General features: G+C 43.1%; 1 protein-coding gene and 2 pseudogenes across 1 annotated transcript; 1 reads left to right on the forward strand and 2 right to left on the reverse strand.

The window, feature by feature from the left end:
- Positions 1–17,157, reverse strand: part of LOC112069247 (solute carrier family 26 member 6-like) — a 39,417-nt pseudogene extending 22,260 nt beyond the window's left edge.
- Positions 17,158–31,284: 14,127 nt separating this feature from the next.
- On the forward strand, positions 31,285–75,389 carry LOC112069250 (nuclear receptor coactivator 6-like). Its single transcript, XM_070438469.1, has 20 exons — positions 31,285–31,378; positions 54,490–54,817; positions 55,034–55,189; positions 55,325–55,447; positions 55,548–55,670; positions 55,780–55,883; positions 56,011–56,746; positions 56,991–57,134; positions 59,090–59,093; positions 60,692–61,331; positions 61,446–62,023; positions 62,117–62,235; positions 62,326–62,702; positions 62,794–63,018; positions 63,146–66,203; positions 66,290–66,346; positions 67,656–67,686; positions 73,612–73,653; positions 74,163–74,296; positions 74,446–75,389. Exons 2-20 carry the CDS (start codon positions 54,538–54,540, stop codon positions 74,490–74,492), a joined length of 6,978 nt encoding a protein of 2,325 aa, XP_070294570.1. The 5' UTR covers positions 31,285–31,378; positions 54,490–54,537; the 3' UTR covers positions 74,493–75,389.
- An 8,701-nt stretch (positions 75,390–84,090) lies between these two features.
- Positions 84,091–102,202, reverse strand: LOC112069248 (zinc fingers and homeoboxes protein 3-like; annotated as a pseudogene).
- Between the last annotated feature and the right edge of the window lie 20,876 nt (positions 102,203–123,078).

The following is a 123,078-nucleotide window of genomic DNA, read 5'->3' on the forward strand; positions in this document are numbered from 1 at the left end:
TAAATGTTAGTATATTGTCCCCCATTACAAAAATTGTATATATTGTCCCATACAAAATGTTTATATTGTCCCATACAAAAAATGTTATATATTGTCCCATACATAAATGTATATATTGTCCATACATAAATGTTATAATTGTTCCATACATAAATGTTATATAATTGTCCCCATACATAAATGTTATATATTGTCCCATACAAAAACTGTACTAGTATTATTATAATTTTTGGGCGACCCTACTGGTCGCGACTCTTTCTTCCTCTTTCTTCAATAAAGTAATAACATCCGTTCTCTCTCTCTCGCGCTTCTCTCTCCCAGCCGCGGTACTCTATCCTGGGGCATGTTCCTGGACTGAGCTCTACCTGGATACAGACACATATGAGGAGGTGAGACGGAGGAGTTTACAGGTTTTTGTGGTCGCTTTAGTGCAATTTTCACAAGTATTCGGTACAATTTACAACTTTTAGTAACAAACCCAAAACAGATCATCAAAAAAGGTAGTTGTTTCAAAAAACTCTAAGTTACATTTTCAACTGACCAACTACAACACAATATCATACTGTCTCTTTTACAACAAACTGAATCAGTGTTTCATCTAGAAATACATGTCTTCACATTGCAACACATCATATTCATATTAAGTAATAGCCTTTCACAATACAATGCAGAGTTCACACTGCTTTACTAAAATTACGTTGGCAAATACAGTACTGTAATATATGCCAATTACGTAGCAGACACTTTTGTCCAAAGTAAACAAATTTTTGGTTGTATGGGACAATATATAACATTTTTGTATGGGACAATAATATAAAAATGTTGTATGGGACAATATATAACATTTTTGTATGGGACAATATATAACATTTTTGTATGGGACAATATATAAACATTTTGTATGGGACAATATATAAACATTTTTGTATGGGACAATATATATTACATTTTTGTATGGGACAATATATAACATTTTTGAGAAAGATATTTCCTGGTTTCTTTTCTTTTCGGTAAGAGATTAAAATGTAATGAAGGTTATTTGTTGATGTAAAAATATAAATGTACCGATTTTAAGGTTGTATCATCATATTTGGGGTGGGGTCGCGAGATATTACTGCGAAAAAAATGAGGTGCCCGCTGAAAAAGTTTGAATACCCCTGTTTAAAAAGGTAAATCTCTCTTTTATATTATCTCTCTATTACTCTCTCTTATAACAAAACAAAGCAAACAAACACGTGAGCTCATGTACACACACACATACACACTTTTAAAATTGTATAAACTGCCTTAATTTGCTGGACCCCTGGAATAGTAGCTGCTGCCGAGGTATTTAATGGGGATCCATAATAAATACAAATAAAATACACTCAGACTCACAGTTGTGTTCTGAAGATGACAGTGAGCATAGCGAAGCCGATGGATGCAGCCAGGCCGAGGTCCAGGTTCAGCAAGATAGTACACACCAGAGTTACCAACCACACCAGCTAGGGGACAGCAGAGACACAGGTAATCAATATGGGGAATACCCAGGAACCAGGGTTTCCCAAACCCCATTTGAGTCATATACGTTAATCTCAAGTTAGGATGCATGTTTTAGTGTATAGATGTGTTGCCCACCACTCGGGCTCCCGAGTGGCGTGGCGGTCTAAGGCACTACATTTCAGTGTACAAGGCGTCACTATAGACCCTGGTTCAAATCCAGGCTAAATCACATCCGGCTGGGGTTGGGAGTCCACATAGCGGCACACAATTGGCCCAGCGTCGCCAGGGTTTGGCCAGGGTAAGCAGTCATTGTAAATAAGATTTCAATAATGTTACAACCGGAGAAATCCTTTGTCTGTAGAAAAGCCATGGAATGAGAGCTACCCCTCACGTGAACAAGCGTCAGAGTTTGTGGCACTGCCAGACCACTCACTCAAAGAGCACTTATGAGCTGCTCCTTTACAGTCGAAGCCTCAAACAAGTTTCTAAAGATGGTTGACATCTAGTGGAAGCCTTAGGATGTGCAAAATGACCCCATAGACAGTTTGTATTCGATAGGCCAAGCTTAAAAAACTACAAACCTCAGATTTCCCACTTCCTGGTTGGATTTTTCTCAGGTTTTCACCTGCCATATGAGTTATGTTATACTCACAGACATCATTCAAACAGTTTTAGAAACTGTTTCAGAGTGTTTTCTATCCAATACTACTAAGAATATGCACATATTCGCATCTGGGACAGAGTAGGAGGCAGTTTACTCTGGGCACGCTTTTCATCCAAAAGTGAAAATGCTGCCCCCTATCCCAAACAGGTTAACTGACTTGTCTAGTTAAATAAAGGTAGAATAAATACAAAATAAAAGTTCTCACCAGTTCGACCTTATTGCTCTTCCAGAGTGCAGGAATGTCTTTAAACTGCATAAAAAGGCCTTTCAGGTTCACAAGCACTATACAGGCCAGGACAGCCTAGGAGACACACAAACACTCATCAGATCAGTGTTGTGTGTGTTTGGCTGGCGTGGAGGTGATGGAGAGATAGATACCTTGGGTAGCTCCTCAAACAGTGTCCCCAGTTGCAGAATGAAGATCAGCACAAGTACTGAAGAAATCAGCCCCACAACCTGACAACATGTACAAACACACTCATCAGTTAGTGTGTACGTTTGTGTAAATATTAGCAAGTGTAGATGCGTGTATGTGCATGCATGAGTGTATGTCTGTGTGTGTTACCTGTGTCTTGCCCCCAGTGCTATCCTGGAGGAGGGTACGGGACGGAGAAGCAGCAGCAGCGTGGCATTGAAAGAATCCTCCCACTATGTTACAGAGACCAATAGCCACCATCTCCTGGAAAGAGAGAAAGAAGACCAAGAGAGTGAAAAAGAGGGGGGAGATTAGAGGAATGCAGAGGCTCAATTACATTGGGGTTTATTTACTTGTGGCCACCCCCAGTAAATAAGTCATAGTGCTTATTCAGTGGTATATTCAGTATTTGGTGTACTTCTCCTTTACACTTGACTGAGCAGAGAGTGTCATCCATTAAACATTCAGGACAAGAGCTGTAAGCTGGTACAGACACTGTGTGTTCCCTTCCTGTCTCACTCTTTCAGAGCAAAGCAACCCCACACACATGCCTCTGTTGGTCTGCCTGCATGCCAGTGTGTGTGTGTGTGTGTGTGTGTGTGTGTGTGTGTGTGTGTGTGTGTGTGTGTGTTTGTGTTTGTGCGTGCATGTCCCACCTGGTTGCTGTCCACGTTGTAGCCGTGTTTTTGGCCGAAGATTTTTCCCAAGGAGATGTTAAGGGCATATCCCACTATGCCTACTACGAATGCATCACCAACTACCGAACCCCACATACTAACGTCAGGTGACCTGGGAGGCTGTAGTCTAAGGATAGAGAGGAAAGGGAGATGGGGAGAAGACAGGAGTGGAGAGAAAGGGAGAGGAAGAGAAGGAGAGGGAGAGATTAAAGTGGACAGGGGGAGGAAGGGATAGAAGAGAAGTATGTGGTTCAAAGACACTGTAAAAATGTATCTCATTGATTACTGCCTCGTCCAGACCCCTCCTTGCTCAACACATCCCCTTGATTATTGCTACTGGTAACAAGTATTGAAACATGTACACAAACAAATAATTACGTTGGGGTTTAATTGTGTATCAATGCACAGGCTATGTTATGATGGCTCAAAGTAACCTAAATGATAAACAAAKTGATAAAGGACCTATAGGCTACCTGAGGTAAAGCATTGTTATGAAGAAAATGATTTGATACTTGAAAGAATGAAATGATCAATTTACACCAGTGACAATGATCAAGCTTATGAATACTGTCTCCTCCATTCAGAAAAGCTGCCTACAACAGCTGATATTGAGCAGTAGCAGTAGCCACTTTCTACAACAAAACACTATACTGCATGGACGCTCCTAAGGATATTTAATAATCATAATAATGAATTACATATAAAATAGGATTTTTTATTATTGAGTTGTAGAGTAAATAAATGCGTATATTATGAGACTGTGCTTAGATACAAATGTAAGAGGGAGACACAAAATGAGAGCAGGAAAACTGCTCAAGCGTTTGGCTTAACTGTCATGGATGACTGCCTGACCAACACCCGATGCTTCTTCATGAGTGGAGCATCGTAGCCAAGCCATTTTTTGTGGTAAGGATGTTCCACTGTAGGCTTCTTGTCAAAGAAGTGGTAGGAGCCCACAAAGGGACGTTTTGGTGATTTCTTTAGGTTCAAACGCTTTGAGCCAAAACCGCAGTCTCCGCGTCTTTAGGAGGTGGATGCAGGTCGTATGGGGCTCCACAGGTACATTCAGATCGACGTAGAGGTTGGTGTTCAAAACATTGCTGTAAAAACTGCCTCCTCTTCATCCAATTGTTGAGACAGCCTCGTACTGAACATATGTTTGTCATGTTTACCAATTTTAGGATTTTGTGCGTTTCTGTCAGTGTAAAACTATCAAGCTCTCAACTAAAAGTACCACTTTTGCATGTGCCAGCGTCGCACAAATGTTACCGGAAATAGAAACACCATTGCAACTAACTCGCCGCGATCACTGTGACGTTCCAGAACAAGGCGAATAGGATGACTCTTTCCCAATGAACTACACCATATCACCTTCTCCTATCTTTCCTCTTCCTCGCCTCTTCTCCTGTGGACTCAACTGATCTTAGAACACCCCACACACCCACCCACCCACAAACACTAACGCACAAACCCACACTCATAAACACTCACCCGTTGGGGATCTGTCCGACGACGGCCAATTTGTATTGGCTGCGCAGTTTGCAGTAGTAAGAGATAAGTGTTGCTMCTATGATCTGTAGCACACACACATAGACACATATAAGTTACCATGCTCACAAAAACACAACATCGCCTGTCCTGTTGTGTACATGTGCATTTTTGAGTAAATCATTATTTCAGACCTTTGTGGCTTTGCTGTGTTTGGATTCCATGCACAAATACAGGCCGATTATTTAACATAACTAATCACTTCACCATATTTTAATGGATCAATGTGACTGACTAGGCACACACACACATGCACACAGAGAGACACATACACCCCTCTTGATGAAATTASAAAATGATGTGAAAATATGGAACGTTAAACTGAAAATAAGGTTAACCACTTTCTGGCCTTACTCTCCTATCAGCCATGGGGACAGGTTGCCCTCTAGTGGTTTTCACTAGACGTGTCGTTCAAGAGACCAAGAGAGAGAGAGAGGAATGAGGAGCAAAAGACTAGAGGATGATTGTATGACAAATAAACAGAAACACACAGAGAGGTGTTAGGTGTAGAGCAGGGTTTCCCAAACTTGGTCCACGTGTTTGTTTTTGCCCTAGCACTACACAGCTGATTCAAATAACCGAGGTTGGTTAACCCTGGTGTAGAGGACCTACCGTTATGAGTTCTATAGGAACAGGCACAGGCATTTTCTTGTCATAGTAAATGTTGAGTTCTTTGACCGCTATGAGGACCGCCAAGGCCACTAGAGTTACCACYACGGCCGCAATGTTAGTCTCTGGCAGATGTCTACAGATATCTATTAGGAGCTAGAGAGAGAGAGAGGGGAGAGAGAGAGAGTAGAGAATAGAGAGGGAGAGAGAGAGTGTTTCTGCATACATGCAGTAGTTGGAAAACATTTACAACTTTTGCACGTGTGAATCATCTGTTTCTGTGTGTGGRTGTGTTGTGTGCACTCACATAGACCTGAGACAGCGGTCCGGAGAAGCGTCTAGTGCGGATCCCAAAGAGGTTTGGGAGTTGGGAAAGTACCACATGTATACCTGCTCCTGTCATGTAACCACGTACCAGGGGATCCGCGAGGAACGTCACCACAAAACCAAACCGAATCATTCCCAGCAGAAACAKAAAGATCCCACTCAGTATAGTGGTGCTGGCTGCTATCTGTACTCTGAGGGCATCGCGGGCTGCTACATCTAGAACTTCAGTCCCATTGGTTCCATTTAGAGTCATGAAGTTACTGTTTGGGGCCAGCCTCTCTGTCGTGGTGCCTATCATGATGCTGGTCACAGAAAATGTGCCTGAGGGAACACACACACACATTACACACACAAGATAATATTAGTGAATTAATTAGCATATTCCTTTGACCAAATGATATTAAAAATTCAAATTATCTCTCTCTCCTTCCCCCCTTCCACACTCTGTCTTGCCTACGGAGATGTGTTTGGAGGTGCCAAAGATGCAGTACATGAGTACAGGGTAGAAGGAAGTGTAGAGGCCATACACTGGGGGCACAGAGGCCAGGAGAGCATAGGCCAAACCTGGGGAAACATTACAGAAATGTCAGTCTTCATAGTCTTCACAAAATAGATAGTTATCATATAGTATTCTCAGCCCAAAGAGATGCAACACTAACTTGAGATCAACTTGTGTAAATCAGGCTTTCACCTCAAGCGTTGGTATCAATGAAAGATTTACATGTGGTTACATGCAGTGACTAAATTAACTAAGTACTCAGTGGTGTAAAGTACTACTTAAGTAATTCATTTGGGAAGGCCTATCTGTACTTTAATATTTCTATTTGTCACAACTTTTACATTTACTCAACTACATTCCTAAAGAAAATAATGTACTTTTTAAACATTTTCCTTCACCCCCAAAAGAACTGGTTAAATTTTGAATGCTTAGCAGGACATGAAAACGGTCCAATTTATTCACTTATCAAGAGAACATCCTTGGTCATCCCTACTGCCTCAAGTCTGGCAAACTCACTAAACACAAATGCTTCATTTGTAAATAATGTCAGATTGTTGGAGTTGTTTTTATGCTGCTGTCTGGTTGGCTTAATATAAGCATTTAACTTTACTTCTACTCAAGTATAACAATTGGTACTTTTGAACTTACAGTAAGTACATTTTAAAATAAATAGTTTAGACTTTTACTCAAGTAGTATTTTACTGGTTACCTTTCACTTTCACTTTTACATTTTCTATACATTTTGGTCAGGTACGACGATTTAGTACTTTTCCCACCATGTGTTGTTGATGTCAAGTTAGGATTGGGCCCTGTTTGTGTGTTCAAACAGTAGAGGTGGTACAGACCCATAGGCAGGTGCATGATACCAATGCTTATGCCAGATATGAGGTCTCCCAGTGCATCATGTCTCACTGAGTAACGAGGCAGCCATGACAGGATAGGTATAAAGCTCAGCACAGAACGCTTCAGCTTGGGCACTGAACACCTGAGACCAGGGGGAAGAGTTGGAGTGGTGGAGAGGTGGAGAAGTGGAGAAAAGAATAATACATTTTTGTTATCCATTTGTGACAACGGATATGTGTCTGCTGTGTGTTGAAGTTGAAGTTGGTGGATAGGGCATGCAGGCAACTCAGCTCCTTGAGTGCCACAGTGAGTGCAGGGTTTGGTTCCATTCCATCTCTTACACATCTAATTAAACTAACCAGGAGTCTTACAGCTAGGCTGGCACATAAGACAGCACACACTGTGGCCATTCAGGACCAGGTTTCATCTCCTTTAGTGGCACATAGAGCCAGGTAACCCTGTGCCATAGGGCTGTAGGTAAAATCGAGGGAGTAATCCTACATAGGATTTAGAAAAGTGGTGAAATAAGGCAATTAAAATAAATGTTCTATCACATTGACAATATTATTTTGGGGAAGCACAATTGATTCTAAGTTTGAGCATATCAAACTATTAATAAGATGTTTACGCTCAGATTTTGTATAAATCACTTGCGCTAATCGCGGATTGAAGTCTACAATGTAGGGGGGAGGTTCAAAGGCAGGGTTCCCCAACTGGCGGCCTACTGGCCGAATTTGGCCCACAAATGGTTTTATTTGGTCCCCAAAATTGTCTTATGTCATTGGACACAAAAGACTGTAAAAACACCAGGAAATCAGCTCCAAGTGATTTACATTTTTGAAATCTGCTCCCAAGTATTCCCACACATAGTATATTGACATGATTGCATAAAAATGCAAGAAAGTTTTGAAATTAAAATGTTTTAGTCAAATAGAATATCTGTTTGGGATTCTTGCGGTCAAATTGACTTGTAATTATGTTCCGGCCCCCCGACCATCCGCCTAGTTGATGATCGGTGTTCTAAGGGTTGCGCTACATGGTGATGAACTTAGAGATCAGCCAATTAAAACCAGCAACTGTTTTTGCTGCTCCGACCATAGACTCCTGGTCAAGTCCCATTCTGAGGCATTGTGAATCCAGACATCTTGACAGAGGAAGAGCCGGCTGGTAGATGAGACTATTACTTTTTTAATACAGTAAATAGCCTAAAGTTACTGCTATCTTACAAACGAATGTAACTGTGTTTATTAGTGTGCTTGCTGAAGGCAAGAACACTCTAGATTTCTTACATAGTCTTATTAGGTGTGCTTGCTGAAGGAAAAGCACAACTTTAGATTTCTATCTTAGTCTTATAATTCTAAATAAAGTTTGCTTTGCTACCACACCCACAACGGAAGCACAATATTGCAGCATCGCATTAGTGGAAACCAAGACTGTTCTCGGGGCAGGCCCTGGTTGTAGCTAGATTTGTTCAAGTAACCGGGGTTAACTTTTACTAACCTTAACATAATTCTCCTAACCTGCCACATTATTATCCTAACCAACCACATTGACTATTCTAACCTGCAGCGTAAGTTCTCCAATCAAAAAGTCACTTCTGCTAGTCAAAACTGGCAGACCTGGCCTGAGAACAGACTTGGTTTCCACTAATGCGATACAGCCACAATCATGTCCTCGGATTCGCAGGTGGACACGTTAGAACAGACTCAGGGTCTGTTTCTGTGGCAACAGAAATGCTAAAAGACTCATGGTTAGTGTAATTTTGGGTGAAACCAGCAACTGACAGTAAAAACAAGACTTCTCAACACAGAGGTTGAAACATTCATACGATACAACATACGATTTGTTTAACAATTTTAGGAGAAAATATAATGTCTACGTTGCACAGTAATATTGCCATCGCTAACATACTTATCATTTATTTTAGGTATGAGAAACTCTTCATGATTCCTTAGAAAATGTTATGAAATCCGAAGACACATTACGTTAACACATTAAACCGATCATATTCAGTCTTTCAAACATTAAAGGTGCAATATGCAGAAATCGCTACGCCATTTCCTGGTTACTAAAATTCGAATAGAGTTTATGTGGCACAATGAACCATGTATAGTGTAGAGAATCATTGAACCATCTAAACTGCTGTGAAATACCTTTTCAATAACCAAAAATATTGTATTTTCAGCTGTTTGAAGCTGCTGTACAAAACCAAACGTAAAAGACGCAAAAACTAAACTTAAGAACGGGAATCATAGAAATAGCGCACATAGAATAGATCGACCGCGTCTTAGACTTGCGTTCAACATGAATGACAGATCTATAACTCACGTTTCCATGTGATTTGGTCAAGTCGCCCAAAATGTTACATATTACAGCTTTAACTTCCGCACAGGTGTGTGAATCGTCTTTCTTTGCCTTTTTAGTGCAATAAATGTTATGGTTTCTTTAACACAGAAGAAGTCGCTGTTAAGCCTGAATTGACATACCCAAAACCAATGAGGAAGTCTGCAGTGTTGAGAGTGGTTGGATGAATCCAATCAGTACACCAAGAAAAATTCTCAAACGTGCAATCGCGCTCTTAATTTTAATTCAGTTTGACTCACCATAAATTCTGTGTTAGATTACTTGCATACATAATTTTATACTGTGTGTAGTTTTTTAACCAAAACCAATAAAGATTTGCAAAACGTAGCCCTTTCCACTCACATTTCCTGTCATCCTGTATACGGATTGAAAATGGCTCATTTTGTCATTGATAAGCGCATAAATTGGAACGCAGTAGCTGTACAGTAACATCTTATGCATGACGTAGAAATTCAAGTTTTCCACTTTACAGCGCTGTATGAGTTTTGACTGACAGCTGTTATAAACTTGAGCACCGTGCAACAAGAAGATGCCCCCATTCCTCCCACTAATTGGACTACGTTTGCACATTTGTTGTTGTCTGAGTGAGGGAAATGCTGTACATTGAGAAGAGTCGATGTGTTCTAAAAGATGAGATATTGAGGATTCTAATAAAGACCGTGTTGATGTCATACAATCAAACCACACACCCAAGAGTCCAAATGTCTACGTCACATTTCCATATTTGAAAACTCATGTAATTTACACTATCAACGTTTATGATTGTTATGTTTAATCCACAGTTGCAAGGATGTTATACACTGGGCTGTCCTGAACCGAATGAGCATTTGTTTGTCGTATTGTGAATACAATTTGCTGCGGAACGCGTACTTGAATGCACTCATGACTCCTTTCTATGTGCACAAAAGTTACAATCTGTTTCTCTGAAATGCCTTTTGAAAGTCTACCACTGGAAGATTGTATTTTATAACTTAGCTAGCCATGTCCGCAATAGAATAAGCTTTAAAATGATTCCCACGTGACCCAGCTCATGCAGAGTGACACAACTCCTTTGCATAGAGTTGTCAGGCTGTTGATTGTTACCTGTGGAATGTTGTCCCACTCCTCTTCAATGGCTGTGCGAAGTTGCGGGAAGTGGAACACGGTATTGCACACATCAATCCAGAGCATCCTAAACATGCTCAATGGATGACATGTCTGGTGAGTATGCAAGCCATAGAATAACTGGGACATGTTCAGCTTCCACGAATTGTGTACAGATCCTTGCGACATGGGGTGTCCATTATACTGCTGAAACATGAGATGATGGCAGCGGATGAATGGCAAGACAATGGGCCTCAGGATCTCGTCATGGTATCTCTGTGCATTCAAATTGACATGAAGAAAATGCAATTGTGAACGTTGTTCGTAGCTTAGACCTTGGTGAGGACGATGAGCAAGCAGATAAGACACCTTCCCTGAGACAGTTTCTGACAGTTTGTGCAGAAATTCTTTGGTTGTGTAAACCCACAGTTTCATCAGCTGTCTGGGTGGTTGGTCTCAGATGTCATGACGTGGCCCTTTCTGGGTAGAGCTAGTGCCCCCCCCCCCCCCCCCCCCCGTCTCTCTCTCTCTCCCCTACACCCAGGTTTTGTTACCTCAGGTCGTAAATGCCTGGAGGAGACTCTCTCCCCCTGGCCATGCAGAAAGAGAGACACATAGAGAGAACAAAGGATTTCACATGGCAAACTCCTAAATCCCCAACATGGGGATTTGATACAAAATGTCCACTTGTGAGAAGGTGGGAATGGCCAACCTTCAGATCACCTAATAATAATTACAGAGAATTAATTTGATAAAATAACAGTCTTCACTTTAATGATGCCAAAGACATGACACAGACGATCCCTCAGGTGAAGAAGCCGGGTGAGGAGGTCCTGGGCTGGCGTGGTTACACGTGGTCTGTGGTGTTGAGGCCTGTTGAATGTACAAATTCTCTAAAACTACATTGGAGGTGGCTTATTCAGTAGTAGAGAAATGAACATTCAATTCTGGCAACAGCTTTGGTGGAAATTCCTGCAGTCTACCTGCCAATTGCACGCACCATCAAAACTTTGTGTTGTGGGACAAAGCTGGACATTTTAGAGTGGCCTTTTATTGTCCCCAGCATGAGTTGCACCTGTGTAATAATCATGCTGTTTAATCAGCTTCTTGATATGCCACACCTGTCAGGTGGATGGATTATCTTGGCCAAGGAGAAACACCCACTAACAGCTATGTAAACAATTTTGTGCAAAATATTTTAGAGAAATATTATTTTTGTGCTTATGGAACATTTCTGCAATCTTTTATTTCAGCTCATGAAACACTTTACATGTTGCATTAATATTTTTGTTCAGTACCCACTCAAAAAGACAGCCAAAAGTTTGTTAAATTCCCAATGTGTCACTGTGCTTTTAACCATTTTAATGCACAACAAAGTTCTGTGCAGATTATTAAAGCAAATGTGATCTCCACAGACCTGCAACATGTGCATGCTATCTTGAACATGCACGCTTTCTAAGATTACATAGGAGGACATTTATAGTTACAGTAAACTTCAAGACCAATATGTCCATGGATGTCTTTCTAATTTTAAGGTTGAATAAATACTGTTACAATAGTAAGATAGTGTTAACTTTTGGCTATTTAACTGTATTGCAAATTTTTTATTGAATTGTATTTGTGCCCAAAGTAAACTGCCTGTGACTCAGGCCCAGAAGCTAGGATATGCATATACATGGTGGATTTGGATAGAAAACACTCTAAAGTTTCTAAAACTGTTAAAATAATGTCTGTGAGTATAACAGAACTGATATTCTCGACCCTGATCTCTCTTTTGACGAACATATCAAGACTGTTTCAAGGACAGGTTTTTCCATCTACGTAACATTGCAAAAATCAGAAACTTTCTTTCCAAAAATGATATAGAAAAATTAATCCATGCATTTGTTACTTCTAGGTTAGACTACCGCAATGCTATACTTTCCGGCTACCCAGATAAAGCACTAAATAAACTTCAGTTAGTGCTAAATACAGCTGCTAGAATCTAGACTAGAACCAAAAAATGTGATCATATTACTCAATCGCTAGCCTCCCTACACTGGCTTCCTGTTAAGGCAAGGGCTGATTTCAAGGTTTTACTGCTAACCTACAAAGCATTACATGTGCTTGATCCTACCTATCTTTCCGATTTGGTCCTGCCGTACATACCTACACGTACGCTACGGTCACAAGACGCAGGCCTCCTAATTGTCCCTAGAATTTCTAAGCAAACAGCTGGAGGCAGGGCTTTCTCCTATAGAGCTCCATTTTGATGGAATGGTCTGCCTACCCAATTTGAGAGATGCAGACTCGGTCTCAACCTTTAAGTCTTTATTGAACTCCTCTCTTCAGTAGGTCATATGATTGAGTGTAGTCTGGCCCAGGAGTGTGAAGGTGAACGGAAAGGCTCTGGAGCAACGAACCGCCCTTGCTGTTTCTGCCTGGCCGGTTCCCCTCTCTCCACCGGGATTCTCTGCCTCAAACCCTATTACAGGGGCTGAGTCACTGGTTTACTGGTGCTCTTCCATGCCGTCCCTAGGAGAGGTGTGTCACTTGAGTGGGTTGAGTCACTGACGTGATCTTCCTGTCTGGGTTGGCGTCCCCCCTTGGGTTGTGCCGTGGCGGAGATCTTTGTGGGCTATACTCGGCCTTGTCTCAGGATGGTAAGTTGGTGGTTGAAGATATCCCTCTAATGGTGTGGGGGCTGTGCTTTGGCAAAGTGGGTGGGGTTATATCCTTCCTGTTTGGCCCTGTCCGGGGGTATCATCGGATGGGGCCACAGTGTCTCCTGACCCCTCCTGTCTCAGCCTCCAGTATTTATGCTGCAGTAGTTTATGTGTCGGGGGGCTAGGGTCAGTTTGTTATATCTGGAGTACTTCTGTCTTATCCGGTGTCCTGTGTGAATTTAAGTATGCTCTCTCTAATGCTCTCTCTTTTTCTTTCTTGCTGTCTCTCGGAGGACCTGAGCCCTAGGACCATGCCTCAGGACTACCTGGCATGATGACTCCTTGCTGCTCTCTCTTTTTCTTTCTTGCTGTCTCTCGGAGGACCTGAGCCCTAGGACCATGCCTCAGGACTACCTGGCATGATGACTCCTTGCTGTCCCCAGTCCACCTGGCCGCGCTGCTGCTCCAGTTTCAATTGTTCTTCCTGCGGCTATGGAAATCTGACCTGTTCACCGGACGTGCTACCTGTCCCAGACCTGCTGTTTTCAACTCTCTAGAGACAGCAGGAGGACTGGCCATCCCTCATAGCCTGGTTCCTCTCTATGTTTCTTCCTAGGTTTTGGCCTTTCTATTGAGTTTTTCCGAGCCACTGTGCTTCTACACCTGCATTGCTTGCTGTTTGGGGTTTTAGGCTGGGTTTCTGTACAGCACTTTGAGATACATTTGATTTGATTTGATATGGCAGGCGAAACCCCGAACACAAACCATCCCCACCAAAAATTCAGCCTACCACTGTTTCCAATGGCTGTCATGTTTATTATGAGGCGAAATCCTCCCAGATTGCAGTTCCTAAGACTTCCAATCAATGTCAACAGTCTTTAGAAAGAGTTTCAGGCTTGTTTTTGGAAAGATGAGCTAGAATTTGTATTTTTTCCAAGTGGCTCCCATTTTGGCTGTAGTGTTTTCATACTCGTGGATGAGAGCGCGTTCTTTGTTCTTTATCTCCGGTAAAGACAATAAATGTGTCTTTACATATGAGTTATTTTATACTCACAGACATCATTCAAACAGTTTTAGAAACTACAGAGTGTTTTCTATCCAATAGTAATAATAATATGCATATATTAGCAACTGCGACTGTGGAGCAGGCAGTTTACTATGGGCACCTCTGGGCACCTTTCATCCAAGCTACTCAATACTGCCCATGCAGCCATATTAAGTGTTAAGGGCTTGTACTGTAAATAAGCATTTCATGTATCTGGTTGAGAGAATGCCAAGAGTGTGCAAAGATGTCATCAAGGCAAAGGGTGGTTACTTTGAAGAATCTCATATTAAATATGTTTTCATTTGTTTATCACTTTTTAGGTTACTACATGATTCCATATGTGTTATTTCATAGTTTTGAGGTCTTCACTATTATTCTACAATGTAAAAAATGGAAAGATAAAGAAAAACCCTTGAATGAGTAGGTTTGTCCAAACTTTTGACTGGTACTGCAAACAAAAATATTAACTCAACATGTAAAGGGTTGTTCCCATGTTTCTTGATTTGAAATAAAAGATTCCAGAAATGTTAGATATGCAATAAAAGCTTATTTCTCTCAAATGTTGTGCACAAATTCGTTTACATCTCTGTTAGTGAGAAATGTATCCTTTGCCAAGATAATCCATCCACCTGACAGGTGTGGCATTTCAAGAAGCTGAACAAACAGCATGATCATTACACAGGTGCACCTTGTGATGGGGACAATACATTTCATGTATCTGCATGTATACATGTATTCATGTATCTACTATAAATTGTGCAGTTTTGTCACACAACACAATTGCACAGGTGTCTCAAGTTTTGAGGGAGTGTGTAAATGGCATGTTCACTGCAGGAATGTCCAACAGAGCTGTTGCCAGAGAATTTAATGTTAATTTCTCTACAATAATTTTATGTTCATTTCTCGACAATAAGCTGCTTCCAAGGTCGTTTTAAAGAATGTGGCAATACATCCAACCAGACTAAAAACTGCAGACCACATGTAACCATGCCAGCCCAGGACCTCCACATCCAGCTTTGTTACCTGAAGAATCGTCTGAGAGCAGCCACCAGGACAGCTGATGAAACTGAGGAGTTTTTCAGTCTGTAATAAAGCCTTTTTGTGGGGGAAAAACTCATTCTAATTGGCTGGGTCTGGCTCCCAATTGGGTGRGGAGCCAGACTCTCCATCGCCCCTGCGCGATCATGTGAAATCCATAGATTAAGGCCTAATTAAATTATTTCAACTGTAACTCAGAAAAATCTTGATATTGGTGCAGTGGCTTCTTCATTGCTGAGTGGCCTTTCAGGTTATGTTGATATAGGACTCGTTTTAGTGTGGATATAGATACTTTTGTACCTGTTTCCTTCAGAATCTTCACAAGGTCCTTTTCTGTTGTTCTGGGATTGATTTGCACTTCTCGCACCAAAGTACGTTCATCTGTAGGAGACAGAACGCGTCTCCTTCCTGAGCGGTATGACGGCTGCTTGGTCCCATGGTGTTTAAAACCTCTCTAGGTAGCGTCCCACCTGGTCAACATCTGGTGAAATTGTCAGACAATATCTTCTTTAAGTAAATCAATTAAACCTTTTAATGCATTTGCAGACAGAAGTTGACAATGGAAACACAGTGCGTAGGTTTCAGAGTAAGTTCTGCTCCCCACCAAAGGGCACAGCTGATTTTATACATGTGGTCACTCCCTAGTGGTATGATCACCTACGTCAATGTATGTGTGTATCAATAAGCCGAGGTTACCTAATATTACAGTAGCTTCTCTGAATTTATTAGCATTATCCACTGTAACACACTTCTCTTAATCTAGTTTTGGTGTGACTCAGACCTAGCCTGCAAGCACACTCTCGCAACAGCCAGGGCTTAACCATAAAAACTAATATAGATAGCTTGTGCAACATATAGTGGCAGAGTTTTTAGACACATAGCAACAGTATCTTATTATAAGGCCTGCAGCAAAACATATGAATCTTAAGGTCCCCTTATTCAATAATGGGTCTTTGGGACCAACCCCCTACAACGTGAATTCAACCTATTTCTAATGTGAAATCAACCAAAGCTTGAAACCCTAAGCCCATTTTCAAATTTCTTGTTGAACCCTGGTTTGAATTGAAATGATAGCTGTTGAAGACATGGGCCTAAAAAGCATAATTGATGATATATGATTGATAAAGTATATTTACTTTTCATTTGCTCTGTTAAATCTATTCTTTGAAATGACTTTGATTGCAATATTGAATGTATTGAGTTTTTAAGTGGAGACACATTTATGCAAGGTTTGTCTATGTTGAAAATTGGTTACCATGATATACTAATCCCGTTGTTGAAATTTCACCCTCTAAATAGCAGTCTACATTGATGACTTTGCAAATCCAATGTATTTTACTAAATTCCACATCACATACGTTGACAAACTACATTGAAACAACGTTGATTCAACCAGTTTGTGCCCAGTGGGATGTTACTATCTTACCTGAGGGAATCTTTCACCCTTTCCTTCAGGAGAGGTCTGGTGGAGTGAGTCCGTCTTCTGGCCAACTCGTCCAAGCAAAGCTCGTTCATAACATCCCTCTCCACGTAAAAYTCCCCAGCCCTCTGCTCCTCAACTCCCATGGYTGTCTTCCAACACTGAATGTCTGTCTGTTTATTGCTTTGTGTGTCTCTCTCTTTTCTTTCTGTCTATGTCTCTTTGTCTGTCCTTCTAGTCTGAAACAATGTGCAGAAGARAAACCTCTTGTTCCAAAACAACAGAGGTCTCACAATTATCAACAAACTGTCAAACACCCTGATAAAAGGTACAAAAACAAGAAGCTACTCTATGTTCCAAGCTAGTCTGAGTGTACTCCTGGCTGTGTCTTTGTTTGTATCTCAGTCGGACCTTCTTCATATCTGGGTGCAGGACAATCCCTGGTATTCTGGTTCTAACAGAGACTTAGCTGACTGATTCGGTCTCGGATAAGGACATTGAGATTTGTGGTTAAAATATCTTCAGGTGTGATATATTGCAAAAAGGGAAAGGAGTGGCTGTTTATGTCAAAACAACACACTTGGCATCATGTTGTCTAAATATTACTGTTCCCAAGAAAATTWGCGGGTTATAGAAAAGCCAAATAAACCCAAATACACYGTTATTTGTTGTTGGGATTTACCACTGTGATTAGTGAAAACAGAGGATGGATCAACAACATTGCAGTTAGTTACAGTATGGGATCTTACTTTGAWACAGGAAAATAATCCTGCAGCAACAGGAAATGTGAATTATTCTGTGGATTGTACTAAATTGACATTTTCGTAGATGTTGATTCATTTTTCGTAAGGGAAAATCAAGTCTGAAATTGGAAAGTGAAAATTACATACTTCAGAAGATTTTTTCGACCTTAAATACACCACACGTTTTATGTCAGGGTGATCAAACTAATAACGGCTAATGTAATAACTTTTCTAAATGTAATAACTTTTCTAAATGTAATAACTTTTCAATTTTGTTAATAATAAAACTGGTTTATGTAATAACTTGCCAGTAAACATAACAAAACGTTGAAAGGTTGATATAACAACTTTTTTTTCTGTAACTGTAATAAGTTATACCAGTAGTTATTACCTTAACCGGTGAGTAACAACTGTTTTGATGAATAAGGTAATAACTTCAACCGATGTAATAAAATACAAAAATCAATGTTTTAACGTACTATTTCCCTCAATTTGATATAAACAATACCAAAAAGGCTTTATGGCGAAAGCATACCATGYAATTATCTGAGGACAGCGCCCCGCCGACAAAAGCATACAAACATTTTACAACCAAGTAAAGGAATTACAAAAGTCAGAAAGAGTGATAAAATTAATCACTTACCTTTGATGATCTTCATATGTTTGCACGCTCAAGAGTCCCTGTTACACAATACATGTTTGTATTGTTTGATAAAGTCCCTCTTTATGTCCCAAAAACTCAGTTTTCTTTTGGCGCGTTTTTTTCAGTAATCCACTGGCTCAAAGGCGGTCACGACATGCAGACGAATACATCCTAATAGTACCGGTAAAGTTCGTCGAAACATGTCAAACGATGTTTATAATTAATCCTCAGGTTGTCTATTGTCTAAATAATTGATAATATTTCAACCGGACAATAGCGTCTTCAATTGAAAGTAAAAAGAACGAAGGGCGTGCTCTCGGTCACGCACGCAAAGGAGCTCTGCTTCATTCTGCATGCCACTTACAAGCTGGTCTCATTCTTCCTAATTTTTCAGAATACAAGCCTGAAACAATGTCTAAAGACTGTTGACATCTAGTGGAAGCCATAGGAACTGCAATTTGGRTCCTATCCAAATACATACTGTATAGGCATTCAATAGAAAAGTACCCACATCAAAAATATCCCACTTCCTGGATGGGTTTTCCTCAGGTTTTCGCCTACCATATCAGTTCTGTTATACTCACAGACATTATTTTAACAATTTTGGAAACTTCAGAGTGTTTTCTATCCAATACTAGCATGCATTTGCATATCCTTGCTTCTGGGCCTGAGTAACAGACAGTTTACATTGGGCACCGCATTCATCTAAAATTCAAAATACAGCCCCTTACCCAAGAGAGGTTAAGGGACAGTTATGTTGAGTGTGTTTCATTTGGTTACCTGATGAAGGACAGGAAATACATAACTATATCTCTATGTGTGTACATTTCTCAATTATGGAGTTTGCAACTAATTCTTGTATAAAATGAATGAGTAAAGATACAACTATTTGTGAAATGATGTAATGTGATTTTAACCTTTAATTTTGAGAGAATTGTATTCCCTGTAAAGGTTAACTAGTCAGCAGCCACGCCCCCGTGAGCACAGACATGATCTGGCGTCATTGAACCGCCCTCTTCTACTGTYATGAATAAAAGCCCCTCCTAAGAAAATCCTCTTCAGACTAAGCAAACCCACAGTGTGAGCTATGATTGTGAATAGTTAAGACCACGCATACCTCGGTGTAAGCTGAGGTGGCACAGTTTTGAGTACYAAGACTAGAAAACCATACCACGTGGAGCATTGGCTACACGACTGGAAATGGTTAAACTCTGAGACTATCRATCCCTACAGAATAAGAGCAAATCTTAAATACTAATTACTAGTCTGCAGCTACCGACAACTGCTGAAACATCTATTCTATGAGAACATTTCTGAATGGTACTTTGAAGTGTCCATTCTAACCACGAAAGACTTTGATCTTCAGGGAAACAGAAAGAGAGAGAGACTCGGGAGAACTCTCCAGCAGAAGGACCGGATTCCAACAGAGAAGACAATAATGACATACAACGTAAATATGTACTTGCAATTATTATTGAATGAGCGGCTGTTCATGTGCGAAGGATTAGCATTTCAATGTATATAATTCTGGACTGTGTAATRAATCAATTTTGTCTTTCCCGCTTATTCTCAGTCCACACCCCCTTCCCTTTGTCCACCAAGCCGTCGTATCGGTTTAGCCCACTAGAGAATCTTCCCTATCATTGTTAGTAACCAATATCTACTGTTATTTTGTTTATGCATTTCTGTGATTATTTAGTTAGTTAGTAAATAAATTATTATGCAAATTGGTGTATGGATGATTTATAGTAAAGGCTTGGTTCGTGCAGATAACCAACAATTTACGACGTTCAGATGAGACTGACGTGAGGTAAAGAATAATTTATTAATAGAAGACTAATTGATCAGACATTAAACTATCTGAAGAGTTATATTCGGAAAAGTATAACTTTGTAATCTGAAGATTTTCCGTGGTGCCCGACTTSTGGTTAGTTAAAGTTACATGATTAGTTTAATCACGTAATAATAATTACAGAGAATTGATTTGATAAAATAACAGTCTTCACMTTTAATGACACAACTAAGMAAACTCATGCACATCATACGTTTTTCACAATCCCTGACATTTATTATTCCTAGTAAAAATTCCCTGTCTTAGGTCAGTTAGGATCACCACTTTATTTTAAGAATGTGAAATGTCAGAATAATAGTAGAGAGAATGTTAAAGAATATGATATCAGATCAGTTGTCATCTGAGACATTATTATTGATGATAGGATGACAAACTGTATCTTGGAAAGTCTACACATTCTAGTTATCAGGTTCACATGGAATWTTTGTGCAATTTAAATGTTTAAATATGAAACTGTGTGAAAAGATGACATTTTAGCTTCTAAATGAGAGAATTGGTTTTTATATGTGAACTAGGCTCAACACAGTGGCCCCATGTGAACAGACRTTTGTTGTAAACTATTAAACACGCCCTTCTCTCCACCACTATATAAGCCCTATACGAAAATGTAACATTTGTGTTCCCGAGGACGTGAGGACAACGGTCCATACGTTAAAAGGGCTAATATCAAATTACAGAGAAATATAAGTCTCCAGGTTCAGTGATTTTTGTAATTCGTTCCAGTCACTGGCAGCAGACAACTGGAAGGAAAGGCGGCCAAARGAGGTGTTGGCTTTGGGGATGACCAGTGAGATATACCTGCTGGAGCGCATGCTACGGGTGGGTGTTGTTATCGTGACCAGTGAGCTGAGGTAAGGMTGAGCTTTACCTAGCAAGACCTATAGATGACCTGGAGCCAGTAGGTCTGGCGACSAATATRTAGCGAGGGCCAGCCGACTAGAGCATACAGGTTGCAGTGGTGGGTGGTATAAGGGACTTTGGTAACAAAACAGATGGCACTGTGGTAGACTGCATCCAGTTTGCTGAGTACAGTATTGGAAACTATTTTGTAGATGACATCGCCGAAGTCGAGGATCGGTAGGATAGTCAGTTTTACTAGGGTAAGTTTGGCGACGTGAGTGAAGGAGGCTTTTTTGCGAAATAGAAAGCCGATTCTWGATTTGATTTTGGATTGGAGATGTTTAATATGGGTCTGGAAGGAGAGTTTACAGTCTAGCCAGACACCTAGGTATTTGTAGTTGTCCACATATTCTAGGTCAGAACCATCCAGGGTAGTGATGCTTGTCGGGCAGGCGGTTGCGGGCAGCAAACGGTTGATAAGCATGCATTTGGTTTTACTAGCATTTAAGAGCAGTTGGAGGCCACGGAAGGAGGGTTGTATGGCATTGAAGCTCGTTTGGAGGATAGTTAAGACAGTTTCCAAAGAAGGGCCAGGTGTATACAGAATGGTGTCGTCTGCATAGAGATGGATCAGGGAATCACCAGCAGCAAGAGCGACATCATTGATATATACAGAGACAAGAGTTGGCCCAATAATTGAACCCTGTGGTACCCCCATAGAGACTGCCAGAGGTCCGGACAATAGGCCCTCCGATTTGACACACTGAACTCTGTCTGCGAAGTAGTTGATGAACCAGGCGAGGCAGTCATTTGAGAAATCAAGGCTATTGAGTCTGCCGATAAGAATAYGGTGACTGACAGAGTCGAAAGCCTTGGCCAGGTCGATGAAGACGGCTGCACAGTACTGTCTTTTATCAATGGCGGTTATGATATCGTTTAGTACCYTGAGCGTGGCTGAGGTGCACCCGTGACCAGCTCGGAAACCAGACTGCACAGCGGAGAAGGTACGGTGGGATTCGAWATAGTCAGTTATCTGTTAATTAACTTGGCTTTCGAAGACTTTAGAGAGGCAGGGCAGGATGGATATAGGTCTATAACAGTTTGGGTCTAGAGTGTCACCCCCTTTGAAGAGGGGGATGACCGCGGAGCTTTAATCATTAGGGATCTCAGACGATACGAAAGAGAGGTTGGACAGACTGGTAATAGGGGTTACAACAATGGCGGCGGATCATTTTAGAAATATTGGGTCCAGATTGTCTAGCCCAGCTTATTTGTACGAGTACAGGTTTTGCAGCTCTTTCAGAACATCTGCATCTGGATTTGGGTGAAGCAGAAGCTGGGGAGGCTCGGGCAAGTAGCTGCGGGGGGTGCAGAGCTGGTGGCCGGGTTGGGGTACCAGGAGGAAAGCATGGCCAGCCGTAGAGAAATGCTAATTGAAATTCTCGATTATCGTGGATTTATCGGTGGTGACAGTGTTTCCTAGCCTCAGTGCAGTGGGCAGCTGGAGGAGGTGCTCTTATTCTCCATACATTGTCCCAGAACTTTTTGTGTTAGATCTACAGGATGCACATTTCTGTTTGAAAAGCTAGCCTTTGTTCCTGACTGACTGCGTGTATTGGTTCCTGATTTCCTGAACAGTTGCATATCGCGGGGACTATTCGATGCTAATGCAGTTCGCCACAGGATGTTCTTGTGCTGGTCAAGGGCAGTCAGGTCTGGAGTGAACCAAGGCTATATCTGTTCTTAGTTCTTAATTTTTTGAAAGGGGCATGCTTATTTAAGATGGTGAGGAAATTACTTTTAAAGAACGACCAGACATCCTCAACTGACGGATGAGGTCAATATCCTTCCAGGATACCCGGGCCAGGTCAATTAGAAAGGCCTGCTCGCAGAAGGGTTTTAGGGAGCATTTGACAGTGATGAGGGGTGGCTGTTTGACCGTGGACCATAGCGGATGCAGGCAATGAGGCAGTGATCACTGAGATCCTGATTGAAAACAGCAGAGGTGTATTGGAGGAAAGTTGGTCAGGATAATATCTATTTTTACGGATTTAGGGTGTACCTGGTGGTCCTTGATGATTTTGTGGAGATTGAGGGCATCTAGCTTAGCTTGTAGGACTGCCGGGGTGTTAAGCATATCCAGTTTAGGTCACCTAACAGAACAAACTCTGAAGATAGATAGGGGGCAATCAATTCACATATGGTGTCCAGGGCACAGCTGGGAGCTGAGGGGTCATAACAGGCGTCAACAGTGAGAGACTTATTTCTGGAAAGATCATTTTTAAAATTGTTTGGGCAGACCTGGAAAGTATGACAGAACTTTGCAAGCTATCTCTGCAGTATATTGCAACTCCTCCCTTTGGCAGTTCTATCTTGACAGAAATGTTGTAGTTGGGTATGGAAATCTCAGAATTTTTGCTGGCCTTCCTAAGCCAGGATTCAGACACATCAGGGTTGGCGGAGTGTGCTAAAGCAGGATTTGATAACACCCAGTGAAATTGCAGCGCGCCATATTCTAAAACAGAAATACTCATAATAAGAATTCATAAATCATACAAGTTTATAAATCAGTTTAAAAAGTTAAAACCGTAAAGTTGTTGTTGTGGAAAATATTAAATCAAATACTACTCAGATACTGAGCTTGTGAATTCAATTAGACTTTAACTTTTCTGCGCTACGGATACTGAATACGGGTTCACTTTCCTAAACAACCGCTGAATTGCAGGGCGCCAAATTCAAAACTATTCCTAAAAATATTTATAATCATGCAATCAACAAGTGAAATATACCAAAACACAGCTTAGCTTGTTGTTATCTCACCTATGGTGTCAGATTTTTTAAATATATTTTACAGCGAAAGAAATCAAGCTTTTGTGAGTGTAGCTTTCAATGCTAATCAGCTAGCCCAAATTAGCATGGTCACGAAGTGTGAAAGCAATCAAATTAACTGCTTACCTTAGATAATCTCTGGACGTTTCAACTCACGAGACTCCCAGTTACACAACAAATGTTCTTTTTGTTCGATAAATATTACTTTATTAACAAAAAAACGCCATTTGGGTTGCGCGTTATGATGAAAAAACAAAAGCCGTGTTCCGTTGACAAATCCCAAAAAGTATCCGAAATGGTCATAGAAACATTTAAAATGTTTTTTTATAATCAAACCTCAGGTTGTCTTAACAAACATATCGATAATATTTCAACCGGAGCATAACCTATTCACTAACATATAATATAATTTTCATGAAATCCCAAGTCCAATACAGCAAATGAAAGATAACATCTTTGTGAATCAGCCATCATTTCGATTTTTAAAATGTTTTACAGCGAAAACACATATGTATTTCTATTAGCTAACCACAATAGCCAAACACACAACCGCATATTTTCACCATGTTTCCACCGCATAGGTAGCTTTCACAAAACCGCCAAAATAGAGATAAAATATCACTAACCTTGAAAAATACATGGTGTACAGCAAATGAAAGATAAAATCTTGTGAATCCAGCCAATATTTCCGATTTTTTAAGTGTTTCACCGCGAAACACAATATAGAATTATATTAGCTTACCACAATAGCCAACAACACAAAGGCTTTTATTCACCGCAAAGGTAGCTTTCGCAAAAACCAGCAATAGATATAAAATGTATCACTAACCTTTGGACAACTTCATCAGATGACAGTCTTATAACATCATGTTATACAATACATTTATGTTTTGAAATGTGCATATTAGAGCTGCAAATCGTGGTTATACATTGTGAATACGTAGCAACAATTCCCAGAATGTCCGGAGATATTTTGGACACTCACTAATTGACCAAAGAACTCATCATAAACTTTACATAAAAATACTTGTTGTATGGCAAATGAAAGATACACGGTTCTTAATGCAACCGCTGTGTTAGATTTTTAAAAATAACTTTACCACAACAATCCAGCTTGGGTTATTGTGAGACAGCGCTCACCAACACGGGGAGAATAGGCATCAACATATTACACAGAAATACGAAATAACATCATAAATGTTGTCTTACTTTTGCAGAGCTTCCTTCAGAATGTTGTACAAGGAGTCCTATTTCCAGAATAAATCGTTGTTTGGTTTTAGAATGTCCATTTCTTCTGTCGATTAGCAACCTTGGCTAGCATTGTGGCGCGAACATTCCCATCATCTCTTTGGCGCAAAGAACGGAAAATTCCAAAAGTCCCATTAAACGTTGAATAAACTGATAAAACTCGGTTGAAAAAACCTACTTTATGATGTTTTTCTCATATGTATCATATAAAATCAGAGCCGGAGATATTCGCAGTGTATACCGAACGCTTTTCAGAAGCCAATGTCGAGGTCCCCGCGCGCCGTCGAAGACAAAGAAAATACCGGACCTGTCACTCCAAAAGCTCTTATTTCGGCCTCAGATCAAGCTAGACACCCCATTAACCTCGCTGTTGACATCTAGTGGAGGCGTATGAAGTGCATCATATCGATAAATAAAAGCCAGTTGAATAGGCAGGCCCTGAACAGAGCCTCGTTTTCCAGATTTTTCACTTCCTGTTGGAAGTTTGCTGCCAAATGAGTTCTGTTTACTCACAGATATAATTCAACAGTTTTAGAAACTTCAGAGTGTTTTCTAATCCAATAGTATAATAATATGCATATTGTATGATCTAGAACAGAGTACGAGGCCGTTTAATTGGGCACGATTTTTCCAAAGTGAAAACAGCGCCCCCCTATTGACAAGAATTAGAGAGAAAATGAAAATGGTGAGCTCCTCCGCGCGCGCGCAGGAAATATTCAGAGGACACCTGACCTCTTTTGAAACAATCTGCCTCATTTTTCAAAATAAAAGCCTGAACTATGTCTAAAGCCTGGTCACAGCCTGAGGAAGCCTTCCCCATCCTGGAAAAATATGATTTGTCCCCACATATATCACTGTGAACATAACTATGTAATTTCAATAATTTAATAATCCGCAATGAAAGCACTGTGCTGATTATAGACATTTAATAGCATGTTTTTTAGTTTAAAAGATTGCGATACCCCGCCTCACAATGGTTTGATCCACTGCCTCCCACCCCCCAGCCCTCAGCAGTGGCACATGATGCAGGAACTGTGCATGTGTGGGAATCTGACAGAGCCTGTTGTTGGTGACTGACCTCCAATAAGTACTTCAAGCAAAGAATATGTTAGACATTTCTTTACTTCTACCACTCAATACAAGAAAACACATTTATAACTGTCACCAGTCTTCATTTTCGCTGCATTAAATCACAGGTCACTCTCTATTTCAGCTAGTTAGCTGATGTTTGCTAGCTAGCTACAGTAACATCAACCAGTGTTTGCAGSTATTTGAATTTGAGTCAATGAGAGAAGCTAGAAATGCAATGTAGTGTTCCTTATCTGGCAAGGTAACAGAGGGTTTGTGTCTACCGTCTGAAAGGAACTTATAATGCACGTAACTAACGTGAGGTTAATCCAGTCAATCGCACCATAGCGATGTTGTTTTATGTTGSCAGGGTTCACACACACAATAGCTGAATTTGCACAGMTAGCGAGCAAACTAAASCAAACATTAGCTAGCAAGCTAGCTAGTACCTATTCCATTTATGTGGCATCGTCAAAGATGGAATCTTTGCTATCATCAGTTTATTCCAAGATCAGCATGCAGCTGTAGTGCTTCGAAGTCCCTGTGATAAGATTAGAGATAAACTGAACTCCAAACTGAACAGAACTACACTCTCTTATACCATTGTCTTAAATATCTTTAATGGTCTTGTTGCAAAAGCTAAATTGTCGCTAGGGGACTTTGAAGAACCTGTGTGCCAATCTTGGAGTAAACTGACGATAGCAAAGATTAAAGCAAACACCACAGAAACGGAATTGGTGCTCGCTAGCTCTGCAAATTCAGCTATTGTTGGAAGCCAGCCAATATGAAACATAAATTATATTAAAATTACAAAAGGTTGCAGCATAAATGGTGAACATACAGCTGCTGTCAAGCCTTGTCACTGAAATCCGTTTCACATTTGCTAGCTGACGAGCTAGCTACCTTTAAGATCGATGCCCATCTAGAATGATAGAAGATGATAGAAGCCCATCTCCTACTGTAAATAACCTGCACACTGTGTGTGTGTACCCACCCAGCCAAGTAGAAAAAAGAAGGACAACAGAGTATTTTTCAATACACCAAAGCGCAAAGTAAGAACCCCAGTACCCTAATATCTCAAGGACTAGTTGATAAAATGTTCATCAGAAAGAAGTGAAATGCTAATGGAAATGTTTCACAATGATGTCATTAGGCAGAGCAGGCAACAGATGGCACACAGACAGCAGAGCTGGGGACCGATGGGCAGGGACAGACTGGCAGAGACAGGGAGTCTCAGGTAAGTTTGTTGAGTCTTTGTTTGGGCAACGTTATGAAAGGTTCTTCTTTTTAGACTGGAAAATAGGGACATAAATGGAAAAATGCCATGGATACCCCACAGCTCAACTTAAACTGGTGACTGAACTAAGATTTGTTTACCGGTACCGGTGTAGTTAGGAGTATGGCAAACACCTTATATATTTTCTAGGACAGACTGTGAGTCAGTGAGGGTGGTGAAAGGGAAAGAGCCAGGAGAGAGACTTCAGAGGACAGTGTCAACAGCCACGGCAGAGACCAGGTGTCAACCTGTTGCCAGCGCACCAGTATAGAGGACAGTGGATACAGCATTGTCCAGTTACCTCAGTGATGGCACAAAACCATATCAGCAACACCCGCAATGTATTGAACCACAAACTCTGCCAACAAGAGTGTGACGTTTCCAAGAAGAGATGGTTTCACGATTTCCCTGGCTACATTATAATCATCAAATAAAAGAAGTGTTGTTTTTCACGGTAGCCAAGGGTTTTCAAGCCAGCCATTTTTGCTAAAGAGCAGATGCTGCCTTCATTAGTGCAGGATTTAGGATACTGGAGAAAAGCCATTGAAAAATTCCCGAGGCACATCAAAACTGCCAAACCCAACACCCCTTTGTAACTGTAACAGCACACCAGCTAAATCCAATCAGTGCCCAGTTATCCAGCGCGTGAGGTGAACAACAGAAATTACGAAAGCTACCTTGCACTGTATGAGAAAGCAACAACATTGATTGACACCATTGAATCCATTGAGACACTCAAGACGATTTGCTGGCAAAGCAGTGGATCACTACAGGGCAGAATTTTTTWAAGTGTTGGATGGTGTGGAGKTTCTGTTTGGCGACCGTTTTGACTAGGACAGTCCTGCAAAAGTTGGAAAGAGCGCTTCTCACGGGGGAGTTAGATGAGTCTCTAGATCAGTACCCTGAGCTGAACATAGATTCTCTTTCAGTGCAGTTGCCTCTCTTCTGCAACAAATACCCCTGTAGCAGCAGTGGAGAGGCAGCAGAGGTCCTCAGGAGGCTTCCAGTGGAGGTACTTGTTTGACCAAGTTGAGGTGCCAGTGTCTTCATGTGAGACTGAGAGGAGTTTCAGTGCACTCCGCAGGGCTACGGGCTAGCCAGGGCCAAGAGACACTGAACGGCATAGTTGTCTGTAATGTACATAAAGACAGTCTGGACAGTCTCAAGAGGGAACATATCTGCCAGCAATTTGTTGGATCCATTGAAACCCGAAAACATATGTTTGGTTATTTTGTTCAGTAGTGTGTATAGCAGTGGTTCTCAACCTTTTTGGGGTACTGGAACCACTGCATATTTTGAGGCAAGGCAAGCAAGGTTTTGAGTGGTCTATATTATATTTAAAGTTACTGGAATCCTTGTGGTGCTGAATACGTTCATTACACTTTTTATTTCACGGACCCCTTGCAATTACACCAGGGACCCCAAGGGGTCCACATAYCCCTGTTTGAGAACCCCTGGTGTATAGTATGATATGGTATTTTGTTTAGTAGTTTTCAGTTTTTAGTACATGACAGTACACTTACAAATTATTTATTTTATTTTATTTTAAATTGCATATTTTGGGTGACATACTTGTCCATAGCTGTTTGAAGAACACTGACTGAACAATAAGTATTTTGAAGGATATTTTGGTTGATTTATTTTGTTTGTACATGGAAGTAGTTATTTCTCTTTTAGAACTGTACTTATTTTTAACGTTTTGTTCTTGTAAAGCTATTGTAGTACACTCAGGCCAGTGGCACATATTTAATGACTATATAAATGTATCAGAAAAGGTTTCAGAAAAAGGTCAATTCAATACGGAGACTTTGTGATGCTTGTCAATTAAGATTATTTTAGATGAGATCACACCATGTTCATTGTATTTACGAAAACTGCACCCATACAATGTACAGTACCATTGCCACCTACTGGCCTTTCTTGGTATTGCTGGTTGTAAATACAAATTCCTGTGTTCATACTGGACTGATAAGGAACACTGCTATAACTATTATTAGTAGTAGTACTATAATKATTTAAACATTTGAACAAGTTGGGACAACACTTCAGTTATCTACTGTACCTATCAATTATCCAGTAGTAGTAATTATGGTTCCTCAAAATTCATTTAACATATTACAACGTAGGCTATGTGTTACAGCACTACTTTTGTTGTCCCCCTCAGGAATTGCTCTTGAGAACATTTAATTTAATTGTCCCCTCCAAAATTGATATCAGATTTTCGCCCCTGGCACAAATAAATATTGAATTTGTATTTATTTTGGATCCCCATTAGCTATCCTGTTTGTTTGGCCCTGTCCGAGGGTATCGTCGGATGAGGCCACAGTGTCTCCTGACCACTCCTGTCTCAGCCTCCAGTATTTATGCTGCAGTAGATTATGTGTCGGGGGGCTAGGGCCAGTGGTGTCCTGTGTGAATTGAAGTATGCTCATTCTAACTCTCTCTCTCTTTCTTTCTTTCTCTCTTGGAGGACCTGAACCCTAGGACCATACCAGGACTACTGGCCTGATGACTCTTGCTGTCCCAGTCCACCTGGTCGTGCCGCTGCTCCAGTTTCAACTGTTCTGCCTGCGGCTATGGAACCCTGACCTGTTCACTGGAGTGCTACCTGTCCCGGACCTGCTGTTTTCAAACTCTCTAGAGACAGTAGGAGCGGTAGAGATACTCTGAATGATCGGCTATGAAAAGCCAACTGACATTTACTCCTGAGGTGCTGACCTGTTGGCACCTCGACAAACTACTGTGATTATTATTATTTGACCATGGCTGGTCATTTATGAACATTTGAACATCTTGGCCATGTTCTGTTATAATCTCCACCCGGCACAGCCAGAAGAGGACTGGCCACCCCTCATAGCCTGGTTCTTCTCTAGGTTTCTTCCTAGGTTTTGGCCTTTCTAGGGAGTTTTTCCTAGCCACCGTGCTTCTACACCTGCATTGCTTGCTGTTTGGGGTTTTAGGCTGGGTTTCTGTACAGCACTTTGAGATATCAGCTGATGTAAGAAGGCTCTATAAATACATTTGATTTGATTTCATGCTGCTGCTACTCTCTGTTTATTATCTATGCATATTCACTTTAACTCTACCTACATGTACATATTACCTCAATTATCTTGACTAACATGTGCCCCCGCATATTGACTCTGTACTTTAACCCCCTGTATATAGCCTTGCTACTGTTATTTTACTGCTGACTCCTAATTATTTGTTATTTAAATGTTTTACTTATCTATTTTTACTGAATACTTATTTCTCTTAAAGCTGCATTGTTGGTTAAGGGCTCGTAAATAAGCATTTCACTGCCAATTACAGCACACTTTGATTTGAGATGTATACATACACACATGATAACATACGCACTATACACACATACACATCGATTTTGCATTGTAGATATGTGGTAGTGGAGTATGGGCCTGAGGGCACACACTTAGTGTGTTGTGAATTCTGTAATTAATGTATTGTAMAWWWWWTTAAATTGTATAACTGCCTTAATTTTTCTGGACCCCAGGAAGAGTAACTGCTGCTTTGGAAGCAGCTAATTGGGATCCATAATAAATACAAATACAAATCATAATAGCTTGCAAGCTGAGTTTGAATAAGACATCCAATTACCACTTTGCAGTTAGAACAGTTGGTTTTATTATAGCTAATAAATAACAAAATAATTGATGGATCACTAGATAAAACAAATGYATGTTTTTTATTTATTTATTTTATTTTTATTAACAAATATCAACAAACAGAAGAGGAATAGTCACATGCAAACAAGCATACATACAGACTATTTACWTTGCCAGGAATCCTAAACAAACAAAGTTTTAATTGYCTTTTTGTTTTTCATTTTAGTTAAAGTAGTGCCATATTGTTTAAATTAATTTATTAAGTGAAAAAAGTTAGGTTTTGAATTAGACCATTTGCATTTGTGAATATGAAATGTACCTAATATTATTCTCAGTTTAATTAAATATACTACATCTTTATCAATTTCTAAATTTCTGAAAAAAATCATTATATCAAAACCATTCAATTTTTTGCCCATGCAAGGCGGTCGGCATACTCATCATCACACTCCCTCATCTGATTGGTCGAGTAGGCGGGCCATCTGACTTTGTGTCTGTGGTAACTAGAGACGCCCTTTTTTCCACGGCTCCCCGATTCATGTTTTCTTAGCTAGCAGGCGTTGCATTGTTGTACTTGCTCCCAAATGGATATATCTGGTAAGGATTTYGTTGTTTTCTATGTTGTTTGTTTTGAACATTTGTCTTAAGCAGTTGKATGTAGTTAGCTAACCAGCAACATAACGTAAGCTGGAACGGAGGTCATGAAATAGCTAGTTAGCTACGTTAACGTAGTTAGCTAACCGGTACATAATGAATCAATGTACTAGTAGCTTGCAGCTAGCTAATAAATCCTAAAACCGAACTGCTGGATCTAGCTAGCCAGCAGGCCCAGTTAACTGTGTCGTGATCTAGTTCTTCTAATTGTATTGCGCCGTGTAATGACAGCTTACCACCAATTGGTGTTTTGGTGATCTCTTAATATTCAACTGCAAGGTTCTTAACTTGCTTGCGCGGTATTATGCAAGCTTGTCAATGTCTTATTCGATTGCCAGTTAGTGAAGGCCTTGTAATCGTTCTCTTAGTTAGCCGATCGAATAAATTATTGAATCGCTTTTGCCAGATACTAGTAATAGTTGGCAAAATCTTTTGTAGCAGTAGGAATCGTCTAATTAGTTATTGCTAAAGCATGTACCGTTAGCTAGTTAACTATGGTGTTGACTAACGTTAGCCCGTTGGTGTTTGTTTATAACTCATCAACAGTTAATTAAGCAAGCTAACGCTAGCTAGCTACCTCTACCTGTCATGATGTTCATGATTGTGATAACAAGCAACTTTGTATCGAACGCTGGACCTTGTAATAARCTATATGTAACCACATTATCAATAATGCTTGAAACAGAGTTGCAACGCCCGTGACAACAGCAGTATTCTACGTTGAGCTACAATGTTGTTAGACTAAGCTTCGGACACACCGACAGCRTCATCTGGATGTGTGCAACAAAAGTTCAACATTCACCTTCTGCTACCATTTCTGTTAAGCCGTTTTCGCATACAGTTTGTATTCACCACACCGAACGCACTGCATATGCAGCGCTATGCTGCAAGGCAAACGCAGCGTTTTATTGGATATGAATGTAATGCTGGTGTACCAAAATGCAATGACACTGTCGGTGTGTTCGAAGTGAGCACCGTGACACCAACTACCTTTTCCCGAACGTCCTATTCCCAGCCAGTGTTGCCAACWAATTTTCAGGGTAAGTTGCTAGAGGCAGGTTGATTTGTTGCTAAATGACGTTGKGATGTCATTGCGTGATAACGTAAAACTGCGTCTTACGTAGAATACACAATAACATTACTCAAATTGACTGGCCATCTCTGCAAAAAATATGATTTGACATTTGTTCAGGTACAGACTCCCACTTCTTTTCTGTACATTTTTGATTGAAACAACATGTTGATTGATGTTGTTCTGTTCAAGATCAAACATTCGTTACCAACTATATTCATTGGGTTTGGCTCATCGAACCCATGCTACTGCTGCTGCAGTCAGCCAACAATGGTTTGCAATTTGCTGAAATTGCTGCTGGCCTGCTGCTGCCTGTGCACGAGCTGAGCGCCTGCTGCCGACGTCACTCACAATGCACTTTTGCAGCCAGGCCCTTGTGTTGTGACAGAAAAAAACGTTCTGTGTCATTTAGAGGGGAAATGCGTGCATTTTAGCGTTTGAGTCACTTTTCAAAAGTTGCTAAAAGTTCAAAATACATTTTTAAAAGTAGCTAAAATTGTTGCTAGGTCCTGTTTGAAAAAAAGTTGCTAAATCTAGCAACATAATTGCTAAGTTGGCATCACTTTTCCCAGCCCATTGTTCTGCCTCACAATGTCAATGCCTGCTTCACTATTGCTGTCAATAAGACTTGCCCACGTTAACCTTGTAGGCTTCATCAGGTACCTCGTAGGGTTACCTCATGTAACTAATTATTAACATGGTTACGACTACTTTGTGAGTAAGCTCACTGTTCGCCTGGGTACAAGTTCTGATGAACCACAGTTCTAGCGATGGCTGGCGCATCGCAATCAAACGTTAAACATTTTCTGGTCATGGTTAACCATATATATATATTTTTTTAAAGGTGTAAAGCCAAAACAAAACCCGTGTCCCAGTCCTCTTTTTCAAGATGTGGCYGATTTTTAAACATTTTATAATTAAGAAATAACCGAATAACCAATGATTTGTTGTTTCTTGTTAATTTTACATGCGTCGAAATCTGTTCGTTCATTGGCATCGAATTGAGCGAATGCTGAGCAGGTTCACTGAGTTGCAAATCAAATGGATAGGTCTTGCTCATTGATTTGTAGATCTGAAGCAGTTGCTACCTCAGATGAGCCTAGCAAGTGTCACAAATTAGTTATGTATTACCCACAGAAGGCCACAGGGAGGAGCAAGAGAGCTAGCTGTTTTTTGCCTTAAAAAACCTGAACCCACGCATAACCTATATTAGCCTTAACCATAGGTTTCACCCATTTTAGCCCTAACCCCTAATTTTAGGGTTAGGATTATACAATAGGGATAACCTAGAACACTTGTAGAAAATATTTTWGTAATAATATTATGTTAGTAWATACCATTATAGTACTAAATAGCATTTCGATGGTTATTTTTATTATTTTTTAAATATAATTAAAACATGTCAGCATTTTGCTGTTTTTTTGTTATTAGTTATTTAATGATATTTATTATTGCAAAGCAGAACACTTGATAAACAAGCCGCATTTGTGTTATTTTTTAAATGTGGTTTGAATTGGGTGTGACCTAGTAACCACTATGTGAAAGTCCAGAAATTGGCGTGGGGCAGGGTTGAGACTGATCTCGGGAATTACTAAGAAAATTACCCTTTATTTCGCAGCTGCCTCACCAATGTCTTTATGAGAATTAATAATTTGAATTGCTAAATATTTCCAATAGATGGCAGCATAAGACCACAAAGAATCAGTTATACTCTAGGCTATGAGCAGCAATATGATTGACATAAAATAGCATGCAACTAAACTATAAGTCCCATGATTTTCTAAAATGGTCACCCATTGCTTTACAGTTAGTTACTTGTGCGAGAAGTTGGTGGTGAATTTGACAATAAATGTTCTAGAAAAATAAGTTTCTCGACCATAGGTGACTGAATTAATGTTCAGGATTATTGATAATCGTTATTGAAATAGTAATCAAGTATAATTTCAAAACATGAGCATGAAAATAGGTAATAATAAACGTGAATCATCATCATAGTAATTCACAGTAATCTGTTAAAAGGGTGTTTCGGTCCTTCCTCTTGAGTTAGCAGTGTGGAAGGGACAGAAAAAAACGTTTGGGAGTTTTTCTGTGAGTGGGGGGTGTATCCAGGGAGAACTGATCATATGAAATTTAATTTGTGGTCTTATGCTGCCATCTATTGGAATTCAGCAATTGCAAAAAAAACATTTTCGAAGAGATTACATCATGCAACCCGAAGCCCCTCCCTTGCGCAAGAAGGCAGAGTGGTTGCTGTCGGCAAGAGCTTGAGTTGGCTACTTGCGTGAGAAGGCAGAGCTGCTCAATGCCTKTACCTCGCTTTGGCATCAAACCTGGTCGAATAAACCATAAACGCTATCAGCATTGACATTCATGGATGGTCCAGATTAACAATAGATAACATACAGATTAACAATACATACAATTCTGCAAACTTGTTTTTTCCATAAACAGTCTTGCATTTAAATTGATAAACTCAACATTACTGCCGGGCTATCCAGGCTGTATCACATCCGGCAGTGATTGGGAGTCCCATAGGGCGGCGCACAATTGGTCCAGCTTCGTCCGGGTTAAGCCATCATTGTAAATAAGAATTTGTTCTTAACTGACTTGCCTAGTTAAATAAAGGTTACTCACACACACGCACCACACTGAGTTATTTTGATGGCATTTACTGATGTCCCCATTACTGGTAAAACATCATCAAAACCTATTTCTTTCACTTACTTACTTGCTGTGCTGTTTGTTGTTCCGTCATTTCATTCTCAACCAGGATTTCTATGGAATGCCGTTTGGGTCTTTGCGTGTCAAAAAAGATACAATATAAAATAAGCTTGTTGACCAAACAGGACCTGAATATGACTGCACGTCACATAATAATTTAATGCATTCATACTTTTTTTTTTACATAGTTATTACATATTGATTATCACTCGTATTTCATATGTCACAACGATTCATCGATACRTATGCTATGATGCTGGTAAAGTTGTCTCGAGCACCTACAGTGATGGTCATAAAAAAGCTAGCTAGCTCATGGATGCAAACAATGTTTTTCCCMAAAAACATAGCAAAATTACATAATCTCTTTCAGTAGCTATATAGCTAGGTGTCTTATTAATGGTGGTCAGACCCATATATGGGAAGCTAATAGTGGACTTTGCGGTTAGCCTTCAAAATAAAAGTATGGCATAATTTTACTATTTGTTTTCATTTGCATCACTGTCAATGACATACGTGTATTTTGAAGGCAAACCGCAAATTCCACTATTGTGCCTAATCCTTATTGTGGCTAGCTTCACAACACATAACCCGGTCCGGTCRAGCCTCATTAGACAGATGAAGCTGGCTGGCTGCTTATAACGTTAGCTTTGGGCAACAGGGTTAAGTAGCTGGCTAGCTATTTATTTTCATGAACTGAAGTTCAATTTCAATAGGCGAACAACAAGTGGCAACCTAGCTAATACTTACTCACAAGAATTCCTAAATCATTGCTAAGAATAATGAAAATTACTGCAGTTTCTACTGGTCATTGTTTTCAGGCTGGTTGTATTGGTGCTAGCTAGGTACCAAGCTAAAGCTAGCTACCTCAGAAGTTGCGGTCGAACAAATGATGCTTTATTACCAACGTAGTATTGTAAACACATTGTTTGTGGCCGGTGTTTGCAGACTTTTTCGTACAGCTTTGACAGTGCTACTGTATCTTTTTTAACACGCAACGACCCAAACGGCGTTCCATAGTATGTATGTCGTGAAGCTAATAGCAGTGACGCTATTACTGTGTAACTCCGGTAGGGCAACATCTGAAAAATAGCGCCCTTGGTAGTATGTACCGGTGCTCTACCAGTCGGCGAAAGCCAACATCACCCACAACAGAGAACGGTTGATTGTCAAGGGCAATGAATTAAATTATCTTGGTTTTAATGGATTTTGCCTTTGAGTTGTCTCGCTGAAATTTTCTTACTCTTTCAAATGACTGCTTGACTTGTTGACTGCTCGATCCACACAGCAGACATTGTGGGCTAGGTTAGGAATGCTGTGTTGCACGTGTAGTGCAAAATGTTACGTGGCGTCATTACGTCATGTACCTACGTTATATGGGTTTGCACGGTAGCTTTGACATCGGTTTTTAACATCGGCGTTAAACTAAATATCGGGCTGATACCAATATTGGTATTTTTAGCTAATATCGTCCGATTCCGATATGTTCACCGATATATCGTGCATCCCTACTATCCCCAATTTAACGGAATTGCAACCCTCTGCATGCACAGTGCAATCTTCCATCAAATGTGCAGTGCACTCTTCCATCACATGTACAGCTGATTATCAAGATCTTGCACACTATGAGATGCTATTTAGCCCACACTACTACACTGTCCGAGCCAAGGACTACATGCTTTCTGGTAAGTTTTGATTACAATACTGGGTGGGGTGAATATATTTTATGACATATATGATGTTTTGTTAACTAGTAAATAGTCTACAGCAAAGTGTGTTTTAAATCATTTCTAACTTGTTAACAATTTCTGCTAGTTAGTTTTTGCTACCATGTRGGGTTTAGCTTGCTTGAGCCTGCTAACTGAGGAGTGTTAATTCACCTGTTTCCATACATGTTKAWTTTTTTTTAAACAAGTCTTAAAAATTAGTTGKTTAATCTAACTGCTTTAACTATGTATCTGTACATGGAATTGTATTTGGTTTTTTGTTACTCATTTTTTTCTAATCTTTACAGGAAATTGCCACGGGCACCATCTGATGTGTGGAGACATTTCACTGCAGCTAATGTAGAAGGAAAAGCTGTGTACATTTGCAAATACTGTGCCAAATCATATGTGAAGAATGCAACAAAGATGCAGAATCATCTGACCAAGTGTATAAAGTTCCCTCAGCGCTCACAACAAGCAACCTCTGACTAAAGTCCCTCTACTTCTATTCGAGGTGAAAATGATGAATCAGACACCTTATTGATAGCAACAGCTCATGGTTCTCATGGAATCAGAAGTTTTTTTGACTCAATGGAGGAACGTAGTCAGAGAAATGCTGATGAATGTCTTGCTCGAGCTGTGAATKCAACTGGTTCACTTCTGATGCTCACAGGCAATGTGTATTGGAAGAGATTTCTGAATGTTCTTCGCCCAGCATACACCCTTCCAACGAGACATGCTTTACCTACTAATTTATCTACCATTGCCTAATCCTGTGTGTAACTGGGCCATTGTGGGCTTGAGGGAGGCCAATGCCTTAGTCCTGTGGATGACTGGCCATTGTGTTTGAGGGTAGGCCATTGCCTAGTCCTGTGGGTGAGTGGCATTGTGGGCTTGAGGGAGGCTGTCCTAGTCCTGTGGTGTGTTGCCTGGGCCATTGTGGGCTTGCGGGAGGCCACTGCCTCGTCCTGTTGGTGACTGGGCCATTGTGGGCTTGAGGGAGGCCATTGCTAGTCCCGTGGGTGTCTGGGCCATTGTGGGCTTGAGGGAGGCCATTGCCTAGTCCTGTGGGTGACTGGGCCATTGGGGCTTGAGGGAGGCCATTGCCTAAGTCCGTGGGTGACTGGGCCATTGTGGCTTGAGGGAGGCATTGCCTAGTCCTGTGGGTGACTGGCCATTGTGGGCTTGAGGGAGGCCATTGCCTAGTCCTGTGGTGGACTGGGCCATTGTGGCTTGAGGGAGGCCAATGGCTAGTCCTGTGGGTGTGTGACTGGGCATTGTGGGCTTGAGGGAGGCCATTGCCTTGTCCTGTTGGTGACTGGGCCATTGGGGCTTGGGGAGGCCATTGCCTAGTCCTGTGGGTGTCTGGGCCATTGTGGGCTTGAGGGAGGCCATGCCAGTCTGTGGGTGACTGGGCCATTGCGGGCTTGAGGAGGCCATTGCATAGTCCGTGGTGGTGACTGGGCATTGTGAGCTTGAGGGAGGCATTGCCTAGTCCTGTGGGTGATGGCATGTTGCGGCTTGAGGGAAGCCATTGCCTAGTCCTCTGGGTGACTGGGCCATTGTGGGCTTGAGCGAGGCCATTGCCTAGTCCTGTGGGTGACTGGGCCATTGTGGGCTTGAGGGAGGCAATTGCCTAATCCTGTGGGTGACTGGGCCATTGTGGGCTTGAGGGAGGCCATTGCCTAGTCCTGTGGGTGACTGGGCCATTGTGGGCTTGAGGGAAGCCATTGCCTAGTCCTATGGGTGACTGGGCCATTGTGGGCTTGAGGGAGGCCATTGCCTAGTCCTGTGGGTGACGGCCATTGTGGGCTTGAGGGAAGCCATTGCCTAGTCCTGTGGGTGTGTGACTGGGCCATTTTGGTCTTGAGGGAGGCCATTGCCTAGTCCTGTGGGTGACTGGGCCATTTTGGTCTTGAGGGAGGCCATTGCCTAGTCCTGTGGGTGTGTGACTGGGCCATTGTGGGCTTGAGGGAGGCCGTTGCCTGGTCCTGTGGGTGACTGGGCCATGGTGGGCTTGAGGGAGGCCGTTGCCTAGTCCTGTGGGTGTACTTGGACATGCACCTGCATTATGAATGTCTGTATTATTTTTTGTATAATTGCTATGGTTACACCACCAATATAATCTATGCCCTGAAGTATGTGCCAAGAAGGGGAGGAGAAACCAAGTAAAGATGGTCGTAGACAGACTAGAAGTAAGATTAGAAAAAATAGTGGCAGAAATCCAAAATATGTTTATCATATACAAAGACGAGTGACTATGTATGTTGTGGTGTCAAACTGAAACTGTATATAAAGCGATCTCTGAGACTGGGACCGGCAGTTGCTCCATGGACCAGCTCGGCTTGTTACTTTGTAATAAAGTCTATCTTGAATTCACAAGCTCCGGTGTCTAAGAGGTATTTTTAAGAAGTATTTCCACGACACACCCCTCAACCAGTATTCTACAAGAGCACAGACACAAGTGACAACAGACACACCGGTCTCTACATTGCAGATGAGCTGAAGGCAGTCATCAATGACCATGGACCACAGAAGGTATTTGCACTGGTGACAGACAATGCTGCGAACATGAAGGCTGCTTGGTCTAAAGTGGAGGAGTCCTACCCTCACATCACACCCATTGGCTGTGCTGCTCATGCATTGAATCTGCTCCTCAAGGACATCATGTCACTGAAAACGATGGATACACTCTACAAGAGAGCCAAGGAAATGGTTAGGTATGTGAAGGTTCGTCAAGTTGTAGCAGCAATCTACCTCACCAAGCAACGTGAGAAGAATAAGAGCACCACATTGAAGCTGCCCAGCAACACCCATTGGTGGTTTTCATTCATGTTTGACATTCTCCTGGAGGGGAAGGAGTCTCTCCAAGAAATGGGCATATCACAGTCTGCAGAATGGACAGCCCCATCAGAAAATGGCGCCGGAGGAGATGGCTGCCGTTTTACGGTCTCCTAAACAATTGTGCTATTATGTGTTGTTTTTTTTCGCCAAAAGGAAGCAACGCAGAGGACGAAAAGCCGGATGCCTCGTCCGGACCCGCAGAAGACAACTAGGAAAACTGCCGTTAACGTCAAAATTACTCACCAACGTGCAATCATTAGACACTAAACTAGACGAGGTAAGATCACGAATATCCTACAAGAGACATCAAAAACTGTAATATCCTATGCTTCACGGAATCGTGCTGAATGACGACATGGATATTCAGCTGCGGATACACGCTGCACCGGCAGGATAGAACAGCCACACCCGGTAAGACGAGGGGGGCGGTCTGTGCATATTTGTAAACAGCTGTGCACGAAATCTAAGGAAGTCTCTAGATTTTGCTCGCCTGAAGTAGAGTATATTGTGATAAATAGCCACAACTTGCCTAGAGAGTTCCAGCTATACTTTTCGTGGCTGTTTCTTTTGTACCCACCACAGACAGATGCTGGCACTAAGACCGCACTCAGCCAGCTGTATAAGGACATAAGCAAACAGGAAACCACTCACCCAGAGGCGGCGCTCCTCGTGGCCGGAGACTTTAATGCAGGGAAACTTAAATCAGTTCTACCAAATCTCTATCAACATGTTAAATGTGCAACCAGAGGGAAAACAATTCTAGATCACCTGTACTCCACACACAGAGAAAGCTCTCCCTCGCCCTCCATTTGGTAAATCCGACCACAACTCTATCCTCTTTATTCCTGCTTACAAGCAAAAATTAAAGCAGGAAGCACCAGTGACTCGGTCTAGAAAAAAATGGTCAGATTAAGCAGATGCTAAACTACAGGACTGCTTTGCTATCACAGACTGGAACATGTTCCGGGATTCTTCCGATGACATTGAGGAATACACCACATCAGTCACTGGCTTTATCAGTAAGTGCATTGAGGACGTTGTCCCCACAGTGACTGTACGTACATAACCCACCCAGAAGCCATGGATTACAGGCAACATTCGCACTGAGCTAAAGGGTAGAGCTGCCTCTTTCAAAGTGCGGGACTCTAACACGGAAGCTTACAAGAAATCCCGCTATGCCCTGCGACGAACCATCAAACAGGCAAAGCGTCAATACAGGGCTAAGATTGAATCATACTACACCGGCTCCGACGCTCGTCGGATGTGGCAGGGCTTGCAAACTATTACAGACTACAAAGGGAAGCACAGCTGCGAGCTGCCCAGTKACACGAGCATACCAGACGAGCTAAATCACTTCTATGCTCGCTTCGAGGTAAGCAACACTGAGGCATGCATGAGAGCATCAGCTGTGCCGGACGACTGTGTGATCACGCTCTCCGTAGCCGACGTGAGTAAGACCTGAGTAAAACAGGTCAACATACACAAGGCTGCGGGGCCAGACGGATTACCAGGACGTGTGCTCCGGGCATGTGCTGACCAACTGGTAGGTGTCTTCACTGACATTTTCAGCATGTCCCTGATTGAGTCTGTATTGAGCCCTGTGCCCAAGAACACAAAGGCAACCTGCCTAAATGACTACAGACCCGTAGCACTCACGTCCGTAGCCATGAAATGCTTTGAAAGGCTGGTAATGGCTCACATAAACACCATTATCCCAGAAACCCTAGACTCACTCCAATTTGCATACTACCCAGATCCACAGATGATGCAATCGCTATTGCACTCCACACTGCCCTTTCCCACCTGGACAAAAGGAACACCTGTATGAGAATGCTGTTCATTGACTACAGCTCAGCGTTCAACACCATAGTACCCTCAAAGCTCATCACCAAGCTAAGGATCCTGGGACTAAACACCTCCCTCTGCAACTGGATCCTGGACTTCCTGACAGGCCGCCCCCCAGGTGGCGAGGGTAGGTAGCAACACATCTGCCACGCTGATCCTCAACACTGGAGCTCCCCAGGGGTGCGTGCTCAGTCCCCTCCTGTACTCCCTGTTCACCCTCGACTGCATGGCCAGGCACGACTCCAACACCATCATTAAGTTTGCTGACGACACAACAGTGGTAGGCCTGATCACCGACAACGACGAGACAGCCTATAGGGAGGAGGTCAGAGACCTGGCCGGGTGGTGCCAGAATAACAACCTATCCCTCAAYGTGATCAAGACTAAGGAGATTATTGTGGACTACAGGAAAAGGAGCACCGAGCACGCCCCCATTCTCATCGACGGGGCTGTAGTGGAGCAGGTTGAGAGCTTCAAGTTCCTTTGTGTCCACATCAACAACAAACTAGATTGGTCCAAACACACCAAGACAGTCGTGAAGAGGGCACGACAAAGCCTATTCCTCCTCAGGAAACTAAAAAAGTTTGGCATGGGTCCTGAGATCCTCAAAGGTTCTACAGCTGCAACATCGAGAGCATCCTGACGGTGCATCACTGCCTGGTACGGCAATTGCTCGGCCTCACCGCAAGCACTTCACAGGGTAGTGCGTACGGCCAGTACATCACTGGGGCAAAGCTGCCTGCCATCCAGGACCTCTACACCCAGGCGTGTCAGAGGAAGGCCCTAAAAATTGTCAAAGACCCCAGCCACCCCAGTCATAGACTGTTCTCTCTACTACCGCATGGCAAGCGGTACCGGAGTGCCAAGTCTACGACAAAAAGGCTTTTCAACTGTTTTTTTCCCCCAAGCCATAAGACTCCTGAAAGGGAACCAAATGGTTACCCGGACTATTTGCATTGTGTGCCCCCCCCAACCTCTCTTTTACGCTGCTGCTACTCTGTTTATCTTATATGCATAGTCACTTTAACTATACATTCATATACATACTACCTAAATTGGCCTGACCAACCAGTGCACCCGCCACATTGGCTAACCGGGCTATCTGCATTGTGCCCACACCCGCCAACCCCTCTTTTTACGCTTCTGCTACTCTGTTATTCATATAAGCATAGTCACTTTAACGATACCAACATGCACATACTACCTCAATAAGCTGACTAACCGGTGTCTGTATATAGCCTTGCTACTCTTTTTTCAAATGTCTTTTTACTGTTTTTATTTCTTTACTTACCTACACACACACATACCTTCTTTTTTTCCCACACCATTGGTTAGAGCCTGTAAGTAAGCATTTCACTGTAAGGTGTAACCTGTTGTATTCGGCGCACGTGACAAATAAACTTTGATTTGATCAAGAGGATCCTCCTGGATCATATATGTTGGGAGAGAGTGGTAAGAGAGAGTGGTAAGCAGCCTGAAACTCCTGAAACCTATAGCAGTAGCCAATGCACGGCYTGAGGGAGACAATGCCATCCTGTCTGATGTTCAGATTCTGCTTGTAGATGTARGAGAAGAAATCCGTACTGCCCTGTCCACATCACTGTTGCTCCAAGYAGAGGAAACTGCAGTTCTGAAATACATAAAAAATGGTGAAGATTTCTGCCTGAAGCCCATACACACCGCAGCGTACATGTTGGACCCCAAGTATTCTGGCAAGAGCATCCTGTCTGGTGCAGAGATCAACAAGGACTATGGTGTCATCACTACTGTGTCTCGCCACCTCGGCCTGGATGAGGGCAAGGTTCTTGGCAGTCTGGCGAAGTACACTTCCAAGCAGGGGCTTTGGGATTGAGATGCAATATGGCAGTCGTGCCAACATATCTCATCAGCCACCTGGTGGAAGAGACTTTGTGAATCTGAGGCTCTTTCCCCTGTTGCCTCCATCATTCTCCAAATCCCACCAACATCAGCCGCGTCAGAGTGCAACTGGTCCTTGTTTGAGAACACACATACCAAAGCATGCAACAGGCAGACCAATACAAGGGTTTAAAGATTGGTGGCCATCCGGGCAAATTTGAGGCTTTTTGAGCCTGACAACGAGCCATCCTCAATAAGGTTGGAAGGTGACAGTGAAGATGAGGCCTCAGTCTGATGTTCAAGAGGTGAACATTTAGGAGGTCCTGGGAGAAGACATGGAAGCCTGAGAGGAAGACAACCAAAGCTTTAGTTTCTAGACTATCATTTTACAGATGTATGTTGAAAATGTTTTTGGGAGATGCGATGGATCATTGCGGATCATTCAATATTCCCTTTTGTTGTTCAGTGAAATCATCCCATGTGAAGTCAACTCATTTAAAGTTCAATTTGTAACAATAGTTTTTTTGATTTCTATTGGAAAGATTTAATAATTTGCAATTATGTCTGTTTATGATAAGGTTAAAAGGTTTATGTTTCTGTCTCCATATGATATGGTAAATATATCCAATGCAAAAAACATCTACATTTAAATGGTATTAATTTGCATATATTTCCGTTAATTCCCACGGAAATKTTCCACCTCCTGAATATTCCCCAAAATGTGCAACCCTAGGGGCGGGTGCAGGTATGTCACCTAATATTTGTTTTATGTAATCCCAACCTAGCTGAAATCTGTTCCTTGTGATTGACCTTCATGTTTTCCCCAACAGGACTCAGTTTTTGTGTCCTCGCAGACTCTATACTTGAAGCCTCAAAGCATGCATTGCCTGATGCACACTGCTGGGTGCAACCTGGCACAACTGGAACGAGCATCATATCAGCAGTTGTACCATTTGCGTACCGTCAGTGGTCCACTGCTACGGATTATACACATTGGAACAAACAGCGTAGCTCAAGGAGATTCTCCTAACAACATTATCAGGAGGATGCGGGACCTGATCATAGGCAGTATCGGTATGAAGTAAGGTTTGCCGTTTGCTCTACCCCGCCCAAAGGACGATGCTACCGCTAAACATGTAGTTAAGGAAACAAATCTGTCACATGAAAACGATGGTGTCGTTTTATTTTAGGACTAATAGATTATTTCTGAGGCACGCGCAACCCAGTCACACACTTTATAGCAGTGATCGGCTTCATCTTAATTGTCACGGCAAGGGTAGGCTTTTTTTTGTTTCATTACACGAGTTAGTTCCCCAATTATTTATTTTATTTTATTTTTTATAAATAAATAAATGGTAGTTGGTTTATTTCTGTTCTTTGCATTTAGTTTTTGAGCTGCCTCGGATTTTCTATTTGACCTAATGTTGATTTTAGGTTTGATTGTGCTATCCGGTGTTCATGTTCCTTATTCATTTCCAAACATGAAATACGTAAATCTCTTTGTTCATGTGTTGCCGTTCACTTGAATATGGGAACTGCTGCAACACGTTCAACATATGAAATGTTCACAACACTGTGTATTGGCTTGTACTGTGTGTTTTTCAAACATTAAGATCAAATTGCCTCATTCTTGTGATGCCATTCACTTGAATAAGAGCATTGGTGCAACTTCTGACAGGTCCGTCTAAGACACTATAAGCCTATGTTATTGCTATCAGTGCAATGCTTCCCAACAAGTGCCGGTTTACAACACAAGCATGCTACATACGTTTCCCACCCCACCCACAATRTAATTTCTGAAATCCTCCCAACCATGAAAATGAATAAATATGACATATGTCAGGYTAGACAGAGGGCCGGATAAGAATGAATGAGGCCCCTGACTATATGTCAGATTACAGATATTTTGGATGGTTGTAAAGCCCTATATCTAAGCTACTCGGGATGTGGTCGACGGTCAATTTTACTCCATGGGACTGTTTTGTTGGAAAAGTGTTTTTTAATGGGCTGTTGGGATTTTGTAGCTGACAGAGGGCCGGCTAAGAATGAACTAGGCGTAGTGGTGATTTCCCAACTAAAATAATTTGCATACTGAAAAGTATAAATCACATGAGCATTCTAGAAAATAAAGATATCTCTATCAAGCATGCGAGATGGAAGGCTATAGACATACCCTGTGTGTTTTGATCATCGGCAGTTCGTTGGTGGCTCGGCTTCGTACACATTAGTCCATCTTTACCCCAACCTTGACATGGATAGACTGGGTAGGAGAGAGTGGTATGAGATGGGAGCAGCTCAAACTGCACTTCGCTCGGCGCGGCCGTAGGCTACCCAAACCTGATCTCATCGTCATCCTTGTAGGCGGTAACAGTTTGGGACATTTTTTTTCAAGCTCAGGCTCGTTCGGATAATGCAGTTAGGCCTCGAGGAACTAATCTGCAKGTTCCCCAGGACCACATTTGTCTTCTCAGACATTTTGAAACGTCGGCACTGGCAGCACCAGAACGCCCCACGTCCTTCTGGCATTGACAGAGTCAGGTGTTTTGTAAACCGTGCGATTTCAGGCATTCTTGACAGAACATCCTAGTTGTAGAGGCAGGGACAGCATCAGGCACACTCACGTTAAATTGGCATCCAATCCAAGTCTGTATTTAGATGATGGCGTGCATCTCAATTTTAGAGGTAATAGCATGTAGCTTGCAAACATTAGTATCGAACTGTTGTGGTGATTCATTCTGCAATCTGCATGCATGCAAACAAAGGCTCTTTTAAGAGCCAACCATTTCTATCTAAAAAAATATATATATATATATTTCTCCATTGTGAGTGCTTGCACTGAAATTACTCGTCAAGTTGGATAAATTGCGGTCTGTTTCCACTCGAGCAACTCAAATGCATGTATCTGATTGGCTACTGTTCCTGGGCGGGAAACTTCCCGTTGACGTGCCCTCTGGTCCTTGCTATCCGGGATCCTTGGGACGTTCCTACCCGCTGAATTTGACCTTTTGAAGGTTTAAGGTAAGGGTTCATGTTAGCAAAGACAGTAGGTTTAGAAACTATGTTATAGTTAAGGGTTCGGATAGGGATCTCCCACTTGAAAGTGTCAATATGAGTAGCGTGCACTTTAACATAGATAAAATTACAGCTTAGAGGATTTGCTCACTTGACTCCCGATACTTACAGCATGAGTTCAAATTTTGCATGCAGCAGGCATGCTTTTTAATTTATGCCTTCTACATTTTTCTGGGAACGGCATGCCATTTCAACGTTATGCTATTGATACAGTGGGGATAACGAGTATTTGAAACACTGCCGATTTTGCAGGTTTTCCTACTTACAAAGCATGTCGAGGTCTGTCATTTTTATCATAGGTACACTTCAACTGTGAGAGACGGAATCTAAAACAAAAATCCAGAAAATCCCATTGTATGATTTTTAAGTAATTAATTTGCATTTTATTGCATGACAAGTATTTGATACATCAGAAAAGCAGAACTTAATATTTGGTACAAACAAGCATACTATACCTGTTGGTCATTGCAACTCTGGTTCTGTAACCTGTTTGGATATAAGGCATAATGCCCTACATCCTGCAATGGACAGAATGCCATTCTGATGAGCATGGGTGGTTTGAATGAACCTCTTCATTTTGGGTGAGTCTTGTGAACTCCAAGTCAATGTAGAGATAGTAAACACCTGCTGTATTGTGGAACATCAGAGTTATGCGGTTTCCTTTGAAAGTAACTGAAGAAATGTCGTCAGAACCATTTGTGTTCAGCAAGAATGTTCTGAATTTGACTGGCTTGCCCTCCACTCTTCTCACATGCACGTTCCTGTACCACTTTACATACAGTTTGGATAAGCCTAACTGTACCACTTTACATACAGTTTGAATAAGCCTAACTGTACCACTTTACATACAGTTTGGATAAGCCTAACTGTACCACTTTACATACAGTTTGAATAAGCCTAACTGTACCACTTTACATACAGTTTGAATAAGCCTAACTGTACCACTTTCAATACAGTTTGAATAAGCCTAACTGTACCACTTTCATACGTTTGAATAAGCTTAACTACCACTTTACATACAGTTTGAATAAGCCTAACTGTACCACTTTACATACAGTTTGGATAAGCCTAAACTGTACCACTCTTGCCGCCTGATGTGTGTGTGTGGGATCTACTTTAGCACTACCTACCTTGTCAAATCAAATCAAATTTTATTAGTCACATACACATGGTTAGCAGATGTTAATGCGAGTGTAGCGAAATGCTTGTGCTTCTAGTTCCGACAATGCAGTAAATACCAACAAGTAATCTAACCTAACAATTCACAACTACTACCTTATACACACACACAAGTGTAAAGGGATAAAGAATATGTACATAAAGATATATGAATGAGTGGTGGTACAGAACGGCATGGCAAGATGCAGTAGATGGTATAGAGTACGGTATATATACATATGAGATGAGTACTGTAGGGTATGTAAACATAAAGTGGCATAGTTTAAAGTGGCAGTGACATGTATTACATAAAGATGGCAAGATGCAGTAGATGTATATGAGTACAGTATATACATATGAGATGGGTAATGTAGGGTATGTAAACATTATATTAAGTGGCATTGTTTAAAGTGGCTAGTGGTACATTTTTACATAATTTCCATCAATTCCATTTTTAAAGTGGCTGAGTTGAGTCAGTATGTTGGCAGCGGCCGCTAAATGTTAGTGGTGGCTGTTTAACAGTCTGATGGCCTTGAGATAGAAGCTGTTTTTCAGTCTCTCGGTCCCTGCTTTGATGCACCTGTACTGACCTCGCCTTCTGGATGATAGCGGGGTGAACAGGCAGTGGCTTGGGTGGTTGTTGTCCTTGATGATCTTTATGGCCTTCCTGTGACATCGGGTGGTGTAGGTGTCTGGAGGGCAGGTAGTTTGCCCCCGGTGTGCGTTCTGCAGACCTCACTACCCTCTGGAGAGCCTTACGGTTGTGGGCGGAGCAGTTGCCGTACCAGGCGGTGATACAGCCCGACAGGATGCTCTCGATTGTGCATCTGTAGAAGTTTGTGAGTGCTTTTGGTGACAAGCCGAATTTCTTCAGCCTCCTGAGGTTGAAGAGGCGTGCTGCGCCTTCTACAACGCTGTCTGTGTGGGTGGACCATTCAGTTTGTCCGTGATGTGTACACCGAGGAACTTAAAACTTTCCACCTTCTCCACTACTGACCCGTCGATGTGGATAGGGGGGTGCTCCCTCTGCTGTTTCCTGAAGTCCACAATCATCTCCTTTGTTTTGTTGACGTTGAGTGTGAGGTTATTTTCCTGACACCACACTCCGAGGGCCCTCACCTCCTCCCTGTAGGCCGTCTCGTCGTTGTTGGTAATCAACCATCACTGTAGTGTCATCCGCAACTTGATGATTGAGTTGGAGGCGTGCATGGCCACGCAGTCGGGGGTGAACAGGGAGTACAGGAGAGGCTCAGAACGCACCCTTGTGGGGCCCAGTGTTGAGGATCAGCGGGGTGGAGATGTTGTTACCTCCCCTCACCACCTGGGGCGGCCCGTCAGGAAGTCCAGGACCAGTTGCACAGGGCGGGGTCGAGACCCAGGGTCTCGAGCTTGATGACGAGTTTGGAGGGTACTATGGTGTTAAATGCTGAGCTGTAATCGATGAACAGCATTCTCACATGGTATTCTCTTGTCCAGATGGGTTAGGGCAGTGTGCAGTGTGGTTGCGATTGCGTCGTCTGTGACCTATTGGGTCGGTAAGCAAATTGGAGTGGGTCTAGGGTGTCCGGTAGGGTGGAGGTGATATGGTCCTTGACTAGTCTCTCAAAGCACTTCATGATGACGGAAGTGAGTGCTACGGGGCGGTAGTCGTTTAGCTCAGTTACCTTAGCTTTCTTGGGAACAGGAACAATGGTGGCCCTCTTGAAGCATGTGGGAACAGCAGACTGGGATAAGGTTTGATTGAATATGTCCGTAAACACACCAGCCAGCTGGTCTGCGCATGCTCTGAGGACGCGGCTGGAATGCCGTCTGGGCCTGCAGCCTTGCGAGGGTTAACACGTTTAAATGTTTTACTCACCTCGGCTGCAGTGAAGGAGAGCCCGCAGGTTTTGGTAGGGGGCCGTGTCAGTGGCACTGTATTGTCCTCAAAGCGGGCAAAAAAGTTGTTTAGCCTGTCTGGGAGCAAGACATCCTGGTCCGCGACGGGGCTGGTTTTCTTTTTGTAATCCGTGATTGACTGTAGACCCTGCCACATACCTCTTGTGTCTGAGCTGTTGAATTGCGACTCGATTTTGTCTCTGTACTGGGACTTAGCCTGTTTGATTGCCTTGCGGAGAGAATAGCTACACTGTTTGTATTCGGTCATGCTTCCGGTCACCTTGCCCTGGTTAAAAGCAGTGGTTCGCGCTTTCAGTTTCACGCGAATGCTGCCGTCAATCCACGGTTTCTGGTTTGGGAATGTTTTAATCGTTGCTGTGGGTACGACATCGTCAATGCACTTCCTAATGAACTCGCTCACCGAATCAGCATATTCGTCAATATTGTTGTTGGACGCAATGCGAACATATTCCAATCCGCGTGATCGAAGCAGTCTTGAAGCGTGGATTCAGATTGGTCGGACCAGCGTTGAACAGACCTGAGCGCGGGAGCTTGTTGTTTTAGTTTCTGTTTGTAGGCTGGAATCAACAAAATGGAGTCGTGGTCAGCTTTTCCGAAAGGGGGGCGGGGGAGGGCCTTATATGCGTCGCGGAAATTAGTATAACAATGATCTAGGGTTTTCCAGCCCTGGTAGCACAATCGATATGCTGATAGAATTTAGGGAGTTTTGTTTTTAGATTAGCCTTGTTAAAATCCCCAGCTACGATGAATGCAGCCTCATGGTGTGTGGTTTCCGTTTACAAAGAGTCAGAATAGTTCGTTCAGGGCCATCGATGTGTCTGCTTGGGGGAGATATATACGGCTGTGATTATGATTGAGAGAATTCCCTTGGTAGATAATGCGGTCGACATTTGATTGTGAGGAGTTCTAGATCAGGTGAACAGAATGACTTGAGTTCCTGTGTGTTGTTATGATGATCACACCACGTCTCGTTAATCATAAGGCATACCCCCCGCCCCTCTTCTTACCAGAAAGATGTTTGTTTCTGTCGGCGCGATGCATGAAGAAACCAGCTGGCTGCACCGACTCCGTTAGCGTCTCTTGAGTTAGCCATGTTTCCGTGAAGCAGAGCACGTTGCAATCCCTGATGTCTCTCTGGAATGCTCCCGTGCTCGGATTTCATCAACCTTATTGTCAAGAGACTGGACATTGGCGAGTAGTATGCTAGGGAGTGGAGCGCGATGTGCCCGTCTCCGAAGCCTGACCACGGACGCTCGTTTGCCCCTTTTACGGCGTCGCACAGGGTCGCCGGCTGGGATCAGATCCATTGTATTGGGTGGAGGGCAAAACACTGGATCCGTTTCGGGAAAGTCATATTCCTGGTAGGAACGATGATGAGTTGACGTTAATCGTATATTCAGTAGTTCCTCCCGACTGTATGTAATGAAACCTAAGATTACCTGGGGTACCGATGTAAGAAATAACACATAAAAAAACAAAATACTGCATATTTTCCAAGGAACGCGAAGCGAGGCGGCCATCTCTTTTCGGCGCCGGAAGTATGCCGTTGTCCTGTTGGAAAATAAGGGATTCCCACATAGCTAATGTTGCGCCTGCTTGATGTGCCAGCCCATCAATAAAGTGCATACTGCAAAATAGCTATTTGACAAGAAACATTTTTTTTGACAAAAGTCCAGCCTTTTCTTTGTCATCTAAGTCATTGAACCCATCTACAATATCTGGTCATATGTTTGACCTGAACTGTGATAGAATCTCTTTTTTAAATTTTTTATYTACGCTCGCTCCGTCACCCATTAAGTTTGTTATTTTTGTAAATATGTGTGATCGCATAAAAACACAGTTTTATCACTGACAACGTCCTGTACCATTTCAACAATGGTGTCAAATGTGCATTGCGCAGAACCAGATGCCTGTTGTCTTAAACATAAATGAAGCCTAGAGCTGTCTTTAAAACAACAACCTGTTGTTCCGTATTTATGACCCAGCTTACTGGTCCCATCAGAGTGTAACCTCGTTTTCATGCATTATCCTATCTTGAATTTGCTGCAATGACACCTGTCTTGTCTCCAGTGTAATATTTGTACATGTTGATATGCTAGGTAGCCTATCAATTTGCATCTCTGCCATGTTTTTTACTACGCAATCTATTACTTGAGGTGCTTTGTTACTACTGACCCCTAATGCACAGGTCAACTCCACCACGTCTGCCTAGTGTTGTCACTAAACACACGACCGTCCACTAATGGAGAAAGGCCCCTACCGCTATCTTCTCTGTTTTGTTGGGATTGCCAGAATTGTTTAAATCCTTCATTTTATCTGGCAATTATTTTTCCTTTCTCTTCTTACACCTAAGTGTATTTAAATTGCTCTCTTTTCCACGCTTAAGGTTTTGAATTTTTACTTGCAGCTCCCCTATTTCTCTCTTAACTGTAAATTAACCTGCTCTAATCTGTGGTTCTCTCCTTCCTGCGCCGTGATTTTAGTTTGAAATAAATCTGTTTTAACATCTTTCCGCTTACTGCGTTTGTTTGAATTACGCGAGGTCTCTGGCGCACTCTGATATTTATTTGTAAGGGAGCTGATCACTTTCTTTGACTGCATCTAAGTCTTCTTGGCTCTCTTTTGTTTGATGACAAACTGTGAACTCCTTGTTTAACCCAATAACAATTCAATTTGCATTTCATTTTAGAAAACGGATCTTCTGACATGTCATTTGTGGTGCTATGCAGTCATCTATTGGAATTATTTAGTAATTGTAGTTCATTCATAGTTTTTTTWAAACAATCTGATCAGACCATCAAAGTTTCTATACCTAAGGTCGCTGAATAAAGTGTATATCCTTACTGAAGTAATAATTACTCAGAATTATTAAATATAAAACATTTTCCAGTTCATTTGATCACTTACAACCATAAAATAAACATTTACAGCATTACAATTAAACTGATGGGCCATACGCATATACAAAAAACATCATAGATTTAGTTAATTATTTAAGAAACATTTCTTTAAATGGGTAACATTATATGCCAAAGTATCACCCCTTTAACATATAAACACAGACACTGGACACAGAAAATGTGCTTTTTTAAATAAATCTGGTAGCTCTTAAAATAACTTTTGCTTTGCTGAAATTTCACAGAGGCCTAGTTCAAACCACAACATTTCTAACAGAAAAAGGCAAATGGTAGTAGATAAATGGTAAGCTGGTTAAATAAAAGACTGCTCTTAGAACTTTGACTGCCATTGTTTTGGGGACATGTCTGTCTATTTCACCAAGTATCTCAGAATGTACACTACCGGTCAAAAGTTTTAGAACACCTACTCATTAATTTGTTTTTATTGTTTTTACTATTTTCTACATTGTAGAATAATAGTGAAGACATAAACTATGAAATAACACATATGGAATYATGTAGTRACCAAAAAAGTCCTAAACAAATCAATCTATTTTATATTTGAGATTCTTCAAATAGCCACCCTTTTCCTTGATGACAACTTTGCACACTCTTGGCATTCTCTCAACCAGCTTCACCTGGAATGTTTTTCCAACAGTCTTGAAGGAGTTTCCACATATTCTGAGCACTTGTTGGCTGCTTTTCCTTCACTCTACGGTCCGACTCATCCCAAACCTTCTCAATTTGGTTGTGGTCGGGGATTGTGGAGGTCAGGTCATCTGATGCAGCACTCCATCACCCTAAGCCCTTACACAGCCTGGAGGTGTGTTGGGTCATTGTCCTGTTGAAAAACAAATGATAGTCCCACTAAGCACAAACCAGATGGGATGGCTACCACAGCAATCTGCAGAAATATGCCATGCTGGTTAAGTCTGCCTTGAATTCTAAATAAATCACAATGTTACCAGCAAAGCACCCCCACACCATAACACCTGACCTGATCATGCTTTACGGTGGGAAATACACATGCGAAGATCATCYGTTCACCCACACGGCGGTTGGAATCAAAAATCTCCAATTTGGACTCCAGACCAAATGACAAATTTCCACTTGTCTAATGTCCATTGCTTGTGTTTCTTGGCTCAAGCAAGTCTCTTCTTCATATTGGTGACCATTAGTAGTGGTTTCTTTGCAGCAATTCGACCACGAAGGCTTGATTCACACTCTCTCCTYTGAACAGTTGATGTTTAGATGTGTCTGTTACTTGAACTCTGTGAAGCATTTATTTGGGCTGCAATTTCTGAGGCTGGTAACTYTCTAATGAACTTATCCTCTTCAGCAGGGGTAGTTCTGGGTCTTCCTTTCCTGTGGCGGTCCTCATGAAAGCCAGTTTCATCATAGCGCTTGATGGTTTTTGCGACTGCACTTGAAGAAACTTTAAAAGTTCTTGACATTTTCTGAATTGACTGACCTTCATGTCTTAAAGTAATGAAGGACTGTCGTTTCTCTTTGCTTATTTGAGCTGTTCTTGCCATAATATGGACTTAGCCCTACTTGGTAAAAGACCATCTTCTGTCCTTGTCACAACACAACTGATTGGCACAAACGCATAAAGAAGGAAAGCAATTCCACAAATTAACTTTTAAGAAGGCACACCTGTTAATTGTAATGCATTCCAGTGTGCAAAGTTGTCATCAAGGCAAAGGGTGGCTACTTTTAAGAATCTCAAATATAACGTGTATTTTGATTTGTTTAACATGTCTTCATTATTRTTCTACAATGTAGAATAGTAAAGATAAAGAAAAACCCTGGAATGAGCAGGTGTTCTAAAACTTTTCACTGCTACTGTAGATTGACACTTATTGTCTTTCCATTGAAAAACATGTTTTGCATGACATTTCATGGATTTACATGTAATTGATCACATACAATATTTGTCTCAATTGGGCATATCTTTAGAGGTAAAGTTATCTTTTGGTTCTACAGCATAAACGGTTCCAGTCTTCCCCACGCCAGTCCCACTAAGAGGGGTGGATGGCACATCAACACCCTCCATCAGAGATTCCCCAGCGGACAGCATTCCCAGATGGGGACCCTGACTCAGATTCCGACCAGGACTCTGGAGTTGGAGAGGATGCTGGCGTTCACCATGGCAATGACGTTTCGCACCGGCAGGAGGGAGTTGGAGAGAGAGGCAGAGGGGGAGAGGGGGATTTCAACATCTTTGTTGCCTTTCGAGGAAACATGGATGATGAGGACTTCCAGGAGAAACTTGACAACATACTTAACAGGATGCCTAGCATGCTTGAATTGGGTTAGTAATGGTTGGTGATGTGGTGCACCTTTCTAACTGGCTAAACACTTTCCAACTGTTGAATGTATTATGAAAGTAAAATGTTTAAAGTCATCATTTCAGAGCTCTGTATTATTTATATACTGATAAGAACAGTGATATTGAGGTATTGTACTCCTACCACTCATCCCCCATGTCTCATCCTCTCTTTCTTCATGTCTACCTATCCCTCTCCAGACTCGGAGAGACTGCAGCTCCAGCATGTGGAGCCATGGAACAGTGTGCGTGTCACCTTTAACATTCCTCGGGACGCGGCAGAGCGCCTCAGGCTGCTGGCCCAGAACAACCAGCAGCAGCTCCGAGACCTGGGCATCCTCTCTGTACAGATAGAGGGTATGTGTAGTACCAAAATAGCAGCAGCCATGGGTATGGTCAGGCCCAAAATGCATTGCTTATTTTATAGTAAGCATCCTGAAAAGTACTTAGATCCTGATTGTTGTTGTTAATGTTTTTTWYTTTYYCRTCCAGGTGAAGGAGCCATAAACGTGGCCATTGGGCAGAATAGAGGTCAGGAGGTCAGGGTAAACGGACCAATCGGTGCGTCCGGTCAGATGAGGATGGATTTGGGATTCCCAGGACAACCAGGCCCAGGTGACTTGGGGCAGGACAGTGACAAGTTGAACTCTATGCATTCATTGATCGTCTTTTAGTTGTTAGAATATAAACCAACTCCCATACCAATCTCTTGTAGGAGGCATGAGAATGAGCAACCCGTCGATGGTCCCCCCTTGCCCCAGTATGTCTGCACAGGCCATGGTTCCCGGCAGCAGTGGACAGATGCACCCCAGAGCCCCCAGACCCCCCTCACAGACTGGTGAGGACATATGCATGCTTAATAAGCAACCAGTTAACTCATTCACACATCCAAAATATGTGAAACTTTTCAAAGGTAWTGACCATATACATTTTTACCCTCCCTTCAGATGCGATGGGCCCAATGATGTCCTTGCAGCAGCAGCTTCAGCATCCCCAGGCTGGCCCCTATGGCCAAGGACCCATACCCCCCCAGGCAGCTCATCACATGCAGGTACACAATCACTAATGGAGCTCAACAATAACCATGTATTATAATCAGTAACAATACTACCAATTAATGCAAGGATTACATGTATCAGGAGTTGACTGTATTTATGAAGGCTGTATTTTGACCACAGACCATGCAGGTGGGGAGGCAGCTCAACCCGGCTGCCCTCCATCAGCTGCAGCAACAGCAGCAGGCCCAGCAACAAGCCCAGCTCTCCCAGCTTGGTGGCCCCCGTCCCCCCTTCAACCCCTCTGGCCAGATGCCTGTACCATCCGGCTGGAACCAGCTCCCCACAGGGGTCCTCCAGCAGCCGCMAGCCCAGGGAGGACCCATGGGCTCAGCCTGGAGGAAGGCCCCTCCCCAAGCTCAGATGACTCAACGTCCCCCCTCCCTGGCTACGGTCCAGACCCCCAGCCACCCTCCACCTCCGTACCCGTTTGGTAGCCAACAGGCTGGCCAGGTGTTTAATGCTATGGTGCAGGGGCAGCTCCAACAGCAGCCAGGGGCTGGTCAGTTTGCAGCCCCCCAGCCTAAAGGTCCCCAAGGTGTGCCTGGAGGGGTGGCAGGACCCCCTAGACCTCCACCACCTCTGCCTCCTTCAGCAGGGCCTCAGGGAAACCTCACAGCCAAGTCTCCTGGGTCTTCACCGTCCCTCTTCCAGCAGGGTTCTCCAGGGACTCCTCCCATGATGGGGCAGGGTCAGGCCCAGCTGGGCCCGAGACCTATGACCCCACAGGGTTTCCCTCAAGGGGTAGGCTCACCGGGCAGGGCGATACTGGGACAGCAGGGTAACATGCAGCAAGGGTTCATGGTAATGCCCCAAAATGGGCAGGCTGGACCTCCGATTCATCAAGGAGGAATGGGAGGTAAGAAATTGAATTACTGCAGATGACTACAAATGATGCWTTCACTTTCACAGTGTATGTTTGTTAAATGGTCACAAATGATCTCCTGAAGCATTGCCTTATTAGTTAGAATTACTTATTAGTTAGTAACACAATTCATGCTGAAATCAAAGTAATATTCAGACAGTTACAGTGTATCCAGACTTACTATAATGACAATTTATGCTGGGCTAATGAAATTCCCAACGGTGGTGTTTGATCATAGGCATGCCCAATCGTCTGCCCATGGGGTTCCCTAACGTCCCAGGGAACCAGAACTTTGTCCAGGGTCAGGTGACTAGCGCTCCAGGAACCCCTGGGGGAGGAGCCAATCCCCAGCTCCAGAGCAGCCAGGTTATGGCACACACAGGTACAAGACAAAGAATAGATCAGCACAGTTAAAACTATATTTTGCAGCTACACTACATTTCAGAAGTTTGGGGTCACTTAGAAATTTGTTTTTGAAAGAAAAGCATTAAGGCTATTCCACATGAGAAATTGCCAAGAAACTGAAGATCTTGTACAACGCTGTGTACTACTCCCTTCACAGAACAGCACAAACTGTCTCTAACCAGAATAGAAAGAGTGGGAGGCCCTGGTGCACAACTGAGCAAGAGGACAAGTACATTAGTGTCTAGTTTGAGAAACAAGACGCTTCACAAGTCCTCAACTGGCAGTTTCATTAAATGTACCCGCAAAACACCAGTCTCAACGTCAACAGTAAAGAGGCGACTCCGGGATGCTGACCTTCTAGGCAGAGTTGCAAAGAAAAAGCCATATCTCAGAGTCAGACTGGCCAATAAAAAGAACACAGACACTGGACAGAGGAAGATTGGAAAAAGGCGTTATGGACAGACAAATCTAAGTTTGAGGATCACAAAAAAGAACATTCGTGAGACACAGAAAAAATGTAAAGATGCTGAGGAGTGCTTGACGCCACCAAGCGTGGTGGAGGCAATGTGATGGTCTGGGGGAGATTTGGTGGTGGTAAAGTGGGAGATTTTTACAGGGTAAAAGGGATCTTGAAGAAGGAAGGCTATCACTCCATTTTTCAACGCCATGCCATACCCTGTGAACGGAGCTTAATTGGAGCCAATTTCCTCCTACAACAGAACAATGACCCAAAGCACAGCTCCAAACTATTGAATAACTATTTAGGGAAGAAGCAGTCAGCTGGTATTCTGTCTATAATGGAGTGACCAGCACAGTGACCGGATCTCAACCCTATTGAGCTGTTGTGGGAGCAGCTTGACCGTATGACACGTAAGAAGTGCCCATCAGTCCAACTTGTGGGAGGTGCTTCAGGAAGCATGATTACCTCAACAAAATGACAATTAGAATTCCAAAGGTCTGGAAAACGGTAATTGCTGCCAATGGAGGATTCTTTGACGAAAGCACTTTGAAGGACAATTATTATTTCTAACCTTGTCAACGTCTTGACTATATTTCCTATTCATTTTGCAACTCATTTTATGTATGTTTTCATGGAAAACAAGGACATTTCTAAGTGACCACAAACTTCTGAACGGCAGTGTATCTACGAGAGAAAAAGCCCAAGCAGGGTCRTTCAGTTTGATTTCAATCACTTTTTGACTGCACACCGTTACATTTTTATTTGAATCTAAATTTTAACTTCCAATTACTACCACAAAGATGGCCTCCGGTCCGCACACTGTCGAATGTCAACTTAAATGGTCATGTCTATTCTATTATCTATATTTCTATGATTTTAATTTGGAAGATTGACAGTGTAATTTAAAACAACTGATATTTCATACAAGTCAACATTCTCCAACCATCTTTGTGGTACCGTTTGAAAGTTGAAATGTCAATGCTATTCCCATTTTAGTGCATTTATCAGCCAAAACTTGACACCCACCCTGTATTCAAGAGCACGCTTTGTCTCAACCGAGGGCGGGCACAACACAAACACCTCAGATTATGTAAAATGGGGTCTAAGCTGCAACGTGTAATTGATGTTGAAGGTTTTTATATATACAGTTGAGGTCGGAACAGTTTTTCACAATTCCTGACATTTAATCTTAGTAGAAATGCCCTGTTTTAGGTCAGTTAGGATCACCACTTTATTTTAAGAATGTAAAATGTCAGCATAATAGTAGAGAATTATTTATTTCAGCTTGTATTTCTTTCATCACATTCCCAGTGGTTCAGAAGTTTACATACACTCAATTAGTATTTGGTAGCATTGCCTTTAAATTGTTTAACTTGGGTCAAATGTTTCGGGTAGCCTTCCACAAGCTTCCCACAATAAGTTGGGGGAATTTTGGCCCATTCCTCCTGACAGAGCTGGTGTAACTGAGTCAGGTGTGTAGGTCTCCTTGCTCGCACACACTTTTTCAGTTCTGCCCACACATTTTCTATAGGATCAGGGCTTTGTGATGGCCACTCCAACACCTTGACTTTCTTGTCCTTAAGCCATTTTGCCACAACTTTGAAAGTATGCTTGGGGTCATTGTCCATTTGGAAGACCCATTTGCAACCAATCTTTAACTTCCTGACTGATGTCTTGAGATGTTCCGTCAATATATCCACATCATTTTCCTTCCTTGTGTTGCCATCTATTTTGTGAAGTGCACCAGTCCCTCCTGCAGCAAAGCACCCCCACAACATGATGCTGCTACCCCCGTGCTTCACGGTTGGGATGGTGTTCTTCGGCTTGCAGGCCTCCCCCTTTTTCCTCCAAACATAACGATGGTCATTATGGCCAAACAGTTCTATTTTTGTTTCATCGGACCAGAGGACATTTCTCCAAAAAGTACGATCTTTGTCCTCATGTGCAGTTGCAAACCGTGGTCTGGCTTTTTATGGCGGTTTTGGAGCAGTGGCTTCTTCCTTGCTCGAGCCGGCCTTTCATGTTATGTCGATATAGGACTCGTTTTACTGTGGATATAGATGCTTTTGTACCTGTTTCTCCAGCATCTTCACAAGGTCCTTTGCTGTTGTTCGGGATTGATTTGCACTTTCGCACCAAAGTACGTTCATCTCTAGGAGACAGAAAACGTCTCCTTCCTGAGTGGTATGACGGCTGCGTGGTCCCATGGTGTTTATACTTGCATACTAGTGTTTGTACAGATGAATGTGATACCTTCAGGCGTTTGGAAATTGCTCCCAATTATGAACCAGACCCTTGGAGTCTTGGCTGATTTCTTTAGATTTTCCATGATGTCAAGAAAAGAGGCACTGAGTTTGAAGGTAGGCCTTGAAATACATCCACAGGTACACCTCCAATTGACTCAAATTATTTAAATTTGCCTATCAGAAGCTTCTAAAGCCATGATATCATTTTCTGGAATTTCCAAGCTGTTTAAAGGCACAGTCAACTTCTGACCCACTGGAATTGTGATACAGTGAATTAATCTGTCTGTAAACAATGTTGGACACATTACTGTGTCATGCACAAAGTAGATGTCCTAACCGACTTGCCAAAACAATAGTTTGTTAACAAGAAATTTTGTGAGTGTTGAAAAACAAGTTTTAATGACTCCAACCTAAGTGTAGTAAACTTCCGACTTCAAGCTGTGTTGTATATATATATATATATATATTTTTTTTCTTCAAGAAATTATCCAATAGTTTGACAACCTTTTTGTAAGCTTTTAAATTATATCAAACTCAATCGTTGTATCTTTTCAGTGCTGAAGACATGGATGTCTAATGGTATGGTGGGGTATGCAAAAAGGGTAAACTTGGGCACCTCTATCTCTTGAATGTTTTGGCATTCAGGTCCATAAAGTTACTTTCTCACCACTGGGCGAGTATGTATGGAAAGTTTAGTTACCATCAAAATGGGTGTGGTCAAAAAGTGATTAAAATCAAATGGACTGACCCAGCAGACAATACAGTGATATGATTTAATCTGTATCAGGCCAACTTCAGTGTCATTCTCTTATGATCTGATTTCAGGAGCCCAGTGACAGCCTCCACCCCCAACAACATGCAAGGTCCGTCCCACTCCCAGCCCAATGTCATGGGCCTCCACAGTGGCATGGCCGGCCAGCCCCCAGGCACCACCTCAGGCCCCAGTATGGGCCAGCCCGGCCTCCAGACCCAGATGATGGGCCTCCAGGGCCAGCCTGTGTCCTCGWCCCCCAGCCAGATGGTCCAGGGTGGGGGTCCGGGGCAAACGGTCCTCTCCAGACCCCTCAACCCAGGGCAGAGAGGAGGCATGACCCCACCCAAGCAGCTGATGCCCCAGCAGGGCCAGGGGGTGATGCACAGCCAGGTGGTTGGAGGGCAGGGGCACCAGGCGATGCTCCTACAACAACAGCAGCAGCAACAACAGCAAAACTCCATGATGGAACAGATGCAACAGATGCAAGGAAACAAACAGGCGTTTGGGGTGAAAGGTCAAGCCGGGGTCATGCCAGGTCAGATGATGCGGGGTCCGTCTCCTAACGTGCCCGGTAACATGTCTCAGTTCCAGCAAGCTCAGGTGGGCCAACAGCAGCAGCAGCAGCAGCAAATGGCTCAGCTCCAACAACAGCAGCAGCAACACCAGCTACAACAACATCAACATCAACAGATGACCCAGCAGCAGACCCAACAGGTATTTCATTACTTAAAAAAAATATTATTTGCATTGTGGCAATAGGTGGAAAACCCAATTGCCCTTCTGCGTAGGGAAATATTATTTCACTTGTTCATTCCTAAATTTSTTCAGGTCCCCATGGGTGGCAACCCCAACCAGRCCATGGGTATGCACAGTCAGATGAGACTCCCCAGTGGTCATCCTCTGGTCCAGCAGCAGCTCCAACAACAGAAACAACAACAAGCCATTCTACAACAGCAGCAACAACAGGCGACGCAGCAACACCCACACGCTCTCGGAGACCCCAGTGGCTGTACAGGCGACATGGGCAGTGTCCAACAGATGCTCCAGGACATGCAGGGTCAGCAACAGCAGCAAGGCATGACAGGAATTGGAGCCCCCCAGCACATGCAGGTGGGCAACGGCCACTTCCCGGGTCACGGGATGAACTTCAATCCCCAGTTCGGGGGTCAAATGCCTATGAGTGGGTTGTGCGCYCAGGCAGGGGGTTTCCCAGTGAACAAGGACGTGACGCTGACCAGTCCTCTCCTRGTCAACCTGCTCCAGAGTGACATCTCGGCTAGTCAGTTTGGACCTGGGGGGAAGCAGGGGGCTGGAGGTCCTGGCCAGGCCAAACCCAAGAAGAAGAARCCACCACGCAAGAAGAAGCCCAAAGTAGGGGAGGGACAGCAGCCGATGGAGGGGCTAGGGTAAGAAGCTGAATTTTCTTGAAATCTTAACATACACAAAGTATTCGGTATTGGACATGGTTAGTCATTGAGGTATTATTTTCTTCTACCCAGGGGTCTGGATGTGGGTGTTGGCCTGGAGGACCCAGAGCTGCCAGCACTGAGTGGGGACCAGGGGGTGGGCATGGACCATTCTGGACCCAAACTTTCAGACTTCACCAACAGGCCTGCAGGTATGCAATGTTCATGATTCTTGGTTTGCTCACTCACACTTTTATCTTTTAGTCGAGTGGCTTCTTATCGCTCCTTTTCTCTCATGTCAGGTTTCCCAGGTCAGCCTGGAGACCAGAGAGTCCTACAGCAGGTGCCTATGCAGTTCATGCAACAGCATCAGCAACAGCAACAGCAAATGCAGCATATACAGCAGCAGCAGCATCAGCAGCAGCTGCAACAACARCARCAACAACAGCAGCAGCAGCTGCAGCAACAACAGCAAATGCAGCAACAGCAGCAAATGCAACAACAGCAGCAACAGATGCAACAGCAGATGCAGGGAATGCAGGTTCCTCCAGGACAGCAGCAGGGGGTGGCTGGAGCTCTGGGTCAGACTCAAGGCCAGCCACAGATGCACCCTCATCAGCTACAACAACAACAAAAGCAGCAACAACCACACCATCAACAGCAGCAGCAGCAACAACAGGTACCATCGACTGCGTGTGTGTGTGTCGTCAAGACACATTTTCCATGTTAACTATGGATTATATAGCTAATTTGTTCCGGTTGTGTTATAGCAGCAGATGGTCATGAAGATGCAGCAGGAGCAGGCTAAAAACCGGATGCCCCTCCATCCAGGCGGGCAGAACCCCCCCAGGGGCATGATGAACCCCGGGGAGGCCCAGAGGATGCCTGGCACCCAGCAGGGCAACATGCCCGTCATGATCAACCTCCAGGGGCACGGAGGAGTGCCCCCCTCCCCAGACAAACCCAGAGGGATGCCCCTCATGGTCAACCCACAGGTTGGACACTATCTGATCGATGTTTGAATTATATTGAATTATATCATATTTATTGTTATTGTCTTGTTAATATTCTATGCCTGTTAATTCCCTGGGGTGTGTATATCATCTATCCCTACCTATGTAGATGGCTGGGGCAGCCCGGCGGATGTCTCACCCTGAGGCAGGGCCTGGTTCCCAAGGAACGGGGGCTGAGGACACCCCTGGAGGGCCCCACTCCCTGCAGGACAGACCAGGAGGCCAGGAGATGGGGATGCAGTCTGGGAATGGAGCCCAACAGATGGTGGTGAACCAGGGCACAAACGCCCACATGATGAAGCAGGGCCCCAGCCCCTCGCCCATGCCCCAGCACCCTGGAGCCAGTCCCCAGCAACAGATGCCCCCTCAGCCCCTGCAGGGTGGCCCCATGCCTGGCCTCCACTTCCCTAATGTCCCCACAACTTCCCAGAGCTCCAGGCCCAAAACACCCAACCGGGCCAGTCCCAGGCCCTACCACCACCCTCTCACACCTACCAACCGTCCTCCCAGCACTGAGCCCTCTGAGATCAACCTCTCCCCTGAGAGGCTGAACGCCTCCATCGCAGGCCTGTTTCCCCCCAAGATCAACATCCCTCTGCCCCCCAGGCAGCCCAACCTCAGCCGGGGCTTTGAACAGCAGGGTGGGCTCAACCCCACCACTCTCAAAGCCATAGGGCAGGCCCCTCCCAGCCTAACTATGTCCAGCAACAATGGAAGTGGTGGAGGTAACTCTAACAATGGTCAGCAGTCTTTCCCTACAGGCAGTGGAGCGGCCAACTTGGGCCAAGGGAAACAGGACAAGCAGTCTGGAGGAGGGCAGGCTAAAAGGGCCAGTCCCAGTAACAGCCGCAGATCCAGTCCTGCCTCCAGCCGCAAAGCCACTAACCCCAGCCCGGGGAGGCAAAAGGGGGCTAAGATTGCCYTAACCTCCCCTCACCAGCAACACATGGTCAACCCCCAGACAGGGCAGACCATGATGTTGAGCCCTACCCCAGTGCCTCCTAGCGCGGTCTCTCTCCCACTCGCGGTTGGGGTGGGCCTGGAGACCCATCAGATCAAGAGCCCCTTCCAGGGGTTCCAGGATAACACAGCTGAGATGCCCAGGGAAGGGCAGGGAATGGCAGGTGTAGAGCAGCGGCAGATGCCCCAGCCTTTGAGGGAGCTCTCCGCCCCCCGGATGGCTAGCCTTCGTGTCCCAACTCCTCAGGAGGCTAAAGCTGGGCTTGAGCGCACAATGGTAGCAGGGGAGAGGCAGCCTGTACAGATGGCTCCTCAGCAGGAGTTTGTATCTGTATATGATGCCTCTCCTGCTCTAAGGGATGCTCCTACCTCGCTTAACCAGCTGCTGGATAACGCAGCCACCCCCAGCGTGCCTGCCAGGCCCACTCAGAGTGCTCCAGCTGGGGATACTGTCTGCAAGGAGAGCACTAAAGCCTCCATTGATCAAGAGAACTCATCCAGTGCTTTTGATAGCTCGGATGTCGGGGCTACTGCTGTYGCTACTACTGGTGCTGCTGTGAACGAGCCAGAAGCTAAACCCAAGCCCAGCTCAACCCCCAGCCCCAAACTCCCGAATCCAGCCAGTAGTCCTAATCTGCAGCCTAAAGGAAGCCCCAATCTTAATGCTAATCACAGCCCTAGCCCCAATCTAAACCTGACTGCTAGCCCCAACCCTACTCTAAACCCTACTCCCAGTCTTCGTGTCAATGTGGGCRCTAGCCCCAACACAGCCACAGTCAGTCACAGTTGTCCCAGCCTCAACGTTTCCCCCAGCCCAAACCCTAACTCAAACCCTGCAGGTAGTCCCAAATTAATCCCCAGCCCTAAACCCCTGGCCAGTGTCTCCACAGTCCTGCAGATCCCTGCGTCCTCTGCCACCATCTCCCCCAACCAGATAACCGTATTTGTCACCTCCAACCCTATCAGTTCCACCCCTCAGGCACCCCCAGCCATCGTCTCCACTATGGTGGCCATGCCCAATAAGAACATCAGACCACAGCAGCTCAGCCAGCAGACCACTGCCCCCCGGCCCCAATTCATTACCACGCCTGTGTTTATTAATACCGGTACCCCAATCTTCCAGGTCCCCGCTGCTTCTGTGGCCCCCAACACCACAATGGTGTCCCGGCCGATCACCATGGTAGGGCCCATACAGGTGTCCACCACTAATATCCAGCTCACCACCGCTCCAACCCAGGCCCAAGCCCCAGTCACAGGCTCTGCCTGGACCCAGGCTTCTGTGGTCAGTGTGGCCGGCACCCAGCCTGCCCGAACGCTAGTTGAGCAGGTCCAGATGGCCAGTAGACAGGCTTCCCCTGTCCCTGTTAGTAACTTGCCTCCTCCCCAGCAGCAAAGCCCTACCACTCCCAAGCCAGAGACCTCTGGTGAGGCGCTCACCGGACATAAATCTAGCCCGCCAGTTGGGCAGCCTTCCCGYCGTCAAAGCCCCTATCCCACGGCCTCTACGTTTGCCTCGTCTCCCTTCCAGCAGCCCCTAGGGCCCCCTTTTCCATGCTCCCCCTCCTTGGCTGCCCAGGGCAAGCCTTTCCAGGCTCCTGGCTCTGCACCAGTGAGCAGTCCACCAGATTCCCAGCAGGTTTCTAAGGAACGGTCAGCCCAGACTTTAGGAGGGGCTTACCAGCACCAGACAGGTCTGAACGCTGGGGGTGTGCCCATTCATACATCCCCTGCATCTCTCACCCAGACTGAGGCCACAGTGTCTGGAGCACAGACTCAGACTACTTCTGCTGCTGCTCAGAAAGTCACCACTCCTCCTCCCGTATCAACTCCTGTTCATGCTCGACCTGCTACACCAGCCCAGTCCCCTGTTCCTGCCCCAGCCGCTAAACCTACCACCCCTCCGCCAGTCTCAGTCCCTGTCACCACCCCAATCACTACTACTGCCCCTGTTCCTACCACTGCTACATTTCTCCCTGATCCGGCTCCTCCTTCAGCCCCAGTCCCGATACCAAATCTGGCCCCATCTACATCTCCTGTTGTTGCCACCACTGGACCCTCCAACTCACCTAGGGACTCCTCAGCCATATCCTCCCCAGTGGCCCTTACCCCTACTGTGGCTCAGCCTGTCCCCACAGCCATGGAGCCTCCAAGCCAGCCAGCTCCACCAGAGGCCACAGCACCTTCGGAGAATACCCAGATCACCCCAGGTACATATCAATCCATGATTGAGTAACGTATCCCCCACATATCGACCATTCATTGATAATAACAATCTCCGCCATCTTCCTCCCAGTGTCAATCCAACCTGAAGCTCTACAGCAAGAGGAGCCTTCTGCTACTGAAAAGACTGGTAAGTACTGTCACACTAACTGATCTTTAACAAAATGGTGGATGCTCCGGACCCTAATGACATGGTAAGGACATAATATGACTTGGTAACAGAGTATAAATGGAATATATGCAAAGATTGTGGTATATCTWGAGGGCACCATAAAATGTAACAACTACAGCATAGAAGSACAAGTTACACTACATKAACAAAAGTGTGCAGACACCTGCTCGTCGAACATCTCATTCCAAAATCATGRGCATTAATATGGAGTTGGTCCCCCCTTTGCTGCTATAACAGCCTCCACTCGTCTGGGAAGGCTTTCCACTAAGGTGTTCGATGGGGTTGAGGTCAGGGCTCTGTGCAGGCCAGTCATGTTCTTCCAGACTGATCTCAACAAACCATTTTAGTATGGACCTCGCTTTGTGCATGCTGAAGTGAGATAGGGCCTTCCAACTTTGTGGCAACAGTTTGGGGAAGCACAGAATTTTCTAGAATGTCATTGTATGCAGGTAGCGTTCTCTTGGCATCCGCCAAACCCAGATTCGTCCATTGGAYTCCCAGATGGTGAAACGTGATTCATCACTCCAGAGAACCCGTTTCCACTACTCCAGAGTTCAATGGCGACAAGCTTTACACCACTCCAGTTGACGCATTGCATTGACCATGGTGATCTTAGGCTTCTGTGCAGCTGCTCGGCCATGGAAACCCATTTCATGAAGCTCCAGACTAACAGTTCTTCTGCTGACGTTGCTTCCAGAGGCAGTTTGTAACTCGGTAGTGAGTGTTGCAACCGGGGACAGACAATTTTTACSCACTTCTGCACTCGGCGGTCCCGTTCTGAGCTTGTGTGGCCTACCACTTCACGGCTGAGCCGTTGTTGCGCCTAGACATTTCTACTTCACAATAACAGCACTTACAGTTGACCAGGGCAGCTCTAGCAGGGCAGACATTTGRCAAACCTACTTGTTGGAAAGGTGGTATTGTATCACAGATCCACATTGAAAGTCATTGAGGTCTTCAGTAAGGCCATTCTACTGCCAATGTTTGTATATGGAGATTATATGGCTGTGTGCTTGATTTTATATACCTGTCAGCAACGTGTGTTGTATAGCCGAATCCACTAATTTGAAGCGGTGTCCACATACTTTTGTATATACAGTATTAAATAAYGTTATAGTCTGGGACCAAATCTGAAAAATCTTGCTATGAGATACTTGTACAGYTCTGGGACCATACTTTTATATGATGCACTGTATGCCGTGAACRTAACATGCAGCTTGCTGTGATATTTAGTAACTTTTTTGTTTGTCTTTTTTTCCTTCTACAGCAGAAGAAGTTGCCACTGTAACTGAACAAGGGTGAGGTTCTCAAGACATATTTCAAACTAACAAAATGTCAGTATGAAAGAAATACTTGGCATGCCAGAGGTAATTATGTTATTCCATTGCCTGTAAAAGGTTACCATCAGTATTCTTTAAGTATTTGTTAGTAATTGGCCTAGTCTACAGTAAGTTCCATGTATATAAACAGAAATGCTTCGACATTTGTAACTACTGAAACTCAGGGARTTCATTTGGTTGGCCAGGGCAGGAGGGGTACATGAGGAAAATCGATGAGCCACTTGGTGCACTACATGACCAAATGTATGTGGACACCTCGACGGTTCTGTTCTCTGAGCTTGTGTGGCCTACCTCTTTGCGGCTGAGCTGTTGTTGCGCCTAGAAGTTTCCACTTCACAATATTAGGACTTACAATTGACCGGGGCAGCTCTAGCAGGGCAGAAATGTGACGAACTGACTTGTTGGAAAGGTGGCATCCTATGACAGTGCCACTTCTACTATTTTCTGCAGCCATAGACCACGGGAGCAGCCACGGGAAAGAGCTCGGTTTTGTTTGTTTGGAAAGTTTGCTGTTTAAAGTATATTGGAAAGTTCTCGGTAGCTACCTAGCTTCTTATGTTGGATCCCGCGACGCAGTTGGCATCATTTGCTGGGACTGCTTGTATCTTTCCAGTGATCCTGCCGACCAAGGACGGGTCTGAGGAGCTATTTGGCGTCGCAGCWAGCCTAGCTGCTAGCTAGCTAGACATCAAGCTAGCGAGGTGTTCTTGAACGCAGCCTGCGACCCGATTAGCCATTGTGGCTGGGACCGCGGATTGTCCCGGGTTTGTGGCTGTCTAGATCCCTGCTGTTTGTTGTTTTCAATCTTCCCCGTGACCTGCCCTGTCTGGAACTGCGAGGAGTAACAGCCTAACATACGTTGCTAGCTACCATGACAAWGACCAAAGCCGGCGGGTGTACCGTTGAGGACAGTGCCATTGGTGTCTCTCTATCACGCGTGAATGATCTTTTAAAYGAACAAAAAGAGACCTACAAGCAGTTGTTACAACAACAAGAAAATAGCTTCAAGTTTTTTGTCCAAAAACTGGTSGATTCTACTAATAAAAGAATGGACGACCTGAAGAACAGTTTGCAGTTCTCGCAGGGTCAGCTCGACGAGTTGAAACAGGAGAACGGCAAGATGACAGCAATCTGTAAGTCATTGAGAGAGGMCATCAGTTCTGTGTGTGAAACCATGATAACAATGACAGATAAATCAGAYTATCTCGAGGGACAATCAAGGCGAAACAACATGGTTGTGGACGGAATTGCAGAATCTCCACCTGAGACCTGGGTGGAGTCTTGAGGACAAAGTGAGGGAAATGATCTCTGAGAAATTGAAGATGGACCACAGGAAGATTGAGGTGGAGCGCGCCCACAGGACTGGAAAACCCACCGCTGGCCCAGGTGATAGGCCCAGGCCRATAGTGGTCTAGTTCCTGAGGTTCAAKGACAAGGTAGCTGTTCTGGAAAGAGTCAGGAACTTGAGAGGAACGTATATCTTAACCAGGACAATCCTGAAGCTGTGTGCCAGAAGAGGAAAGAACTGATCCCAGCCATGAAAGCTGCCAGAGCRCGTGGGGACATTGCGTACATCCGCTACGACAGGCTCATTGTCCRCCCTCCCTCCCAGAAGTCTGGAAGGGTTGAGAGAGCCAAGCCTATGGGTTCSTAGCCTCAACCCTGCAGCGCACACACACCAATTGATTAATCGACAACTGAATGTATATTTTTTTATCTGGCTTTATTTTCTTGTTTCCATATTATGTCTATCTCTGATAAGATACCTAGGAAAGGGCTGAAAATATGTAGCCTTAGAAATAAGGTTCATGAAATCAATAACTTGCTAACATCAGATAACATTCATATATTAGCMATTTCTGAGACTCACTTAGATAATTCATTTGATGATACAGCACTAGCAATACAAGGATATGACATCTATAGAAGAGACAGAAATGCTTATGAGGGAGGTGTTGCTGTATATATTCAGAGCCATATCCCTGTAATGCTTAGAGAAGATCTTATTAATCAACCTACCAGGGTGTTYACAAACACTACAGGAACAAGATCATCCACATGTATCAAACACATGTTTACTAATACTGTAGGACTTTGTTYTAAAGCTGTATCTGTACCTTTTGGATGCAATGATCACAATACAATGGCTATTTCCAGGAAGCCAAAGTTCCAACAACTGGGSCTAAAATAGTGTATAAAATAGTGTATCATACAAAAGATTTTGYTATGACTCTTGTGGATKATGTTAAAAACATGTGTTGGKCTGATGTGATTAATGAGGAGCATCCAGAYGCTGCACYTGATGAATTTATGAAATTGCTTCTTCCAATTATTGATAAACATGCACCTGTTAAGAAACTGACTGTTAGAACTGTTAAGGCTCCATGGATTGATGAGGAATTGAAAAACTGGTTGAAAGAGATGCAAAAAGAGTGGCTAATAAGTCTGGCTGCACATCTGACTGGCTGACTTACTGCAAAATKAGACATTTTGTGACTAAACTCAACAAAAAGATGAAACTGTATTATGAAGCCAAGACCAGTRATATAAAGAATGATGGATAAAAAACTTTGGAGTACTTTAAATGAAATTATGGGCAGAAAGACAAATTCAACTCCATCTTTCATCGAATCAGATGGCTGATTCATCACAAAACAATTTGATGTTGCCAATTATTTGAATGATTACTTCATTGGCAAAGTGGGCAAACTTAGGCAGGAAATGCCAACAATGAACAGTGAGCAACCATATTCATACATAAAAAAACTAAWWATGAAAGAAAAGCATTGCAAGTTTGAGTTTTGTAAAGTTAGTGTGGGAGAGGTGGAAAAATTGTTATTGATCAATAATGACAAACCTCTTGGAATTTACAACTTCAATGGACAGCTACTGATGATGGTAGCTGACTCTATAGCCACTCCGATCTGTCATATCTTAATCTGAGCCTAGAAGAAAGTGTTTGTCCTCAGGCCTGGAGGGAWGCCAAAGTAATTCCGCTACCCAAGAGTGGTCTTTACTCGTTCTAACAGCAGACCTATAAACTTGCTGCCAGCTCTTAGCAAGCTTTTGGAAAAAAATTGTGTGGACTAAATACARTGCTATTTCTCTGTAAACAAATKAACAMCARACTTTCAGCATGCTTATAGAGAAGGGCACTGCACCGACACAAATGACTGATGATTGGTTGCAAAAAATTGATAAGATTGTGGGAGGTGTACTGTTAGATTTCAGTGCAGCCTTTGATATTATTGACCATAACCTGTTGTTGAAAAATGTACGTTATGGCTTTTCAACMTCTGCCATATTGTGGATCAGAGGGCTGATAGAAATGCTATGCATGCCAGTCTCTTTTGGCTAAGAGTTAAGGAGAGACTGACTGCATCACTTCTTCTTTTTATAATAAACATTARTGTGTTGAAAATCCCAAATTGTTTGCATAGTAAGCTTACACACAGCTCTTGACACACACACTTACACCACCAGACATGCCACCAGGGGTCTTTTCACAGTCCCCAAATCCAAAACAAATTCAAGAAAGCGTACAGTATTTTTTAGGCCAATATTGCATGGAACTCCGTTCCATCTCATATTGCTCAAATAAACAGCAAACCTGGTTTAAAAAAACAGATTAAGCCCCCATGGCACAGTGCCTCTCCCCTATTTGACCTAGATAGTTTATATGTATTGATTGATTAGGCTACGTGTGCCTTTTAAAAAATGGATGTGGTTCTTCTCTAATGATGTTCTGTATTATGTCATTCTGTATTATGTTTTGTGTGGACCCCGGGAAGAGTAGCTGCTGCTTTTGCAACAGCTAATGGGCATCCTAATTAAATACCAAATATGTTGAAAGTCACTGAGCTCTTCAGTAAGGCCATTMTACTGCCAATGATTGTCTATGGAGATTGCATGGCTGTGTGCTCAATTTTATAAACCTGTCAGCAACAGGTGTGGCTGAAATAGTCTAATCCATTCATTTGAAGGGGTGTCCACATACCTTTTTTTGTGTGTATATATACAGTATATCACAAAAGTGAGTACACCCCTCACATTTTTGTAAATATTTGAGTATATCTTTTCATGTGACAACACTGAAGAAATKACACTTTGCTACAATGTAAAGTAGTGCGTGTACAGCTTGTATAACAGTGTAAATTTGCTGTCCCCTCAAAATAACTCAACACACAGCCATTAATGTCTAAACCGCTGGCAACAAAAGTGAGTACACCCCTAAGTGAAAATGTCCAAATTGGGCCCAAAGTGTCAATATTTTGTGTGGCCACCATCATTTTCCAGCACTGCCTTAACCCTCTTGGGCATGGAGTTCACCAGAGCTTCACAGGTTGCCACTGGAGTCCTCTTCCACTCCTCCATGACGACATCACGGAGCTGGTGGATGTTAGAGACCTTGCACTCCTCCACCTTCCGTTTGAGGATGCCCCACAGATGCTCAACAGGGTTTAGGTCTGGAGACATGCTTGGCCAGTCCATCACCTTTACCCTCAGCTTCTTTAGCAAGGCAGTGGTCGTCTTGGAGGTGTGTTTGGGGTCGTTATCATGTTGGAATACTGCCCTGCGGCCCAGTCTCCAAAGGGAGGGGATCATGCTCTGCTTCAGTATGTCACAGTACATGTTGGCATTCATGGTTCCCTCAATGAACTGTAGCTCCCCAGTGCCGGCAGCACTTATGCAGCCCCAGACCATGACACTCCCACCACCATGCTTGACTGTAGGCAAGACACACTTGTCTTTGTACTCCTCACCTGGTTGCMGCCACACACGCTTGACACCATCTGAACCAAATAAGTTTATCTTGGTCTCATCAGACCACAGGACATGGTTCCAGTAATCCATGTCCTTAGTCTGCTTGTCTTCAGCAAACTGTTTGCGGGCTTTCTTGTGCATCATCTTTAGAAGAGGCTTCCTTCTGGGACGACAGCCATGCAGACCAATTTGATGCAGTGTACAGCGTATGGTCTGAGCACTGACAGGCTGACCCCCCACCCCTTCAACCTCTGCAGCAATGCTGGCAGCACTCATACGTCTATTTCCCAAAGACAACCTCTGGATATGACGCTGAGCACGTGCACTCAACTTCTTTGGTCGACCATGGCGAGGCCTGTTCTGAGTGGAACCTGCCCAGTGAAACCGCTGTATGGTCTTGGCCACYGTGCTGCAGCTCAGTTTCAGGGTCTTGGCAATCTTCTTATAGCCCAGGCCATCTTTATGTAGAGCAACAATTMTTTTYTTCAGATCCTCAGAGAGTTCTTTGCCATGAGGTGCCATGTTGAACTTCCAGTGACCAGTCAGTATGAGGGAGTGTGAGAGCGATGACACCAAATTTAACACACCTGCTCCCCATTCACACCTGAGACCTTGTAATACTAACGAGTCACATGACACCGGGGAGGGAAAATGGCTAATTGGGCCCAATTTGGACATTTTCACTTATGGGTGTACTCACTTTTGTTGCCAGCGGTTTAGACAATAATGGCTGTGTGTTGAGTTATTTTGAGGGGACAGCAAATTTACACTGTTATACAAGCTGTACACTCACTACTTTACATTGTAGCAAAGTGTAATTTCTTCAGTGTTGTCACATGAAAAAATATACTCAAATATTTACAAAAATGTGAGGGGTGTACTCACTTTTGTGATATATAGTGCATGTATGCTTAGCATGTAAACTATATCCAAACGTCTTTTGACGACAAGTACTACCACTGCATAAGAACAACTGTACTAATTAAGTATGAATATGGCCATGTCTGATATTTTTCTTCTGGGGATGATTGTCACTAAGAGTATGTTGGGGGACTAAAACCATGTTTGTTAAGCATCATCACAGTTTAGTTGACTGCTGTTTTTCCACTTCTATCACAGATGGGCAAAGAAAAGAAAGACACACGTTAACTTAGTCTCAAGGTATGTATTTACACGTGAGCACTGCCAGGACGCACGCAGCAGCCCTGTCGTGTCCACCATTTTGTTATCTATCGGATACTATTTACGGTGTAGACGGACAGTATCTGTTGTAGACAGGCTCCCGAGTGGCGCAGCGGCTAAGGCACTGCATCTCAGTGCTTGAGGCGTCACTACAGACCCTGGTTCGATTCCAGGCTGTATCACAACCGGCCGTGATTTGGAGTCCCATAAGGGACAATTGGCCCAGCGTCRTCTGGGTTTGGCCGTGGTAGGCCATCATTGTAAATAAGAATTTGTTCTYAACTGACTTGCCTAGTTAAAGGTTAAATTAAAAAAATAGACGAGGAAAAACAGCCCACTCCGAAGCGATTTTCCCAACTTGAAGGAATAACTTTTACTGAGTAGCTACTGTAGTTTCTTCTTTTATCTTTGTAACTGACCTCTCCTGCTTTTCTTTTCTATCTCCTCTGTYGTGTCTCTGGCTCTGTTTTCTGTCGGGCATCTATCAGGGCTGCCGTGGAGAAGTCGAAGGGTCCTAGCAGACGGAGCTCGCGGKCCGACAAGGAGGTGGAGGAGGAGACTGTGGCAGACAGCATGCAGAGGAAGAGACCGGCCAGGCCTGGAACCAGTGCTGCTGCTAAAGGTACACACGCATGCACGCACACTTCCCACTGATTTAGAGCACAAACACTCTCATACATAACTTACTCTTACATATAGTTTACGGCTTTATTGTAAAGGTATTTGTCTCATCAAACATGTCCCCCTCTCTCTCTCTCTGTGTCCTTTCAGAAACGGGTGCCAGCCCTACCCAGGCTAAGAGAAGGAAGTCTAAATGACCACCGTAGTGAAACCCTGTGAACTGTAACTGTAAATGTATTTTTCTTTGTCAATCATTCGACGAGCTTCTTTTCTCCAGGATTACTCGTTTTTGATGGTGAAAATAACCATGTACAGATAATTGTTTGAAAAATAATTGTTGATGTTTTGTCCCTGCTATCATGTGAGGTTGTAACTAGGGTGTGTGTGTGTGTGTGTGTGTGTTTAATTAATTATGTGAAGACTGATAATAAAACTTGACTCAATTGTATAATTATGTTGTAAAACTTAATTACATTTTCTACTATTTTTTGTCCTGTGATGAAATGGTTTAATATGCTTTACTTCCAAAGTTGCACTGTGATATTCTGTGAAAGTTGGCTGCATGAATTGTTTCATATACCGTTTTAACATGGTTCAATGCAGTCACCTTTGCATTGCAGGCTGACAATTGAGTATTTACTGTAATTCAGAAAGTGACCCTATTTCTCATCGGTTTCCATGTTTCTAACGTGATCTTACCAGAAATCAGTGAATTACAACTGTTTTAGGGAAGAACCATGTAGGACAGTAGGCAACATTATTTTWATTAATTTGAGTATGCACAGTTGCCAGAAATTCGGACCCAGTGCGCAACGATTCCAGTCTATCCAGACTACTCCATCAACCTCATCTTCTTACCTTGGGCATCTGTCTTGTGTATGCTTTACAAGCAAATTGACAATGAGCAGAGATCATGGTCAAAGAGACTCGCAGGTAGTGTTATTATGATAGGTTATTATGCTTTATGTTTTTTATATTTAATAGGCTAGATAGTTATTTGAATTGTTTTCGTTGACTATATCATGATAAAATGTCATTTTTAATGTGTTTCCATGGATACAATCGATATGTAAATAAAGTTTCATTAGTTGTCATTCCAGAAGCAACTTTATTTCAAATGCGCTAGCGATCGCTGTGCTTTGTGTAGAATTGTTCTTATTTCCGTCTGAATCTTGACATTCTCCTTTCTACTGGCATACATTACATATTTGTATTTATTCTGTACAGTTTGCAGGTCAATTCTGGGCCTCGAGCCAATGGTAAATTGTCTTTTGATGTAGATTTATAATATTTATCATGGTTTTTATTTTGTTCCTCTCATCTTCATCCGTCTATTGTTCGTTTTTAAAGGACAGATGGCCCCCCAGAGAGTAAAGCTGTGTTCAAATACCCATACTAACATACRGTATACTACATAGTTAATGAGTATACTACATGCTATAAATTCCTTTTAGGCTGCGTTCGTAAATTCACTCTGGCTATCTACTCCAATTTCAGAGCACTCTCGTCTGAGTGTGCAGAGCGCAGAATAACTGACGAATTTACGAATGCTCAACACCCGTTGAATAGGGCCAGTGTCACTAATCGTCGGCAAAAAAAGCCTAATAAAATGTTGCCCACCAACACAAAGTCACCAACGTCAATTCAATCTGGAGTGCCAGTGTGCGCTCAGAGTGCCTTCTCGGCGTTCGTAAATTCAGAGAGTTGTCAGATTGTCCGTTGGTAAATCCAGAGCGCACACTGGTATAAACCTAATGGTGTTAACCTGAACAAAATKTATGTCCATGTCCTTATTTTCCCGACGTGGCCAATTTTAAACAGCCAGAAGACATTTTTTAAATTATTACCTTTTTTTGACGATTTGTTTCTAAATGGCAGCTGGGTAATTTGATATGCGTCAATCTGTTTTTCCGTATGCATCGAATTAAGTGAATGCGGCGCAGGTTCACTGATTTGCAAACCAAATGGATACGTCTTTAGCTCATTGATTTGTAGATCTGACGCAGTTGCTTCCTCAGATTATGAGCCTAGAAAAAGTCGCAAATGAGTTGTACTACCCACAGAATGCCAATGGGAGGAGCAAGAGAGCTATAACTATAGCTACAACTCTCAGGTCAATGAAGGTGTGAATGGAGGACCACCAGATCAAGACCCTGTCATGGCCAGCCCAATCTCCAGACCTGAACCCCATTGAAAACCTCTGGAATGTGATCAAGAGGAAGATGGATGGTCACAAGCCATCAAACAAAGCCGAGCTGCTTGAATTTTGCACCAGGMGTGGCATRAAGTSACCCAACATCAATGTGAAAGACTGTTGGAGAGCATGCCAAGACGCATGAAAGCTGTGATTGAAAATCAGGGTTATTCCACCAAATATTGATTTCTGAACTCTTCCTAAATTAAAACATTAGTATTGTGTTGTTTTTCTGACGGATGCACATTTGTGGCCTGCTGGAGGTCATTTTGCAGGGCTATGGCAGTGCTCCTCCTTGCACAAAGGCGGAGGTAGCGGTCCTGCTGCTGGGTTGTTGCCCTCCTACGGCCTCCTCCACGTCTCCTGATGTACTGGCCTGTCTCCTGGTAGCGCCTCCATGCTCTGGACACTACGCTGACAGACACAGCAAACCTTCTTGCCACAGCTCGCATTGATGTGCCATCCTGGATGAACTGCACTACCTGAGCCACTTGTGTGGGTTGTAGACTCCGTCTCATGCTACCACTAGAGTGAAAGCACCGCCAGCATTCAAAAGTGACCAAAACATCAGCCAGGAAGCATAGGAACTGAGAAGTGGTCTGTGGTCACCACCTGCAGAACCACTCCTTTATTGGGGGTGTCTTGCTAATTACCTATAATTTCCACCTTTTGTCTATTCCATTTGCACAACAGCATGTGAAATTTATTGTCAATCAGTGTTGTTCCTAAGTGGACAGTTTGATTTCACAGAAGTGTGATTGACTTGGAGTTACATTGTGTTGTTTAAGTGTTCCCTTATTTTTTTTGAGCAGTGTATATATATATATATATATATCCCACTTAAAACATTCCCTCTCCAATCCTTACACCTTATGGTTTAACAGGAAAAGAGTAACAAGATACCAAACCCTTATTACTCCCTTCAGGTGACCTGTCCTCACCTCCTGACCTCAACCCCTCCTTCATCTAATCCACAGAGGTCTATCTGTCTTTCCTGTATCAACACGGTGCTCTGCTCCCRTCCCCCAACACATTCCAACACATTCCACAGCTATCTGTCTTTCTACAGAGGCCCAGTCTCTTTCTCCTTTGCTTTTATGCTTCTTTCCTATCATTTATTTAATATCTCAATGTTCAAAATGTCGAATCCAACAGTTGTTACTGTAGTACTGTAGCTAGCATACTGGTTAAGTGAATAATATGGCGAGCAAGCCCACAAAGTTKCCTTATATTATTTGTAGCCAGTTTCTTCTTTATGACAGGCGAGATAGCTATCCATTGAACGTCATGTTTACATTTATTTTTGTCATGTTGATGATTCTCTTTTATTGGATTACGTAAAACACTGTAAAATGCAGGCAAAGATGTTTAGCTCCATGTCAACGGACTCGGAATGGCTAACGTTACCTCACTTATTTAGGCAGTGAGCCAGCCTTAACAAGTCACATAAATTGCATGGATTCACTCTGTGTGCAATAATAGTGTTTAACTTCTACAGTATCGGTGTCCGTAAACTGGGTATAGTTGCTCAATATGCGATAATGTGACYAGAATGACGTTSKRAACARMAGCCAACTTTCCGGGACATAGACATGTCTTATATGAGCAGAAAGCTTAAATTCTTGCTAATCTAACTGCAGTGTACAATTTACAGTAGCTATTACAGAAAAAAATACCATTCTATTGTTTGAGGATAGTGCACAACAACAAAACACTTTTATCATGGCAACTGGTTTGATACATTCACYTCTGAAGGTAAATAATGTWCTTACATTCAGTAATCTTGCTCTGATTTGTCATCCTGAGGTTCCGAGAGAAAAAATGTAGCATAGTTTTGTTTGATAAAATCCCTTTTTATATTCAAATGTAGGAACTGGGGTCTACAGTTTGAGACCTGTGGTTAGTGGTGAGGCCTGATGGTAAGGGAAGCAGGGTGTATGTGTTCTCCCTCCTCCCTCTCCCAGGGCAGGGCAGGTCATTCACATTGCTGCCAACACCCAGGAGGAGCTCAAAGAGTGGGTCATCAAGATCAGAGAGGTCACCATGACATCAGAGCCCAAGGTATGGACTGCACAGAGGGGGAAGAGAGGGAGGCATTTAGATTGAGGTTTAAAGGAATAGTTTATAAGAGTAAGATTATTCATTTGTAGTGTCCTACTGATAGTCTGTGAAGTAGTGTGTGTGTGTGTGTCAGCTGGAGGAGGGGAAGATGATAGAGAGGAGGAAGAAGATTGCTCTGGAGCTGTCTGACCTGGTCATCTACAGTAAACATGTACCCTTCGACGAGGATAGTAAGGACACATCTGTGCTACACACACACCAGCATATCTCACCCCCCATCTCCTCCTTTCCCCTGTAGAGATTGGGATGGAGCRGGTGTGTTTCCGGGACATGTCGTCATTCCTGGAGACCAAGGCAGAGAAATATGTGAACTGGATCAAGTGGAAGAGGTTCATGCAGTACAACCGGCTACAGCTGTTTGTATCTACCCCCGTAGACAGAGGCTGGACTCCTTCAACTACGACCCTCTGCCCATGTTGCTCTGTGGATCCCAGCTGGTCGCACTCAACTTTCATACCGCAGGTACAGAGGGAGGGAGGAATGATGAGTTGTTGGAGGGATACACTCAGGTAGGAGAGGGGATTTATTTCCCAATGAAGAATAACTGGTTTACCTTTTTGAAAATGACCCACCTACCCCCAGTTGACTGAACTTTTTTCCCCCTCCGTCCTCCTTTCTTTCATCTCCCTCCCCATCTCCAGACAAGCCCATGCAGATGAACCAGGCTCTGTTCATGTTGAACGGGAGGAGTGCCTCTGTCCTCCAGCCACCAATCATGAGAGACGACAACTTTGACCGACACACTCAGGGGCCTGGAGTCCGTCACCCTGCAGATAGTGTGTGTTTAGTTGGAGTGAAAGTGTTTAAACTGTTTGTCCTTTCCAGGTGTTGGGTGCTCGTCACCTGCCTAAACATGGGCGARGCATCATGTGCCCGCTAATTGAGATTGAGGTGTGTGGTGCAGAATACGACAGCGCCAAGCAGATGACCGACTCAGACGGTGTGTAACAGACCTGACATTAACACAACTGATTCAACCAATCAGTTTCTCTTTATATCTAGTTGTTGAAACAGGTGTTATTTCACTAAGAGAAGAGTCCTAGGTGTTAGGGCGAGGGGAATGGTGTAGTGATTGGTTTGGAATTAAGCTGTAGATACACCAGCATTGTCWTTTCATGTCCAGTCCACGGGGCAGCGGTTAAGAGCATTGGGCCAGCAACYGAAAGGTCGCTGGTTAGAATTCCCCGGGCATCTCTTTGATTCAGAGGGGTTGGGTTAAATACAGAAGACACATTTCATTTGAACGCATTCAGTTGTGCAACTGACAAGGTATCCATCCCTTTTCCCTAAGGAAAAACAAGGAAGTTGTACAAACAGCTTAGGACTGTGTGGGAACCTGATAGGGGAAAACGTCCCATGGTGTTCACAAATACACTCACCTACACACACAGTAATTCAGTATATGGAGTTATGATGATGAARCATAATATATGACAATGGTCAATTTAGATCGCTAATCTTTTCTCATCGCTCTCTTTTCATCTCTTCTCCAGCGGATAACGGTTTGAACCCCACGTGGCCTTCGGGAAGCCCTTCCAGTTCACGGTGTGTAACTCTGCACTTTGCCTTTCTGCGCTTCGTGGTGTACGAGAGATCGACATGTTCCCTATCAACAGCCTCAAGACAGGTATGCACCACAACACCCACTCGGATTGGCTGAGACAAGTATGACACACCCTGACGTGCTCACTGACTAGCAGGATAGATTGACAACTAATGACATTTCAGATTGTCGTTCTGTTTGCTTTACTAGACCTATGACTGTCTGTGTTATCTCAGGTTACTGGTCGGTCCCTCTGAAGAACAGTTATAATGAGGATCTGGAGCTGGCCTCTGTTGGTGTACATGGACATCACTAGGGCAGGGTGCGTACACTCACTGGACTCCACCACCCCTGTCAGAGTGCCCATCACAAATTGGCTGGGAGGGACAGTTATTCACCCCTCTTCACTCCTCTCCTTCAACTTTTTTTCTCTCCCTTTGCTAGGATGAGAATAGGGAGGTGCCGAGCATGTTCCTGCCGGTAGGAGGTGCATCTGTGGCAGTGGTCATGCAGACAGGGCATAAGCGTCTGGGGGATACAGGCTCCACGTCKTCAGCCTCCTYCATGTCCCCTCTGCCCCAGTCCCCAGCAGCTCAGACCAACAGAGGCAGCAAGGGCTCCTTCAAGGCCCACTACCATACACCCCTGAATGACTTCATAGTATCACAGGAGGCTCTGCTGGACCTGGACCCTCAGAACAGGAGGTATGTGTAAGGGTGCGTACTTCTATGTATAAACATGTGTTTCTATCTGTCTGTGTTAGAGCATTTAAGTGTTCTGTTTTGTGTGAGATTCTAGCGTGTCCTCTCTCTCTCCCACGCTTAGGATGATGTGCAGGAGCAGAGTGGGCCGGAGAGAATCGTGTTTAGGCCGGACCAATCAGGGCGTATTCCAAGGCCCAGTCCCTCCCTATACCGATGATGTCACTGACTGCTATGAACACTTTCTATGGAAATGCCCACCACCGCTTTGGCCTACATTTCAGGCAGCTCTCTCTCCTTCTGCTCTCTCTCCTCTGCGTGTCCCTCTCCCCCTCAATGTAGTAAGTGGGTGGTGAAAGTCGCAGACAGGAAAGACAAAAACAACACAATCATTTATTTTATTTTTTGTTACGTTTCAGTAAGAAACGTTTAAGAACGTTTAAGAAGTCAGGAGATGGGGAATTTTTTGTTGTGTTCTACTCGAACGCAAAAGTTTGTAAGGGAGGGAGGGAAGGTAGATTGAGCGAGCGAGAGGAAAAGGTAACAGTTTGAAACTGTTTTCCAGGTTGGGTTATTATTATTCTCTTTTCTCTGACATATACTGTGAGTAAATATATTTATTCCCGTTGTGCTGTTGGTCAGACAATGGCAGCAGAGCTTCTGTCTCCGTGTTTTTTAACTTTTAAACATTCATAATGTGATTACATTTTTTTTATGTGTAAAACACGAGGGATCTCTGTGGCTGTTTTAAACGTGTCTTTCCTCCACATTTAGCAATGGAGTAACTCAAGACTTTATATACACACAGACACACAGGCTTTTCTTATTTGGCCAAACTTGCGTTCTGAAAACTGTCATTCCGTTGCCTGTTTTGTGGTGTAAAAGCAGGTGTACTTTAGTCTCCCTAGAGGTAACATACACTTGAGGTCAGAAGTTTACATACTTTTAGGTTGGAGCCATTAAAACACATTTTTCAACCACTCCACAAATGTCTTGTTAACAAACTATAGTTTTGGCAAGTCGGTTAGAACATCTACTTTGTACATGACAMAAGTCATGTCTCCAACAATTGTTTACAGACAGATTATTTCACTGTATCACAATTCCAGTGGGTCAGAAGTTTACATTAAGTTCACTGTGCTTTTAAACAGCTTGGAAAATTCCAGAAAATTATGTTCTGGCTTTAGAAACTTCTGATAGGCTAATTGACATAATTTGAGGCAATTGGAGGTGTACCTGTGGATGTATTTCAAGTCCTACGTTCCAACTCYGTGCCTCTTTGCTTGACATCATGGGAAAATCAAAAGAAATCAGCCAAGACCTTAGAAAAATATGTAGACCTCAACAAGTCTCATTCATCGTTGGGAGCAATTTCCAAATGCCTGACGGTACCACGTTCATCTGTACAAACAATAGTATGCAAGTATAAACACCATGGGACCACGCAGCCGTCATACCGCTCAGGAAGGAGACATGTTCTGTCTCCTAGAGATGAACGTACTTTGGTGTGCAAATCAATCCCAGAACAACGTTTGACCCAAGTTAAACAATTTAACAGCAATGCTACCAAATAMTAATGGAGTGTATGTAAACTTCTGACCCACTGGGAATGTGATGAAAAAAATAAAATCTGAAATGAATCAATCTCTCTACTATTGCTCTTACATTTCACATTCTTAAAATAAAGTGGTGATCCTAAATGACCTAAGACAGGGAATTTTTTCTGGGATTAAATGTCAGGAATTGTGAAAAACTGAGTTTAAATGTATTTGGCTAAGGTGTATGTAAACTTCCAACTTCAACTGTACAGTATAAACACTCTTACCCCCTATAATCTACGTCCCAAATGACACCCTCATTCCCTAAAACTTTCAGACCCCTTCCCTGTTACAGCCTTAATCAAAAATCTATAAAATAATTTTTCCTCCCTCAAATCTACACACAAAACTCCATAATGACAGAGCAAAAACAGGTTTAAGAAATTAAATGGAAGAAATTTGGAATTTGGAACCACCAAGGCTCTTCCTAGAGCTGGCTGCCCAGCCAAACTGAGAAATCAGGGGAGAAGGGCCTTGGTCAGGGAGGTGACCAAGAACCTGATGGTCACTCTGTGAGAGCTCCAGAGTTCCTCTGTGGAGATGGCATAAACTTCCAGAATGACAACCATCTCTGCAGCACTCCACCAATCAGGCCTTTATGGTAGTGGTCAGACGGAAGCCACTCCTCAGTAAAAGGCACATGGCAGCCCGCTTGTAGTTAAAAGGCACCAAAAGGACTCTGACCATGAAAAACATTCTCTGGTCTGATGAAACCAAGATGAAACTCTTTGGCCTGAATACCAAGCGTCACGTCTGGAGGAAACCTGGCACCATTCCTACGGTGAAGCGTGGTGGCAGCATCATGCTGTGGGGATGGTTTTCAGCAGCAGGGACTGGGAGACTAGTCAGGATCAAGGGAAAGATCAATGAAGCAAAGTACAGAGAGATCTTTGATGAAAACCTACTCCAGAGCTCTCAGGACCTCAGACTGGGGAAATGGTTCACCTTCCAACAGGACAACGACCGCAAGCACTCAGTCAAGACACTGCAGGAGTGGCATCGGGACAAGTCTCTGAATGTCTTTGAGTGGCCCAGCCACTCTATCATAAAGGCCTGGTTGATGGAGTGCTGCAGAGATGGTTGTCCTTATGGAAGGTTCTCCCATCTCCACAGAGGATCACTGGAGCTCTGTCAGAGTGACCATCGGGTTCTTCATCACCTCCCYGACCAAGGCCCTTCTTCCCCGATTACTCAGTGCAGCCAGCTCTAGGAATAGTCTTGGTGGTTCTAAACTTTTTCCATTTGAGAATGATGGAGGTCACTGAGTTCTTGGGGACCTTCAATGCTGCAGAAATGTTTTGGTTCCCTTCCCCAGATCTGTGCCTCGACACAATCCTGTCTCAGAGCTCAACAGACAATTCCTTTGACCTCATGGCTTGGATTTTGCTCTGACATGCACTGTCAACTGTGGGACTTTATATAGACAGGTGTGTGCCTTTTCAAATCATGTCCAATCAACTGAATTTACCACAGGTGGACTCCAATCAAGTTGTATAACTATCTAAAGGATGATCAATGGAAACAGGATGCACTTGAGCTTAGTTTTGAGTCTCATACAAAGGGTCTGAATACTTACATGAATAARACAGTTCAGTACATTTTTTATACATTTGCAGAAATTGAGGTATTGTGTGTAGATTGATTTTTTATTTTATTTAAGCTTTATTTAACTAGGTAAGTCAGTTAAGAACAAATTCTTATTTACAATGACGACCTACCCTGGCCAAACCTGGACGACGCTGGGCCAATTGTGCGCCGCCCTATGGGACTCCCAATCACGGGCCGGATGTGATGCAGCCTGGATTCAAACCAGGTACTGCAGTGACRCCTCTTGCACAGGGATGCAGCGTCTCAGACCACTGTGCCACTCGGGAGCCAAGAATAGAATGTTTCTGAACACTTCTACATTGATATGGATGCTACCATGACTACGGATAATCATGAATAATGACTGAAGGTTAGAGGAACAAAGATCATACCCCAAAACATGCTAACCTCTCACCATTACCAATACCAGTGGAGGTTAGCATGTTAGGGGGGTGGGGTATATGTCTCAAACTTTCTCACTCGCGATTCATACATGATTATCCGCAATCATGGTAGCATTAATGTAGAAGTGTTAAGAATCATATTCTTTTATTTACAATAAAAGTGACAACAATGAGAATTCATCATTTACAATTCATTTCTATTGGACACAACGTAATCCGAAACACAACCAAAACAAACAGGAAAGGCATCCAACAAGTTTGTAGGGTCACAACCTTGATGTAGTCTTTGCATCCTAGGAATATGTGACCAGAATACTAMATTTGGCTACTTTAATACACATACTTTAAATTAATTTGACACTTTCAAATGGGGGGGGGACTAGATACATAGAAATGAAAGCATTAAACAGTAAAACCGATATGCATGAAAATACCCTCAAATGAGTTGACATTCTGTACTGTCGCCTCATAAAACATTTGACCTGTCCAAACAAATATGTAGGGTAAGAGTACATAGCTACATTGCACATTCAGAAATCCCTTGTTGGTTTGTCATTGTTTTTATTTTGATCTTGACACATCATCACTTTGTTACCGATGGTATCATTTATAAACTGAGCCTTTTTGTAAAGTGCCTGAGCTATGGAGAAAATTATTCATTTTAATTTAGCCTTTCATGTGAAACATATTCAAGCTTGAGAATTAAATAAAGTACTTATTCAACTATTGGCCTCAACTTATGTGCTTGTTTGACTTAATTAATATGAACATTCMCCATGAATAAACATCCGTTTGAATGTGAAACTACACAGTTAACTGAGAAGGTAAACACTTGAAGTGATGATCAATCATGGCTCAATGAAATACACAATTTCTTTTGATGATGAACTTGCTTGTATGATCCACATTGAAACCTCTACCCACTTGTGTAGAGGAATTGATAAGAAGTATAAGCAAAATTATAGAAATCCCACCTAGCTTACTAGGATCATGATCAGCATAAAAGTAAGGTTGTCGCCTGATGAAATGGTGAAGATGTAATAAATGTCTTAATTCTTATCTCACAGATTATTAACACCAGTTTTTTGTGCGGTATTTTTTAAATAAAATATAGCCTATGGTGACTTTTGTTATTTTGAAAATAAGTATGTTGGAACTTCTTTTAGTCAGTCAAGGTTTGTTACAGTTTAAGAAAGATCCATGAAAACAGAAATACATGTCCAGAACAGAAACACTTGATGCTAAAACAAGGATACTTCTGAACTCAAGTTTCATAAAAAAGAATTCTATGCAGTTCTCATCTTGTACCCCAGTACAAAAAACCTATTGGATAGGCCTACAGTCAGTCTCTCTCTCGCTCTTCACACACCAGTGATCCTCACACTAGAGGATAGGCTGGGTCGATATCTGTCCAGTCAGGAGTTTAACCCCCCCACCCTCCCTATGTCTGCTGGAGTCCAAATCMCAACCACATCTCTCCCCTACTTTTCTGCTCCAAATCCATCCACTTCTCCCTCCAACCACAACAGGGCCGGCAGCAGAGAGGACAGAAAGAGAGAAACATACTCTCACCCCTTCCTCTGTGAATCCTGCGTTAAGAGTCTCAACTGGAACTGAAGGAGAAAATGGCRGATTGGAGGATGTGGTGGTTTCAAGTGCCATCTTCAGCATAGAGGAGTGTTGGAGAAAAATATGGGAGTTGGGGGGCACCTCTCTCTCCATCCCTCACTCACTTCTCTTCCCTGCTCAGACTAAGATCCTCAGTCTGTGCCCGTGACAAAAATGAAAAAATAAATAAACCTTACATGGGTAATTAGTGTGGTGCCACTTTATACACTGAGTGTACAAAACATTAAGAACATCTGCTCTTTCCATGAYAGACTGACCAGGTGAWAGCTATGATCCCTTATTGATGTCACCTGTTAAATCCACTTCCAAATCAGTGTAGATGAAGGGGAGGTGACAGGTTAAAGAAAGATTTTTAAGCCTTGAGACAATTGAGACATGTGTGCCATTCAGAGGGTGAATGGGCAATACAAAATATTTAAATGCCTTTGAACGGCACACTGATTTTAGTGTGAAGAACTGCAATGCTGCTGGGTTCCACACTCAACAGTTTTGCGTGTGTATCAAGAATGGTCCACCACCCAAAGGACATCCAGCCAACTTGACAACTGTGGGAAACATTGGAGTCAACATTGGCCAGCATCCCTGTGGAACGCTTTTGACACCTTGTAGAGTCCGTGCCCCGACGAATTGAGGCTGTTCTGAGGGCAAAAGGGGGTGCAACTCAATATTAGAAATGTGTTCCTGACGTTTTGTAAACTCGGTGAATGTCAATGATAAGTGTAATGTGTCAATATTCAAAACATACATATACCAAGAAAATAATGCAGACCACATATCAAATAAAAATTGGTGGGAAAACAACTACCTTTTACAGGATTCAGTCTTGTTTTCCCGCACTCCTCTCCTCATCCCCCTTTACGTTCCTCCAGACACCGACTGCTCCATCTTCTCCTCTTTCACCACCCCCTCTTCTTGGACCGGCTCCGCCACTCCTCCCTCCATGGGTGCCGGGCTGGCTGTTACAGTTAATTAACATAAACACATTTAGCATATCCTGGCTTCAACACAAGCCACTGATGCAGACCTTTGGAACATCTACATTTTAAAAAGTCTAATAAATCCATGTAATATAGCCTACACCTTCACAATACATCCATTATTTATTTTAGACAGGTCCAAAAGAAGCATGATATGAAGAAAATGTAGTCTATTTCAGAAGAACAGAAGAGCAATGAGCAATGCCAAATGGCTGTGGTCTATACTAAATCATTTAGTAGACAACATTTMATTTATAGTATGATGAATACAATTGAACAAAGCTGAATGAAATATAAATATTTTCTCCAAATTAATTGAGGGGGATGAGGAGAGAATAGCCGCACATGCGGCTATTCTGTGATGAGTGATTAACAAAGAAATAGGTACTCCTATATGCTTAATTTAGAGTTATTAATGTAACTTCAGTTGTTCTACAAACGTTGGGCTATATGTTTAGATTTTGAATACATTGTAAGGCTGCATGATGAGGCTCTAATGATGATTTGAAAAAAGTTGCTTGAAAAGCATGAGCTCTGCTTTGTTTTTTTTGTGTGCAGGTTGTACACACTTCATCAGTCTCTCATTCACAATTTGACAAGCACTTGATAATGAATTTCACGGTGGCATCCCCTTTGTGGCCGTAATGCACCCTAAAAAAATCCATGCCTTTTGCGGCCGATGGCCGTTGTGCCATGGGTCCGAAGTGTTGCGTTGTGCCCTTCTCCGCGAGTGCTGCACACTCCGAAGCAACTCTCACGCACATGGCTCTCCATCCCCTAATCGGATCTTTCTCACAGGCTATAAGTGAACACAGACATATCCGGGACACAACCGAGCACGTCCTTATCCAATTCAGAGGTGCATATTGAAGATATTTGAAGTACTGTCTACATTGACTTTGTCAGCCAACAAGATGATTAGGCCTTGAACAGCAAAAGCACTAGCCTATGTCAATCTACTATCCCCAATAGTACMAAAAAAAWTATTACAAACACAGTCTGGGACAGTTGTAGGATGTAATAGATCCCAAATTAATACAACCACTAGGTAAAAGAAAACTTGCTTACGCAACAGATCAGAACATTTAGCTTAATGTTAATAAACTATTAGGCTATTTATTCACATTATAAGCACAGCAATGAGCAAATGGTAGTAGGCTATAAGCACAAATGTTCCATTAGCGGGAAACACCATTATCATAAGTGACCGCAAATGTGATTATGCATGTAATACTCWTATTATAAAGGTGAATTTTTATGGTGAAAATTATCTTCCTCAAACTTGAAACTCACGTGCTGCTTATGTATGCCAGTTAGGCTCCACACCCCTTGTAAAGTGGATTAATATACTCCATTTTACRAAGTTATTTGGCCACTTTAGTCATCATACAAACCTTATCAAAACATACAGGCTAATGGGCTACATGAGGTGTGCTACTATGATTAGGAAAAGCCAACAACAAAAAGTCAGTTTGTTACTCTGGGCATCATTCAAGTGATAATATATCATTCACAAGGTTAATATTGTCACCCATCAGACTATTCTTGATTTAATGTTGTCTTTACATGTACTAAATAATGTGTGTGAAATTTGGTTTGATTTAAAATGGACCAATAGCATGTACCTGTATCGAAACAGGGGAAGGGGAAAAACTACATGTCAACTATGCACTTAAATTGCGAATGGAGGACGCTTTTCCCGTGGTTCACTTTCATGCCAGCCAGGTAGGCTATACTCCTGTTGTAAAGATCAAAAATGTATTAAGTTGAGAAATAAACATAGTAGGCCTAGCCTCTAGAAAGCTGATGGAAGCTTTTAGTAGAGGATCGCAACATGAGTTCACAGGCTCTCATGAAGTGTTTGATTCGATTTTCAAAAACATTTGCATTGATTTCAGTTTTGATTAGAGGGACAATCGAGTGCGGATTACCAGGCAGGTAGCAAGTTTGGTCGGCTATTAATGACCATCAGCAGCATCAGAGCTTGGAGAAGCCTGATTACTGTGACTAAACAGTCATATGGAATTTGACTGCCTTTATAACTCTTGATCGCTGGTGTGGCGGTAATATSGTCACCGCAACAGCTCTAGTCACACTTTACATTCAGGTGCACAAATACCAGGTTATTACATGTGTTGTTGTATGTGTCGCACTGCTWTGCTTTATCTTGGCCAGGTCGCAGTTGTAAATGAGAACTTGTTTTCAACTGGTCTACCTGGTTAAATAAAGGTGACATAATAAAACTACATAGTGACAGAATCTGAAGCTTAACAGATGATGTGGATACGGAGGATCCAGATCACGTTCTGTGTTATTTTACACTACTGCTGCTCCCTTCAGGTTGCTGTCCTCTTCTGACCAATGAAAATGTTTCTGCCACATACTTCTGAACAGCTGAAATGAAAAGATATACTGAACACAAATATGTCCCTATTAGTGAGCATTTTATCGTTTGTCAAGATAATCCATCCACCTGGCGAGTGTGGCACGTCAAGAAGCATATTAAACACCATTATCATTACACAGATGCACTTTATGCTGGGGACAATAAAAGACCACTCTAAAATGTGAGGTTGTCACACAGATGTCTTAAGTTTTGCGGTAGCGTGCAATTGGCATGCTGACCGCAGGAATGTCCACCAGAGCTGTTGCCAGAGAATGTAACGTTCATTTCTCTACCAACGTCATGTGAAATCCATAGATCAGGGCCTAATTCATTTATTTCAATTGACTGATTATTCTTACATGAACTGTAACTCAGCAAAATCTTTGAAATTGTAGCAAGTTACGTTTATAATTTTGATCTGGATGTATTATTTACAACCTTCTCGATCTGTTGAAACAGCTATTGCAGTTGCACAAGCAGTATGCAGTCCCGACACATTTCCATGGCACAAAAACAATCAGTGTTTTGTGTGAGGATGTACGCTAACCTTTATACTTCCTGCCATATCATAGACACTGGCCAGAGTTCCTGAAAAAGAACACTACAACTTTGACTGCATGTCTACCTCCTACTTAGCCAACGCTTGCAATGATGATGAACCTACATAAATAGCTAATTAGACTGTGTGTCTAAGTCTTGCTGGTGTTTGATATGCTGCATGTACAGTTGAAGTCGGAAGTTTACATACCCCTTAGCCAAATACTTTTAAACTATTCCTGACATTTCGTCATTTCCGGTCACAACTTGCAGACTTGTTTACGTGTTGCTGTGCGTTTTGTTGCCAACCTTACTTTGCTACCTGACAACTTCACTTTTTTTTACTTTTTAATATATATATTTTTAGTTTTTCCCTCACTCAACTTTTTTTTCTTTCCCATTCAACTTTTTCACTCTGGACGCTTTATCTGGACATGGTTCGTCAGGACTTCCAATAGCCACAGCTAAGTAGTAACATTAACATGATGGCTTCTAATTGCAGTCGCTGTACTCATAATATACAGGAGAACGACCACCTTACGGCGAGGATAGCTGTGCTRCAAGCCCAGCTTCAGACGCAATCGTTAGGCAAGGGTAATTTCAGAGTAGGAAAGGATGAAACAGCGTCTGTGCCACCAGTAAGTACAGATAGTAACGTTAGTATAAATCCCCYCGCACAGTCCCCGCAGCCGGACAACTTTCTCATGGCTTCTGGAGGGAAATGCTGTAGGAATGCTCAACCGGTGTCGCTCATTCAGCCGACAGAAACKTTCAACCGSTTTTCCCCATTAAGCAACGGGTCGGAGTCTGAGGCCTTGTCTTCTCTGTTCTCTACTCCTCCCGTTACGGGGTCTGAGACGCCGAAGCTTCCCACCATTAGCTCTGACAAATTGAAAACCCTAGTCATTGGCAACTCCATTACCCGCAGTATTAGACTTAAAACGAATCATCCAGCAATCATACACTGCTTACCAGGGGGCAGGGCTACCGACGTTAAGGCTAATCTGAAGATGGTGCTGGCTAAGAATAAAACTGGCGAGTGTAGAGAAAATAGAGATATTGTTATCCACGTCGGCACCAACGATGTTAGGATGAAACAGTCAGAGGTCACCAAGCACAACATAGCTTCAGCGTGTAAATCAGCTAGAAAGATGTGTCGGCATCGAGTAATTGTCTCTGGCCCCCTCCCAGTTAGGGGGAGTGATGAGCTCTACAGCAGAGTTTCACAACTCAAATCGCTGGTTGAAAACTGGTTTCTGCCCCTCCCAAAAGATAGAATTCGTAGATTATTGGCCCTCTTTCTGGGACTCACCCACAAACAGGACCAAGACTGGCCTGCTGAAGAGTGACGGACTCCATCCTAGCTGGAGGGGTGCTCTCATCTTATTTACCAACATAGACACGGCTCGAACTCCTCTAGCTCCACAATGAAATAGGGTGCAGGCCAGGCAGCAGGCTGTTAGCCAGCCTGCCAGCTTAGTGGAGTCTGCCACTAGCAGTCAGTGTAGTCAGCTCAGCTATCCCCATTGAGACCGTGTCTGTGCCTCGACCTAGGTTGGGCAAAACTAAACATGGCGGTGTTCGCCTGAGCAATCTCACTAGAATAAAGACCTCCTCCATTCCTGCCATTATTGAAAGAGATCGTGATACCTCACATCTCAAAATAAGGCTACTTAATGTTAGATCCCTCACTTCAAAGGCAGTTGTAGTCAATGATCTTATCACTGATCATAATCTTGATGTGATTGGCCTGACTGAAACATGGCTTAAGCCTGATGAATTTACTGTGTTAATTGAGGCCTCACCTCCTGGTTACACTAGTGACCATATCCCCCTGCATTCCGCAAAGGCGGAGTGTTGCTAACATTTACGATAGCAAATGTCAAATTACAACAAAAAAAAATTATGTTTTCGTCTTTTGAGCTTCTAGTCATGAAATCTATGCAGCCTACTCAATCACTTGTTATAGCTACTGTTTTACAGGCCTCCTGGGCCATATACAGCGTTCCTCACTTAGTTCCTGAATTCCTATCAGACCTTGTAGTCATAGCAGATAATATTCGGTGATTTTAATATTCACATTTAAAAGTCCACAGACCCACTCCAAAGGCTTTCGAGCCATCATCGACTCAGTGGGTTTTGTACCAACATGTCTCTGGACCTACTCACTGTCACAGTCATACTCTGGACCTGTTTGTCCCATGGAATAAATGTTGTGGATCTTAATGTTTTTCCTCATAATCCTGGACTATCGGACCACCATTTTATTACGTTTGCAATCGCAACAAATATTCTGCTCAGACCCCAACCAAGAAGCATCAAAAGTCATGCTATAAATTCTCAGACAACCCAAAGATTCCTTGATGCTCTTCCAGACTCCCTCTGCCAACCAAGGACAAAATCAGTTAACCACCTAACTGAGGAACTCAATTTAACCTTGCGCAATACCCTAGATGCAGTTGCACCCCTAAAAACTAAACACATTTGTCATAAGAAACTAGCTCCCTGGTATACAGAAATTGACCCGAGTTTGAAGCAGTTCCAACATTGAAACGAAATGCCAGCACAAACTTGGAAGTCTTGACTAGCTTGGAAGACAGTAACCGTGCAGTATGAAGAGCTCTCATGCATGCTTACATCCTATTTTTTCCAACTAATTGAGGGAAAAAAGAAACATCGCAAAGATGTATTTTTGACTGTCGCGGAATGTTAACCTAATAGTAGCATCTCCCAAGAGAGATGTTTCACTTCAGGGAGTAATAAATTCATGAACTTCTTTGAGGAAAAGACCATATATCATTATGAAAGCAATTAACGGACTCCTCTTTTCATCTGCATAATCTCCAAAGTCAGCTTGTCCTGAGTCTGCAAACTCCAGACCTATGGATCAAGAGAACACTTAGTGATTTTATATACTATACTCCACACAATGACTGAACCATAATCATGTGCTTTAACCTTTCAAGTGCATACTGACCTATTCAGCAACTAAACTCTGAAAGAGCTGCTTCCTGTGCTTGGCCTCCTATGTTGAACATAATAAACGTCTCTATCACATGTTACCAAACTCACTAAAAGTGGCAGTAATAAACCTCCTTTGAAAAAGCCAAATACCTTACACCAGAAGAAATATAAAAACTAAAAAATGGCCATATATCAAAATCTTCCATTCTCTCAATTCTACCTTTTGAAAAAAGTTGGTTCGCAAGCAACTCATGCCTTCCTGAAAACAAACAATATACAAACCTCAGCTGGTTTAGATCTCATAGCACTGCAGACTTGGCACTTTAAGTGAGGTAAAGTACATCTTTTAACTGGCGTCAGACCGAGCTCGCATCTGTCTCGTGCCTAGACTTAGGTGCTGCTTTTGATTCCACGAACACACAATCTTTTTGAGAGAAGATTGGAAACCCAATTGGTCTACCAACGGACAAGTTCTGGCTGGTTTTTAATCTTTATCTGTCGTGTGAAAGATATCAGTTTGTACCTGTGAATGGTTTGTCCTCTGACAAATCAACTGTAAATGTCGGTGTTCCTCAAGGTTCCGTTTTAGGACCACTATTGTTTTCACTATATATTTTACCTCTTGGGTATGTCATTCAAAAACATAATGTTAACTTTCACTGCTATGCGGATGACACTCAGCTGTACATTTCAATGAAACATGGTGAAGCCCCAAAATTGCCCTCTCTAGAAGCCTGTGTTTCAGACATAAGGAAGCGGATGGCTGCAAACGTTCTACTTTTAAACTCGGACAAAACAGAGATGCTTGTTCTAGGTCCCAAGAAACAAAGAGATCTTCTGTTAAATCTGACAATTAATCTTGATGGTTGTACAGTCATCTCAAATAAAACTGTGAAGGACCTCGGCGTTACTCTGGACCTTGATCTCTCTTTTGACGAACATATCAAGACTGTTTCAAGGACAGCTTTTTTCCATCTACGTAACATTGCAAAAATATGAAACYTTCTGTCCAAAAATGATGCAGAAARATTACTGCAATGCTCTACTTTCCGGCTACAAGGATAAAGCACTAAATCAACTTCAGTTASTGCTAAATACGGCTGCTAGAATCCTGACTAGAACCCCAACATTTGATCATATTACTCAGTCGCTAGCCTCCCTACACTGGCTTCCTGTTAAGGCAAGGGCTGATTTCAAGGTTTTACTGCTAACCTACAAAGCATTACATGGGCTTGCTCCTACCGATCTTTCCGATTTGGTCCTGCCATACATACCTACAAGTACGCTACGGTCACAAGACGCAGGCCTCCTAATTGTCCCTAKAATTTCTAAGCAAACAGCTGGAGGCAGGGCTTTACCCTATAGAGCTCMATTTTTATGGAATGGTCTGCCTAACCATGTGAGAGATGCAGACTCAGTCTCAACCTTTAAGTCTTTACTGAAGGCTCATCTCTTCAGTAGGTGATATGATTGAGTGTAGTCTGGCCCAGGAGTGTGAAGGTGAACGGAAAGGCTCTGGAGCAACGAACCGCCCTTGCTGTCTCTGCCTGGCTGGTTCCCCTCTCTCCACTGTGATTCTCTGCCTCTAACCCTATTACAGGTGCTGAGTCACTGGCTTACTGATGCTCTTCCATTCCGTCCCTAGGATGGGTGCGTCACTTGAGTGGGTTKAGTCACTGACGTGATCTTCCTGTCTGGGTTGGCGCCCCCCCCTTGGGTTGTGCCGTGGCGGATATCTTTGTGGGCTATACTCAGCCTTGTCTCAGGATGGTAAGTTGGTTGTTGAAGATATCCCTCTAGTGGTGTGGGGGCTGTGCTTTGGCAAAGTGTGTGGGGTTATATCCTGCCTGTTTGGCCCTGTCCGGGGGTATCATCGGATGGGGCCACAGTGTCTCCTGACCCCTCCTGTCTCAGCCTCCAGTATTTATGCTGCAGTAGTTTGTGTCGGGGGGCTAGGGTCAGTCTGTTATATCTGGAGTACTTCTCCTGTCTTATCCAGTGTCCTGTGTGAATTAAAGTATGCTCTCTCTAATTCTCTCTTTCTTTCTCTCTCTCGGAGGACCTGAGCCCTAGGACCATGCCTCAGGATTATCTGGCATGATGACTCCTTGCTGTCCCCAGTCCACCTGGCCGTGCTGCTGCTCCAGTTTCAACTGTTCTGCCTGCGGCTATGGAACCCTGACCTGTTCACTGGACGTGCTACCTGTCCCAGACCTGCTGTTTTCAACTCTCTAGAGACAGCAGGAGCGGTAGAGATACTCTTAATGATCGGCTATGAAAAGCCAACTGACATTTACTCCTGAGGTGCTGACTTGTTGCACCCTCGACAACTACTGCGATTATTATTATTTGACCATGCTGGTCATTGAACATCTTGGCCATGCTCTGTTATAATCTCCACCCGGCACAGCCAGTAGAGGACTGGCCACCCCTCATAGCCTGGTTCCTCTCTAGGTTTCTTCCTAGGTTTTGGCCTTTCTAGGGAGTTTTTCCTGTACAGCACTTTGATATATCAGCTGATGTAAGAAGGGCTATATAAATACATTTGATTTAATCCAAGTAAAAATTCCTTGTCTTAGGTCAGTTACGATCACAACTTTATTTTAAGAAAGTAAAATGTCAGAATAATAGTAGAGAGAATTATTTATATCACCTTTAATTTCTTTCATCACATTCCCAGTGGGTCAGAAGTTTACATACACTCCATAAGTATTTGCTAGCATTGCCTTTAAATTGTTTAACTTGGGTCAAACGTTTTGGGTAACCTTCCACAAGCTTCCCACAATRAATTGGACCCATTCCTCCTGACAGAGCTGGTGTAACTGAGTCAGTTTTGTAGGCCTCCTTGCTCGCACACGCTTTTTAAGTTCTGCCTACAAATTTTCTATGGGATTGAGGTCAGGGCTTTGTGATGGCCAGTCCAATACCTTGACTTTGTTGTCCTTAAGCCATTTTGCCACAACTTGAAGTATGCTTGGGGTCATTGTCCATTTGGAAGACCCATTTGCAACCAAGCTTTAACTTCCTGACTGATGTCTTGAGATGTTGCTTCAATATATGCACCAAATTTTCCTCCCTCATGATGCCATCTATTTTGTGAAGTGCACCAGTCCTTCCTGTAGCAAAGCACCCCCGTGCTTCACGGTTGGGATGGTGTTCTTCAGCTTGCAAACTCCCCCTTTTTCCTCCAAACATAACAATGGTCATTATGGCCAAACAGTTCCAATTTTGTTACATCAGACCAGAGGACATTTCTCCCAAATGTACGATCTTTGTCCCCATGTACAGTTGCAAACCATAGTCTGGCTTTTTTATGTTGCAAACCATAGTCTGTCTTTTTTATGGCGGTTTTGGAGCAGTGGCTTCTTCCTTGTTGAGCGGCCTTTCAGGTTATGTCGATATAGGACTCATTTTACTGTAGATGTAGACACTTTGTACCCGTTTCCTCCAGAATCTTCACAAGGTCCTTTGCTGTTGTTCTGGGATTGATTTGCACATTCGCACCAAAGTACATTCATCTCTAGGAGACAGAACTCTTCTCCTTCCTGAGCGGTATGACGGCTGCGTGGTCCCATGGTGTTTATACTTGCGTACTGTTGTTTGTACAGATGAACGTGGTACCTTCAGACATTTGGAAATTGCTCCCAAGGATGAACCAGACTTGGCTGGCTGATTTATTTGGATTTTCCCATGATGTCAAGCAAAGAGGCACTGAGTTTGAAGGTAGGCATTGAAATGCATCCACAGGTACACCTCCAATTGAGTCAAATGATGTCAATTAGCCTATCAGAAGCTTCTAAATCCATAATTTTCTGGAATTTTCAAAGCTTTTAAGGCACAGTCAACCTAGTGTATGTAAACTTCTGACCCACTGGAATTGTGATACAGTGAATTATAAGTGAAATAATCTGCCTGTAAACAATTGTTGGAAAAATGACTTGTGCCATGCACAAAGTAGATGTCCTAACTGACTTGCCAAAACTATAGTTTGTTAACAAGAAATGTGTGGAGTGGTTGAAAAACAAGTTTTAATGACTCCAACCTAAATGTATGTAAACTTCAGACTTCAACTGTAACTCCCCACTTGAGTTCGGCGATGTGAGTTTTAACCACACACAGGATTTACTACAGGGTTTCCCAGACTCAGTACTCTGAACCCCAAGAGATGCACATTTAGTTTTTTGCCCTAGCACTACACAGCTGATTTAAATAATAAACTAATCATCAAGCTTTGATAATTTGATCAACTGTGTAGTGTTAGGGCAAAAACTAAAACATACACCCTTTGGGGTCTCGAGGACCGAGTTYGGGAAACGCTGCCCTACTAACTGCCATTTCACTTCTCAATAATCATGCAAATACCGCACGAGTAGGCTACCTAGCTGGTGGAACAGCTCTGGGCAGCCGAACGTTTTAGGCTCACTATTATTCCTTGCATGTCGATTGTTTACAACATGATATCTGCATGTAGCCTTACACCCCTCCTGAAAAAAAGGGGTGTAAGGCTACATGCAGACAGACCTGTCGACCATGTCTTTAGCATCGACTTAAAAATATATTATTTAGTGTAGTAGGGGGAAGCGGTAGCGGAGCACTGAGCAGAAGCTACGTTGGCAGCGGAATAAATAACTATGTAAATAGAAAATCCTGCGCATGTGCAGAAATATCCTTATCATTAGCCACGGCAAGTCGGGTACTAGAAAATACAGAACAGCAGCCACTCCGTAATATAAAAACTCTTGATCCGAGATAATGGGAGAGTCATACCTGTTCCTCCTCCAGACTCCCATAAGCCTCCAGATGGGCCTTGAGAATCTGAGTGTCTCCCCTCCGGAAGTCCTCCTCCGGGACCATGGTCTGGTAGGCCTCTAGCCACTTTAGCTGGCCGTTCTTCTGCACGTAGCGACAGTCACCGAACCAGCGCACCACCTCGGGCCTGGGCAGCCCCGTGGAAGAGATCAGCTCATCATACTGAACCGCACTGGGCCACTGGGTCCGGGCAAACATCTGCTTCAGGAGGTGGAGCTGCTCTAACGTCTTCTTGCCCCGGATAGGGGAGGGTTTGGGGGATGTGGAGGGCTTGAGGGCAGGGGTGGAAGATTGTGCTGCTGGTTTTGGGGTTGTAGAGGCAGAGGGTTTGGGTGATGGGGTTGGATTTGGGGTTAGAGATGGAATTGTGGCTGGAACAGGGGTGAGGGTTGAGGCTGGGGAGGGTTCTGGGGTAAGGGTTGGGGGAAATAGGGTAGGCATCGTAGGGCTGTCTGCCTGCCCTGCCTCAGTCTCCATTTTGCCATTGGACTGAGCATCTTCAGGTTGATCTTAATGGGGTTCACCTTCAGCTCTGAGCCTGAACCATCCTCCTTCTGCCTCTCCCTCGCATACTCCTCTTTCTTCACCCCGGCATCATCATTACGCTTAACTCCCACCTCCATCTCCTCCTCCCTCTCTAACTCCTCTTTCTTCTTCTCAGCAGCGACTCTCTTCCTGCGTTCAGCAAACCAGCCGTGGATCTCTCTGCGGGTCATCTTGGTTTCAGACCGGAGGTGGTCCACCTCCTCTCCGGAGGGGTCAGGGTCCTGGCTGAAGCTGGCCTCCAGTGCCCTCACCTGGTGGGGTAGAGAGGAGATTACTGTAGGATAGACGAGCGTAAGTTTCTCATGTCACAGTGAGCACAATTGATTGGCAGTAAATACACATTAAAGGGATACTTAACCGATGAGATTTAAAAAAAATCTTATGGAACACTAAGCTACGTGTAAATAAACTAAGTCATAATCATCACAGTCGCACCACCACTCACCTGCTGAGGGTCCCTCTCTTTGTAGCGGATGGCTGTGAAGTCTGGGGAGGGGGGTCTGGGGGGCCGTCTGGACGGGGTGGTTGGGGAAGTGGGCATCTGTGAGGGAGGGGAGCTGAGGGCTGCCAACCCCTGCTGTTTTTTTGGGGGGGGTTCATTGGGAGTGTCCAACAGGTCCATGGGGGTACCCCTGTTACCACTGAGGGTCCCAGATTGTGCACACAGTTGCTCAACTGACTTCTTGCTCTTGTAGAAGCTAGGGTCCAGGAAGGTGTTGGGGAGCGTTCGGGAACTTGGGGTTCCGCTGGCGACCGTGCTCTCACTTGGTGCCGGGGAAGAATGTTTAGTGGAGGGGGAAGAAGCCACCTCTGTTTTGGTGGTGGTGGGGTTACTGGTGGTGTTTGTGGAGGCTGTAGGGGGAGGAGTAGCTGTGGCTGTGTGACCACAGATCTGGGTGGTTGTTGTTTTGTTGTTGCTCAAGCTGCTGCTGTTAGTATCTTTGCTGCTGTTGGGTTTGTTGTCRATGGTGCTTTTGATATCAGCGATGACTCTACTCTCACTGATCATTTTAGCAATAGTACTGTTGTGGCTTTTGCTGCCGACATTGCGCCTACTGTCAGTGCTGATGCTTTTAACCATGCTGATAGCATTGCTGTTGCTTTTATCATTGAGATTAGCAATAGCAAGATTGATTTTACCATTGGTGTTGATGTCTTTGCCATTGGGATTGCTATGAATGTTGTTCCCTTGGTTGTTGCCAAGGCTAAAGTTAATAACACTAGCATAGCTACTGAAACTACGACTACCACTGCTGATACTACTAGTACTCCCTCCACCATTACTACTACTACTACTACTACTACTACTGATGTTGCTTCCACTATTACTGCTCCCCACTGTCCCCCCCACCATGCTGATCCCCTTATCCGCCACCAGGGCGGCAGGCCGGGCCTGCACCATAGGCCGGGCCGCAGCTTGATGCTTGGGTGTGACCGCCAGGGTCATGGGGGCACTGCTGACCTGGATGCCATTAGCCATCATGGGCTGGGTGACAATCACCCCTCCCTGGCCCACCAGAGAGCCCTGGAGGATGTGAGGGATCCCCGTAGGACCCAGAGAGGTAGGCAGGACCGTGATGGTATGCTGGGCCTGGGTCTGGCCACGGTGTAGTGTCTGGTGCTAGGTGGTGCAGTCTGTATGATGGTGTTGAACATCTTCCTCCTGGCCTCCTCAATCTCTTCTGGAGACCAGCTAATGCCATGCTTGAGTCTCTGGGCGGTGAACCAGATGTTGATCTGCTCCTCTGGGAACTTGGTAACCACAGTGAGGTAGCAGAGCTCTGCCTTGGTGGGGTAGGGGAACTTACTGAAGGACGTCTTGAGGAAGGAGGACGAGTCCATGGAGGCGTTGTAGGTTGGGATACTGCTCAGAGGGATCATCACCTGCACCACAGAAGGTAGAAACATATTTTATGTAGTACCAAAATCGTAATTACAGAATTTAAACTACTTCATGGAACTTTTTCATATGAAACAGGAGAAGCTTTACACTCAGCTCAAAAGACACAAAAAAACACGTATTTGTACCATGTAATAATGTGTACCTACACTGCCTATAAAGTCTTCATATAAAGTGGGACCGACACAATTTAATCAAAAGGGGGAATTGTACCTTGGGCATGTTCTTGGAGGAGGTAGAGTAAGAGGAGGTGGAGGAGAAAGCTGAGGAGACAGCGATGGGAGCTGTCTGACGGTGAAAGTTCCTGTTCTGGATCACAGACACAACCTGCTTCAGAGAATAGAAAAAAAACGTTGAACTGCATTCAACTCCCTGAGGGAAGTTGTACACATTCTGGCAAAGGAATTAAATATAACATTGAACCAAATAAGTTCAATAATTCTCATTTGCAGGAATGAACTTACCAGTACCCGAAACGCAGCAAAAATGTATGTACTAAGTACCTGTGTGATGGCGGTCTTGAGCATGGGCAGAGCCCCCCGAGTCACACTATCTGGATAGCTGAGGGCAGCGTGACCGTCCCATTGTGCACTATGGTAGGGACGTGGGTAACCGTCACTATGGGGGTCTCTTTTCTCTCGGTCTCTTTGGAGGTAGAGATGGAGAGGGGTGGGGGGTCTGAGGAGGGTTCATCAGGGGAAGAATGGGACACCACAATCCTCTTGGACTCTGACTTGCCCTTCAGCATCCTCATGATGGGGGTCTTGGTGATGGAGATCTGTGTCCCTCATTGTCTCTGTCCCTGTGACCAGACTCTGCTCCACCACCAACCTCATGTCCCTCTTCCTCAGCTGTAGGGTGGTGCTCACAGTGCTGAGATGGACCCGAGCGTTGTGCAGGGTCAGGCCCTCGAACTTGGCTGCCGACACCCCACAGTCCATGCACTGGAAGCTGGGGTCAGCTCTGAAGTCCGGGTGGCCACTGTAGACGTGGTCCAGGAACAGGTTGAGGTCCTGGGTCTCAAAGTTACAATGCCTGCATGTGTAGGTGCCTCCCCAGTCTTTGACAATGTCGCCCCCCTCAAGCCTGGAGGACTCAACTGGAGATCGCTCCATCGGGATCTGCCTGTTACCGCCCACGGGGTAGCCTTGGTCCCGGGCCTGTCTGAGGAGGAAAGGAGGGTCTGACAGCCATGAGTCCTGCTCCAGCTCCTCACGGAGGTGAATGGTCTTATTGGGGATCATACAGGGGGTGGTGGATTTCCTCTTGCTGGCCATGGTTGGAATAGAGGGTGGGGGTTGGTTTTGGTAGCCGGCCGAGGAGTACGGGGGTCGGGTTGTGGTTCAGTTGGGGTCCTGATTATAGACAAGCCATTGGGAGGGGAGCGTGGGAGAACATGACCATGCGTTGTTTTCTCACGTCACAGTGTGTGTGTGTGTTATATACAGTGGGAGAACAAGTATTTGATACACTGCCGATTTTGCAGGTTTTCCTACTTACAAAGCATGTAGAGGTCTGTCATTTTTATCATAGGTACACTTCAACTGTGAGAGACGGAATCTAAAACAAAAATCCAGAAAATCACATTGTGTGATTTTTAAGTAATTAATTTGCATTTTATTGCATAACATAAGTATTTGATACATCAGAAAAGCAGAACTTAATATTTGGTACAGAAACCTTTGTTTGCAATTACAGAGGTCATACGTTTCCTGTAGTTCTTGACCAGGTTTCACACACTGCAGCAGGGATTTTGGCCCACTCCTCCATACAGACCTTCTCCAGATCCTTCAGGTTTCGGGGCTGTCGCTGGGCAATACGGACTTTCAGCTCCCTCCAAAGATTTTCTATTGGGTTCAGGTCTGGGACTGGCTAGGACACTCCAGGACCTTGAGATGCTTCTTACGGAGCCACTTCGTAGTTGCCCTGGCTGTGTGTTTCGGGTCGTTGACATGCTGGAAGACCCAGCACGACCCATCTTCAATGCTCTTACTGAGGGAAGGAGGTTGTTGGCCAAGATCTCGCGATACATGGCCCATCCATCCTCCCCTCAATACGGTGCAGTCGTCCGTCCCCTTTGCAGAAAAGCATCCCCAAAGAATGATGTTTCCACGTCCATGCTTCACGGTTGGGATGGTGTTCTTGGGGTTGTACTCATCCTTCTTCCTCCAAACACGGCGAGTGGAGTTTAGACCAAAAAGCTCTATTTTTGTCTCATCAGACCACCATGACCTTCTCCCATTCCTCCTCTGGATCATCCAGATGGTCATTTGTCAAACTTCAGACGGGCCTGGACATGCGCTGGCTTGAGCAGCGGGACCTTGCGTGCACTGCAGGATTTTAATCCATGACGGTGTAGTGTGTTACTAATGGTTTTCTTTGAGACTGTGGTCCCAGCTCTCTTCAGGTCATTGACCAGGTCCTGCCGTGTAGTTCTGGGCTGATCCCTCACCTTCCTCATGATCATTGATGCCCCACGAGGTGAGATCTTGCATGGAGCCCCAGACCGAGGGTGATTGACCGTCATCTTGAACTTCATCCATTTTCTAATAATTGCGCCAACAGTTGTTGCCTTCTCACCAAGCTGCTTGCCTATTGCCCTGTAGCCCACCCCAGCCTTGTGCAGGTCTACAATTTTATCCCTGATGTCCTTACACAGCTCTCTGGTCTTGGCCATTGTGGAGAGGTTGGAGTCTGTTTGATTGAGTGTGTRGACAGGTGTCTTTTATACAGGTAACGAGTTCAAACAGGTGCAGTTAATAGAGGTAATGAGTGGAGATATCTATATATATGTATTCCTTTCAGGGAGCCAGAGAAKAACCTGCAAATAAGATGGAGAGAAAAAAAWATATATATATACATATATATTTCAGGTCATCATCATAAATCATGTATGATTAATTAAACTACGTGCGTCTGTACATACAGTACAAGTCAAAAGTTTGGACACCTACACATTAAAGGGTTTTTCTTAATTTGTTTTCTATATTGTAGAATAATAGTGAAGACATCAAAACTATGAATTAACACATATGGAATCATGTAGTAACCAAAAATGTCTTAAACAAGGGGCAGAACGGCAGATTTTTACCGTGTCAGCTCTGGGATTCGATCCAGCAACTTTCCGGTTACTGGCCCAATACTCTAACCAAAGAAACCACTACTAAACGACACCAATAATAAGAAGAGACTTGCCTGGGCCAAGAAACACGAGCAATGGACATTAGATTGGTGGAATTCTGTCCAAATTAGATTTTTGGGTCCAACCGCCGTGTCTCTTTGAGACACAGAGTAGGTGAACGAATGAACGCTGCATGTGTGGTTCCCACCGTGCAGCATGGAGGAGGAGGTGTGATGGTGCTTTGCTAGTGATACTGTCTGTGATTTATTTAGAATTCAAGGCACACTTAACCAACATGGCTACCAGAGCATTCTGTAAATTAAATGTACAATATCAAACAAGATAATATAAATCATAAGACTGTTAAGTATATTCTTCTGTTTATCAAATTATATATACATTAACTTAATTTCCTTTAGACTCAGACATTAGTTAGAATCTAAATATTGCACAATGTCCTCATTTGTGGTTGCCTCAACAACAACGATACAATGAGTTTTTAGTTTGTGTCCTGAAAGTGATTTGACTTGGCAATCCCATCTGGTTTGCGCTTAATAGGACAATCATTTGKTTTTCAACAGGACAATGACCCAACACACCTCCAGGCTGTGTAAGGGCTATTTTAGGGTGAAGGAGTGCTGCATCAGATGACCTGTCCTCCACAATCACCCGACCTCAATCCAAGTGAGACGGTTTGGGATGAGTTGGACCGAAGAGTGAAGGAACAGCAGCCAACAAGTGCTCAGCATATGTGGGAACTCCTTCAAGACTGCTGGAAAAGCATTACAGGTGAAGCTGGTTGAGAGAGTGCCAAGAGTGTCATCAAGGCAAAGGGTGGGTACTTTGAAGAAGCTAAAATATATTTTGATTTGTTTAACACTTTTTTGGTTACTACATCATTCCATACGTGTTATTTCATAGTTCACTATTATTCTACAATGTAGAAAATAGTAAAAAAAAAAAAAGAACAACCCTTGAATGAGTATGTGTCTAAACTTTTGATTGCTACTGTATAAGACAATGTGAAGAGAGAGAAAGAGTACACAGAGAAATCAGTGAGGATATAGAAATGTGCCCAGAAACACATTTTACACTACGCAATGAAATTCCTCCAAGTCATTTAATATTATCTGGTTTGGAGATGTCTTAAATGGTGGTACCATTATCTACTGTATAACATAAACAAACATATTGGATGCCTTCATGTTTTGGTATTCTTGTTTGTCAATATAGTCTGCTGCTTTTAAAATTCAACTCACAAGCCAAGAAACAAGGTTTTTATAGGGCTAAAGGCCAATGTACAATGTAGGGCTGACTCCATTTAGTCGACAAGCTGTTGGTCAACAGTGATTTCTTTAGTAGCAAAAAAAAGTAGCATGGTGTACAAGACCATGTCTGAGTGGACTGATCCATTTGTTTTTGTATTTATTATGGATCCCCAAGGCAGCACCTACTCTTCCTGGGGTCCAGCAAAATTAAGGCAGTTACACAATTTTAAAAACATTACAATACATTCGCAGATTTCACAACACAGTGTGCCCTCAGGCCCCAACTCCACCACTACCACATATCTACAATACAAAGTCCACGTCTGTGTATAGTGCGTATGTTATTGTGTGTGTATGCTTGTGTCTGTACCAATGTTTGTGTTGCTTCACAGTCCCCGCTGTTCCATAAGGTGTATTTTTATCTGCTTTTTAAATCATAATTTTACTGCTTGCGTCAGTTACTTGATGTGGAATAGAGTTCCATGTAGTAATGGCTCTATGTAGTACTGTGTGCCTCCCACAGTGTGTTTTTCACTTGGGGACTGTGAAGAGACTAGAGGTCGACCGATTATAATTTCTCAACACCGATACCATACAGATTATTGAACGACCAAAAAAAGCCGGTACCGATTAATCAGCTGATTTTTAAAATGTATTTGTAATAATGACAATTACAACAATACTGAATGAACACTTATTTTAACTTAATATAATACATCAATACAAATCAATTTAGCCTCAAATAAATAATGAAACATGTTCAATTTGGTTTAAATAATGCAAAAACAAAGTTTTGGAGAAGAAAGTAAAAGTGCAATATGTCCCATGTAAAAAAGCTAACGTTTAAGTTCCTTGCTCAGAACATGAGAACATATTAAAGTTGGTGGTTCCTTTTAACATAGTTAATATACTGTAGTATTTATAGGACTATTTCTCTCTATACCATTTGTATTTCATATACCTTTGACTATTGGATGTTCTTATAGGCACTTTAGCATTGCCAGTGTAACAGTATAGCTTCCGTCCCTCTCCTCAACCCTACCTGGGCTCGAACCAGGAACACATCGACAACAGCCACCCTCGAAGCATCGTTACCATCGCTCCACAAAAGCCGCGGCCCTTGCAGAGCAAGGGGAACAACTACTCCAAGTCTCAGAGCGAGTGACGTTTGAAACGCTATTAGCGTGCAGCCCGCTAACTAGCTAGCCATTTCACATCGGTTACACCAGCCTAATCTCGGGAGTTGATAGGCTTGAAGTCATAAACAGCGCAATGCTTGAAGCTCAGGGAAGAGCTGCTGGCAAAACGCACGAAAGTGCTGTTTGAATAAATTCTTACRAGCCTGCTGCTGCCTACCATCGCTCAGTCAGACTGCTCTATCAAATCATAGACTTAATTATAACACACAGAAAGCCTTTGGTCATTAATATGGTCGAATCCGTAAACTATCATTTCGAAAACAAAACGTTTATTATTTCAGTGAAATATGGAACCGTTCCGTATTTTATCTATAAGTCGAAATATTCCTGTTACATTGCACAACCTTCAATGTTACGTCATAATTACGTAAAATTCTGCCAAATTAGATCGCAACGAGCCAGGCGGCCCAAACTGTTGCATATACCCTGACTCTGCGTGCAATGAACGCAAGAGAAGTGACACAATTTCACCTGGTTAATATTGCCTGCTAACCTGGATTTCTTTAGCTAAATATGCAAGTTAAAAAATATATACTTCTGTGTATTGATTTTAAGAAAGGCATTGATGTTTATGGTTAGGTACAGCTGTGCAACCATTGTGCTTTTTTCGCAAATGCGCTATTGTTAAATCATCCCCCTGCGTTTGGCGAAGTTTGCTCTCTTTGTTAGGAAGAAATAGCCTTCACACAGTTCGCAACGAGCCAGGCAGCCCAAACTGTTGCATATACCCCCTTTAGTCACACGTGCAGCCTTGAAGCACGAGCTCCGTTCCTTTTCATGTCTAAAGATAAAGGAATTGTCCGGTTGGAATATTATTGAAGATTTATGATAAAAACATCCTAAAGATTGATTATATACATCGTTTGACAGTTTCTACGAACTGTAATGGAACGTTTTTTTTACTTTTCGTCTGGACTTAATGCCTGCACCTTGTGCATTTTGGATTACTGGACAAAACGCGCGAACAAAAAGGAGGTATTTGGTCATAAAGACGGACATTATCAAACAAAACTAACATTTATTGTCTAACATGGAGACCTGGGAGTGCCATCAGATGAAGATCAAAGGTAAGTGATTCATTTTAACGCTATTTGTCTTTTGTGACACCTCTCCTTCTGTGGCTAGGCGCTAACCTAACATAATTGCATGGTGTGCTTACACCGTAAAACCTTTTTGAAATCTGACACAGCGGTTGCATTAAGGAGAAGTTTATCTTTAATCGTATGTTTAACACTTGTATCTTAGATCAATGTTTATGATGAGTATTTCTGTAATTTGATGTGGCTCTCTGCACATTCACCAGATGTTTGTTTGAGACAATGCATTTCTGAACATAACGCACCAATTTCAAAATGGGGTTTTTGGACATAAAGATGAACTTTATCAAACAAAACCCACATTTATTGTCTAACATGGAGTCCTGGGAGTGACATCCGGTGAAGATCAAAGGTTAGTGATGAATTTTAAAGCTATTTGTCTTTGTCCTCTCCTTAATTGGAAAATGGCTGTATGGTTTTCTGTGGCTAGGCGCTGACCTAACATAATCGCAAGGTGTGCTTTCACCGTAAAGCCTTTTTGAAATCAGACACTGTGGCTGGATTAACAAGAAGTTTATCTTTAAAATGGTGTTTAATACTTGTATGTTTGAGGAATTTTAATTATGAGATTTCTGTTGTTTTGAATTTGGCGCCCTGCAATTTCACTGGCTGTTGGCGAGGTGGGACGCTAGCGTCCCACTTGTACCAGAGAGGTTAAAATAAATTCATGTTAGCAGGCAATATTAACTAAATATGCAGGTTTAAAAAGATATACTTGTGTATTGATTTTAAGAAAGGCATTGATGTTTATGGTTAGGTACACGTTGGAGCAACGGCAGTCCTTTTTTGCGAATGCGCACCGCATCGATGATATGCAACGCAGGACACGCTAGATAAACTACACATGGTTNCCGTAAGGTTGCAAGATTGAATCCCCGAGCTGACAACGTAAAAATCTGTCGTTCTGCCCCTGAACAAGGCAGTTAACCCACCGTTCCTAGGCCGCCATTGAAAATAAGAATGTGTTCTTTACTGACTTGCCTAGATAAATAAAGGTGTAAAAAAAAACATATATATATATATTTTTTTTTAATTGGCCAAATCGGTGTGCAAAAATACCGATTTCCGATTGTTATGAAAWCTTGGATATTAAGGATATTTCACATTTTCAAGTTTAAAAGTCAGAACCCAACACTGGTGAACAAAACGTATAAGATCTCCTAAAACTGCATTGACCACAGACCTTATTTTCGGCGTTTATCCAAAAACGGCATTCATTTTCCTCATAGGCTTTGTCCAACGAACCATGGCGGAGTTAGTGCTTACAAAAATACGCCATTACTATCTATCCATATGCTATATGTCAATCAATTTAAAAAATATATATCTTCTGATTTTATATTGTGTTCTAACTTCTAGAACAATTTTAATGTAGAGCAGACAGACAGCCACAGACTCCCACCTCCTCCTCCATTTACTCATAAAGGACTAGTCTACCCTTTTCTTTCCAACAAAGGTATGGCAATTGGTTTATGTCAGGGATGATAACTGTGACATGGCTGATGAATAGATTAGAGCTGGGGCACTATGGCTTGTTTATCACGTGGACGTCAGACACAAATTAGCCTTTGGKGTACAGCTTTGAACTAATCTCTAAAAATCATACACAGAGAGCATGGCAATGTTGACATGTTGTGGGAGTAACCTAAAACAACTACTGCTGCTTGCATACATTCATGTAAGCTATCAGTCACACAGTGTGATATTGTGATATGAATTTAAATGTGAAGAGACAGAAAAGTGAAAATGATGATATTCTGATAACATTCAATYATTCGCATAGCCTGTTTGATAAATACATTTCTGTCACTGCTGGGATGAAACAAATAGGCTATTTTAGTCTTATTTCCCAATAATTTACCATTTGGAAATTGTCCACGGACAAACGATTTTATGATATGTAGAATATCTTAAACTTTAATAGAATATAGCCAATCTTCCTCAAAATCATTCAACAATGAGGATGCGATATGGACTGATTCAAATTAAATCATATTCCACATAAACCATAACGCCTACAGTGCGTTAACTACTTGCTGTTGCATTACGTTATAACTACATTAGTCAMCCTATAAAAGTGTGACTAAATAAAATAGAGAGAGTGATTGTACTAGGAAATCTTGCCAGTCACATCCCGTCAACGAGACCATCATGAAAATTCCCGAAATGATACATTGTAACAAAACTGGCTGATGTTGTTACWCAAAAAAAAATATCGGCAGAGTGAGCGATACATTACAGGCGGATTACATACATCTTTGCAATATTATAACCAATTCAGAAAGAGGGGAAAGAAAAGCCCCTMAAAACTACTCGCAAACCCACTTGCTGTCGCCATTTTATGCGAGCGACATGCAGCTGACCAACACTAGCACAGCAAAGGTAACGCTCGCACAACTTTTAAAAGGTAAATACATTCATAAAAAGCTCACTCGCCTTAATTAGTCCAGATGGAGTTTGGATTGTGGAAAAAGTAAACTTCAATAAACCGAACCATATATAAGAAAATAAACGGTGAGATTTGGGTCTTTTGTTGATAACAACTCAGGTAGGGGTGGTACCCCACTCTCTCTTCCTTCCTTGACTAGTGATAAGCGTGACACTAGCTAGTGGCCACGTCGCTCATGTTTATTTCTAATGTCTCTCACGTCMCGGAGTCCGGGATAGTGGAGAGGAAAATACAACACACGTAGTCAGGTAGACGGAAGAGRAAGCGAGACACTCCACTCACTGTTTTTTTCTGGTTCATTTGAAGTCAATGAACTAAGTAGACCAGCCCCAGCTGCTATCGCRTTGGTGTTTATTGGAGATTAACGCCGTTAAGCAGACAGGGACGGGTGGGTATAATTTGTGGAACGTTCCAACAGGAATCCGTTCMAAAAACTCCGTAAATATCAAGGTTGCCAACAAAMAACGCATACAGAGTCGTATAACAGTAGATTGAGATACCGGGTAGTGAGTGAGYTATGTAATTACGTTTTTCACTCACCACGWTTATTCGGAAAAAATGTCTCTCTTYGTTCTGGTAGCCTCCACCATTTCTCGTTGGTTTAGTTATTATTTCCGGTGTTCCTGCATTCGCSGGTGAACTCTGTTGCGCCTCAATTGGGGAATCGCTGTGGTTGAAATGTAACTAATGACCGCAAGYCCCAGTTATTTATTAGCGAGGTGGCTTGTACACAATTGTTACCGATGATACTGTATATACCTACTCGTACTACAGAAACATGCATTGTATTTTGCCAAGTTCTGTCGGTGTTAATCCTGTTTCCCAGATATAGCAGGTAAACTGTGTCTGTGTTGTTGAGTTCATCTTGCCTAGTTAAATAAAGATCAAATAAATTWGAACATTTAAAATATATACTTTGACCTATTTCWGGTAACCCGAAGATGCTTGATTCACTACAACTGCTTTTGAAGAACGTTCCAGTCGTTTGTGTTTTACATTTCGACTTTTGAACGTCTGTTTATTGGACATATATATTAGTGTCTAATAAAAAAAGAGCAATGTATGTAAAGCATCCCATCTGTGTTAAGGGTATAGTGTGTATGTATGGTGTAGTTTCTCTTGATGTCCACTAGGTGTCAGAACAGTTTCAATAATGTCACACCAGGTTCACAACATGTTTTCATGTGTAACAAATCAAATTGTATTTGTCACATGCGCCGAATTCTACATATGTAGACCTTACAGTGAAATGCTGACTTACAAGCCCTTAACCGACAATTTAGTTTTAAGAAAAATATGTGTTAAGTAAAAAATAAGAAATAAAAGTAACAAATAAATAAAAAGCAGCAGTAAAATAAAAATGGCGAGGCTATATACATGGGGTACCKGTACAGAGTCAATGTGTGGGGGCACCGGTTAGTCGAGGTAATTGAGGGGTTCCTTTCAAGTCCAGTGGTGTAAATTACTTAAACATGTTTTTAAAGTACTCCACTACATTCYGTTTATATCTGKKKKTTTTTGTATCTGTACTTTTACTCTTTCTGTTTCTTTACAACTTTTGATTTTACTTCACTACATTTCTAAAGATAATGTATTTTTTACTCCATACAGTTTCCCTGGCACCCAAAAGTACTTGTTTCATTTCGAATGCTAAGCCGGACAGGAAAATGGTCCAATTCACACACTTATCAAGAGAACATACCTGGTCATCCCTACTGCATCTGATCTAGCGGACTCACTAAACACATGCTTCGTTTGTAAATTATGTCTGAGTGTTGGAGTGTTCCCATCGCTATTTCTTAAATAAAAAAACAAGAAAGTCGTGATGTCTGGTTTTTAATATATGGAAGGTCAAATAATTTATACTTTTACCACTGATACTTTACCACAACTCTATTAACTAGGCAAGATGAACTCAACAACACAGACACAGTTTAGCTGCTATATCTGGGAAACAGGATTAACACCGACAGAACTGTAGTACGAGTAGGTATATACAGTATCATCGGTAACAATTGTGTACAAGCCACCTCGCTAATAAAATACTGGGGCTAGCGGTCATTAGTTACATTTCAACCACAGCGATTCCCCAATTGAGGCGCAACAGAGTTCACCGGCGAATGCAGGAACACCGGAAATAATAACTAAACCAACGAACGAGAAATGGTGGAGGCTACCAGAACGAAGAGAGACATTTTTYCCGAATAAACGTGGTGAGTGAAAAACGTAATTACATAGCTCACTCACTACCCGGTATCTCATTCTACTGTTATACGACTCTGTATGCGTTGTTTGTTGGCAACCTTGATATTTACGGAGTTTTTGGAACGGATTCCTGTTGGAACGTTCCACAAATTATACACCACCCGACAGGCCACTGACCATTTGTTTCCAATGGTAAACAGTTGAGTGAATTATCTTCATTGATCCACCATCATTGGAAAGGATAGGGACATGCGTGTGGTACAAAACGTCATTACACCAAGTCCCCATGCCACGTTCAAAAACAACTGGCAACTCGGAATTCTGAAAACTCGATTTCAGGGGGTTCAAGACAACTTGGAACTTGGGAAAAAACAAGCTCTGTCTGGTAAAAATCGTTTTGAACAGTCATCCAGCTCGGAATTCCAAGTCGCCTGACAGGCATCTTTATAGAACAACGCTCTTCGATCTGAAGATCACTGATGTCATAATTTGAACTATTTTTCCCCCTGAGTTCCTATTAGTTGCTTTGAAAGCACCATCAGATTGAGGTGAAACTCACAGAGATATGGAGATTACTGTATTTACACAGCCATTCTCAGAGCCCAAATCAAGTTTTCTTTCTATACCCAATCTTTTTTTCTGACTGTCCACACTCAGTTTTGCATGTGACCAATATCAGATTTGGGAATTCACACTGATGTAGCCTCTGGAGGGAGCACACAGACGCAATCCCTATTTCCTGTCACTGTTCCTTTAAATGTTGGAGTGATTGTCATGATAATGGCAGGCTCTGTCTAGAGGTGCATGGAAGGGAGATGGCGGAAGCAGAAGTGTTGTTTTGAAGCTGAACGCATGTTGAGTACAATTAGCGAGAAAGATGAGTGGACAACAGTGAAGTCCAAGAATGGAACAAAAGGGCTAAAATTGTTGTGGAAAATGAGCAGTTGGAGTATGTTTTTTTAAAATAAGGATGTTTATTTGGGAACAACCCTTTTGAAGTCACGAGGATGGTCTGAAGAAAGGCGTTGGGGGAAAAGTGGATGCAGTCTAAAACCAGAGTGTATCTGGTGTGTTCATATCGTGTGTACTCTAAAGAGCAAAAGGGAGCATCATTGCGACTCGCGGATTATCGAGCGCATCAAGTGAACAGCTCATTGATTTTCGGTAGCAGCCGGCACCAGATTAAACTTGTTATCTCCAGGCTGTTTCCGTTGGACATGATTACATCAATATCTTAACAAAGAAATCCCCAGGAGTATCTTAATGCATGTCGCTTGACCCGTACGGAGAATGGGAAAAAGGAGAAAAGTTCATCTGTATTATTGTTGTTTGTGAGGATTTACCACCCTATGTAAAGTTTGAATATTTAAGATACGATATAGTAGTGTTCCTGCAAAACCCGATGCAATGCAAGAAGTGTAAAACGTTTGGCCATTTGTCAAGTGTTTGCAGACAGAAGGAATATGTTATTGAAGAGTCTCTGAATGTAAAATGTTGAAACTCTGGTGGGGATCATATTTCCAAATTCCCTGAGTGCCTTGTAAGGGTGAAAGAGGTTGAGGTGTCAAGGGTCAGTGCTGTACAGCAAATCTCCTATGTGGAGGAGGTGAAGAGCGTTGAAGGGGCCAGAGGAAGAAGAGGAGGGAAGAAAGGGTGCCCGACCTAGGTGTACGCTCCCTGCGGTAGAGAGGGGCAGCCAACACCCCCCTCCCCTCCCCCCTCCCACACAAACACGCTACTATGGGGGTGAGGCACGTCTGTGCACTTAACACCCTTACATTTGTGCAGCGACCCATTCTAATGCGTTAGCTCTCAAGGAAGACAGAGGGAATCCACTCTACTCTTCCCCCGAGTGCCTTCTATGCCATGGCTCTCCCCCAGCTTTAGTWCAAGCAGCCGGGGCAGGAAGACGAATTGTTAGTCACCTCTAAGCACTGTCCCCATGTTCCAGTGTGTCAACTGGATTCATAAATCCAGTTTCCGAATACTGAATACCCTTTTCAATAAAAAACAGCCGTCTGGTATCCAGGCATCATGACAAAAACACAGAGCGCAAAATACAATGAAACGTGAGATGAATTCACCCCTTGGTGATTGACATTAGATGTACAAACTATGGCATAATGGGAGACAAGCGGATAAAAGGCAAATCCGTAATTTTGATTAAGACATATATGAGCAAGAGACGACGGACATATATCAAATAACTATTTGTTCAGCACTTTTGAAATGTACAGAGACATAATTCAGAACATGCCGATTTTACATAAAACACAATGAAACTCTTACAATATTCAATGTTACATTTCTCTAAAACACTGATAGGCAAACAAGCACACACCGGCCAACAACTATGTGTTTAACAATACGCGTTGGTAAAATAGACAAATATTAGGGTGAGACAATGGGCAACTAACAGTGATACATCAAAATACACTTAGTTACTTATTACTAGCTTATACATATCTCTCTGGCATCCTACATAATTTATGAAGCAGCATAAAACATTTGGACTAACAGTTTGTGATTGCGTTGAACAGGAAAGTGGCCGGGCGATCCTTCCTGGGCAAATTTGTCATCAAAGAGAAAGATGCCGGATTTACAACTTACGAGTTGAATGACCGTTGAAAAGTATTTTCCAGTCGTTAGCTCTCTTTTCCCCCGAGTTCCATTTGTCTTTAACTTACAGTTAACCACTTTATCCAAGTGAATTCATCTTCACAGTTGCATTGTTTACAGAGAAATATAGCATATTTAAATTGGACAAAAACACTACAAGCATGCTTTTACACAGCCTTATAGATCAATAAAGGGCAGTCGTGGCTGTGAAGCTTGTAGCATTTTTGCCCTGCAGGTTAAGTAGTTAGAGAAAATAAAATGAAAAGAAGAAAACGGGAACGAACAAAAGGGTATCAAGCTCGAGAGGAATTTTTTCATTCTGGATGTGGATGAGATCAGTGTGAGGCTGGCTAGCGCCCCCCAGGTGACAAATTGAAAGTGTCTCGGTCTAGTTTATAGCACTTATAGCAATCAGAAAATAGCTGGGTGAGAGAACAACACGCCTGGCGCAGATGAATGGACTTCTTTATTGAGAATTCAATTCCTGAAATATTTCTTGGGAAGCACCGCATCCATACCTCCCTCCAGCGTGGAATGAATGTATAGGAGGATGGGACTCCTCCGCTTGGGATATTTCTTGTGAGTCGGAGGCCTGGGGAGTGATAGGAGCACCTCTTTATTCTGTTCCTTCATCCGCCTTCTGCTCAGACACACAAGCCGGCCCTTCAGGCTGCTACACTCGAATGGATTGGAAGAGCCGATTTCATTTTATAACTCCTTGTCGTGATTCATTGTTTGGAGGGCGGTGCCGCGGAATGCGAGTGCCATGAACTACCTTGTGGACGTTAAAAAGCTCCTCTCTGGTTGAAGCCTTGAATGCGGGAGAAGTGCGTTTGGGGGGGTGTGTTAGTGTATGGAGTTACCGGTTTCCTCTGCTTAAGCAGAATCCACCACTTAACTCCATCCGTATAGTTGTTAATAGAAAAGTGTGCTCTCTCTCCCCTCCCTCCATGATTGATTACTTCATCTTATTCTGTGTTGCTCGCCTTCTGTAAACTTGCAGGATTTGGTGTTACAATTCAGTTTATCACCTTAACCCAGGTAGAAGGGCATGGGGACCTAATAAAAAGTGCATGTCTCTTTACTGACTTTGAAACAGATGATGGTTCCTTTATCTTACTTCAGCCAGTTCAACCAGATGTCTAACCACCTAGGCCATAGTGTGCTTAGAGTTGGTCGACTTGTGTGGTGTCTGTGGTATTCCATTGCCAAATGAAAATATTTCTCTCCCCAATGATATCCAACCGCATCATCTTTTCCTGATGAATCCAGGCAAGTCGAACTATTTAGGATGATATTGTGACACACTTCAATACATTTTTTATTGGTCACATACACATGTTGCAATTTCATCTGTAGTAGCAGCAGCCTCTCTGTGTTAGTGATGGCTGTTTAACAGTCTGATGGCCTTGAGATAGAAGCTGTTTTTCAGTCTCTCGGTCCCAGCTGTGATGCACCTGTACTGACCTCGCCTTCTGGATGGTGAACAGGCAGCGGCTCGAGTGGTTGATGTCCTTGATGATATTTTCGGCCTTCCTGTGACATCGGGTGCTGTTGGTGTCCTGGAGGGCAGGTAGTTCGCACCCCGGTGATGCRTTGTGCAGACCGCACCACTTTGATCCAGGTCCAGGGCATCCGAGGGTCCTTAAAGTGGCTGGTAATAAAGGTCTGTGTTTAATGGTATTAATAGCATTAGGACAGACAGGGAATTTACCAAAGTACTTGAGGGATCAATAAAGGGCACGGAGGGTGGGTGTGTGCGTGTGCCCGTGTGTGTGTGCGTACATGCGTGTGTGTGGCTGGTTTTGCCAGACAGGGAGCAGGTTAAATTTGCATGAATAATGCAGACAGAGAGAAAGCGAGAGACCAGACAGGACTGGAGGAGGAAGCTGAACCTTCAGGTAGACAGAGGATCTTATCTTTCCCTTCCCCTACTAAATGATCGACTACTATTTGATACTACAGTACATCTTTTGATCGTGACTGATATTGTTATCATGAGCATTAAAACGCATGTTTATTAGGTAGAACACAGCAGGTCATTTGCATTGTCTTATCTTCTGCTTCCGTTGTTCATCTCCCGAAAGGAAAGATTAATTTACTGATAACAACAACATCTTGTCAATGTCTGAGAAACTCACATTCTCACAACTCCGGCTCCATGAAAGCCCAAAAGCGTGTGCTGCCCTTCTGGACCTCTCGTCCTATCCTGCTCCTCCAAACACTGCTTTCATCATCAGGACTACAGCCTATGATGGATGGAGCTGTCCACATCTAGGTTGTCAAGACATCTGTTGCATGGCACTGCCTCTGTATTCCTGCTCTGTAAACACTTGGCGTCTTTATATGCTCACACAAAAACAGGCACACACACAGACGAACACGCCTGCACACACACGCGCCCAACCACACACTCATACACACAAACAAATTGTGCCCTGTGGATGCTTGGCGCCCAGTCACCAAACTCTGGACCCRAACTCTTTCACATACTCCATTCTCAAAAAAACTGGATTTGAACTTGGATCATCTGCATGCCACAAGACTGTATATAGGCCTCTGAGCTCAATAGGCATTTGGTAATTGGTAAATTAGTACAAGTTGCCAGGCAAAGTTACTTATCAGGTCGAACGTAGTTCACAAAACAACCTCTGCTACATTGATACTCCTAAAATGGCAGAAGGAACAATGGTTTCATCATGGAGGAGGAATGGAGGGTTGGAGAGGGATGGAGGGAGGAGGGGAGGTGATGACTGAAGATAAAAACAATGGGAGAGTGAWGAAGCATGGGATGGCAGAATGAKGGAGAAATCAATAGGAAATCAGCGTTTGGGGAGGGCCCAGGTGACACGGTTAAACWGYGTTAAGGCACTAAAAGTGAGAAAAATACGGGCCGTCCGGCAGGCCATATTGATCACAGCGGAATGGGCCAGCAGAAGGCCGAAGCCACTAATAAAATAAGATATATCTGAGGAGGAATCAGCTGGGGTTCGATTGGCACAGTGATCATGGCCAAAAACATCTTCACTGGGATTTAAGCCCTCTTCTGTGGCCCTCACCACACACACACACACACACACACACACACACACACACACACACACACATGCAGATGCACACACACCTCAGACCATGAGAGGATTTCCCCCCAGGTATTCCTTCACCTACAGTATAGCCTATCCCCGTCTTTTTGGTTCAGTGCAAAGGCAGTGGAGGAGGCAAGCAGAGGAATGCAACTATTAAGATGCATCCGTAACATCCCCCCCCTGTCCTCATTCACCCCCTCCATACCTCCTCATTTCCTAAGTGTCTGGATGGTACACATTAATGGCTTCATTCACTACCTCCACAGACCCCAGGCTTAAACATGCTTTACGGGCCACGTAGCTCATTCACTACCTCCACAGACCCCAGGCTTAAACATGCTTTACGGGCCACATAGCTCATTCACTACCTCCACAGACCCCAGGCTTAACGTTGCTCATTTCAAGTGCTCATTTAAGTTAGGACCAGTGAAAATGAGAGAGAGAAAAAATGTGGAATACCAAGCCATTTAACATCTGTCGATGGGCAAATAATGAAATCTACCCAAAACCACTAATTACTATAATTTACAATTACATTAATATGTGAGAACAATATTTTTTGTGAACAAAATGTATATAATTTTTTTGTTGTTGTTATAATAAGGTTGGTAAGTAGCAACGTGAAAATCATTTGGGTACACTGAGTGTACAAAGCATTAGGAACACCTTCCTAATATTGATTTGCACCACCTTTTGCCCTCCGAACAGGCTCAATTCGGTGGGGGATGGACTACAAGGTGTCGAAAGCACTCCACAGGGATGCGGGTCCATGTTGAGTCCAACGCTTCCCACAGTTGTGTCAAGTTGGCTGGATGTCCTTTGGGTGGTGGACCATTCTTGATACACACCGGAAACTGTTGAGTGTGGAAAACTCAGCAGCGTTGCCGTTCTTGGCACACTCAAACCAATGCACCTGGCACCTACTACCATACCCCGTTTCTTTTAATTTAACCTTTATTTAACCAGGTAGGCAAGTTGAGAACAAGTTCTCATTTACAACTGAGACCTGGCTAAGATAAAGCAAAGCAGTGCGACACAACAACACATAGTTACACATGGGATAAACAAAAGTACAGTCAATAACACAATAGAAAMATCTGTATACMGTGTGTGCAAATAAAGTAAGGAGATAAGGCAATAAATAGGCCAATAGTGGCGAAGTAATTACAATTTAGCAATTTACACTGGAGTGATATATGTGCAGATGAGGATGTGCAAGTAGAAGTACTGGTGTGCAAAAGAGCAGAAAAACWAAATAAAATATGGGGATGAGGTAGGTAGTTGGTTGGATGGGCTATTTATAGCTGAGTCGATCGGTAAGCTGAGAGATGAGAATGCTTCATTGCACCTGTTAACACCAAAGCCTCTTGGAAAATATACAAAATAAATTTGCCTGGCTTTTCTGCCTCTGAGTCATGCACAATTGTAAACAACATAAACACATCCAACTGCTGCAACATGTTTTATTGGACGTACACTACCGTTCAAAAGTTTGGAAATGTCCATTAAAATAACGTCAAATTGATCAGAAATACAGTGTAGACATTGTTAATGGTGTAAAAGTCTCAACGTCAACAGTGAAGAGGCAACTCCAGGATGCTGGCCTTCTAGGCAGAGTTGCAAAGAAAAAGCCATATCTCAGACTGGCCAATAAAAAKAAAAGAATAAGATGGGCAAAATAATACAGACACTGGACAGAGGAACTCTGCCTAGAAGGCCAGCATCCCGGAATCGCCTCTTCACTGTTGACGTTGAGACTGGTGTTTTGCAGGTAGTATTTAATGAAGCTGCCAGTTGAGGACTTGTGAGGCGTCTGTTTCTCAAACTAGACACTCTAATGTACTTGTCCTCTTGCTCAGTTGTGCACCGGGGCCTTCCACTCTTTCTATTCTGGTTAGAGCCAGTTTACGCTGTACTGTGAAGGGAGTAGTACACAGCGCTGTACAAGATCTTCAGTTTCTTGGCAATTTCTCACATGGAATAACCTTAATTTCTCAGAACAAGAATATACCGACAATTTTCAGAAGAAATSTAACGGCTTTCGTCGGTGGAAGGAGAGGACCAAAGCGCAGCGTGATATGAATACATCTTCTATTTATTATAACGAAGAACACTTAACCAAACTTTACAAAACAACGAAAGTGAAAACCGAAACAGTTCTATCTGGTGCAAGACACACAAAGACTGAAGACAACCACCCACAAAACCCAACAGAAAACAGGCTACCTAAATATGGTTCCCAATCAGGGACAACGATTGACAGCTGCCTCTGATTGAGAACCATATCAGGCCAAACACAGAAAACCAACACAGAAATAGAAAACATAGATTACCCACCCAACTCACGCTCTGACCACACTAAAACAAAGAAAATACAAAAGAACTATGGTCAGAACATGATAAGAAAGGTCTTTGCTTCTGGCCATTTTGAGCCTGTAATTGAAACCACATATGCTGATGCTCCAGATGCTCAGTTAGTCTAAAGGACAGTTTTATTGCTCATTTAATCAGGACAATCGTTTTCAGCTGTGCTAACATAATTGCGAAAGGGTTTTCTAGTGATCAATTAGCCTTTTAAAATKATAAACTTGGATTAGCTAACAAAACGTGCCATTGGAACACAGGGTGATGGTTGCTGATAATGGGCCTCTGTATGCCTGTGTAGATATTCCACACAAAATCTGCCATTTCCAGCTACAATAGTCATTTACAACGTTAACAATGTCTACACTGTATTTCTGATCAATTTGATGTTATTTTAATGGACAGAAAAGTTGCTTTTCTTTCAAAAACAAGGACATTTCTAAGTGACCCCAAACTTTTGAACGGTAGTGTATATGGTCCTAATTTTATGCACAAGGGGTAAAACACTGGACATGGGAAAAAAACATGGAAAACATACGCAAACATCTATTTTGAAACATGAAATTTGACTATAAATGTGTGACATTTAGTCAAATCTGATGTTTCAAAATAGATGTTTGCGTATGTTTTCCATGTTTCTTCTCAGACTCTGAGTAGTCTATAACAGAAACACAACAGTGACGAGAGGGGAAAGAGGGGGAGAGGGGAAAGGGGAGAAAGAGGGGAAAGAGAGAGGAAGAAGGGGAGCGAGGGGAAAGAGGGGAAGAGAGAAAAAATTGAGGGGAGATAGAGGGGGAGGGAAGAAAGATGGGAAAGAGAGGAATAAAGGAAAAATAGAGTGGAAAGAGGGGAAAGACAGGGAGATGGGAAAAAGAGTGGGGGAAAGCGAGAGGGGGAGATGAGAAAAAGAGTGTGGTAGAGGGGAAAGAGAGAGGGGGAGATCCAACTCTATTAACCCCTAACATAAACCCATGTAAATGTATACACATTATTCAAACAAACAATGTACACATTGTTACACACACACAGCCACAGAGAGGCCAAGTAAGGYGTGGAATGTGGTGGMTAATTTCTGCATTACCAAATGAGGAGAGTTACAAACTTCACACACCRGTCAGAGTTATACTTAAACTACATCWTTAATAATAATAAGAGCTTTGCATTAGCAATAACTTTCAATGATGCGCCATTTCTAATGAACCATTGAAAGTGACAGCACAAAAGTACAAMGATMTTTTATAGCCAAGATACRCCCCTCTCAACCTACAYGACGAACCACAGATCTTAGGAACAGTTCACAAAGAAAGRCTTTTACTTGAGAGAGGAGCATCCCATAGCCAGATAGCATTCGCTATAAATTATYGTTCAGTTTGGTCCCTAARATGAGGTTCTAATCCCGTTCCTGGTACTTCATAGCACAAAAACATTACCTCATGTTATCTGGAATGTTTGGGGGCACAGAAAGAAGGATCTTCCTCCAGATGCAMTTGTATTATATGTATAGTTATATATGTTAGTTAGTTATATATGTTGTTCCAGGTGACAAGTACCTATAGAGGGAGTATTTTTCCCAGAATGTTTTGTGTCCGTCTTCCTGCAATGATGAATGTTTCTTTAATAAATCCATCACTAGGGGCTTTTAAACCATAAACAATATTTCTCCGGMCTCAGATTCCTTTTGCAGCAGTCTTGGGAACCTTGAGATTTCCYGTCTCTGATTTAATGGMTCGTAATTCCTGAAAGGCCATCCTTCTTCCAGATCTGATGCTCCGATGCTCTAGCCCTATGTTAGGTTATCAACCCTGCGCCCTGCAACCCTGCGCCCTGCACCCCGCTCTGCGCTCCCTCCCGGCCTCTGCTTCCCTCCGGGCCTCCAGGCAAGACGGAGACTGTCGCCGGGGACAAGTGGAAACCTCTCAGCCAGAAAGATCAGCCAGTTCCCCTCTGTCACTGGCACTAGCTTCCTTGCTCTTGGTAGTTACCCATAGATGCAGATCTAGGATAAGGTTACGGTACCCAGACCCTTATCTTAAAACTTCTTAAGGATCTCTATAGATCGGTGTCCCACTCACAGGACGGTTGAGCTATTGTGYGCTAATGCGATTAGCATGAGGTTGTAAGTAACAAGAACATTTCCCAGGACATACACATATCTGATATTGGCAGAAAACTTAAATTCTTGTTAATCTAACTGCACTGTCCAATTTACCGTAGCTATTACAGTGAAATAATACCATGCTATTGTTTGAGGAGAGTGCACWGTTATGAACTTGAAAAGTTATTAATAAACCAATTAGGCACATTTGGGCAGTCTTGATACAACATTTTGAACAGAAATGCAATGGTTCATTGGATCAGTCTAAAACATTGCACATACACTGCTGCCATCTAGTGGCCAAAATCTAAATTGCGCCTGGGMTGGAATAATACATTATGGTCTTTCTCTTGCATTTCAAAGACGATGGTACAAAATGTTTTATTTAAACRGTTGTTTTTTTCTTTGTATTATCTTTTACCAAATATAATGTGTTACATTAATTTCACATTTCCACAAACTTCAAAGTCTTTCTTTTCAAATGGTATCAAGAAAATGCATATCCTTGCATCAGGTTCTGAGCTACAGGCAGTTAGATTTGGGTATGTCATTTTAGGCGAAAATTGACAAAAAGGGGGGAATCCTTAACAGATTTTAACAAGGGCCTAGGGGCTTAACATCAATGTCTAGATGCAACTTCATGCTACTCCACAAAAGATCCCACTGTAATTGTTATGGATTGAGAATGAAGCTCCTCTCTTCTATCTGAAGAGAGAGAGATAAAAAAAGAACGATGGCATGTGGCAGAGGGTAAAGGGTCAGAATAATTAATGTATTTAGAGGTAGATAGAGACGACATGCTCTAGCCCTCACTTCCAGCCCTCCTCTCCCTGATCACCCAGCGTGGATAGGCCAATAGATAGCCGGCTGAAATGACTTCATCAAACCGGAAAACTAAAAGGGAATTAATGCTGCTTTCTCACACTTTTATTGGAAAGCAAGCGAATCAAGTAACAGTCGCAATTTGCTTTCCCCTGTTCTCCTATAATTAGCACTGTACGAAATGAATAACATTGACGAGCCGCTCATAAGCCTGATCTATAGTGAAATTAATCCTGCATTCGACCAACAAGCAAACAATACAATTAAGAGGAAAGAGAGGAAAAAATAAAGGATATAATAGAAGCGAGAGAAGGTATTGAGGAATAGGATTGTGTATCTGCTGGCTTGACTATGCAGGATAATGAATTCATCCAAGTTATAAGAGGGGAGGTGAGAACCAGGGATTAAACATGAAGCACAGGGAGGAAGACAATTAGCGATACCGGCCTAATTATTGTTTCTTGTCGTTCTCTTTTGTTGTTTTACTTTGTTGACTGCCAGAGTGTTGTATTTATTGGGTATTTAAAATGAGTTAGCACGTATGTGTTTTTTTCAGCCTCCT

Source organism: Salvelinus sp. IW2-2015, unplaced genomic scaffold (genome assembly GCF_002910315.2).
Source record: "Salvelinus sp. IW2-2015 unplaced genomic scaffold, ASM291031v2 Un_scaffold948, whole genome shotgun sequence".
Lineage (NCBI taxonomy): Eukaryota > Metazoa > Chordata > Actinopteri > Salmoniformes > Salmonidae > Salvelinus > Salvelinus sp. IW2-2015.